Source organism: Borostomias antarcticus, assembly GCF_949987555.1.
Source record: "Borostomias antarcticus genome assembly, chromosome: 6".
Taxonomy (NCBI): domain Eukaryota; kingdom Metazoa; phylum Chordata; class Actinopteri; order Stomiiformes; family Stomiidae; genus Borostomias; species Borostomias antarcticus.
This window is the reverse complement of record NC_140239.1, coordinates 23,239,457-23,350,420: the sequence shown is the minus strand read 5'-3', so window position 1 is coordinate 23,350,420 and position 110,964 is coordinate 23,239,457. Positions and strand designations below refer to the sequence as shown.

General features: G+C 44.8%; 9 protein-coding genes across 16 annotated transcripts; 4 read left to right on the top strand and 5 right to left on the bottom strand.

The window, feature by feature from the left end:
* Positions 1-29,669: 29,669 nt before the first annotated feature.
* On the top strand, positions 29,670-31,543 carry LOC311310789 (actin, alpha skeletal muscle; the record flags this gene model as incomplete). Of its 2 annotated transcripts, none has more annotated exons than XM_084440351.1 (6): positions 29,670-29,798; positions 30,039-30,234; positions 30,382-30,543; positions 30,661-30,852; positions 31,045-31,226; positions 31,400-31,543. In XM_084440351.1, 6 exons carry the CDS (start codon positions 29,670-29,672, stop codon positions 31,541-31,543), a joined length of 1,005 nt encoding a protein of 334 aa, XP_084296477.1. The 2 variants fall into 2 exon arrangements, with proteins under 2 accessions (XP_084296477.1, XP_084296476.1); XM_084440350.1 differs by having other exon boundaries at positions 29,910-30,234.
* A 1,312-nt stretch (positions 31,544-32,855) lies between these two features.
* gjd2b (gap junction protein delta 2b) lies at positions 32,856-34,200 on the top strand (the record flags this gene model as incomplete). The annotated part of the gene is made up of 2 exons (XM_084439573.1): positions 32,856-32,926; positions 33,357-34,200. 2 exons carry the CDS (start codon positions 32,856-32,858, stop codon positions 34,198-34,200), a joined length of 915 nt encoding a protein of 304 aa, XP_084295699.1.
* A 24,164-nt stretch (positions 34,201-58,364) lies between these two features.
* On the bottom strand, positions 58,365-63,213 carry stxbp6l (syntaxin binding protein 6 (amisyn), like). The gene is made up of 7 exons (XM_084439310.1): positions 63,076-63,213; positions 62,550-62,720; positions 61,788-61,918; positions 61,271-61,589; positions 61,074-61,172; positions 60,327-60,493; positions 58,365-60,165 (listed from the first exon to the last, which is right to left on the bottom strand). Exons 2-7 carry the CDS (start codon positions 62,701-62,703, stop codon positions 60,142-60,144), a joined length of 894 nt encoding a protein of 297 aa, XP_084295436.1. The 5' UTR covers positions 62,704-62,720; positions 63,076-63,213; the 3' UTR covers positions 58,365-60,141.
* A 1,539-nt stretch (positions 63,214-64,752) lies between these two features.
* On the bottom strand, positions 64,753-71,401 carry ddhd1b (DDHD domain containing 1b). The gene is made up of 13 exons (XM_084439719.1): positions 70,427-71,401; positions 70,035-70,232; positions 69,499-69,627; positions 68,160-68,307; positions 67,934-68,043; positions 67,721-67,827; positions 67,308-67,564; positions 67,159-67,234; positions 66,899-67,048; positions 66,743-66,807; positions 66,458-66,636; positions 65,656-65,895; positions 64,753-65,551 (listed from the first exon to the last, which is right to left on the bottom strand). The coding sequence occupies exons 1-13, from the start codon at positions 71,211-71,213 to the stop codon at positions 65,367-65,369; spliced, it is 2,631 nt and encodes an 876-aa protein (XP_084295845.1). The 5' UTR covers positions 71,214-71,401; the 3' UTR covers positions 64,753-65,366.
* A 228-nt stretch (positions 71,402-71,629) lies between these two features.
* On the top strand, positions 71,630-74,243 carry cgrrf1 (cell growth regulator with ring finger domain 1). Its single transcript, XM_084440397.1, has 6 exons — positions 71,630-71,807; positions 72,344-72,483; positions 72,559-72,736; positions 72,931-73,078; positions 73,199-73,306; positions 73,400-74,243. The coding sequence occupies exons 1-6, from the start codon at positions 71,704-71,706 to the stop codon at positions 73,781-73,783; spliced, it is 1,062 nt and encodes a 353-aa protein (XP_084296523.1). The 5' UTR covers positions 71,630-71,703; the 3' UTR covers positions 73,784-74,243.
* A 195-nt stretch (positions 74,244-74,438) lies between these two features.
* Positions 74,439-78,624, bottom strand: LOC311310460 (26S proteasome regulatory subunit 10B-like). The gene is made up of 14 exons (XM_084439970.1): positions 78,522-78,624; positions 77,953-78,032; positions 77,827-77,866; positions 77,678-77,730; positions 77,482-77,549; positions 77,229-77,343; positions 77,038-77,125; positions 76,882-76,943; positions 76,650-76,773; positions 76,460-76,521; positions 76,077-76,197; positions 75,238-75,318; positions 75,024-75,095; positions 74,439-74,909 (listed from the first exon to the last, which is right to left on the bottom strand). Exons 1-14 carry the CDS (start codon positions 78,604-78,606, stop codon positions 74,791-74,793), a joined length of 1,170 nt encoding a protein of 389 aa, XP_084296096.1. The 5' UTR covers positions 78,607-78,624; the 3' UTR covers positions 74,439-74,790.
* A 4,473-nt stretch (positions 78,625-83,097) lies between these two features.
* saysd1 (SAYSVFN motif domain containing 1) lies at positions 83,098-84,664 on the bottom strand. The gene is made up of 2 exons (XM_084439985.1): positions 84,244-84,664; positions 83,098-84,111 (listed from the first exon to the last, which is right to left on the bottom strand). Exons 1-2 carry the CDS (start codon positions 84,451-84,453, stop codon positions 83,785-83,787), a joined length of 537 nt encoding a protein of 178 aa, XP_084296111.1. The 5' UTR covers positions 84,454-84,664; the 3' UTR covers positions 83,098-83,784.
* Positions 84,665-85,122: 458 nt separating this feature from the next.
* On the top strand, positions 85,123-86,190 carry grcc10 (gene rich cluster, C10 gene). Its single transcript, XM_084439866.1, has 3 exons — positions 85,123-85,240; positions 85,341-85,517; positions 85,627-86,190. The coding sequence occupies exons 1-3, from the start codon at positions 85,156-85,158 to the stop codon at positions 85,764-85,766; spliced, it is 402 nt and encodes a 133-aa protein (XP_084295992.1). The 5' UTR covers positions 85,123-85,155; the 3' UTR covers positions 85,767-86,190.
* Positions 86,191-86,398: 208 nt separating this feature from the next.
* LOC311310365 (cytospin-A) lies at positions 86,399-94,553 on the bottom strand. 7 transcript variants are annotated; one of them, XM_084439835.1, is made up of 14 exons: positions 94,417-94,507; positions 94,115-94,215; positions 93,415-93,552; positions 91,397-91,843; positions 91,005-91,078; positions 89,221-89,843; positions 89,037-89,130; positions 88,868-88,943; positions 88,713-88,749; positions 88,433-88,529; positions 88,215-88,331; positions 88,061-88,120; positions 87,895-87,958; positions 86,399-87,798 (listed from the first exon to the last, which is right to left on the bottom strand). In XM_084439835.1, the coding sequence occupies exons 3-14, from the start codon at positions 93,452-93,454 to the stop codon at positions 87,791-87,793; spliced, it is 1,737 nt and encodes a 578-aa protein (XP_084295961.1). In that variant the 5' UTR covers positions 93,455-93,552; positions 94,115-94,215; positions 94,417-94,507; the 3' UTR covers positions 86,399-87,790. The 7 variants fall into 7 exon arrangements, with proteins under 7 accessions (XP_084295961.1, XP_084295960.1, XP_084295957.1 ...); XM_084439834.1 differs by having other exon boundaries at positions 86,399-87,958; positions 94,115-94,156; positions 94,417-94,517; XM_084439831.1 differs by having other exon boundaries at positions 86,399-87,958.
* Between the last annotated feature and the right edge of the window lie 16,411 nt (positions 94,554-110,964).

Here is a 110,964-nt window from a genome sequence, read left to right as displayed (position 1 = left end):
ATAGGAGACGCATTTGCCTCACTTTTCGCCGGGGCCAATTCCGCCAACACAGCCCCTTTCCCTGAGATAATTCCCCCGGTTTTGCTAATGAAGTCCAAAGAGCGGACAGCGACGGCCCCTGTTAGAAGCCGCTAGAGAAAAGAAGGTGTTAGAGACATCACGCTCTCAACCTGAATAAACGCTGGCTATAGGATTTTTTAGACTATTTAATCCAATTACTTCTCATTGAGTGATCATTGACCAGTTACTGTAATAGCTCAATAGAGAGGCATGTTCCCCTCCCCTAATTTGATATGGAGTGAGACCATCTGCTGATTATGGCAGTAAATTTACCCAAGGCAGCACATATGGTTGTTTGCAGTAATATTGGGGTATCCTATGCGTGACGAAAGCCAGAGCCAGAGGAACCATAACATTTAGCTATCATGGAATACATGACTGAACCCATATTGTCCAGCCTTTGTGGAGGCTGTATATCTGACACCGCCATGTGTGTTAATGCTATCAATCCTGATTTGCCATCCAGTAGGTTTATGAGTACATGTGTATGTTTGTATACGAGCATGACCCAGTTTTTGTGTGTGTGTGTTCCAGGTCTCCATGGTTTGCTCAGGGATAGTTTAATCCGGCCGAGTGGTCCAATGAGAGCGTGTCACAGTCCAGTCTCACCTTTCCTTACCTGACTACGCCCCACCTCACCGCCCCACTGGAGCATAGAGGACCACACCCACCCTGGGAACGCCCACATCTGCACAGACTCTGCCTACACTAACCTCCCTCGAACCCCATGCCTGGATGATGATCGGGACCCAGTAACACGCTGAACAAGTCATCAACATTGAGAGAAAATACCTATATCCCAACACAATGAAGGACTTCTAAGTGAACAACGGAAGACGATGTGACCTCAACTACAGTTTAACATGTCTTTGTTTTCTTTTTTAAATTATTTATTTATTTTTCTACAATGGTGGACCATGGGAACAAGAACTTTTTAGTCTTTGCCCAAGATTGAATGACACAAAATTGTACATGCGTACACACATAAACACACACACACACACACGCACACCCACACAGACACACACACACACATTCATACACTACACACAATCTTTTATAAACCATTTTGAAACAACCACTGTGGAATATCTGGAAAAAAAGAGATGATGAGACTCTAAGAGTTTTAACTGTTGTGGTGTATATAATTGTGCTCTTCATTTGACTGTGTATATGTTTGCTCTTGTGATCACTAGTTTTTTAGAGTGAGAGTTTCACTGACACTCTGGAGGAGAAAATGTCTCTGAGCTGCAATAGCAGCTTAAAGTCACCTCCCAACAAAGACCAAGCTCTCTTTTATTTGTATTCCGAATGTTGCCCAGTTGTTTTTGTTGATGATGCACTACATCAAATATGTTTTACTTTGTTATCATCTTTCTCTGTGTTCTCCTGAAATCTGACAAAAAACTGAAATAGGTTATGGTGAGATGATCCTGCACCGATTACCATTTAGATATTCTCAAATTGTTTTATAGCACAGAGAAAGGAATGGTTTCTGCACTAAAAACCAAAAATAAAAGCTAATTTTAAAACATGATCCATGATTACTTTGGATTGCGCAACTCTCTTTTATGTTGGATTTTAAGAGACAAATTATGTTATTTTGAATGCTTTACAGCTAGCCCACTGACGTTGTAAATTCAAACCTTTTCGCAATAACAAAAAACAATTCGTTTTAATACATCGGGTCAACCGTATTTTTGGTCGATATAGGACAAAATTGCAGTCGCCTCCGTTTATTCGATTACACTGACAGGAATGATGGATGACAATTCAAAATTCCGGGAAACAAGACACAGCAACTCCCGGACAATGTGTTCTCTTAAAAAGAAAATAGGCCACGGAAAAATATGTAGGCTATGAGAACTTGAGTTGCTCTGGGTCTAGTGCATCACACACGAATAAAAGGGGGAATCGTCTTTAAAGTGGTTTTCATATTAGGCTATGATTTGAAATGTGGGCTATTCGTTCATACATAGGCCTACCTAACGGCACTTGTTGATTTTCATTGTTTTCGAGGATTTTTGCTGCATTTTCCTCGCTATAGCCTATTGCTGGGAGGACCCACTGAAAAATGCTTTGGGCGACTTTGGAGATCATTTATCAATGTCAGCCATAACGATCGTGTGTGTGCTGCTGTATTGATGAGGAGAATCACATTAGCGTGAGAGGAAAGACTCGTGGGCAACGGTAAATGTGCAATTAAGATATGCATTTTTATTCAGAAAACCAAAGAGGTCATTATAATTAATCATTGACCTATCAAAACATATTTGGTCAAACTACGTATTATTATTATTATTATTATTAGTAGTAGTAGTAGTAGTAGTAGTAGTAGTAGTAGTAGTAGTAGTAGTAGTAGTAGTATTATACGGCTATTATCATCATGTCCATTGTTATTGTTATTCTTATTATTAGGCTACTTTCGCAGATTTCTTCTTTTTTTATTGTTGGCAATTATGCCTATATTGAAGTAAATAACTGACAATATAAAATAAAATAAAATTGTTTTGCCATAATCAACATTAAATAAATTGTAAAAGAAAATATATTCGTTAGTGTAACATGCAGCCTAGAGTAGCCTATAGCCTACCGTTGGCCGGTTGAATGTCACTTTTTCTCTCATCATCACAGACAGTTTTACCTATAGGCTATAGACATTAATGGATAATGTCTCTTGTTTTTAATTAATATGTCAATTAGCATGTTAAATTGACGTGTACAAATGTCAACCATTCAGAGCTAGCCTCCGGCTAGCCGTTTAAAACATGATAGCAACTGAATTGTCTTTATTCTTGACTTAATAGCTGATATAAATTCATAGAAAATACCAAGAAAATCTCAAGTGAATATAGATGAGCATATAAATGTAGGCCTACACACTGGACATTTTATTATCATGCCGTAGTGTGATAAAGTCTTTTCAGATATAAATGCAAAACATTTTACTATTAGGCGTATTGAAAGGGTTTATAAAAATTGTGGAAATAAAATACCCCATATAAACAAAGAGTGGGTAATGCAGGCAGCCATCCCCACTGTAGTTAAGATAAATACGTTTTGAAGGCTGCCGGAAACAAGCGCCTATCCAAATGAAATATGGGTCATCCCTCCCGCAGAAAGCAACATCACGTGCTGTGGTTAAGAATTCTTATTTTCAGGCCTCTTCCACTCACCAGCGCGAGAAGTATACTGCAATCTTCTTTACTTTTCTGTCTAATTGAAAACCTGCATCCCTACTGCAAAAGTAGCCTAATTATAGGGATTGGAATATTATTCCAATAGAATTATTCCAGTAGAATTATTATCCACAATCCACTTGACTGTAGATGAAAGCACATTTCAGAAACAGTCATAGGCTACTTTTGCTCCTGAGAATAGAGTCCTCAGAATAGAGTCCTCAGAATAGAGTAAGCGACTTCAGTGCAAATACCACAGGCTATACTTCACAAACCGTTCTGAGCCCTCAAAAATATTCCAGTTCTACAGTAGAACTTTTATTTCATAATATCACATTTCAGCTTGAATCATGTGATCTCTTGCTCCCTCTCTCTGTGATACCCCCCCCCCTCCTTAATTAAGGAATCTAGAGATTGGTGGAGGGTGATGCAATTGTTTTTATTTTATTTTTTTCAGCCTCTGGTAACAAAATCATACTCTCATCTTCTCAATCATGTCTTCCCCCTGTCAAGCTGGCTCCCATGTCCCAGATATTTAAAACTGACGTCATCTAGAACAGTATGTGGATGCTGCTCATTGCCTAAAACGTGCTGGATGAGGATGGATTTAGTCACTTTTCTATCCAGAGGTGGTCCACCGTTTTACCAGTATGGAATGCACAGCAGTTAGAATGTAGCCTACATTTCCTGAAGAAAATGTAATGTGAACTGTCCCAGTCTGTCTCATAGCCTCAGCCTCCCTCCCCCAACACCAGTCCTATAGCCTCTCTCCCCCAGCCCAGCCTCTCTCTCCAGCCCCAGCCTCTCTCTCCAGCCCAGCCTCTCTCTCCAGCCCCAGCCTCTCTCTCCAGCCCAGCCTCTCTCCCCAGCCCCAGCCTCTCTCTCCAGCCACAGCCTCTCTCCCCCAGCCCAGCCTCTCTCCCCCAGCCTAGCCTCTCTCTCCAGCCCAGCCTCTCTCTCCAGCCACAGCCTCTCTCTCCAGCCCAGCCTCTCTCCCCCAGCCCAGCCTCTCTCTCCAGCCCCAGCCTCTCTCTCCAGCCCCAGCCTCTCTCCCCCAGCCCAGCCTCTCTCTCCAGCCCCAGCCTATCTACCCAGCCCAGCCTCTCTCCCCTGATTAAGTCACAGGCAAAGTTTATGGTATCTGTTATAATACTGCAATATTAGGATGCGGTTTGTGTCTTAAATTTGTTTGTCTCCTTGTGTAGGGGCTTAGACATCAATAGGTCGTTTACACATGTAGTTGTAAGCGAGTGAATGAATTGTGAGTCCTTGTAAACCCTTGTGGAGTGAGGTAGTCTTCTGAGGTCATGGTAGTAAGTAGCTGGTGAAACTCACTCCCCTAGTATAAAGGATGTGCTAACGACCCTGTCGATAAGAACGTCACAGGTTTGCGTCCGGCTCTGGACAACCCCTTAACATGGGTCAAACGAATGAAACCCAACGCAAAGCGGAAGGAAGTCCATCACATAGGCTATTAATTCTCACGAATACTCATTAAAACCATCCACTTGAAGAGGAAGATTGTAAGAATCCAACAAAAACCCTGCTTTCCACATTGCAACTCTCAATGTCAGTGAAGTCAGCTGTTTGGCAGTCGTTCAGCTGGCGTTTATGGAAAGCACTGATGCAGTTGTCCTACAGTAGTGATGTTGGGACAGGCTGATTTGTTATGATTTTTTAAGGTTTTAAACATAAGAAGGTCGCTGTATCGCCACCATCAGGACTATTGGCCCACAATGCCAGTTGAGGACTTTTGCCATAGGATGGATCTATGTGCAAAGTTTGGTAAATGGTAAATGGACAGCACTTATATAGCGCTTTTCAGCCTTAGCGGCACTCAAAGCGCTTTACAATGGCCTCTCATTCTCATTCACACACCAATGGCGGTAGCTGCCATGCAAGGCGCCAACCTGCTCATTGGGAGCAATTTGGGGTTAGGTGTCTTGCTCAAGGACACTTCGACATGTGGACAGTCGGAGCCAGGATTCGAACCACTGACCCTTCGATCATTGAACGACCCGCTCTACCAACTGAGCTACAGCCGCCCCAATTGGTGATCCAATTAAACTAAGATAGCCAAATACTGAATTTTTTTTTAAAATAAATTCAGACTTCCAAGGAAAAAGTCAGAGGTCAAAGGAAAAGTCAAAGGAAAAAGTCAGACTTCTTAGGAAGAAGAAGAAGAAGAAGAAGAAGAAGAAGAAGAAGAAGAAGAAGAAGAAGAAGAAGAATATCGGGGAGGCTGACCGGCCCCTAACAATCTGCGATAATAATCATGCTAGCAAGTTGAAAACTTTTTTCAAAATGTCCAAATTAACTTTGGGATCTTGTTGTTCGGTGGTGGGAGTATTATTTACATATCTCGACTGTTTTTGGGAGGCTCGGGAAATAGGCTAGCTGCTCATCTATGCTAGCATTAGCTAGCTAATGATGCGTTCAAGTGCACCTCGGAAACTCGTACTTACCAGTTGTGAAGTCATACACATTCAAGTTCTCTTGGTCGGAAAGAGCAACAAAACATCAACAAACATGGACACCAGAACGAAGGCTGTTTTTGTGGCTGATGTATAATCACCGAAAGCAAGTAGCACAGAGCTCCTGGTTCTATTTTTGTCCCAGTATGGACTCATCTACGAACATTAGGAGATTTAGACTCCTACATCAATGTTGTAACATTAGTAGCCTATCACACACACCTGGCATGCTTCAATAGTAAAAGGTTTGCGTGAAAGTGATAGCTATATGAACAGAATAACGAAATATATTATTTTATGCCGTCAATAAGCTGACATAGCCATGACATAGCCTACTTTACGTCATTTTTGCTGTCCAAAACGACACTAGACGTCACAACTCGGAAACTGTCATTATTTCCCAATTTCCCACTCGTAATTACGATTTTGGGGGGCCGTACATGTGCTTGTAACTCGTAAATACGTTAAATAGGCTGCGATATTTTCGAGGTGCACTTGAACGTAGCATACTTGACAGTGATATTTCGCGACAAACTGAATGTTGAGTGGTGTTATTGTTTTGAATGTGAATGTTCCATGGAACGGACAATAGGCTATAGAGAATTTTCTGAAATGCATATTATAAAGATCCAATCAAACTAAGATAGCCTATATACTGAAAAATATTTTTTTAAATCATGGAGATATTATCAGACATTTTCCACTCATTTTGTGGCGAAGTGCACTATGCTCGCTTGTCCTTAATTGGCTCTTCTGCATTCACTGCTGATGGAGGCTGGAACAGCACTTATGTGGATATGGTGTCCGGCAAGTGTTGCAACTCATCATGCATTTCAATGGGACTAAACAAATCAGTAATACATTTTTTTATGCTAAAACCTTTGTGCGATTCCTAAACTTCCTGAAAATGAAGGTTCTAGCACAAAGAATGACAAACTACATAATCAGCAAAGTTCCAAGGACAGAAATAAATAAATAAATGGTAACAATTTTCAGAGAAATAGCATCGATTTTAGGACGTGGCCACATAAAAACTAGCCTTTAAATACAATGGTGACGATTTTTTAATCCTTATTGCTGACATTGTTAGCTGTCAACACGGCAGGTCCATTCCAAATGCAAGAGAGTAGCTAAGGATTTTCCTGATGGTTTTAATGATATCACCTAAATTCCAGAACTCCAAAGTAAGTCCCTTCATGCACTAATACTGGTAATGCTCATGTTTCAAGCATAGAGTTACTGGGTGCACCTTGATCATTTCACCCATCAATGGATCTCAGGTAAGACAAACTGAGTAATGTCTTCAGACATGCCATGACAAAACCTCAGAATCAGGGTTGTCAAACACAATTTGACATGTGTAGGTCTCCTCTCTCTGAATCCCAAAATGGCCTCTCAGAGACTCCCAGCAACATGGATGGATGTTTATTCTGATGTTGGACTCCTCATGCTGGGAGCGATTGGTGTTTAAATTTGGGATAAGGAATATCATGTGGAGTGGGTCAACAAGAGGCCTCTCGTCAGTTTTATTTACAGCAATCCATGCAAGAGGTCAAGGGTCAAAGTTGAAAGCCGGGCATACAGGCTGGCATTTTGGATTCTTAGGAGGCAGACTGTGATGTTTGATGTGTCAGGTCATCTAAACGCTCGCTCTGCTATCAGCCTTGAAATGTCTCTTGGCATTAAGCTGGGGTATAGTATTACATCGTTCTGTATGTGAAATAGTGACTTCATGTCTCAACGGAGACCCTTCTCATTTGGGGAAAAGGCACTTATTTTCACATGTTCAAATATAGTCAGATAACTTTTTATTTTTGTTAAGGTACAAAGCGAAAACAAACTCACCTCTGTTGACATGTAGACCTATTGCATTATATTACATTACATTACATTCATTTAGCAGACCCTTTTCAAAGCAACTTACAGCAATTGCCTTTAACATAGTCAGTGTACTACTACTCACCAGAACTCACAAGTGCATATCCTTTCTAAACAAGTGACTAAGAGCATAATCTAGTGCTAAAGCTTAAGTGCAAGAGTAGCAAAGTATACATATGTATTTAGGTGCTTGCCTAGTATCATTGAGCCAAGTGATATCACTGAGCATTCCTCTCAGATTTGAGACAATATTGCAATTCTCTCCGTTGTCTCTCCCTCAAGACCTGTACGTCTTGTGTGGATACATGCTTTCACTCAGATTAGCCTGAGAGAGAGGACAGTTCGGACAGGCACACTGGACAGTGAACTTGCAGCACTGGCCGTTGCTTTGGAATCAATGTGACACATGTCGTACTAGGTTTTTCACCTGACTTTATTTGTATTGTTGTCCAGTCTACGTGACAGCCTCTCACACTATAGTTATCACCTCATGCTGATCTGAGTCCTGTTATGTTTGGACATGTTTACCATCAGTTTTAATGTCTGTAGCAGCTTATGACTGGCTGTAAAGCATCATATATTCTTAGAGATTGTATTTTAACTAAATACTCTGTCCTTGGGTGTAATTAAATCACAAACATATGACATCAGTGAAACCTTTCAACTTTGGGAAAAGGTAGCAGGAGTAATTTTAGTTTGAGTATACTTACAGGTATATCTTATCTGAAAATCTAACATGTAACCTAATTAGTGACACATGTGGAGAGGTTTGAATAGGGCAAGCGTTGACAAATTAGATATTGTATGTCAGCACAAATTAATGAGAAATTAAAGGTCAAAGGTCAAAAGAAAAGATCAGAATGCACACATGACTTTGATTAGCGGGCTGTACTGTTTGGCTACAACTGTCACAAACGGTCAAGCCATCAGGCAATCATTTAGAGCGGAGAGCCATAAAAGTGAGATTTGTTTAGGCACACTGTCTAAGGCATGATGATGGAAAGACCAACGAATATTACAGGGAAAGACTGTTGACCAAAAAAAATATTTCACCTCACAGTTCACTGACTAGTTCAAGTGCACTGAAAATGATTTATGTCATAAGGTACGTCTATACATTTCTCATAATAGTATCCATTCATGAAAAAAAAGAATTGGAGATCCAATTGCACGTTTGCCTGTGCTATAAAACATCCCAAATTCTAACATTGGCAACACAAGTATCAGAAGCTAAACCAACAAAGATTTTGCACTCCCTGAAATACAACAACACAACAAGATTCAAGATTCCTTTATTTGTCACATGTAATGTATGGTGTACCGTCACAGTGAAATGTTGCTGCCGGCTCTAACCACAACTCCTACACTCAAACTGAGCCCAGCACTCTACCGTAGGTCAAATGCCTATGAGACCCGGCTGAGCTCATCTGGCTCTCCATTACGCCAGCCCAGTCTGGGGCAGACCTGACGGATGTCGGGGGCAGGCAGAGGTAAAGTGGGGCCTCTTCAGGGAAGGAGCAGAGTTGAGACAGGGGACACGACTCCAGAGGAAGACTGAGTCAGGCTGTGTTTATAAACAGGAACTTATCCCTCTGAACCCCTAGATTAGACTAGTGTTCGGACCACTGGAATTAGACAACAGCTCACTTTTATAGAGGTATGGAATCAAAACAATTTGCTGAATTGTGCAAGTTTTGGAGGGGTGTGTGAGAACTGAGTAATTTGATCTTTTATTTCCAGTGCATTCCCAGAAGAGAGAGTTGCTCTTCTCCAAGTGTCTTCTTCAAGAGGGGTCAGGGGTGACGGCATGCTAGAAAACATTAGGCCCTTGATGATTCCTCTTTTGGATAGAATAAAATCTTAGTAGTGAGAATCACTCACGGGTGACAAATGCCTCTGTCCTCTGCCTGCGATGAGATCTGACAGGGTCATCACAGAGAGAGGAAACACGCCCAGACCACTTATATCACATAAATCTCACCAGAGGACCACAGAAATGCAGAAAGTCAGCTCACAAAGCCCCTATAAAAAAATTAAAAAAAATTCAAAAGGTGTGTTTTGTTTTTTTACTTTGGGTCGTTTCATTATGATTTTTCAATGTTTTTTCCATTTTCCATTTTGACCGTGGACTGAAGCATTTTTGGACTTGGTTGGGAGCACTGTGCACTGTATTTCTGTATTTTATACAACCCTTTTTTTTTTTTTTATAACAAAGAGTCTTTTAGAATTCTCACACAGGTGGCTAAAGTGGCTACTTCTCTCAGATGAAATTCTAGCCGAGGACCAGTGTGAGCGTCCTCAGCTGCTGAGTGAGAAAAGAAAATAAACCATGGGAGTTAATGGGTGTGCTCCAGAGTGCAGGAGCTGTATATTTGGCCCTGTCAGGCGATGCCGTTTGATTCTGATGACATCTATCACTGTGAGCCGGTGCAATTACTCTCCAAAATAAACATGCCCGCAGGTCCACTCGCCCTTACTGCTGGTCAGAACATTTGATCCCAGCTATTGATAACACATCACGCCAATATCCAGTTATTTGTAGATTTGATATTACCTCACTGTACTGTGCGTGCAAGGTTAGGAGTGAAGACACACATACACACACATACTGTATATACACACAAATACTGTATACACTTACACACATGGCCATATTCATTGTAAGATCCCACAGGGCATCCAGTACATTTGATACGGGGAGGACACGTCTTAATTAAAACTAATCTAAAAATCACAGAAAGCTGAAATTATAGAAACGACACACAAACAGCAGTCAGTGGGTGATGAATGAGAGCGCTCTGGCCAGGGTCATCCATCACCCTGGCCGGTCCGCCTGGCAGCACCAACGTGACAGGAACGGTCAAATAACGTTTAGCACACGGGACCCTGTGTTTGGGGGGGGAGATTATTACTGTCAGAGCTGTAATGGATTAGCTTGGACCAGCACAGGTTCAGCCAATGGGGTGAGGGGGCTGTATATTAGCATAGCTATCAGAGGTCCAGCCAGGCAGCAGCAGGTTGGTGATTGACAGATGGAGGTGGCTGCCCGGCAGACATCTCGCCAGACTAAGGCCAAACAGCGAGGAGCCAATTATGTGGGGAGAAACAGGGACATTCATCATTCAGTTAGACACCTGTCCAGCCCCACAAAGGAGAAGGGAGCCTCAGCCTGCATCCCGAGACAGAGATGATGCTCATTAGATTGGACTGGGAGAAATAAAGGAGGCACAGGGTTCACATTCAGAGCACCACTGTGAGACAACATAGAGATGGAAACCTGAAGACCGTGCGGTCCAATAATCGAAAGACTTGGCGGAGCAAAAAATCTTTACTTCAGGCTCTACTCTCACCCACGCCATGACCAAGAAGAGCTACAGCTTTGGCTGTATGGAATTGGGAGGGACCTAGGACTAAACACATCGTCGCTATAATCACAGTACTCATATATCGCTACCTTTTCCTCAATTGACGACCAAAGGGTTTCCTTGTCTAAGAGGCAGGGTGTGTTGGCCAGATCCTCCACACCACGCTGTTGGGTCATGCCTCATCAGCCCTGCTCCCTCCACTGATCACAGCCCATAAACCCCTGCACGACGGCGAAATTAACAAACGCTTGACATTTGCTCCACGTCCAATTACTCAATATCCAAGGCTGAGCACATGTTTAATCAACATTCATACCCCCCAGGGAGACAGGAGAGGAGGCGGTGCTATGCATCGCCACCCCAGCCACATTAGGCTCGTTCCCCAGGGCCGCCGTCGCAGGCTCCACTGTTTACCCTCTTCCAAACACACTGGAGACAGTGTCATCTCACTAGGCAGGGGCCAAATCAAGCGCATGGGATTTCCTGTCTGAGAGTAGAGCTGGGCTATCGATCTACCTACCACACTGGGGTCAAAAATCAGAACACTGCCCCCCCCACTCCTCCTCCAAAGACCCTGTCCTGTGGGTCTCACCTGTCTCTGTCACGCCCCAGCAGGCCTGGCCTTCCCAGACCCACCGGGGCCTCTGGGTGAGGTTCAAGAACAGGCTGGACATGGCCAGGGCGCAGGCTGCTCCATGGAGGAGGGCAGGGGAGTGACAGCAGTGTGGAGACTGACTCCCCCCTCTCCACAGGGGGGAACAGCAGGGGAGGCATGGAGGACAGATGACTCCACAGCATCTGGGATGTGCTGGCGCAATGCATGAGAGACTTAGAAATATGCATAGATGGTAATGAGCTATTTATTCATACAGAACCAGTCAGTTGTTGTTGTCATTGTTGCAACTCAGTATAATGAGGATGATATTGGTTTTGTTTTTATTTCAGCAGATGTACCGTGAAAGTAGTCAGCATTATTTCTTTGAGACACAAAAGTGTCTTTTTGAATTTCTGTTTAAGCTTGAATTGTGATTACACTGAACACACTGAACATATATAAGCACACACAAAGGACACAAACAACCCCTCAGCCCCCCCCCCCCCCCCCTCACCACCACACACACACACACACACAGTACACAAGACACAAACACACACAAACGCACACACACACGCACGCGCACACACACACACACACACACACACACACACACACACACACACACACATCTACAGCCAGGAGAACGTGCATTGTGTAGCAATAGGCCGATCCATGATCAAACAGAGGATTACATCTGTATGTATGTGCAGTGCAGATATAAGTGGATGTGTCACCAGATGATGGATGACCAGGGGAATGCGCTGGATCCCAGAAGTCTGATACAAGCAGCCCGATCCCCCATCCATCTGAGCCGGCCCCAGCCACCTCATCTGTCAGGGAAAAACCATTTTCTGTGCAGCAGTGCATTGAGCTTAAGGTTATTTCATTTCTTCATTACAAAACTGGGATACTTGGTTCACCCAAAACCTACTATACTGCACACCACTCTGGATACCCACAGTACAGATCACACTTTTTGTAGCTGTGTCATGTGACCAAGTCTTGCTGTAATAAAGAAGGTTGTGTAGAAAACATTGTAATGTTATGGTGTGGATGGGGATATGGAATATAAACCCTATGGAATTATTTGGGGTTTTTATTTTTCTGATGCCGCCATTTCCATTGTCCATTACAGTTCGAATATACAGTAGCCTAATCATCTACATTTTCCATTCATTTGTCACCACTAAATCGAGAGGATATAATGTATTAGTGACCAATATTTACATGTCACAGCATGTGCATTAGTGACCAATATTTACATGTCACGGCGCGTGTTGGGAGCAGGTCTGTGGGGGTTCATGTGAAACGGGTCATGTTTGGGGACAGTGTTTCACACAGGGCAGCCACACGGAGAGACAAAGACAGGGCCACCGTCGTCATTAATCTTAGTCAGAGGGCAAGGCTGGCCCAATCTGCATGACCGGGGCAGTGACAAATGCCACTATTGGACTGGGGCGTCGCATCTCCCCGGCTTCATCTCCCGTTAATGTCACATCCATCATGGCCAACCCTGGCCTGCCATGTCGGGAGAGATGAGACCGGTCGTGGGTAAGAATTAATTGTAAGGACAAGAGCAAGTTGATACACGCAGCGCCCAGGCAGAACAAGTGCCCCAGCTTCCATTGGGCGGGTTCCCAACCCTTTTATGTTTGTTTGTTTTCTGTTCAGAAGTTAAGGATCTATAAACATTCTAATGTCTCAGCTGAATTGTATTCATACGTAATTTTGAATTCAAACCTTTGTTAATGTATTTTCAACAACATAATGGTTCCTGAAAAGGTTATTAAATATAACACAATTGTAAAACAATACAATTCTCTAAGATTCTCATTTATGGACAAAGCTGCATTGTGCAGTGAAATGTGAATGATGAAGTACCTTTGTTATTAATATGTGCAGCAATGACGTTGCTGTGTGACCTACTACTGCCATCTAGTGATTAGAATCCTCACTTCTCTATGGTAAACTCTCACTACTGTACTTAAATACCATATTCAAACAAACAAAAGAGGCCTCTCTACACTGGATTGCCATATAGGCAAGTCTATGGAAAATAAAGTGCACAGTCCCTGCCATGGCTCTGTCTGTCATTGACTGTCATGGGCGACAATAGAGTGTGAATGGAATCCTCTGATTCTGTGACAATTGAGAATGTGTGTTGTCCTTACACACTGTAAGCAGAGTGAGAGTGGTGTTTTGAGTAAGTCAATAGAGCCCTGCTCAAGGACATTGTTCAGCTCCCTGACGGCAGCATGATACGGCCACGTCTGGGGGAGCCACTTCTGAGTGATTCAATCAGGCAGCTTGCCCCTCAGCTAAGTGCCAAGATCTGCCCATCGCTGTGTGTGTTATGCCGATTAGCTGCATATGCATGATGAGGGATGAAGGAATTTGTCATCATTTGCATCATTCCACAGAGACGCAGGCTGAGCTAGAGATGGGGCAGGCCTTGTCATATCCCACGGGCAGGTTTCAGAGGGAGTTTAGTACAAAAGGTTGTTTTTCTCTCTGGTCGTAAACAAAAATCTCTCTTTGAATTTGTCAAACATTAGATGTAAGGGAGTGAGACACTTTGCTATGTGCACCGTATTTACACCATTGTTTGTGGTGCCCATATCAAACGTAGGCATCTTGTTGGTTTATTTGTGGAGACCATTGGAAATATTCTGCCATTTGTAAACAAATAATAGGCTACATGGCACTTAATTTAAATGGTAAGCATAGGGGTTTCCAAACAGTATCAATTTATGATCAACAGAACATCAAAATACTAGTTTGGGAAACCATATTAATTCAGAAAACAAAACTATGAAAATTCCCAACATGTGGATTCTGCCCCTTTGAAGTGGGAACACCGGGGGGGCACTCTTTAGGATTGATCATAGCTACACAAGTCCCTCAAAAGGAAAAATCTCCGGGCTGTATTTTAAGAATTAGGTTACCGCTGCAGTTTAACACAAAATCCGAATTAGGTGACTAGAGAGATATCTCATCATTTTATAGCTCATGAAAATGTGAAAAATGAGCGCCTAGGAACCAAAAAGACTAGAACGTTTCCGACCGTGCTGAATTGCCGACGGAATGCATTACTGTATGGAAAATGTATCGTTAGCTAGCTAGCTATGTTTTTGATGAAAAATAATTACAATGTTGATCATGTTTCGTGGGTGATATAAGTTTAAAGATTGCGATGAGGTGAGTAGCAGTTAATTACCGTTTTATGAGCTAAACAGTTTTTTCAAACGCATAGTAATTTTATTCTGACGTTATTCTATTGAAGCTAGATACAGGAGCTAATGTTAGCCATACAAAATGCCCACAACACCTTATCATTGCAAGCTAGTAGCTGCAATATGATTCGTTAGCTACAGATTAGCTAAATGCTTTAAGCAATACGTTATTGTGTTATTTATAGACACCACCAGACCTGTCTCTCGTGGGAGATAACCATAACAAGCTGTTGTTTCCTGGCAGGGGTCTTCAACCCAATATGGAGGTGGAAATGTCAGTGGACACAATAGCCAGACAGGAGGTCTTTGGAAATATGGAGAAGACGCTGCCAAGGAAAACTCATCAGTGTGTCACATGTTCCAAAAGCTTTTCTGCCCCATCCAAGCTGCGGAGACACATTCTCTCTCACACAGGACAGAAACCCTTTGGTTGTCACTTCTGTGAAAAGGCGTATCGTCAATTAGCGCACTTGAAACTCCATATCAAAACACACTTTTCTCAGAGGCATATTCCGCTGAAGAAAATCAATGCAAGTTCTGACTCTATTGAAATCAGGGCCGAAAAGGCCTTTCCCAAACCAGCAGAGACAGGCTTGCAGAGAAACTCAAACTCATCAGATGGACTCGATGCAGAGGGGACATCTGCAACAAACAGGATCAGTCCAACTGCTTACTATGACAGAGTCCCGGAAAGTTCCCTCTGCTCCTCCTATATCTGTCAACCCAATCCATCTATAGGTCCATCTCTTCACCCTGAGATGGAGAGCTATGGGACACAGCCCTTACAAGAGGAGCAAATTAGTGGTCAGAACTCGAGTGAATCCTGTAAAGAGGTTGTGGATGAGGATAAATCTGTTACTGATGCAACAGTGGGCAAACAGAAAGATGTCATTGGGAAATCAAAATCTATCAGGACAGTCCATCAGTGTCCAGAGTGTTTCAAGTGCTTCAGTGCGCCGTCTAAATTAAAAAGGCACTGCCTCATTCATACTGGCCAGAGACCATTTCAGTGCTCTGTATGCTGCAGTGCTTTCAGACAGCTCTCGCACCTGAAGGCCCACTCCAGTATCCACTCAGTGTTTGCAAAAGGGAGTGACACCTCACAGCCCAAACTCAAATCACTCTCCCAACACCAAAGGTCTCAAACGTGGCCAAGGAACTATGTATGCAATACGTGTGGGAGGAAATACAGGCAGATCAGACATCTGATCGTCCACCAGCTAACTCATAAAGCTCCAGAGATATCTGTGCCGCTTGGTAAGTTAAATGATACATGTATGGCTTACAATACACCTCAAATATACTGTGCCCCTCAAATCTCCCTTGACTTGCTGAACTCGGACAACTCTGTAACACTCAATGTGGCACTGAATGAGAACAGACAAGTAAGTGATCCAGCACCAGAGAGAGACCCCCCAGGGAGCAGCACATCACAGAAACAGCAAAACACAACGAAAAAGGCATCTAGTGAGCTTGGTGACAACACCCGTTCCTCAGACCTGAATGTGTCCGACAAGAGAAAAAAGTCATGTTTGTCAAAAAAGGTAAAGGGAAATCAATGCATGGTGTGTCAGAAGAAGTTTGAATATCCATCCAAACTGTCAAGACATCTATTGGTCCACATGGGCATCAAGCCCTTCAAATGCCAAGTCTGTAGTAAGTCATTCAGACAGCTCTGCCATCTACAGACCCACCAACAGATTCACAAATTAAAAAGTTGTCTTAGTGTTCCAAAACAGGTAAAAAATAGAGGAAAGGGAAAGAATAATCAACAACCAGACCTAGTCTCGGATGCTCTGAAAACCAACACAGATTTGAAAGGAGTTGGTAGCCTCCAAAGCCAGTATGGTTCTCTCATCAAACATGACTTAGGTCTGTGCTCAAGCGAAAGTTTCTACGCTGTTGCTCAACCCCCTGCATGGGACAACTGTGGGAACGTGCTGCCAGGATTGGACTGTGGTGCTGTGGACAGACATGTTTCTGGGGAACTAGTTCCTCTCAGGCAAAGCCAAAGTTCAGACTTTGGAAATGCGAGCCAGGTGCTCACCGCCACACCTGCGAACCAACCGCCTAAACCAAGGAAATTCACCTTACAAAACAAACCCCCAGTTTGTCGTCGGGGTCACGGTTATTCTTGCCCTGTATGTTCAAAGCACTTTAGTGCCCCGTCCAAACTTCGGCGACATTCCCTGACTCATGTTGGGCAGAGGTCCTACCAGTGTCCTGTTTGTTCCAAAACATTCAGGCAAAATGCTCATTTGAAGACACACATGGCTTTTCATGAACAAGGGAATGAGTCTGAACTCTCTGTCGGTCTAAGTGAGGACAGAAAGACTGAACCATCATCAAGACTGGAAGAGTATCGGTGTCCTATAGACGCTAATCCTGTCACTAGTCACACTGAGGATAAACAGATGGAGCCTGTATCACAACCTAAGCTCTCCCGCTGTTCAAATGAAGGTGATAGTTTATATAATCAGAGTGAAGTAATGTCTTCAAATGGGGATAACCTCCCTTCTACAGTCCCTGCAACTTCAACAGGTTATGCCACAACAATCAGTTCAGACAGCCAGTCAGTGAAGCCCTCCACACAGAAGAAATCAGGGGGTTACCAGTGTGCACTGTGTCTGAAGATGTTTGACTTTCCCTCGAAACTGTCCAGACATCTGCTGGTCCACATGGGTATCAAGCCATTCAAATGCCAAGTCTGTAGTAAGTCCTTCAGACAGCTCTGTCATCTGCAGAACCACAAGAAGATTCACAATAGAGCCTCTTGGCATGAGGATCAACCAAGGGAGGCCAGCTCAGCGTTAACCCAACAGGACCATAGTCCCTCCAGTGGCAACTCTGCTCCAGACAGACGTCTTGATTTGACCACAGCTCCTCATCAAGAAGAAACTGTCGTAGCAGGTCAAATGTATGGAGATCAACAGAGCAATGTTCAACATTATGAACAAAATGCTGATGAGTCCTACTCCCGGTTTTGTTCAACGGGTCGCTCCAACTTGGAGAATCTGAATCTGTCATTTGACTATGAACCAACTCTCACTCCCAAGCTTGAGGATGTGAGTCACATCAAATCAGAGAGCAACTGCGCATTGAATCAAACATGCGTCTCTCCTTCTAAACTGGAGAAGAGCACTTGGGATATGATAGAGGAGAAACATGTGGCAATATCTCCAGATGAATATCATGAACAGGAAAACCATACCCAGTTTCAAAACCCTTATTTTCATCAACAAGAAATGGCAGATAGTGAACAGATGCATCAAGCTCCTCATGTGGATGAACATAGCCAAAGTGCATCTCAGGAAACAGAAAATGACCCCGATCATAAGTTGTATCTGTATCATTCCACCATGACACCCCCTTACTGTCATTCAGAGTATGGGGTTAAAGAGGAGAGGATGGAGGTCAGACTGAGGTCAGAGGTGAATCTTGCCTACACGTCAGAACCACCTAAAGACCTCCACATCTGCCCAGGCTGTAGTCAGTGTTTCACCACCATAAGGAAACTCTCTCTCCATAAGTGTGCCCAGAAACAGTCGCTGAAAGAAAGACGTTCAAGCGCCTATCAGTGTGCCATCTGCTATAAAAGCTTTGAGGCTCCCTCTAAATTGAAAAGACACTATCTGATCCACACTGGCCAGAGGCCATTCCAGTGTACTGTGTGTGAGAAGGCTTTCACCCAGTCAGGCCATCTGAAGACGCACCTGCAGACCCACAGGTAGAGCAGCTCCGGACTTCTACCCTGGATGAATATACCACTAAGAATATTATACTCTGTCTGTTTGCCTTTTAGACATATTTCTAATTATGTCTGGAGCAGATGGAGACTTTAATGTGAATCACACAGTGCTCTATGTGTATTAATCAACAGACGCGTCATGCTCATTCAAGCTGTGGGGGGCATGTGCCCCACCAGATTTTTTATGTATGGATTTTAAAAATATTTTTATCGTATTTTTATTACTATTATTTTTTGTAATATGTAGTTATGCTCATTTAGGAGTCATATGAAATGATTTGTATTATTCTCATTATGTCATAGATCATACCTTAAAATGTCACACACACCCTTTTCCTATATTAGTTTCAAAAGTTGCAGGATGAAATCAGTTAGCAACAGCAGGTACACACCCACACATAACTCTGTTGTGCATCAGTAGTGGAGATGCAGGCCACAGCTTAAAACTGTGTCTGATGTGGCTAGTAGAGCATCAATCCCTTTTTAAATGTGTGAAAATGAAATGCAACATTTGAGAATTATAGGCATATTGTAGTTTGCTTTGCCAGAAAGGTTAGTAGCCATCCCTCAATCCAGTTGTTTAGCCTCTGGCTGGCTAGTTAGTCATGACTTGTGATCGCATAGCATCCGATTTAATATTGGTGAAGGAGAGCTGTGTGAATCTTATGGCAGTGAGCTGATAGTTACCACCACTATCACAGGTTATAGTTTGCAAAACACTGAATTCCATTTGATATCTCCAGGTGAAGATACAGACCAAAATCTCAAAATTAAAAAAAAAAACGTCAGAATGCCCCAGCCCTGTCCTCAGTAAGGAGGTTGACAGCGCAAGAGGTAGTTTACCTGAGGTGAGATTTATAGTGATAGGCTATTTTCTGGAAATGTCTGCAGATTTACCTCATTGAAAGGATTTGTTCCCTCTTACATATGACCATTTCAGACTAATCAATGGGTGATGATGATGATGATCAGGCAGTTAAAGTTGCTGATCTGTGTGAATCAGGTAAAGATGAGTAAACAGCCTAATGATGATTCTCACAACAACAACAACAACAACATGATGACTGATAAATAACACTACTGCTAATAATTGAATATACAGCATATGTCAAATTGAAGACAATTGCATCTTTATTATTATTATTATTATTATTTATTTATTTTTCTGGGGAAGGGCTCCCATGCTAATTGTGCCTCAACCCCGCCCCTCCCCCCACCTCACAGAATTTCGGCTTGCATGATGCACCTGTTAGTCAGTGCTTATAATTCACTAATTTAGAGTAGATCTGTTGTTTGTATATTTGTATATACAGTAATTAATATGTAATGATTTACTATCTCTAACTGTAAACCATGTTGACAGACACGTTCTCATGTTGGATTGTATAAAGGAGTAGTAAAGGGAAAAATCATGTTTAGCCCTGTTTTAAGGTTACCTATGATCATATACAATGGTTCAGATCAAAAGTTGACAAAACTAGCACTTTTGAGAAAGTTGATAATTGCTCTACCACCGTTTAGGTCATACAATGGATGTGGGTGGGCACCTTGAAAAATCATTCAAAAAGATGTTAAACTCTCGATTTCAAAGACAAGAAGCTCACAGAGGGTGTAATTGGTGTCCGTTGGTGTTCTGACATCAAATTCGCCGCAAAGTATGAATCCTGTAGGGTTTTATTGATAATTTTATGAAATCCATTGACTTGTATTGACGCGACCGTTGTAGATGTGTAGATCAATCCGCAGAGGGGATTCAGGAAGCAGAACTACTTACGGTAGCTATTGTTATTGTTTATGTTGCTAGGCTACCTAGTTTGCGGAAGTTTACACACATATGTGCTGCGACTAAATAGTTCTATGCTAAATATTTTAAAAAAGCCTTTCCAGATGAACTAGAATCTTACTTTATGGCGAATTATATGTCAGAACACCAACAAACACCTCGGTGAGTTTCTGTCTTTGAAATTGAGAGTTTAACATATTTTTTTAATGATTTTTCACGGTGCCCACCCACATCCATTGTATGACCAAAACGGTGGTAGAGCAATTATCCGACTTGCTACTATGCTAGTTTGATCTGAACCATGATGAGTAACTTTAAAACAGGGCTCAACATGATTTTTCCCTTTACTACTCCTTTAAGAATAGGAATATTACTTATACAGAGGAATATTACTTATATATGAATTGTTTATTTCCAGGTAGTTATTCAGTACAATTGTAGTTGTAGGGTGCTGTTACTTGGCAAGGCATTGTCTGTTCAGTGTGCAGTACCACCTCTCTGCACAAGATGGCATCATGTCTCTATTTTGTTTTAAAATGCACATAACAAGAGAACAAAGCATCTGTTTGATGTTTGGTGATTGTTGGGGATGCTTTTGTGTGAAATAAAAATATATATAGTCATAGCTTTTTGTTCAAGTCTGTGCTGCGGTTCATTTGGATATATGGGTTAATCATGTTTTGCATTTTTATTATATCCATCCCTATTCACTAATGCCATTGAGATCCCCATGGAGATTGAGAGCAGGATTAATTTGTGTCTATATGGGAATCTAAATTAATCTCTGTAATTAGATATTTTGATCTTAACTTGGGCACTCTCCAATTATAGTAATAGATCATTCCAGATGCAGTCTTTGTGTTGCCATTATGCTCTGTCCAGTTGCTGTAGTATTTCCTTGTGTTGAAAGAACCACAGCATTACATATACCATACATTTATATATAACAAGTCCATAGTTAGTACATAGCTTATGAATAAGTAAATAACTAAGTGGTGTGATTTAATAAACTATGCAGTAATTCATGTTTTATACATGGACTCTAAAGTCCTGTTTGGGAAATACTTAACTCACAGTGTTGCCTGTTCCCTTGTGTAAATGATGCATACTTACTCGGTGTCAATCTCTTGGATGGCTTCCTGAGATAGAATTATTACAAATAATTACAAACTGCACCATTTTGGGGGTATACTGTCTATCCAAATAAATGGATGGGTGTATATGCACATTCTATACTGTAGCTACAGTATAAATAATCCCGTGGGGGGGGGGGGTACTGTCATCTGTCATATGCATTATACATACTGTTAATGGTGACATTATACACTATATATACTGACACTATGTACACTAAATGTAGTGACACTGTATACACTAGTTAGTGTCATTGAGGAGCCGGGTGGCCTGGGGAGAGAAACTCTCTGTGCCCGCCATGTGGGTGCAGTACCTTTTCCCTGACCGTAGCAGAGAGATCAGTCCGTTGCCTGGGTGTCTGGGGTCCGTCAGGATTCTGTTGGCCTTGGTGTTGCATTTCTTGCTGTAGATGTCATTGAGGTGAGGGAGACGGTCAGCTGACCGTACCACTCTCTGTAGGGCCTAGTTAAGCACGGTGGCCAATGCCGACTCTGAATGGACAGGGGCAGTGTAGGACGTTAGAAGCTACAGCAGGGGTAGGATATCTACATACTGACCAAACAACTCACCGAAAGCATCACGCTGCATCATAAACATGAGCTCTATACTGTCTTACATATTCTTAAAGAGATTTGTAGCCTGTAGCATGTATTCCTATTCCTGTATTCATATAACCCTGTCATTTTGTGGACTAATACTGATTTGAGACAATGGTTAGCAGCCTACTGTATTGATTATAGGTCCATTCTCATGTGTTTCTCTATTTCACATGAGCCTCAGGGAATGGCTGTGCCAGTATCCAGAAAGGCTTTGCTGTTTACACCGTTGTCCAGCGCCCTTATCCGCCTTAGTGGCGTCGGTCTGCAAGACGGTTCTGAAATAACATTAGACGATTAAGAAAGGTGGGGGTTAAGTAAGGGGTAGATAACCCTACTTATCATGAGCCCAGAAAAATGGCATCATCAGGAGTCTGTGTGGGTTCAAATGAAGTTCAGTTGTCAGCAGGTCTCTGTCATGTCCATGTTCAGTTAAACTGTATTGATGATGTGAAAACTGGGGGTGGTTGACTCTTAAAGGTTTATATGCAACATGCCAAGCAGCGCTGCTCAGTCATCACAAGTTCTATAATCTCACATTAAATATGTAGCCAGCCTTTGGAGAATTATGGTTGCGTGACAATTTTTGTGGTGCTTTAACAGTGTGTGGGTGGTAGAAGGAGATAATTTTTGGGGATTTAGAGTGGTACCGTCAAGAATTAGAGTGTGAAACAGTCATTTAAACAGGGACTTTAGTTGCGGTAAGTGTATACTGTAGCTAAGCTACTGTACATGATGTTGATGATCATGTTGATGTTATGGCAAAAAAATCGCCACAAAGTAGGCTATACTTCCGATCGGGTTTTATTGATCATATTATATCCATTGATTTGTATTGACAACAAAGCCAGACATGTTTAAATTCATCCACGTCCCATATTTGTTTTGATCAACAAACACTTCTGCCTAACACTATCAATGAAATGTCAGCTGCATAGCAATCCTAGGCTTCTAGACTTGTTGTTGTTGTTGTTGTATAGACCTGTGACCCGGAAGCGTCTCTTCTTCTTCTTCTTCTATTGTAACCTCCAAACTCAGTCAAGACCTCCCAAGTTCAAGCGGAAGTTTACAAACGTATGTACTGCAAGTGAAAATAGGTCTATGCTAAATGATAAATAAAACCCGATTGGAAGCATACTTTGTGGCATTTTTTTGGTCAGAACATCAAAGGACACCAGTGACCACTCAGTGAGTTTCCTGTCTTTGAAAACTTGGGCTATATCTTGAGAGTGCACCGTTTGACAAAACTTTGATATCGGCCGTTGTACTGTATATGATCGGAAATAACCTTATAACATGGCTTATAATGCTAAAAATGCTAAATGACGAACATGTCCTTTAAGAGACTCAAAACCAGTCATGCCTGGTTGTGAGGTGGGGAATATGACTGACTTCCAGTACTATTCCTTTTAAATCACCTCTATCTATGGATGACTTAGAAGCATGTCTGTCCCTCTACTCCGGTATCAGACATTGTCCTCAAGCCCAGCCCCAGGGATGAGGTTTCACACCCAGACGTTCCTGACAATCAGGGCCAGCGGGGGTCCCTCCCAGCTGAGCCCCCCCCCCCCCCCCCCCCCCACACACACACACACACCTCCCCGGGGCCAGGTGGCAGACCTCCAGTGTGGGCTCAGTGTTTGTGTATTTCTCTATAGGGGTATTAATAGAGGGTTAAGTGTGTGCTGATGAGGGAGATGTGATCCCTGGGACCTGAGGGAGAATGGGTGGCATTTCAGGCAGGGAAGGAGTCGGCCAAGGCTTTCGACTCGCTTAAGAAGGGGTCTTTGGTTTCAAGGCCTCCGCTTCTAGAAATGATAGACTGCAGGAATTGTATCAGTGTGAGTGATGGGCTTTGGCTAGTTCATGACTAGTCCTAGCAGCATCACCAAAGTGGGTTATGTCTTGCGGGCTGCTTGCTAGACATGTTGGTCATTACCTTGCATGGCTAGAGGAGGGCATCCAATGTGAGGTCAATTAATCATCTCTGAGCATGCAGTATGACATAAATTAAGGTCACATAGATGACTTCAAAACAAATCATGCAACAATGATTATGTATCCTTGGATACCCATCTATGGTAATGCTCTTCATGTTTTCAATCAGTTTTGGCCCAGAAATAACTAAAGCCCTAGTTTGAAACAAACAACTACAGTAAGATTCTGGACAAATAAATGCTGACTCGTCTTCAATAATCAATAGGGGATCAAATATCTCTTTCCCTATATTAATGCCCTAAAATTGAGAGGGTACATCACAGTACATACATCTCAACATAGAGTGTATTAAAGAGGCCTTCAGTATCCTGCGCAAAATGCTTTGCATTGTGTGAGAGGGAAAGAACTCTCCCTCTCACTGTCACTATGGCTGTCCTACAACCTTGCCTCCCCTCGACCCCACATCCCTCTCTCTCGCACGTCTCTCTATTTGGGAATTGCCGTCCACTTTGCAGCCATTGGCGGATTACTTACCTAACAAGGCCTGCCTGGTCTCAGGACCCTTCCAATTCTTCCACTCCCTGTCTGGTCCGGTCTGCGCCAGGGGGCAGCGGGCAGCAGCCTGCCAAGTATCCATACAGCCCCCTGGTCCCCCTGTCCCTGTCACTCTTCCCGACAGGACCCTCCAGTAGCAGCTGCCCCAGAGGAGCGCCCCCCCTCCCCGCCCCCGACCAGCTGATCCTCCACACAGGCACCGCGGGGAGCGGCAGGACCCCCTGAGCAGGACTGAGGGAAGCAAACAAGAGGAGGGACAGGTGACCTAGCACCTACAGTAACAACAGAGCCCCCCACATTCGACGGGACACACACAAGTTTGAAGAGCCATATGGAAAGGCATACACACCACGAAAATAGTAAACTCCGGAACACACAGTTGTTTGAGTGAGGGGGGGGGGGGGTGTGACTGAGAGAGAGAGGGGGGGGGGGGGGGTCTGGGGGCGGGGGTGTAAAAGAGAAATGACATGTGATGACATGATATCCCCTGTATGCCTCTGGCATGACCCCCTGTGCCCTCCAGACCCCGATATAAGATTATAGATCTGGCACTGGTTCCACATTCCACACCCCTCACTACACGCCGGGCAAAGGTCCAGACAGGACTTAATAAACAGCCCACATAAGAATAATCCGGTATTTATAGACGGAAGCAGAACACCCCATGTCAACAAGCAGCCACCAAGCATTTCTGAACTGGCAGCAAATGGCAACAAAAAGACTTTTACACTGCAACACACCTCAAAAGTTAAACATATAGCCATTTTAATAACCTGTGTTCACTTTCATCGTGAACAGTAACTGCTGGCTAAAATGGTCCATCAATATTGTATTTGGATGCAGGCTAAAATAGAACATCCAATATTCATTTTGTATCTGTGTCTGTTGCCTTTGGCTGTTGACGGACCTCCTGAACTCACAAATCACGTAATACCGGTCGTAGCACTCAGATTAAATGCTGAAACTAACTACAGTATGTGGGTTTAGAGTACTGCTTAAAGACAGTATTTTTCAAAGGTTTGTCTGAAGGAAATGGTTTAATCAAACTATACCGTATCTAATTTAGGAAGCATGTAAGGAAATCTGCTGGGAAGTGCACTCTGAGCCCGTATCGACTGTAAAACAATATTCTCAATGGCAGACAGGTCACAAATAGAGACATAATTGGGCAACTTTGCTGCAACCAGTGAAATACAATATCAGACTCATCTCAGCTCAAGACCGCAGTGCTGCAAAACCAATCGAACCAAAGAGATTATTCTTAAAGGGAAGATATGGTCTGTATTGTGAATGCTTCAAATAAGGGGTATAATGATACATACTGTACATGTAATCAAAATAGCAGCTGTAGAGTGCCTGAAGTGTCCTCAGTGCCAGCTCAGTTTACAGAACACAGGCGTTGTGTGAAATTATATTGACACTGATGGAATCCTTAATGATGGTGGCAAATCAATCCAGGCTGTTTGATATGCAGAGAGACACGGGCCGAGGGATGAGATCAATGACTCCTCCCTGAGGATCCCCCCCCACCCCCCCATGTACTGGAACTATGGTGCATTGACAGAACAACACATGCTCTGATTGTAGTAACACTATCTGTGGTTCTTCATAGCAGCTACAAAGTGCCGGTTGTAAATGTTGGATTGAGAGTCCATCTAGAACTGTGGAGCACAATACAGTGAAAGAACAGAGGTGGGGAGGTCCAAAGTAAAGAGAGGGGGGAAGACGAACGGTTTGTGTTGGCCAATTAAGGCAGACATCATGAAAGAGGATTCAGCATAATATTAAGGTTTGCTGAGTCACTACACTGGTGTGAAGACTACTGTATGTCTTAAGAGTCTAAGAGTGAATTCCTCACTCCACCAGCCAAACATGTTTTAACTGCAACATAACATAACATGACATAACATAACATAACATAACATAACATAACATAACATAACATAACATAACATAACATAACATAACATAACATAACATAACATAACATAACATAACATAACATAACATAACATAACATAGACAGATGGGGAGATGTAGGAGGAGGGGAACAGCTGAGAACAAACAGGTAGACTTAGAAAATAAATGCGTTATCTAAGCAGTAAACACGCACGTACACACTCACTAATGTACACAGGTCAATCTAATATATTCCCCCTCGATCGGCTGGGGAACAATAAACACCTACACTGGTGCATATCTAATGCTTTCATAAATATGCATTATGTTGAAACCAATGGCTACTTAAGTCATTTATGCAGATCCCTGCAGAGCAATGGATTTGAGGTGTTTCCTTGAAACTGTGTTAGTAAATGTGTGAGAATATATACACATCATTTGCATTACTTACTTATTATTAGTCCTTCTGGATTTAAGAGGCAACAGTAGAAAATGATGAACATGGTAATAATGATGCACAGAGGAATATCAACATACAGTAGTTATACCGTAGTCATAGGCTATAGTGGCCTGTACCCAAAGATTGAAGAAGCAAGCACACAGTGCGAGAGATTTTTAGCTTAAACAGAGAGGATTACATCTCACAACACAGCACATTATAATATTTTGGTCAAGTACATTCTTCAAGGTCCTTGACCAAAATGTAGTAGCCTAATAAATGATGTTTAGCAAGTGAAGACGGAGTGCGGGTGTCCCTGATATCTGATTCCTGAAGAATGTCTACTCCACCTCTAAAATCTGAGTCAGGTGATCAAGAGACTTTTGATGATCAATTCAATTAAATAAAAGCGCCGTGCTTAAGATATCACAAACAATTTCAACTTGTTATGCACTGTCTAAATGTTTTGACACATTGACTTTGAAGTTGTTTCATGAGTTTCAGCGCAACCAAAATACTGCGACACCCCACCCAAAACCACGACCATATGTGCCAGGAGACCCAGGCCAGTCAGTTGACAGATGCTCACACAGGTGGGATTATAAAGCACTATTGTCTGTTACATCACCCAAACCTGCTGTCAACTTCCCCATGGGGAGGATGTCAAGCTTGCTACGATCACCACAGTAATGGAAAAACCATTTACACCTACAGTATATCGTGAAAAAATGGTGACCTGGGACTCAAAAAACAAAAGCACACTTCACTTCACAAAATATGATGGCCTGGTGGTGAAGTATGCGGAGTGTGTACTGTACATGCCCCTGAGGATAAGTCAGAGAGGTGCTAGAGAAGGGAGGAAGGATCTACCAGGCCATAATCCCCACTGACCACCTCTCTCTGCTAACAGATTCTACTGAGCAGCTGCTTTCACCACAGGAGTCCACAGCACTGGTCACTTTAATGGTAATAGCCTCCCAGCGTCATTTGCAAGTTGCAACTCTTCTTTGTTGGTATGTGGGTTTCTCAGTGGGTTGGAACTGGGTTTACTAGAGGTACAGTGGCCTATAAGACTCACAAACCAATCACATTGGGAGGGCTCGGGCTCTGATGCCCTCTGGATAACCCCTGGCAAGTTCAGATAAATCTCTAATTTTCTCATGTATGGTCGTTCACATTTTCATAAGTGAATGCATGCATTGTGCCAAGCTAGCTAACATAAAGGATGATTCATGATGAACCAGCTAGTCAAAGGGGAGGACAGTGGGGACGATTTATCATGTAGCTATTCATCACTCCTTATTCCTATTTCACATCATAAAAGCATTATCTTTCTCTTTTCAAAATACCAAGAAACATATGTTAAACTCATGAACTCACTATGAAAACATTAAATTAGATATCATACATTTTGGTGTAAAACTAGTTAATTTGACCAGTTAATGTATTGAAGCCTACAGTAGTCCTACTGTAGCCTACAGATAAATAAATAAACCAGAAGCAGTTATCAACCTGGCAGACCTGGTTAAATATTATTTGAGGTATTTCAATTACTTTCAAATACATATTTGAAAAAGTATTTGGAACAATGTTTGAAATTACTGTATTATATTCCAATAGCCCAATAGCCTGTCAACAACAGACACAGTTTCATACACCACCCTACGTCAATTCCAAAAGCGTAGAGATGATCTACCGCTGCTGAAACCTAAGCCATCAAATAACATTTGTCTTTATGTCGTTCCGTTGACGTGTTGTAAATAGTGGAATACCTCTACACAGTGTCAACCTAGCCGCTGTGTCTGCGCGGGTCTCCCCTCCATACATGGGCCTCTTGGTTCATGAGTCACCGTTTGGGCCTCTCCCCTTCTCTTCGCGCCCTTCCATTCATGGCCACTCCATTCTCTGTGGCGCCGGGGCCACCAAAAAAGGGAAAGAAAGGGTGGTCGCTTGGAGTAGAGGCTCTTGTAGAGTATAAATTGTCGTCGTGCCCTCAGCACTCTACCACTTCTTCTGAAGAACAGCTTCTTGGTGCTAATCGGGTGAGTAGCCTGCCCATGCACAATGGTTATGCAGACAGCGCGACAGCTTTCAGAACACCGCAGGAATTTAGTTGCGCATCTACGTCAAGAAGTAAGCTAAACTTGGGATAGTCGGAAAGATGATGAATGGACCAGTCCGCACAACAATCGAATGAAGAGGAATTACGTTCGACGTGCTCTTTTCACTAAATTCACAATGGATATTGAAGAGAGAGCAATATTATGTTATCAGTCTATAGGCCTATTTTGGAAGTGGCTTTGAACTTTTTTCGCCTTGAATTAGGCTAAACCAGGATGTAAAATGAATGATTAAAATAGTGTTCTTTGCTGGTATGTGGGTTTAACAGTGGGCTGGAATTGGGTTTACTTTAGGTACAGTGGCCTATAGACTCACAAACCAGTCACATTGGGAGGGGTCAGGCTCTGATGCCCTATGAATAACCTTTGGCAAAGATTAGGCTAAACCGGGATGTAAATTGAATGGAATGAAATGAATGAATGAATGAATGAATGAATGAATGAATGAATGAATGAATGAATGAATGAATAGTGTTTGCATGCTGTTTTAATTTATTTTGGTTGAAGCTTAAAAGTGTCCAAGACCTCATCAGTGTAGGCCTGAATGCAAATTTAAAGCAACATGATGTAGCCTAGCCTAAATACAGGCCGTGATAACAGAGAGTGTTATAAGCATCCCTTCTACCGCTGACTTGTGACTGTTTGTGTCTACAGACGCCCAGCTGACACCATGTGTGACGAGGACGAGACTACCGCTCTTGTGTGCGACAACGGTTCGGGGCTGGTGAAGGCCGGCTTCGCTGGAGATGACGCCCCTCGAGCTGTCTTCCCCTCCATCGTCGGTCGTCCCCGTCACCAGGTAGGCAGGCCAGGAGGTCCTATGATCGCCTGATGATAAGTGAAAGATATGTTTCAACTGGTGGGCCTAAACTCTGTCTTCACAACGCATGTTTCACCTCTTCCAACGTAGGGTGTGATGGTGGGTATGGGTCAGAAAGACTCCTACGTGGGAGATGAGGCTCAAAGCAAGAGGGGCATCCTGACCCTCAAGTACCCCATCGAGCACGGCATCATCACCAACTGGGACGACATGGAGAAGATCTGGCACCACACCTTCTACAATGAGCTGCGCGTCGCCCCCGAGGAGCACCCCACGCTGCTCACCGAGGCCCCCCTCAACCCCAAGGCCAACAGGGAGAAGATGACCCAGATCATGTTCGAGACCTTCAACGTCCCCGCCATGTACGTGGCCATCCAGGCTGTGCTGTCCCTCTACGCCTCCGGTCGTACCACAGGTAAGCAGAGGGGATGAAACGATACAGACCTACACTAATACACTGTGCTCTTAAAACCGCATAGTCCACACAGTGCACTTTAAAACTGGTATGGTTGTTGTCAGTGGAACCTGTTCATCAGTGGCCTCCGTTCCATTCATCCTATAGGCATTGTGCTGGACTCTGGTGATGGTGTGACCCACAACGTGCCCATCTATGAGGGCTACGCTCTGCCCCACGCCATCATGCGTCTGGACCTGGCAGGTCGCGACCTCACCGACTACCTGATGAAGATCCTGACCGAGCGTGGCTACTCTTTTGTGACCACCGGTGAGTTCATACTTACTGGCCATACTCCTGTTTCAGTATCAATTGAACTTCTTCAACCCTTTGTGGTGCCGTTCATCTGAAATCGAACCTCCCTCTGCATCCTTTGCGACCTCACAGCCGAGCGTGAGATCGTGCGCGACATCAAGGAGAAGCTGTGCTACGTGGCTCTGGACTTCGAGAACGAGATGGCCACCGCCGCCTCCTCCTCCTCCCTGGAGAAGAGCTACGAGCTGCCCGACGGCCAGGTCATCACCATTGGCAACGAGCGTTTCCGCTGCCCCGAGACCATGTTCCAGCCCTCCTTCATCGGTAGGCAGCTCACAGATGTCTTCACTGACCAGTATCTTGCACAGATAGACAATGCACGCCAGTTATGCCAAGCGTAATGTTCCGTGTAGTTGTGAGGGAGTCATCCGTTCCTCCACCACTTTTGAGCCTACATGAGTGGCTCATCCTTCAGTACTTTCCCTTACAACATGTTCCGCTCTATGATGACTACAGGTATGGAGTCTGCCGGTATCCATGAAACCACCTACAACAGCATCATGAAGTGTGACATTGACATCCGTAAGGACCTGTATGCCAACAACGTCCTGTCCGGCGGTACCACCATGTACCCCGGTATTGCTGACCGCATGCAGAAGGAGATCACTGCCCTGGCCCCCAGTACCATGAAGATCAAGGTATGTATTACGGGGCCGTTTCCACTTATACGACTAAATATCACAGGTATATTCAATGTAAAACTAGCCCCCAATATATTGAAGCCTCATAGTATTGAGCTTTGCCAATTACATGGGCACTTTGAGATGGATTTCGCTGTTTGCCAATCTGTAATTCTCTTTCTCCTCCACAGATCATTGCGCCCCCCGAGCGTAAGTACTCCGTCTGGATCGGCGGCTCCATCCTGGCCTCCCTGTCCACCTTCCAGCAGATGTGGATCAGCAAACAGGAGTACGATGAGGCAGGCCCCTCCATCGTCCACAGGAAGTGCTTCTAAGCTCCCCGGGCATTCCCCCTTGCTACAGTTACAGATGGACGCATAGACTCATTACATTACCTCCGCCTATGGATGGGCATACTGGAGAGATTAATCCAGATAGCCTTACATTATGCTCCATTGATGTACAGTTTGTTTACACACAAGTGCAATTTATATGTGGTTATTTGCTAGATCATGAATGAATGTGTATGATGTATGATGTATGCTGTATGATGATTGGTTTATAAATAAACAAGACCTGGTACTTGTACACTGTACTTTCATCTTTTTATGGCACATGAATATGTTGTCATAGTTCAATAAGATAACATTGCCCAATGTTTATTGATTCGTTCACACCATGGTCAATGTGAGGCTATATATACAGGGTAGAGTAGCCTAAAACAAGTAGCAGTGCCTCTCTCTCTCTCTCACACACACACACACACACAGATTAATTTGGACGACAGTGATAAAGAAAAACATATAGGGTAACAGGCCAACCCTCTATGTCGCCTCTATCTTTAGGCGCGTGATTACTCACGTCCAAGTTTATTCAATGAATCATTGTAGTGTGCGTATAAACAAATGCTTTAGACGCGGGACAGTTGATGCGTTAATTGGCAGACTAAAACATCTGTCTTTAGCCATTTGCCATCGGATGCAAGCCTTTTATTAGTGTAGTAAAAATAACGCAAGAAACCTTCGCAGTAAATAACGCAGTAAATCTCTCTCTCCCTCTCTCTCTCTCTCTCTTTCTCTCTCTGTCTCTCTCTATATATTTTTATCTCCCTATCTCGCCAAGCACAACCTATAATCTGATCTCTGACTATTCATTCTGTCATCGGGTTGTGTGCGACAGACTCCATGCAGAATCCAAATGATTTGATCTTATCACACTGATGTTAGGCTTCCAGTAGACTCCCTACACAAATGCATGCTTGATATGGAACTAAATAAACTGTTTGTCTGTACCTACCAACCTGTCTGCGCGTGACGCAAGGAGAGTCTACATAAAGCAGGATTAGCGCTCGCTCAACATTACAATCCCTGGCCTCCATTCAGCACCGCGCGACCTGCAGTCCGGCGCGCCCGATCGAAAATAGGAGGGTGTTCCAATCAGCACCTCAGACTCGCGCAAGCAAAAGTGCTTGGGTTGTCGAGTGAGCAGAAGCGCAGAAGGCAGGGGGAAAGCGCGCAGCAGGAGGAGCGCGTTATCAATGCATTCGCCACACAACATCGGAGCCTTCGGAGAGAAAGACGGGAAACAATAGATTCCATAGGAATTTTGCACGGTGCACAGAGTGCCATCATCTCCGAATGAGCAACCATGGGCGAGTGGACAATATTAGAGCGTCTCTTGGAGGCGGCTGTCCAGCAGCACTCTACTATGATCGGAAGGTAAGAAGAAAAGTGTGCAGACTCTGGTAAAAGTAGCTTTCCAAGAGGTTAAGGGTTTAGCCTGTGATCAGGTGTGAAAAGCAAAGAAAATAACGCGAAGTGGCCAGTTGTATACAAATGCTTCACATAGCTATTATGGTCTACAAAAATAAATCATGATATTAATTTGTGATTAATTGTTGACAACAGCTAATATTCGCACATTTTCATATTTGAGCAGATTATGTCACGTCAGGTGACGGGCGGGGTAGCGCCCTTCAGCACTGTGGGTTTCAGCACTGGACAGCTCCCAGGCACTCGCTCACTAGTAAAGAGACAGTTTCAATTTCCAATCCCGAATTGAGTATATGTTTGTTTAAAAGTAAAGCATACCGACTCTGCAAAGCGAAACAAACCCCTACATTTGCTTTATTTGCTTGTTTGTTTTTAGGATCCTGCTCACTGTGGTGGTGATCTTTCGGATTCTGATCGTGGCGATAGTTGGAGAGACAGTCTATGACGACGAGCAGTCCATGTTCGTGTGTAACACCTTGCAGCCTGGATGTAACCAGGCGTGTTACGACAAGGCGTTCCCCATCTCCCACATCAGATATTGGGTCTTTCAGATAATCATGGTATGCTGCCCCAGCCTCTGCTTCATCACCTACTCTGTGCACCAGTCTGCCAAGCAGAAGGAGCGCAGGTACTCTACCGTGTACCTCTCCCTGGACAAGGACCAGGATTCCATGAAAAGAGACGACAGCAAAAAGATCAAAAACACTATTGTTAACGGAGTACTTCAGAATACGGAAAACTCCACCAAAGAACCGGAGCCGGACTCATTGGAGGTGAAGGACATTCCGAATTCGGCAATGAGAACTACTAAGTCAAAAATGAGGAGGCAAGAGGGCATCTCAAGATTTTACATCATACAAGTGGTTTTTAGAAACGCGCTAGAGATAGGCTTTCTGGTGGGTCAGTATTTCCTGTACGGATTCAACGTCCCTGCAGTCTATGAGTGTGATAAATATCCCTGCATCAAAGATGTCGAATGCTATGTTTCAAGACCAACCGAGAAGACCGTGTTTCTAGTCTTCATGTTTGCGGTCAGTGGCATCTGTGTGCTTCTAAACTTGGCTGAACTCAATCACCTTGGGTGGAGGAAGATTAAAACAGCCGTCAGAGGTGTGCAGGCGAGGAGGAAGTCGATTTATGAGATCCGCAACAAAGATTTGCCAAGGATGAGCATGCCCAATTTCGGTCGCACTCAGTCGAGTGACTCTGCCTACGTGTAATGCCTGCGTGGCTGCAAACCGAGGACAGACACGGAACATTTGTACAAATAATTCAGCATCTATTTATTAAGAATGTGGTGGACTGTATATCACACCGGCCTCACTTATGAAGTGGGTGGGGTATCGATTTTATGTCTTTAAAGGACAACTAAAACAAACGGACCAAACGTTTGTTTGTCGTATTTATGAGAAGGCACTGATGCAACTTTTAATATTGTTTATATTTTGTAAAGTGCTTCTTAAAAGCATATGCTATTTATGTTTTCACATTTACTCCGTCATCCACTTAAGCTGGTGGACATGGATTAAATTACTTGCACTAAATATGAATACTAGGCTATGTGAGCCAAAATAATAGGCCTATCCGATTTGTGCTGTGATGGTGTTTTTACATTCCACTGGTTTTTAAACACCATATAGGCCTGCCTACTTGTATAGCAACGAAGATCACTTGTTCGCTTCATCAGATTTACTTGTATGCACTGTCCTTACAGTAGCCTAGGCCTATATTTCTGACATCAGTTATCTTAATTACTTGACGTCGTTGTATTGGTTGCCTGTGCTCGCACCAATGACCTTAACCTAAATGATCACCGCATCTTTGCTTACTTAGCAGCAGAGAAGCACATGGGAGAACGTGCTGCAAAAGTCTGTGACTTTTCTCTTTTTTTACACCCAAGCGCCCGTTTTTTTGCTTTCATTTGTGAAATGTTTTTTCTTGATTTTGTGTCATCAAGTGCCATACATGTACATAAATATAAACATGATATATCTATAGAGTATTATAACCTTCATCCTGAAAGCTGAATTCCGCAAAGTCCTTTTTGGGATTATGTTGTATCCTCTTTCATCTGGACAGCTATAATTTATATGGAAATGGTATGCTACAATATTGTCATTTCTGGTTTTATTTTGCAATGCAAGCAGTCAAAAAATCAAACAGCCATTGCATATTCAAGAGGTGTTTTGATCTTTAAAATATAGCACAAATTTGAAAATAGGCAATAAATGATTGCCTCTGGTGCTACCATTTCCCAAAGGAATGATTTGAACTTCATTATTATCAAACCTACCTGAATGGTGATATCAAAAATAAAAATGGGATTCATGTACATGAGATGTGTGTGATGTGTCATTTCAATGGTGATGGCATTATTGTATTGTGCCCATTGGGAACTAAACAGTTTGATGACATGAAGGCAAGTTAGGCCTTAGGTCTTTACACACTGCAACAAAGGCATGAAATCATTGAAATAATTGAAAAATCATTTGAATAGACAATCCTGCAGGAATGTTACAGAATGTGACATAGGTAAATTATATTCAAACTTTAAATTGACACATCCAGGAACATATTGTACCTGGCCCTTAACGCACATACTGTAGATTGCACACTCAGTCCTCTGGTCACCACTTTAGACAGCTCCCTCTGCAGCGAAGGCAGTAGGATCCACATTAGCATTCATTGCGTTCCTCCCCCAGATCCTCCATGTCTGGGGCTGGAGAGCGAGTGCAGGTTCACTCCTACCGGAAGCCCGGGTCGTCTGCACCTCTTCAAGGTCACAGAGAAAATGCTGAACACGGCACCCCTGCCCCGCAGAGTGCTTCCCAGCTGACCAGTCAGGATGCAAGTGTGTGTTTGTGTGTGTGTGTGTGTGTGTGTGCTGGGGCATGGGGGGGGGGGTGTAAGTGGGAATATGGACAGGTACTGTTGCCAAGATGACTCTGCAGCTCCATGGAGAAAAATCGAAGAGCGAAGGCTCTGACAGATCAATCTCAAATTCAGCAGGGACTTCAGATTCTCCTCTCCAACATGAAACAAGCTCCACTCGGCCGGCTGTTAGCTCCCCCCTCCTCCCGCCTCTCCCTCTCTCGCTCCTATTACTGTACTTCTGTCTCCCTTCACCAGTGTAGTGTTACCTGCCTATTTTAGCACTGAACCTCGAATTAAAATCGAGTAGTTCCAGAACTTGAATACTAATTCAAAGGTCGAGGCACAGGTGTCTCTCATCTCATGCAGTCCATACTTAAATGGATATTTATCTCATCAGAGCTTGAGAGACACAGCTTAGATCTCCTGGATTGGATAAGAGGTTTCTAATATTTCATTTTGTTACCTTTATGAGAGGCTATGTGATACAGTAGCACAGGACAGGGTGAGACTGGTGACAGTACAGTACTTACAGCTAAAAATAGCCACAGTCAACTGCAGCCTGATCAAACATGCACACATATGCATATACACACACACACACACACACACACACACACACACACACACGCACACACACACACACACACACACACACACACACACAGAGGCTGTTTCCTGATTTCCTTACATCTCTGAACAAGGCAAATCCTTCCATGTATTCAAGGCTGTATTGTGTTCTGGCTATTCATTTTAGGTCATTTTTAGTATTCATGCTAGCTCCTTAAAATGTGAGCTGTTTATCTCGAACTCACACTATACGACGTGTACACATATCCACATTAATGTCAATGAACCACATCCATAATTCATAGCCCTCTGGCTGCTTTTCAATAGAACAACACATTGGCTGAAACGAGCAAGGCCACTTTTGGCACCGGTGCTATAAAAATGAAACATTTAAGGCTCCCGTGATTGGAGGAAGGGAGTGTTTGTTTCCATTATGGCTCAGCCTGTGTGAGTTCCCCCAGGAGAATACACAAGCTGCAGCAGGAACCACTGGAACCACTCAGAGCATGGCCTCCCAACATAAATATTCATATGGAACTCGCTTATAGCAGACGCTTGTGATCAATGGTCTGTCTCTCAAAGTAGCCTTGACGGAAAACCTAGATTCCCACTGAAAGAAACTGTTGACCACGGCTAATCTTCACTATACCGCCTTTTGTGCTTCTTCTCTCAAATTTCTTTCTACACACCATGTGTCATATTTTGGGGGTATTATATCGTACAATACCATAAAACATTGGGATGAACATTCAGGACGCAATCGTTTTAGCTAGAACCTCTTCTCAGACACACAATAGATCATCACATAATTCCCTATGACAGATGCATGAACGCACATCAAAGGGAACATGGAGCCTCATCTTTCCACAGCGTTCGGTGTCTCCCCTACCCCCCCAACCTTCCAACCCCCGTCTCTCTCTTCATCCTGGAGGATGAAGAGAGCTCTTCCTCTCTTGTTTGGGCCAGATTAAGGCTTCAAAGCAGCCGGGCGGCCATGGGAAACAGACACAGTGGGAAGCCGTCTGATGTGCTGTGCCTGAGGCCTGCTCACCTCCAGATAGACTCACGCTTCGCTTGTAATAGCTGTACCAAAGCAAACATACACCCACGGTCCACTGTTATGAGATACTTTCATTTGACTGACTGTGTAACAATATTTACATCAAAAAGATTTTCTACAGAGTCGGGGCCTAGCAGGAGTATGTCTCACCAGAGGATTCTATTCAAGGTGTGCGGTCAGATTGTCGTTCCGCACTGATTCACATGCTCGCGTGAAAGTGAGCAGGCCGATCTTAATGCATCAGCATCAGCATCCCCTCTGGAAGCAGCAATGGGTGTTGATGTCCAGGGAAGGAGGGTGGTACGAGGGGGGAGGGAGGGAGAGAGAGAGAGAGAGAGAGAGAGAGGTGGTGCTGGATCCGCCGGGGCCTTTCTCGCCTTAAGCGTGGCATGATGCCCGTCTGAGTCATCACCAGGGGCCTGGGCACCCTGCCCATGGCATTAAGGCTTCATAAGGTCGCAATGGTTGGCAGAGCTGCAGCCCACCAGGTGGAGCGGAGACAATAACAAGTCACGCAATCTCAGGGAAATCAAACCCCGTCCCCTCAGTCCACCCGCGGTGTCAGCTTTGGCCGCCTGCGGCATGCACCACCGCACCTCAAATACAGCTTCCTGTCTAACCCGGGAATGTGTAGCCTACTGTACACTTTTAGCAGTGCCTGCCGGCTTGTTGGAATAAGCAGCAAGGTCATCGGAATCCGACTTAAACATCCTGTAGATCCGGATGGGAAGTGCTGTCAAAGCAGAGAGTGTTTTTGGCGCGGTCAACACTTTCGTTTCAGACACACTTTTGAATCCCGTGTTGAGGAATTACTGTCGCTCAAATGCAGGCATCACTTAAGGACATGATAGCCTGCTCAGTGCTTTTCAAACAGTGAGAAGAGATTGCAATGACTGGAATGCTGTGTGTGCGATAAAGTCATTTAGGACTTAACCAAACTCCAACTGACAAGCCATTTAAAACACACTCTTGTAATTGTAAATCTAGTCAGATGGAAATAATAGAAACAGATTTGTTTGTCTGTCTGTCTGTCTGTCTGTCTGTCTGTCTGTCTGTCTGTCTGTCTGTCTGTCTGTCTGTCTGCCTGTCTAGTTGTCTGTCTGTCTGTCTGTCTGTCTGTCTGTCTGTCTGTCTGTTTATGGGAAATCTGAGGAATTTTTTCTAACGTAAGCATTACCTATTCCCTTTATTGTTCAGTAAGGGTGATCTATTTCTCTCTCTCTCTCTCTCTCTCTCTCTCTCTCCCTCTCTCTCTCTCTTTCTCCCTCTCTCTCTCTCTCTCTCTATCTCTCTCTCTCTGCCTCTTACTCCATCTTCCAGCATACCATGGAAGGAGGTGCTGATGTGTGGAGTGCTGTACATTTTAGCAGCAGAAGTAAAGTGTTGTTTGTTTGGAGGGGTTTTGAGGTCATCCAGAGAGGAGCTGGGGCTGGGGACCGTTCTCTAAGGGACACAGGAGCAGGTGATGAGGATGAAAACCTCACCTGAAAGCTGGATCTACTGACCTGATCAGGCTGAGGCATCTAATGTAGCTCACACCTCCAACCCACCTGGCCAAGCAAAACCCTGTGTGACTTATAGATCGGCCCCATGGCTTAAGAAGGGAGAGAGAGAGCTGGAATGTGGGGGAGGGGATAGAGAGGTGGGATGAGAGGGGGATGAGAGAGTGCAAAGAGACCAGCCCGAGGATCCCTCCTTGAGTATCGACACAGTGCTCTGTGAGATCGTTAGGTCCAGCTAATTAGTCGAAAACAACCTAATTAGTTAAAAACGACTAAGCAAAACAAACAGATGAAGAGGGGGAAGTCATTTCACAAAAGACCTGAAGTCAAAAGCCACTTTACCTATTATAGGACAGCAATATTAGAACTTTTTTCTTATGATAACCAGGGTGTGAATTCACTTGCTGGGAGTAACTAGGCAATTGCATCATTTCCAAGCTGTGTTGCCAGGCGTTGGGGAGGTCTGAAAGTTGCCACCGCAGGTGAGAAAAGAACAGGTGTTATCGTAGCAGGCGCAGAGTTGCTAAGGAACAAAGGAAACTCTACTGTATCTGTCAGACAGAATGTTTTACAGAGCAGAGAACAGCACTGCTGCTCTCATATTCAGCCAGTCCGCTCAGCCTCACACGGTCTGGGCGGCCAGCGGTCTCTCCCATCCTCCTCCCTCCTTCCTAACACACCCTCCCTTCATATCATCTGTCCACGGCTGTCCGTGAACATTCATCCTTAATCCCCTTACCGCCCGCTAGCGTAATGCACCGCATCACATGACCACCCCCACCCCGTCACACACACACCCACATATACGCACACACACACATATATACGCACTTATACACAGTTACACATATACGTGCGCGCACACACACACACACACACAGACACACACACACCCACATATATGCACACACACACATATATATATGAACACACACACATACACACAGGCACGCGCGCAGACACACACGCGCACACACACACACACACACACACACACACACACACACACACACGCCTCTCTCAGACTAAGACATTAATCTTGTCTACACTGCACACCACCTCCTCTGTGGACTTTTCCTCACATGATTTTCCTTTAAATGTAAAATCCCTTCCATCTGTTTTACTGTATCTACACCCCCAATCCATTTTGCTGTGTCTAGTCCAATCCCCTGGATTGGGATTTTAAATCTACTGAGTGTTGAGGCGATGAAGTCATATGCTGAAATCTCTTGCTATACAGAGGGTGTGTCTCTGGCCCTCTGCGATGCCCTCTGCTATGTTACAGGGCAGAGGGGTCCAGTTTCCACCGTGTGACTGGGAACACACTGAGGTGTCCGGTTACTGATTGGTTCTGACCTCGGAGCCACTGTCTGGAGGGGCTCTGTGACCTCTGCTGCATCCTGCTAGAACCGCGGGGCAGAGAGAGTGGAAGGTAATAGCTTGTTTTCCAGTCAAAGGCTATTTAGAGATATGCTCACTAGATACACAACCTGCTATTGTGAATAACACGCATGCATGCATGCGCCCATGCTATTGTGAATAACACGCATGCATGCATGCATGCGCCCACGGATGCACACATCATACAGCACAACAGACCTAGCATTTGAGAGAGAGAGAGAGAGAGGTAGTTACCCGAAACCAAGGAGGGGGACTCAGGTGGCTTTAATCCCTATCTGCCTGTCCTCTCTAAATGGATTAGCGACCATTTCATCACTTTATATAGGAGCTGTTCACTTAGTTACTAAGTGCATGCTAACGTGTACGTACTGCTCACACCATACACATCCAAATGCAACGGCGAAAACACGACAAGGCACTGTATGCGCTGTGGTGTAGTCACAGAAAACGCGTGGTCCAAAAAAGTGTCGTTGGCAATGTGTAAACTTGCACAGTGCTGAGTGTGAAGTCTGGGCTGGCTGCTGTGAAGATGGAGAGTGACGGTGATAGATTGTGACAGGGTGGGGAGTAGGGACATCGTCTTCTGTGTGCTCTGGAGTACGTGCCGTCCATTCTGTCACTCTGCTGTCAGCTGGCACGTGGCTCATCTGATTGTCCTAAGCCTATTGTGCAAGCAAGTCTGTGTGTGTGCGTGCGTGTGCGTGTGCGTGTGTGTGTGTGTATGCATGCATGTGTGTGTGTGTGTGTGTGTGTATGCATGTGTGTGTGTGTGTGTGTGCGGGTGTGTGTGTGCGGGTGTATGTGTGTGTGTGTGTGTGTGTGTGTGCGTGTGTCTGTGTATGGAAGGTGGCGCGAGAGAGGGGAAGAGAGAGCCCTGGAGAATCTTAACTCCTGATTTATAACCCTGATCATATCACACAAAGTTTGCTGAAGTATGTGTGTGTGAATGTGTGCGTGATATGTGTGTGTGTGTGTGCTACATGTATGTACTGTATGTGTGTGTGTGTGTGTGTGTGTGTGTGTGTGTGTGTGTGTGTGTGTGTGTGTGTGCTACATGTATGCGTGTTTGTGTGTGTATGCGTGTGTGTGTGTGTGTGTGTGTGTGTGTGTGTGGACCTAATGCTGAACACTTATGCCCACCTTTCCCTTCTTTCCTGTAAAGCCTGACAGCTCTAACACCCAGGAACAGGATGAGGGTGCAGTTAGCACCATTAGTTCCACTGGTAGTCCTTTGTCATTCCCGTGATTGGTGCGTTTCTGTAAGCAGCCAGAGGGGGATGTTCTCTGCCAGAGGGAGGTTTGTGTTCCCCCCTGCCTTCTCCCAGATCCCGGCCAAGGCCCTGGTCTGGGAGCTGGCTGGAGGTGGCCGAGGACCAGACGTTGACTTATCACCCAAGGGCCACTCGCACTCGAGATTTATGGATCGAATTCCAGGCCCCCCCCCCTCACTGTTAGAGCCTAATGAGAATGTGCAATCAATAAGATAATAGCGACCGACACAGCGAGCGGGGTTGAATTTATTGACGCATTGTAACCCATCAAGTGGGGTGTGTGTGTGTGTGGGAGGGGGGGGGGGGCGGGGGGAGGGGGGGGATGACATCAGACAGACACTTCCGGCCTCTCACTCTTTCTTTAAGCGCTGGACTCCAGTAGTGGTCACCGCTGGCAAACCCCACAAAGCCGAAATATACTGTATCAGGAAATGAGGGTCAACGTACTGTATCATATCCCAAAATTGATATCCTGTTTGATCATCCAAGCCCTGAGCAATAAACAGTGCCTTGACATATGTGCACAGAAGGATAATAAGATCAGACAAATAAACCTGTTTCCGTTTCCATCCATTAAAGATGAAAACGAATAGATACAGTGTTGTACGATGCACAGACGTGCTTTACGCAGTGAGGAGCCACCGGTAAAAGTTGTATGTGAACCGCGTTGTGGCTCCTGGAAAGAACACATTCCCGCAACACGAAACGGATCCCCTCAGGTCTCTGGCCCTTCAGCTTCCCAGCAAAGCACCGCCACCCATGACAATCAGGCCCGGCCTCGCAGCAGCTCATCCAACCGCCATATATAACCCTGTTGATGATGCTGCTGCTGCGAGACCCCGTCCCTCCCTCTGCGGAGGCCAGGGGGGGGTGGGGCTGGAGCGGGGGGGGGGGTCGGGTGGACCGGGCTGATGAAATCGTTCCAGTCTGCCGCTGGCCGGGGCGTGGAGGAGCGCTGTGGATTCGGCCGGGGCATTAATCTTCCCCCCCGCCGGCCGAATCCACAGCGGGATGGCTCTCGGTAGAGGCAGGGGCGCGGTCGTCCGGTGACCCCCCTCCTCGTCACCCTCGCCCAGCCCCAACCCCCCCCCCCCCCCCCGGCCCCGCTCTGACAGATGGCTGCTGGGACGCCAGAGTCCTCCCTGCCTGATGAGCCCCGTCGGAGGGCTTGGAAGAAGCCCTGGCCGCCGCTTGAGGCCTGGAGGTGTTGTTGGATGCCTCCTTTCTCTCCCTGTGGCCTCCTAGGACTTCCAAGTCTTCACCCTCATAAGTGGTTTGATGTGACGTGAGTTACAGCTCTAATTCGGTGTGATAAGATCCAGTGTGATAAGCTCAGACTTGGGCTACCTGTTTGTTTTTTCTCACACCGATGGATAACACGCCCATACAGAGGGGTGTCAAGGTAGCGCTGTGGAAAACCATGACACGTTTACAATCATGTAAATTTCCCGCCTTGTCATCTGCCATGGTTCTGTATTACTTTGATGAGATTTCTCACAATTTCCAATGAAGTTGGACACAAAACAAAGCCAAAAAGCAAACGCTCCAAACAAACAAACAAACAAAACCCACAAGAGACCATTGTTTGTATCTGTGCTTTTGGCCCAGGAAAACTTTGTCGGACCAGCGATGTCCTTGTCCCCGCACCGTAACATGCGCTGAGTCATCCTGCTGACACAGGATTTTAGAGGTCACTCCTTGACGAGACGAGCCGTCACACTGTGAAAGATCCACTGTGACATCCTAAACAGCGTTCTGCTGACACCAAGAAGTGCACCCCGCCATTACCCAGGGTGCACCGGGGTGAGGAGCAGGACCGTCATGCAGGAGTCAGCCAGTGGACAGCCAGGATTATGCTGGGTAAGAGTAGCCTCATTTCTAAGGCCAGAGGCAGAGTGCATTAGGGTGCTTTCACTCACCTGGTGTTCCACCTTTATAGAGCGTCACAGGATTTCCTGTTCTCTGCTTAATTTCTCAAGGCTTGGGTGCATTTGCTGGATTTATCAGGGTGGTCTGAAGTACCAGAGAATGAAGAGCATTTGCTATTCCATGGAATAACTCCTCCATGTGTGGCCGAAACATGTTGGCATGTTTTCAATTGTTCAATGATGAACTAGCCTATTCATCTGGCCTATTAATCTACTAGCTTTTTAGCGAATGAAGAGTGCCTTGAATTTGCTGCTTTTGTGGATTCTTACATTTCCCTGTTGACCAAAGAGTAACTTCTCACAGCTTGGTTTCACCTGCTATGTGTATCATTTTTCTCTCTCTCTCTCTCTCTCTCTCTCTCTCTCTCTCTCTCTCCATTTCCTTTCATGTTCTTTTCCTATAAACACACCCTGGCATCCATGGGCGGTTATAGGTTGGAAGAAGCCGTGGTGGATGGCACCAGCTGCCATGGCAGCACAACAGAGGTGGAAGCCTGAGCCGGGTGCACGCCTGTAGGCCAGACCGAGGCTCTCGCTGCACAAGAACACACTTTCACACTCAGCTGCTCTGCGACGATCGGTCAATAGGTTTCCAATGGCCAACCCGAATGGTTCACTTAGCAATGATGTCAAGCGGAGTGTCTATGGAGTGTCTCACATACGTTAGTTAGAAAATAATGAAGTCTACCAAAGTAGACTGTACAGGATGGATGATGAAAGTGTCGAATGAATGTGAGTGATGTCAGTTGTATTCAGACAGTAGACTGTGTGTGGCAAGTGTGTCCTTAAGGTTCTCTGCCGGTAACCTCGAGAGACCATCCTGATATACAGTAGCAAGCTCACATTGCAGATTGAGCAAGTGAGCTTGCGAGATCAGGATGGTCTCATGGAGCTACTCTGCCAGAGCATTCCAGACCACATCCGGGCAGAGAGGAGATGGGGAGGGGTAGGGATGTAAAAGCAGAGCAGAGCACACAAGTACAGTAGTATCAGGTGTGCATTTATACTGTCACATGTTAGTGAGAGGAGAACAGTGGTGGTGTGGTACTCCTTCTCCCCAACCTCAATTATATTTAACTTCAAACAGACAACATGCAGTACACACAGAACCTTCCTAGTCTTCACTACTATAGAACACACAGAACCTCTCTGGTCTTCATCACTATAGTACACACAGAACCTCTCTAGTCTTCACTACTATAGAACACACAGAACCTCTCTAGTCTTCACTACTATAGAACACACAGAACCTCTCTAGTCTTCACTACTATAGAACACACAGAACCTCTCTAGTCTTCACTACTATAGAACACACAGAACCTCCCTAGTCTTCACTACTATAGAACACACAGAACCTCCCTAGTCTTCACTACTATAGAACACACAGAACCTCCCTAGTCTTCACTACTATAGAACACACAGAACCTCCCTAGTCTTCACTACTATAGAACACACAGAACCTCTCTAGTCTTCCCTACTATAGAACACACAGAACCTCCCTAGTCTTCACTACTATAGAACACACAGAACCTCCCTAGTCTTCACTACTATAGAACACACAGAACCTCCCTAGTCTTCACTACTATAGAACACACAGAACCTCTCTAGTCTTCACTACTATAGAACACACAGAACCTCTCTAGTCTTCACTACTATAGAACACACAGAACCTCTCTGGTCTTCATTACTATAGTACACACAGAACCTCTCTAGTCTTCACTACTATAGAACACACAGAACCTCTCTAGTCTTCACTACTATAGAACACACAGAACCTCTCTAGTCTTCACTACTATAGAACACACAGAACCTTCCTAGTCTTCACTACTATAGAACACACAGAACCTCCCTAGTCTTCACTACTATAGAACACACAGAACCTCCCTAGTCTTCACTACTATAGAACACACAGAACCTCTCTAGTCTTCACTACTATAGAACACACAGAACCTCTCTAGTCTTCACTACTATAGAACACACAGAACCTCTCTAGTCTTCACTACTATAGAACACACAGAACCTTCCTAGTCTTCACTACTATAGAACACACAGAACCTCCCTAGTCTTCACTACTATAGAACACACAGAACCTCTCTAGTCTTCACTACTATAGAACACACAGAACCTCCCTAGTCTTCACTACTATAGAACACACAGAACCTCTCTAGTCTTCACTACTATAGAACACACAGAACCTCTCTAGTCTTCACTACTATAGAACACACAGAACCTCTCTGGTCTTCACTACTATAGAACACACAGAACCTCTCTAGTCTTCACTACTATAGAACACACAGAACCTCTCTAGTCTTCCCTACTATAGAACACACAGAACCTCCCTAGTCTTCACTACTATAGAACACACAGAACCTCTCTAGTCTTCACTACTATAGAACACACAGAACCTCTCTAGTCTTCACTACTATAGAACACACAGAACATATCTAGTCTTCACTACTATAGAACACACAGAACCTCTCTAGTCTTCACTACTATAGAACACACAGAACCTCCCTAGTCTTCACTACTATAGAACACACAGAACCTCCCTAGTCTTCACTACTATAGAACACACAGAACCTCTCTAGTCTTCACTACTATAGTACACACAGAACCTCTCTAGTCTTCACTACTATAGAACACACAGAACCTCTCTAGTCTTCACTACTATAGTACACACAGAACCTCCCTAGTCTTCACTACTATAGAACACACAGAACCTCCCTAGTCTTCACTACTATAGAACACACAGAACCTCCCTAGTCTTCACTACTATAGAACACACAGAACCTCCCTAGTCTTCACTACTATAGAACACACAGAACCTCCCTAGTCTTCACTACTATAGAACACACAGAACCTCCCTAGTCTTCACTACTATAGAACACACAGAACCTCCCTAGTCTTCACTACTATAGAACACACAGAACCTCCCTAGTCTTCACTACTATAGAACACACAGAACATATCTAGTCTTCACTACTATAGAACACACAGAACCTCCCTAGTCTTCACTACTATAGAACACACAGAACATATCTAGTCTTCACTACTATAGAACACACAGAACCTCTCTAGTCTTCACTACTATAGAACACACAGAACCTCCCTAGTCTTCACTACTATAGAACACACAGAACCTCTCTAGTCTTCACTACTATAGTACACACAGAACCTCCCTAGTCTTCACTACTATAGAACACACAGAACCTCCCTAGTCTTCACTACTATAGAACACACAGAACCTCTCTAGTCTTCACTACTATAGAACACACAGAACCTCTCTAGTCTTCACTACTATAGAACACACAGAACCTCCCTAGTCTTCACTACTATAGAACACACAGAACCTCCCTAGTCTTTACTACTATAGAACACACAGAACCTCCCTAGTCTTCACTACTATAGAACACACAGAACCTCCCTAGTCCTCACTACTATAGAACACACAGAACCTCTCTAGTCTTCACTACTATAGAACACACAGAACCTCTCTAGTCTTCACTACTATAGAACACACAGAACCTTCCTAGTCTTCACTACTATAGAACACACAGAACCTCTCTAGTCTTCACTACTATAGAACACACAGAACCTCCCTAGTCTTCACTAATATAGAACACACAGAACCTCCCTAGTCTTCACTACTATAGAACACACAGAACCTCTCTAGTCTTCACTACTATAGAACACACAGAACCTCCCTAGTCTTCACTACTATAGAACACACAGAACCTCCCTAGTCTTCACTACTATAGAACACACAGAACCTCCCTAGTCTTCACTACTATAGAACACACAGAACCTCTCTAGTCTTCACTACTATAGAACACACAGATCCTCTCTAGTCTTCACTACTATAGTACACACAGAACATATCTAGTCTTCACTACTATAGAACACACAGAATCTCCCTAGTCTTCACTACTATAGAACACACAGAACCTCTCTAGTCTTCACTACTATAGAACACACAGAACCTCCCTAGTCTTCACTACTATAGAACACACAGAACCTCTCTAGTCTTCACTACTATAGTACACACAGAACCTCTCTAGTCTTCACTACTATAGTACACACAGAACATATCTAGTCTTCACTACTATAGAACACACAGAACCTCTCTAGTCTTCACTACTATAGAACACACAGAACATATCTAGTCTTCACTACTATAGAACACACAGAACCTCTCTAGTCTTCACTACTATAGTACACACAGAACCTCTCTAGTCTTCACTACTATAGTACACACAGAACCTCCCTAGTCTTCACTACTATAGAACACACAGAACCTCTCTAGTCTTCACTACTATAGTACACACAGAACATATCTAGTCTTCACTACTATAGAACACACAGAACCTCCCTAGTCTTCACTACTATAGAACACACAGAACCTCTCTAGTCTTCACTACTATAGAACACACAGAACCTCCCTAGTCTTCACTACTATAGAACACACAGAACCTCTCTAGTCTTCACTACTATAGAACACACAGAACCTCTCTAGTCTTCACTACTATAGAACACACAGAACCTCCCTAGTCTTCACTACTATAGAACACACAGAACCTCTCTAGTCTTCACTACTATAGAACACACAGAACCTCCCTAGTCTTCACTACTATAGAACACACAGAACCTTCCTAGTCTTCACTACTATAGAACACACAGAACCTCCCTAGTCTTCACTACTATAGTACACACAGAACATATCTAGTCTTCACTACTATAGAACACACAGAACCTCCCTAGTCTTCACTACTATAGAACACACAGAACCTCTCTAGTCTTCACTACTATAGAACACACAGAACCTCTCTAGTCTTCACTACTATAGAACGCACAGAACCTCTCTAGTCTTCACTACTATAGAACAGGATCAGGGGGGTGAGCAGGGCGAACCAGGGGCCCGGGCAGGGGCGAGGGTCTGGACCAGGAGCGAGCAGAGTGGACCAGGGGTCCGGGGCGAACCAGGGGTCCGGGGCGAATCGGGGGTCCAGGGCAGGAACGCGGGTCCAGACTGGGAGCAGGGGGTGAGCCGGGGCGGACCCGGCCCAAATCATAACAGAGAGGCCATTGTAAAGCGCTTTGAGTGCCGCTAAGGTGGAAAAGCGCTATATAAGTACAGTCCATTTACCATTTACCATTTACTACTATAGTACACACAGAACATATCTAGTCTTCACTACTATAGAACACACAGAACCTCTCTAGTCTTCACTACTATAGTACACACAGAACCTCCCTAGTCTTCACTACTATAGAACACACAGAACCTCTCTAGTCTTCACTACTATAGAACACACAGAACCTCTCTAGTCTTCACTACTGACTCTCCTGGTTCCCGGTGTGACTCAACGTGGAGAGCATTCTTGTGACCGGGCTCTTTAATCATCCCAGGGCAGAGGCAGCATGTGTGGATTATGGGATTTGCAGCTGCTTCCTCCTCCCATTGTTTTGCAGGTGAAGTAGGCCAGCGGTTTGGGATGCCATGACTGAACCCGTAGCACCGTATAAACCCCCCGCCTGGGCCCAGGTTACAACCCAGAGAGCCCTGCAGCCAGCACAGGTCTACCTGAGAGAGAGAAAGAGCTGTCTGTCTCGTTAGACTCGCTGTTCTTGTCTTTCTTTCTCTCTCTCTCTCTTTCTTTTTTTTTTCTTTCTCTCTCCTGCCGCTTCCCTTTCTCCTCTCCAGTCCTTTTAAGTTGTGATGAATGTGTGATGCCAGGGAGAGGCTGGTGGTCTGGCTGCAGGGCCATCGCTCCTCTCTCTGGAGGGGGTCCGGTTTGTCCTTTTACCCTGAACAGCTGGATGGAACCCTGGATGGCCCACAGCTGGCCCGAAACCTCACAGCAAAGCGCTCCTCCCAATTGTCCTACGGTCGGGAAGAGTAGTGCGTGTGTGCGTGTGTGTGTGCGTGTGTGTGTGTGTGTGTGTGTGTGTGTGTGTGTGTGTGTGCGGCTCCCAGCATCGCCGCCGCATGTGGCAGTTCTATTTCAGGTGGCTACTGCAGCTCAGCCAAATCAGTGCTGTGAAGGCAGAGACAGGACCGCATTATACCGCCCCTGGGGCGGAGCCAAAAGGCGCGCTTAATGTGAACCACAGCACGGCCCGCGGGGGGAGGGCCATCTTTACCTCTCAAAACTCCTCTCTAGAACTGAGGCGGAGCAGGGTCAGCAGAGAGGCCTTCATCCCCCCCCCCACACACACACACACACACACATTCTCCTCATCCCTCCCTCCACTCATCATCCCATCCCTCGGAATCAATACTCCACTTACAACACAACATCCGCACACGACGGCGGCGGGGGGGGAAAAGATGCACATCCCCGTGTGTATCGTCTTACCGGCCGGGGTGCCGTATTGCGCGGACAACGGAACTGCGTGCCATTCACCAGGAAAAGAGCCGGGGCAGGGAAATGTAAGCCGCGCTGACGGTTGCGGCGCGGTGGCTCGTCCTCACCCGTCCGCTGGATGTCTGACAGGCCGGCGTGGACGTAAGCAGGTAGGCAATGTCGCCGACACCCGATCTCCTCCCCTTCTCTCACTAACACAGCGCAATGATGTTGGACATGGACCAGCATAGTCAAAGACCCTCTGGGGGTATATATACGGTTTTGCATACATATATTTTATGCTATGGCACTACAGGTAAGACACGCACTGATACTGGACAGCTATAGGGGCCTAGGCCTACATCCCCACTGTCTGAAGCCATTTCATTGTCAAGGTAGTGAGATAGTGAGATGAATCAGGTGTCCGGACGAGACTATGGATAAAGCCTGCTGCATAAACCACTAAGATTAGCGTTACACCTTGTTACACGCTCTACGTGGATGACAACTTCCTGTTTTATAAGAGTCTTGCTACATTGGCCTATTCTTTGTGAAGCTACAACTATACTATAATGGTCCCAATTGGTTCGAACAAACAGAGAGATGACTGTGTGTGTGTGTGTGTGTGTGTGTGTGTGTGTGTGTGTGTGTGTGTGTGTGTGTGTGTGTGTGTGTGTGTGTGTGTGTATGTGTGTGTGTGTGAGTCTATGAAAATCACACATCTGGTGCTCCTACCTTGACTTCATCAATGTCACCAGGACAGGAAGAGAGGGGGGGAGCGGTGGGGGGGGGGGGTCCGCTGACCAGAGGAATGGATGAGCTGCTGACCAGAGGAATGGATGAGCTGCTGCCAGCAAACCAGAATCCCCCAGAGAGCAGCAGAGCTGACCACAGGCCTGCAGTGGGATAAAAGAAGATACTCCCCCTACACACACACACACACACACACACACACAGAAACACATTCACTCACTCATACACACACACACACACACACACACAAACACACAGAAACACACTCACTCACACACACACACACACACACACACACACACACACACACACAGAAACACACTCACTCACACACGCACCAGTCACTAAGCCCCACAGATGTGCCAGTGCGAATCCTCCATGCAGCGGCTCGGCCGGCGGCGTTGCATAACCGGGATCGCCGTTTAGAGTGGCCTCTCATCAGGGGCATTACTCTACTCTACTCTACTCTACTCTACTCTGCTCCACTTTACTCTGCCTATTCTCGTTAGTGGATGCATTCAATACCACATGGATGGTCTTTCCAAACAGATGCAGCGGGAGCTCAGGCTCTAATCTGGGTTCACAGACACCAGTGAACAGGATGCTGCTGCTGCCGTGGTTCCCCCCTTACCGACCAGATTACATGACATTTAAAGTGATGACTAGCGGATTATACCCAGGATATAAATAGACTGCAAGCAGGCACAATACAGTGTGTGACATCTGATGGTGTGCAAGACTGAAGGAGGGAGAGTTCCGGTGTGTGTGTGTGTGTGTGTGTGTGTGTGTGTGTGTGTGTGTGTGTGTGTGTGTGTGTGTGTGTGTGTGTGTGTGTGTTAGAGAGAGAAAGGGAGCGATTATGTCCATGAGTATGAATGTGTGTGACTGTGATGTTTTCCAGAAGCATAGAAAGGCTGAAAGTGAAGCTTCATTCTGATTGATACTGGCATATTAAAGGGCACATTCTACTTTGGAATACAGACAAATATAGAAATTAGATACACACTCATATTCTAATAGACAGCATCAGACAAATGTCAATTGTGATGTACTGACTGCAGTAGTTAAATAGTTATTTTTTCCACATAGAATTAGAAAAAACTGCAGATCAAATGTATTGTCAACCTAACAGTACAGTATAAGTACATAGGAGTGCATTTCCCAACCCCTGGACTAGTCATTAATAAACCACATTGTCTTTGGGGCGGGACGGAGGTCTGACAGTGGTATTCATCTCCCAGCACCTCTGTCGCCAAGATTTATCTGCTGTAATCAGACCTCCACTCTGACCTCCACAGCCATCCAATCACCATAGCCCACAGACGGGGAATGACTAACAAACACACATAACATTGACCAATGGGAGACACAGATGGACCTAAGTCTGGTGGAATTCGGGGCGAGCGAAATTCTGCACTGCGTCATTCCCTATGAACCCGCAGACATTCACAGTATGTCTTTTAGATTGAGATACAGCAAGTACCCTCTGTACCACACACACACACACACACACACACAGGTGAGGACCCCGGGACAGACCGCTGAAACAAAGCAGAGCCCAAGAGACCCTTTCTGGACTACCCCGGGGCCCATATGGATCCACAGCCAGCTTCACAGCTCTGCATTGCAACTAAAACTAATGAATGTCTGTAAGCATCTGGCTTTTATATCTGAATTAAAGAGTGAGGGTCTGTAGTTTCAGGGAGTGAAATGTAAAGTACATCAGTAGCAGAGTGGCAAGCCTTGATGCTGGCACACACACACACTTCTCATTCTGCAGCCATCACCACATCCTTATTTTTCATCATCACCCCCACCATCCATCTATCTACACCTCCTCCCTTCCTCCCCTTGTATCTCTCTTTCACTGTCCCTCCCTTTTGTTGAATCTAAAATAAAGTGCTCCTCCGAGCCAATGGTGAGGCTCTGGACTTTTGCAGCAAACAGGGAAGTCAAGCGACTCAGCTGAATTCTGTGACGTTAGCGTCTGCATAGAGGAGCACAGATCCAGAGAGGGAGAGATGGAGAGCCAGGCTGTTATTGTCTCCCATGCACCTGTCCGCCCATCTCCTTATTGACCGGGGTGAGAGGGAGGTCACGTCCGACTTCTTACATCTGAGTCTTCCCATGTTCAATCTCAAGGCTTTGGACAAGCTTTTAATTATGAGCATTATATATCTATGTTTACACAAAAACAACCCTATGTGTCCAGTCATCATATTTCTCACTACGGCTAATCTAGATCTAAGATGGAAGGCATTGGGGTGAGAGAGAGGTGGAGAGTCCCTTGGAAAACACAGAGTCTGGCCAAATGCATTGGACTTCACAGACACAAACACTACCATCAATCAGCTAGCTGCTGGGATAGTGTGTTGAGCAATTCAGGCGCCACCCACTTCACTTTAATCAATGGGGTGTGAGCCGAGGTGTACAGTAACCCCCTCCATAAAACTATACAGCCTGAGGTCACAGCCACACAGTGCTGCAACATGGCCTTGTCTGAGCTGTCAGTTCTTCAATACCCACACTGTGTACTGTTCATGAACCCTGACCCTCCACCCCAACACAATTTCACACTGTGTACTATTTTTCAGATTCAGATTTTATTCATCAGATGTATATAGATATAGTACAGTGTACAATGAAATCACACACAACTAGAAATGATGGTCAGAGCACAGATCTCCGCCCCTGAATTGATTTTGTGGCGTCTGTGTGTGCCAAAATTGAATGGGTTCTAAATTGGCTCATGCTACACCCCTCCATCGAGTTTCATGAATCTTCTTACCAAGATATTGCACAGCTACAGCGCTCTACAGCAAAATTCATCATGCTAAAATCCAAAACATTATCTGCTGCATGGTCCAAGCTACTAGAAAAAATCAATATGCTATCATAAATATCTGGCACTAACTACTTTCCATAACTTTGTACTCATGTAGTCCACTCTTGCTTGTTTGTACATTATTTAGAATATTATGTTTGTTTATGATTTTACATTTAGACATACTGGTTAATAAGGATCATGGATTACTGGAGTAGCAGGGGGGTGGTGTGAGGAGTAATAGATGGGGCACTGATGGTGATTAGATAGATAGATAGATAGATAGATAGATAGATAGATAGATAGATAGATAGATAGATAGATAGATAGATAGATAGATAGACAGACAGACAGACAGACAGACAGACAGACAGACAGACAGACAGAGACAGACAGACAGACAGACAGACAGACAGACAGACAGACAGACAGACAGACAGACAGACAGACAGATAGATAGATAGATAGATAGATAGATAGATAGATAGATAGATAGATAGATAGATAGATAGATAGATCTATCGCTGTCGCTGGGCAGAGGTAATTAAATAAAGGCATGGATGAATTATGTACATGCTATGAATACAAATAACTCTGGCGGGTTGAGGATATACTGCCATCTGTCATATGCATTATACATATATGGTGACATTGTATACACTAGGTATACTGACACTATGTACACTAGATGTAGTATACACTAGTTAGTGTCATTGTGGAGCCGGATGGCCTGGGGGGAGAAACTCTCTGTGTTCGCCATGTGGGTGCAGTACCTTTTCCTTGACGGAAGCAGAGAGAACAGTCCGCTGCCTGGGTCCTTCAGGATTCTGTTGGCCTTGGTCTTGCATCTCTTGTTGTAGATCTCATCGAGGTAAGAGAGTGGCCCCACAAGGTACGTTCAGCTGGGGGGCGCTATAGCAACTGACCGAAATTGCTAACTTTGAACAGGGATATCTCATGCCCCATTTGACATTGAATCATGAAACTTTGCCCATATACGAGGTGCGACCGAAAAGTCCCCGGATTGTGTCAGCCACGCTCATGGCTCTATTTGAATTGAAAAAAACAATGATATTCCTTTGTTGCCCTATATCTTACGACTATTCTGGTATAATATTGTTCACCTCACTCAATCGGTGCTTCTGTGACAGGCTGTTTTGTAGAGTGTCGCAGGGGTAGCTTTTCACAGCTGTGGCACTTTTCTCTACCAACTCCCAAAACTCAACAATTTTATTACAATAAAGAAAGTACACTCTCAAAACATTTTTATTACAGAATCTGCAGAGAAATGACACATTGTCCCCCTCAAAGTAGTCCCCCCCAGAGTTCATGCACTTCTGCATTCGCTTTTGCCACCCATGGAAGCACTTAGCAAAGTCCTCCTCTTTGAGCCCCCTTAGTTCCCCACTCACGGTGGCTTTGATCTCTTCCACGGAAGTGTGGCAAAAGCAAATGCATTAACTCTGATTGGCCACAGGGTGGCGCTATAAAAAGCCAAAATGCTAGTGGCTAAAACGCAATAAATTGCTGTGGCGCCCCCCTTGGCCAAATGGGTTTCATATTGCTTGTATGGGTAGGTCATCACATGCTCTACAACTTACTAATTGGACTCGAAATCACCAGATTAAATTTTTATGTCGATGTAAGCATCTTTGTGAAAAGCCAGCCATCATGCTTTCATAGGCATATCACAGGCATATCTCATGTCCCGTTTGACCAAGAGTCATGAAACTTTGCAGAAATCTGCCTGTGAGCAGAGTTACCCAGACACAGTCAACTCACAAGTCCGTCTCTAAACGTTGCGTGGAGAGGCGGAGATCGCAAAAGTCTGGCACCGCGAGACTACCTAGACAGTGACCTCTCTGGGGAGGCAGGCTGCCAGGGCTTGGGGAGTGGGGGGGAGTGGGGGGGGGGGTGAAGGTGACCAGAGGTGTGGCTGGGAGGGAAATGGAGAGGACCATATGGTCCGACTGCGAGAGGTGTATCATGTTAGCTTAGTGTACTCTGAAAGATACCCTGGTTGTCCTCTGGCACAGACAGTAAGATGTCACGTGTACAGTAGATACAGTAGATCTCTCTCCTCATAGTGTGATCAGCTCGATTGTTCCCTGGCTTCACAGAGAATGCTTTTCAAATAAAAAATTGAATACTCCCACACACACACTTTTCTCTGCTTTTTATTATGTCAACGTTTCAGCATAAACCTTCATCAGGACAGTCAGCTGCTGCTGGCTGTCCCAAAGACTCGGCTGAAGACCAGAGGTGACCGAGCCTTTGGGGCGGCGGCCCCTAGGCACTGGAACATTCTGCCCTGGCACATTAGGTCTGCCCAGACCATAGAGATTTTTTAAGTCTTCTTTAAAGACTCACCTGTTCTCCCACGCCTTCAACTCAGGTTGAGCTGGACACCCGATGGTCCCTGTATTGTACTGTATTTTATATTGCTTACTGTGTATTGTGTATGATGTATCGTAGTGTTCTGTTCCTGTGTGTTTTGTTGCTCTGGAGCTGTACAGCACTTTGGTCAACATCGGTTGTTTTAAATGTGCTTTATAAATAAAATTTGAGTTGAGAAGGTTTATGCTGAAACATTGACAGAATAAAAAGCAGAGTAAAGTGTGTGCAGGAGTATGCCATGTTTTAATTTGAGAAGCATACGGGGATCTACCCCCAGATCAACAAACTCCCAATTTTGAGTGTGCTTGTTGATCTCCTCACTTTCACAAATAATGCTTGCAGCTTATTACTGCATTGAAGCCTTGGTGTACAGTATCTCCAAGCTGGCTTATTATAGTGAGTGCTTGTGAGCATACAGTAGGAGCCGAGAGGACTCTATCCCATTAATATCAAATATGGGCCCAGCCTTTTGGGCTTTCAAAAAAGTCAGGTCACATGCAGCTCCTGCACATGCACCTCCACATCGACCTACCACTGCACATGGACACTTACTCTGTGTCATGAGACATCTGTGTGACATCATAACACCTCATCAGTGTGATGGAAGGTAGGAGTAGATAAGCACAGTATGCCCCCTTGTTGAAGCTTGCCCTAGATACACTGCTATAGACAAGCAGGGGGGGTAGAGGGCTTGATTCTGCTGCACGCACGCACACACACACTCTCCATTTTCTTGTGCACCTTGTGGGTGTGTCCCTGCATCTGCCCTTAATCCCGTAATCGACAGTGGGCCAATAAATCTTCCATGTTTGCCGTTCCCAAGAAATGGTATTTTCTCTCTGCCTGTATCCACACAATGTTTGTCTGGAGGGTGGAGGGCAGACCTGGGACGACTGGAAGGCTGTCCTCTGTCCCACTCTGCTTGGATGTAGTGGACATCATCCAACCAGTCGAGTCCTGCACCTGTCCACAGAGGAGGAAGTGGACCTGGGGGGTTAAGGATTGCATGTGATTTTCAGCATCTTTGTATAGCTGTAAAGACCTGTAAAAGTGACAGCCATTAATAGGACTACATTGTGACAAAGATAGATTGAGAGCAATGGTGCAGGAGGGAGAAAGGGGGAGATCAGGGGTACATCTTCAACCCTGGTGTCGATGTTAACAGACCATAGAGTGTGTGAGCTTCATGAGCTGCTGTGTGCAGCCAGATGGCCTTCTGGTTGACAACCTTGGCTTGGCAGGCAGATCAGAAGGGGTCCACTTCCTCCTCTGTGGACAGGTGCAGGACTCGACTTCCCCGGGCAACATCAAACCTCGCCACTGCTCAGCAGTGCCACACTGTGGTGGACTGTAAACCCACAGTAAACAATGCACAAGATCATGATGGGAGTCAAATGATAATGATACTGTATCCTCCATGTTCCATTTCAAGCTAGACTGCTTAACCATGTGACCCAGCCATGACGAGTGATGTCAGAGGTCTGATTTAAAGCCATGTGTGGGTCAGATTTGGGGTCAGTGTCATGCTACATCCCCAGAGAGAGGAATAGACAAGTGGGATCAATGCGGGATTGATGCAAAGTCATTGCAGCCCCATGGCCACAATGTCACGACCGGACGTTTCTTGCTGACACATCTACTTCAACTATCAAGAAATTATCTCCTTAGTCGATAAATGACTGACACATAGTGTGTGACTGTGAATGTTAAACATATTGATCGGTCACACCATGATGCTGACGAGTATATCATACTAGACATTAATGCACGCCACCCCCAGGAATGAAGTGAGCCGCAATCATATTCATATATAAAAATGCTATAAACACAGAATAATAGCATGCCCTTTATCTGGGGCATGTGAGCATCACTGGGTTGCCAAGTTGGTTTTAATCAAGTCAAATGCTGCCTCTGCATCTGTACTGCAGGTGCACTCGGGGAGTCAAGGAGGCAGGTCCTCATGCATTATAGATTTGCAACATTATGTATTCTCCATAAGGTCCACAGGTTCCATAGCCTCTAAAAATTGAGTGCTGTTCATACTCATCAAGCTGCCCAGGTACACCTAAAGATAAAATACTGTACACACCCAAGCATCATTTTCAGATGAATAGTTATGTTGGTAGGCTGTGGTTTGACAGATATTTAATGTTGAGCAAGAAGTATAAAAGTGAGGGAGACCATTGAACAAATCTTCACCTTAATCATTGATAAGCTATTTATGATTCTATAATTAACTGTAGATAATGAAATTCCTTGTTGGAAGAGGCACCATGTTTGCCGTTTAGCGCCATCTCTTGTCAGAATATCATAACACCATATCTACCCACTCTATAAATAAAAAACACAACATAGTATAGGTCCCATTTAATTTATTGGGTCAAAGCGAGGAGTGTTAACATTATTGATCCTTGTTAAATTCTGTACAGCATACATTTACAATTTGCAAACAGAGCATCCAACACAGTAGCCTACTCATAAGACAATGTTAATGGTGGGGATTTGGGGGGCATAAAGTACGTAGAAGCGGGTCTATATGGAGCAAGACTCACCCAGTATAACTCGACCAGAGAAACCATGATCAGGGAAAGCGCCGTCATTGGTTACCACAACCTCTATTCCACCAGAGCTGCATGCAGCTCTGCATCCCAATGTCCCAATATAGAATACATCATTGCATTCTATAAAAGCCTTGTATCCTCTTCAAGCATCAACAGCAGTGTTACTAGTTAAATTAATCCATTACAAAGACAAATTCCACATCATAAGAGTTCAGTCACACCTGAAATAAAGTAAGGCTCACCCTTCAGTTACCATATTGGCTCTCATGGGTTAAGCATTAAGAGAGGCAAACTGCCCCATTGATAAAGCAGATCAGTCATACATGGATTGTGATCATTAAGATTAGTAATCAAAAGACCAGTTCAATGACTGCTAGTAACACAGGCCTATTAGCAAACACTAACTACAGCAACACACCATCCTGGCCCTCAGCACTCACCCCCTCAACAGGCTCCGTTTTCCTACTCTCCTTCTATAATCATAACCAGTCAAACTCCCCTGTCCTCTGCCCTGTCTACTTGCCTGAACCCACTATTCCACCTGCACTCAACTCGCTTTGACATGGAACCACCTTCTAAAGATAAAATACGATGAAAATACTAAAACAATAACTCATTAGACAAGAGACTAAATAAATGTCAGACAGATACAAGAGACAGACAGATACAAGCGACAGATACAAGAGACAATAACAGCTACAGCACTGGGGATTAGTACATATTAGGCCTATGTAAAGTATAAAAATCTTAGACAAAAGACAAGACAGGATAAAATATCAACATTATCGTCATGTTGATTTAAATTATTTATCAGAGGTTTTGATACAAACAGGGAAAGGGCTCTGGAGGTAGTTAATGATAGATAAAAAAAAAAAATAGTGCAAAATAATTAACATTTTAAGGTGTTCCATGCAATGTAAACTAGTTGAAAGTGCAAAGAAACCAACACAATTCACATAGTGCATATTCAGTCATGCAAAACCACATTTTAACACTACTAGCTACCAACCAGGCCTGTTTTCCTCTCCTGCTGCTTCAATACATTATAACCCCCACTGCAACATTCAAACCATTCAATTAAAAGGTAGTTATTTCAAAAATGTAAAAGTTAATTATTGAATTAACAATAAAACAATAATTATTGTTAATAATTAACAATAAAAACAGTAAAATTACATTAATAATGCATTAGAACTTTTCTAATGATAAAAGAGAACAATGCGCTGCAGCTGGTTGTGAATTCTAGCCAACGTTCACAAAGCAACACGAAAGGCCTTCCCTTAGAATTTGACCCAAGCCTTCCACCAAACCAGAGGCCATCATGGAAGCGTATTGTATCGGTATGAGCATACACTGGAAGTATTGTGACACATCAATGCCATCTAGTGCATCAATGATATCTAGCCACCCCATGGTTGAACAGTGTCAGGTGATCTTCAAGCTTAGACGTGAAAGGTCAGTAAATATATCACACTGGGGTCCAGGGCAGAGTCGTTCTCTCCACTGCCCGTTTGAAAATCCTTAATTTCCCCTCTGACCTGTGAGTTTTGGTTTCTCAGAAGAATTCTTCATTGAGGAGTTCTAGCACATCCGCTGGTTTCAGGCTGGGGCTTAGTCAATGTTAGTGAAGAAGTTTAGATAAGATATGCGGTGGCCTCGGATTCCACAGGAAGATGCTTCTACTTTGAATACTTCAGAGCCACCTAAAGGGAGAAAAAAAAATGCAATCAACCGCCTAAAAAAACAGTACACTCAAAAAGTATCAGACCCTAGTCACGAGAAGATCAAAATCAGAACAATCATGTTTGAATGCCAGCAAAACCAGATTGATTGGAAAAATAATATACAGTGAAGTATAGCTCACCTTGTGGGCAGTGTCTGCAAACTTCTGGGCTTTATTCATCAGGTCCACAGTCGTATACTCGGCTCTGCTCAGTCTCCTTCCACGCTCACTCAGAGCCAGGCTGGCCCTCTCAACTACGTTACCCACGCTGCCCCCTGGCAGCTGTGAGTCACCTGGGCGCTGGGAACCTGCACAACAGTAAGTGATAAGACATGTCAGTACACTGAGGTTGGGGTGGGAAAATAAATAAATAAAAGAAGTTGTCATAAGTTAAAAAAACAAACAACCTACTGTATATCAAAGTTGAAAATGTCAAGTTGAAAATGTCAAGTTAGCGCCCACAAACTATTCTCGTTCTGATATCCAAACACAAAATGTCAGTTCAGGCTGGCTGAGTTTGGGTTGTTTATGGCATTGTCTTACTCCTCCCAGCGCCCGCCTGGCCCTGGCACCTCCCCCACCCATCACCACCCTCCCGTCTGTGGCTTCACTGGCCAGCCAGGCGCCTCAAGGCAGGGCTTTGTATCGGCCCGCCTGCTAAAAACAAAGTCCCCTCTCATCTGTCCGCCAAAAGCCATAGAGGAGCCATTCTCCACAGCGGCAGAGAGGTGTAGCTGAACACAATACACAAAACCCCGAGCGCCTGAGAGAGAGGGGAACCCATGAGAACACAACTGACCGCCCGGTCATGCCACTGAGGTTGTGGGAGTAAAAAGGTAAGGTCAACGCAGAATGAGACAGGTTAGGCGGGCGTTCAGATTGGCTCACCTCCACTCTGAGGGCGGACTGGTTTGGGTACCATTGCGCTCTTCATGCGGTTAAGGAAGGCTTTGCAGCGGTAGATGACCAGATTCATGGTACAGGCATCTGGCAAAATAACAACATGGGAGTTTATGATGCTAGTTAGTGTGATCTAGTACCCATTAACAAACAAACAAACAAAATGATCAATGTAATTCCATTACCTCCCGTTAGTTTGGACTGACAGTTGACAAACTCTGTTTTTCTAGGCCCCGCATTGCTCTTCTGTTGGCCCTGGCTCTTTTGACTTTTTGGGCCACGCTGGTCCTGTGGGCTGCCTTGGCCCTCCGCAACCTCCTTGGCCATGCCCCCCTTGCCCTGTCTCGTTCCCTGGCCCTCCGCGGCTATACTGCCTTCCTTGCCCTCCCAGTAGGTCTGACAGGCGTGGTACATAATCTGGACAAAGATGCACTTCTCTGCCGCCGAGCTGGCGATCCACTGATCAAAGGCGTTATCGAACACCAGGTCGAACTCTGGGCAGTCCTGAAAGAGATGCACAGTGGAAACTCCTCAAACTAGGACAGGAGAGAGCAACAAGGGTGGCATGACTGCGGTCCCAGACAGCAATCCGATCAGGGCCATATACAGGCCAGATCTGGCACAGTTCCGGCCCATATATGGCCCAGATCCGCTTGCCATCTGGGGTGCGAGGGGTAGGCGCCAGACAGAGTCAGAGCAGACCTTGTTAGGGTTGATGCCGTTGACCTGGCGGAGCTGCTCCACTGTCCACTGAGAGCGCCTGGTGAAGGAGGAGGAGCCGCCAAAATGTTTGACTTTGGTGAAAAGGAGCTGAGCTGGCCTCTTATTGGTCACTGGGGCGAGAGGGAGGGGTCAGAAGAGAGTGATGTGTCAACGCTTACCAATGATACAGGAAACACTGCAACTAGATTGACTTTTGGCATGATTCTACAACAAAGTGTATTTTTATTGTAAACAGAAGTACTGAGTGGGGGAAAAAACATCAAAGAACAACCACCATGAAAGAACAACAATTGCCAGCCAGCCAATGATGATTCATTTTCTCCAGCTCAAGAGATGGGAGGGTTGAGTGATGAGCAGTGGTGGGGGGGGGGGCTGGCAGTGCCAGCTGGGGGTGCGTAATTGGGAGGGGGAGGTTAGTTTCCAGACAGACACTGGAGCAGGGGGCCATGAACGACCAGGAACCTGGGTGACTTCACCACAGACAATGGTTACTATGGACAGTGGCGCTACACACAGCTCACCATCTCCAGCATAAAGCTGATCAATCAGCCATAAGGATCGGTGAGCTCTGACGGTGTCAGAATCACTGATCTCCTACGTGCTTAATCAACACAGCGCGCCCCCGGCCAAGACAAGGGGCTCATTGATACTGCAAAACAATGCTTCTGTTAGATTCAGAACCAGAAAGAAGTTCGTAACAGCAAAGCAACAGGACAGTAAATGGAAGCTGTGTAAGGATACCTGAAAGGCAGATGTATGTAGTATAGTCCCCCTTGCCTCCGGTGGGTAGAAAGGGAATCCGTTTTCTCTTCCTCCTCTTCACCTCCACAGCTACCAGCATCCTCTCATCACGAGGGACAAACACCTGTTTGTTGATGGTAGATTGGATACTCATAGTCGATCTTTTGGGACCTGGAGAGGTGACGGAAGAAGAGAACAGAGACTGTCGTGGGAAGGAGTTTATGAAAACATGAGTTTGTCATGACATATAGTAGAATACTGTTGCAACATAGCATTATAGTCTGTAAATTAGACTTTGGTCTCAGTGGGCTTTCCTGGATAAAGGTGAAAACACATAGCATCACACGTTAGATATGAATAAAATCTAAACAGATGGAGATAAAATAATTCAGGGTTAAATATGTGTTTTTTCATTTACTTGTTTCAACAAAATCAGTTGTTTCACCAAAATCACTAGTGTTGCAAAGTATGATCGGTGCATTCCATATTTAGAAGAGAGAAAAAAGAACACCTTGATTAGACTTACCTGATGTATTCAGGCGACACAGCAAGTTGCAAGAGTTTGTCAAACAATCCAACTGCCAGAATTCGACGTATCTCACTTCAACGACCACAAACCCCGATCGATTTCTTAACTGTGTGGGTCGACAGACAGCAGCCTACACAACGGCGTTCCTTGCGGAGACAGCGATTCAATGGTGGGGCAACATCCCATTTGAACGAGTTAGGGATCACGTGGTAGGAAAGGGGCAGGAGAATGGCATGTGCATTGTAATTGATAACCAGGTTTGTGCATATATCAACGGACTAATGAGACAGGTCTTTCTGTTGCTGCCATTTAAGACTTTATCTTAAACATCTGTTCACGTTCTCTAATACAGTAGGCCTACATAACTTCTGCAAGCAACTGATTTTTGGGAGATAAATGAATAGGAACCATACAGGAAGGTGAAGAGATCTATTTTAATGAAAAACAAAAGGTTTACAGAGGTAAAGCACCACATCATTCGTTTTAAGAGGAAACAGAACACTAAAGTTAGAAATGGTGAGCATGACAGAAAAATACAGTGTCCTCTTGTGCAAGACAATGGGGAATACAGCTGAAGGGTTAACTACCCACACCACAGTTCATTTTGCTTAGGGCACAGTACTTTCAGTTTGCCTCGCATGGGGTCTCTATGTAAACTTATAGGAATACATCTATGTCACTTACAAGATATGGCACATGAATGGGTAGGCCTGTAGTATCCTAAGAAATAAGTTATCATCGTTCTATGTTTCAAAGTGATATGTAAACACGAATAGGCAGAACTAAGAAGACTAATATTGGTACTTTAGGTTTGTCTCTATAAGACTAAAGGCAACATAAGGATGATATGCTACTGAGGTGAAAAAGTAAAGAGGGATGCACACGGACACATTGCATGAAATGAATTGATAGCAAATCTGTAAAAGAAGGTAAAGTTATATTCTAACACAAACTTTTGTAAAAACCTGATGTTTACATAAATCATGGCAAGTTTGACCCTTTCCTGACTAGTGACCACTATTAAATCATGTCACTCAATTCACTGGGTTGAAAGCTCATATAATATCTGGAAAAGAAACCTTTAAATGGCTTTAAATTAGTCTCTGCATGCTGCTGCCCCTCATCAAAATCATAGCAAGACAATCTTTAAAAAAGCCCAAATCTATGGCCTGTACATACTGCATATCATGCTTCAATTCCTGAAGATATCCTGGTCATTTTCAGAACATTAAAACTGAAATTTGAAAAATAGTATCGTTTTTTTCTCCAAATCCCTGTATAACTCAGATTAATCTTAATGGTTGAAAATTAGACATTCTGCATGAATTCTTTCTTCATGCATGAATGATATGCATGATGACTTGTTTGTTGCCTGACTAGATAGTGCAGTTGAATATAAAGTTAAGTGTCAGCTGAATGACTTTAATGTTAATGTCAGTGTTGGTTCAATGACAGTGCTTTGCGTTGGATCAAGACCAACCACAGTTGGAAACTGGTTATTTCTCATTTTTGAGTCAAGAGAGTGACCCTGTCACTAGGCATCATGATCATGATGATAAACAAATATTTGGCCACTAGTTTAAGTTGAGTACCGCCCCCCCCCCCCCCCAAAAAAAAAAAAAAAAAAAAAACATTTTTCCCACGATTCATTGTAGTTTTGTAGTTGGTGTAAACATGACATGTCAAAATGACATTAGCAATGTTATATTACATACAATGTTATATTCCATCAAAAGTATCTCCCCACATCCAGTTTTATGGTAAACCCCTCATTCCAAGTGGGCCAATGTGACAGGTCAAGTCTTGTATGTTGTTCTCTAAAGGGTTAAGACCATGTAACTCTCAACAGGACAGACATTGAATGAGTGTTGAAGCTTCGTGCTGAGAGAGGTTAGGCTTCAGCTATGGCTACGGTTGCAGGAGCTCTAGTCACAGTCACTGCTAGGTCCTGACTGATGGACATATGTATGGTCACAGAAACTCTCACAGGGATGGAGGAACAGTCATCGTTGTAACTGGTGGATGGAGAGGCTGAGTGAGTGAATGAGTGAGTGGTCAACAAAGAGGTTAGAAGGAGGAACAGTCATTTTCAGGGTCTAGGGGATAAAAGGAATGGTCTTTGATGAAATGACCACTGCACGTCCATGGAGTGACCTCCAAAGCACAGTAAAGCCTGCTGGGTCTGGGTACTAGTGTCAACTCAAGGTGAGCTCGTGTGTAAACTGGGGGCCATTGAAATGTGTGAAAAGTAAATGCGGGGGAAATTGTACTGTGTGTGTGTGTGTGTGTTATGATAACTCTGTGTTATCCTCACTGAACTCTGCTAGATCTTTCTGTCTATACATGAAGGTCAGGAGAAAGAGAGCCACGTCATGAGAGCACCAATAAGCCGTGTGGGAGGTTACGGCCGACCAATAGCGGCTCTCCACAAGGCCTTCTCGCAGCTCGAAGTCAATGCGCCTCTCCAGCTCCACTGCAACATAAAAGATAAAAGAAATACAACGACGCTTGTTCATGAGCAGATAAGAAACAAGGTGACTGAATTATACTGGGAGCTTTGGTTTTGAAGGTACTCACACGATGTGTCCAGGATAGCCGAGGTGGACTGGGATATCGCAAGCTCCGCCTCCCTCCTCTCCTCCACCTTCTCCTCTCCCTCTGTGTCTGGGCCCTCCTCCCCCGACATGGAGTTCTCCACCTCAGACGCCCCGCCCTCACAATCAGAGGGCTCCTCCTCCACTCCGCCCACCTGACCACTGGACCGCGAGAAGCGGGAGAAGAACATTCCTCCAATGCCCTTCCCGAGACTGGCCGCACCTACGGAGGTCAAACACACAGGAGGCGAATATACCTGTATGCCCACTCAAATACGACACAACTACATACAGAATATAGAAATTACACAGGGCATTCATAGGCTTCCACGCTAGCCTACGTCATTGGCACTGACAGAGTGCACTTTACTCACAATGTGGAATATCTAATGCACACAGAAAACGGGAAGACCATGCGCCACCATGCTGTCAGTCCAGGAGACGGCACCTAATTGCTTGGTATTGATCTGTTGAGGCTGGGTTTAACGTGCAGTGCTGGCCTTGCTACAATATCAGCTATGCAAGCGGCTTCGGTTTCAGAGAGCTCAGACCCAGTATTCCTACAAGGCAAACCGCAACTCACACACTGGCGTCACAAAAGTCGAGACCATGAGGAAGGCTAATGCGTAAAACACAACTTGCTTGTTAGGCCAAACAGAGGATGACCAAAGAGCAAAGATCAAACGGCCAAGAACTTCTCTCTCTCTCTCTATCCCTCCCTCCACCAACCCAAACAACGACACACACGGCCGTGTCCCCCCTCCGTCACTCTCACTGTCACCCACCCATGATGCTGGCCTTGCCCAGGTTGGTGATGGACTCTCCGTAGTGCCGGCGGGCCTGAGGGGGGGAGGTACAGGGGCTGGGGAGGCTCTCTGTGTCCGAAACGGGGGCGCTCTCCTTCAGGAGGTTGAGCAGCCTGGGACGGATCTGGTCGTAGCGGGTGGGGCTGGTGGTGTTGTACCTGCGGTAAACAGCCATGTTAGATGACAAGGTTTTAACGCGCACTGTAGGTAAACGGGCTTTCCGGTATTTTCGGGCCCGAGGCGCCGTCACGACTCACCACTCACCAGTGTATTTGGACGGGTGAAATGTTGCTGTAGTGTTTTAAAATGAGGGGCTCCAATCGGTATGCCTGCAAATACAGCCGTGTACGTTAGGAAGGGAAATGACACCGAAGCAGTCTGAAGCTTAACGGCTGGTTTGGAATGTCTAGATCAGCTCACCACAGGGTCCGTGGGATGAAAGATGTTGAAAAGACGTTGGCAGATGGATTTGGGTATGATTTGATCTTGGGTTCTGTTGTTCCCCGGTCGGATCCCTCGCAACGCCAAGAACACAGCGAGGGGAGAACCCATGCAGAAGAAGTTCTCCACCTAGAAGTGACAGAGAGAAGGTCAAAGCAAAAGCCAAGCTTGAATTGACACACTATGTATGTCAGTTTTGACAATTGGATGAAATAGATATCACAATTTGTGAATGTCACCTTGAATTTCAAGGCTGGAGCAGCAGCAGATGAAGAGGTTCGCAAACCCTGAAACTGGTCCTCCAAATCCCTCAACCTGCAGGGAAAACAAAGACTCATAACACAGGGATATTGCACAGACTTGAAGTTTGCTATTGAGAGCTAACTACCTAAGCCTTGTGAGCCTCAGCTGCTCCTGTAGCTGGCGCTCCTCGTAGCTTGACCAGTGAGCTTCGGCCTCTTCTGGGTCCGACGCCTCCTGATGATGGAAGCGCACTGGGTCCCAGCCCGTCATGATGTCGAAGGTGATGACGCAGCCCAGGGAGTGCGAGACGATGGACACCTTCCCGTTCTCCTCAAACTCAGGGTTCCGTGAGCAGAACAGCGAGTAGAGACGGTTCAGCTCCAGAGACAAACCCCGGGTGATCTGCAGGCATGCATAAACAGGCCGGCAGAACGTATATCATTATTTATTTACTTGTCTGTGTGGACGTCTCTCTGGTAAAGAAATTGAATATGAATATACCATATGTGAAAGAGAAAGAGTCAGAGAGAGATAATAAAATGTAATTTAAAGTCTAACCTCATCTCTGTAGAGAGGGCTGGTGTAATACATGATGTCCATGGCACTACTGTTCAGCATGTCTCGAAGCCCTCGGACTTTGTCTGGAGTAATGGAGTCCACCGTGTCTATATCAATAACACACACACACATATACATACAAAAACAGCAGATATGACACATATTTACTTCACAGGGGTACAGTCACCTAGGGGACACAGATTGTAGTCCTACCTCCATCCAGAGCCAGTTTAGATCTCCACTCCACAGGAAGGAACTCCACATGCTCTGTAGTACGATCAGAAAAGTGTTTCTCCTCCATCTTCCTGGCAGCGTCTCTCATCCTACAAAACCAACATGGTTCTGTTACAGCTGCTGGCTTACTTAAACCTCCATGCCATTTTTGGTATCCGCTCTGTCCATTAAGACGGCAGTTCCTGTGTTCTACTGGATGACTCACATGCTAGTGTTCCGGATGATGCGGCCCTGGTCCATCTTCTGGCCAATCCCGTGCACCACAAAGACGATGTGCGTTGTTTCAGGAGGCGTGTCCTCAGGAGCCGCCTCCTCCACATAGCCTCGATGGAGACGGGTTCCACTGCTGGAAGCTGAGGCGATAGCATGCAGTATTACAATATTATTGTTGAGAAACACAAAGGGTCTTAGTTCAAAACTCTGTGAGCCTTATTTAAAGGAAAATGCTCGTTTTTGACAACCTGGACCTTATTTACGACATATTATAAGAAGTTTGACTCACCCAGATCACTTTTGTGTTGTTCGGAGGCCTGTAGAAGAAATTTAAAATCCAGCGCGAGCCAGTATATCCATGTAATGGCGGCGCACGGGGCATAGGGAATGCAGTTTCTCAAAATCCATTTTCGGCCGCTAAACGGTTGTTTTCATCAATCACATTGCATGAATCGACAGTTGATATTCCTCTACGCGAGCCATTCTTTCGGTTTTCAAATACGTGGTCTGTAGCCTCTGTAATATGATCTTTACAAGCCTCTCCCCCACTTGCTCCAGCACGCATGCGCACAGGCCAGCGCGCAGCCTGCTATTCTCCGGCTCACATTCTCTGCGCTACGATCGTAGTTGGTGCCGAGAATATTGTCGTCGTCATTCGTCAGCAACAATCCGATCGTAGCGCAGAGAATGTGAGGGAGCATAGCCAGTGTAAAGATCATACAGAGGCTACAGACCACGTATTTGAAAACCGAAAGAATGGCTCGCGTAGAGGAATATCAACTGTCGATTCATGCAATCTGATTGATGAAAACAACCGTTTAGCGGCCGAAAATGGATTTTGAGAAATTGCATTCCCTTTGCCCCGTGCGCCGCCATTACATGGATATACTGGCTCGCGCTGGATTTTAAATTTCTTCTACAGGCCTCCGAACAACACAAAAGTGATCTGGGTGAGTCAAACTTCTTATAATATGTCGTAAATAAGGTCCAGGTTGTCAAAAACGAGCATTTTCCTTTAACGAGGCAGTATGTATTCTCTTTTGCAGCTTCAGGGTGAGGGGCACACATACATAAGGGGGAGAGTTGCAGGGGTAGATGGATACACACACATGCGCGCACACACACAGCTGGGCATAGCACACTACCTCAGTACCAATCAGCTGGAGCAGTGTAGGGGTTAAGTGCCTTGCTCAAGGGCACAACGGTGGCAATTTTTCCCGGACGGACCTGGAATTCGAACCAGCGACCTTTCGGTTGCCGGCCCTCTTCTTTGACCGCTGGGCTACCACCGCCCGCATGAGGCTTCTGTGATTATCAGTGGAGATACAAACCCTTGGAAAACCCCAGTTTCTGAGTGACGGTGCGTGCTATCTTAGAGGTGGTGGCATCACTGTAGAGATAAACCTCGTCCACACTGTGCCAATCCACATGGCTCCGGTTCAGCTTGAAACTGTGGACAGCTGAGAGAGTCAGAGAGCATTAATTAACTCAAACCTACTTTCTTCGGTTAATATGAAATCTCTCTGGTGATTGCGAGAGGTCCCATGTGGAAATTCATCTTTATTTTTTCAGTAGTATTTTTTTGAGTGAGTGAGTGTGTGTCTGTGCATTGAGCGTATTGTGGTCCTTCCTTGTATGAAAGACATGTGATATGTGTGTGTGAGTGTGTGCGTGTCTATAGACTACAGTATGAGCATGTTTGTGGCCTACACTCACACAGGTAAGCTTCTGAATGTCCCACTGGTTCAGCTGAAGTCAGCTAAAATAAGGTCACCTGACCGGCTTTGTGGCGCTGTCCTGAATAGCAGTGATCCCAATACTACTGTATGTTTTGAAACGGTCACATCCCGCACACACACAAATTTACCCAGGAGTCCATCGACTTTACCATCCTTGCTGTCCAAGGTGGTAGTCACCACTTCTGTCTCATAGGTATCCCTCATCTGGTGTCCCCGGAAACAGGCTAAATGCTCCAGTTCAATAAGGTCACTCTCGTCCTCCTCCAGGGGAAGCCATGTGCCATCAATGAACCACTGTCCCCTCATCACTGGGATACGGTCTTGCTCTGTGGACAGAGTGGTGATACTGTGGTCATGCTTGTTTAACACATTCAGGAACATGTCCACATGGCCAAACATCTGTTATTTGTAATAAGGTTGTCTCTAGGACTTAAAATTAAGTATATAGAAGAAAAACTGGGTGGACAAAACCCTATATTGAAATTAAAAACCTACATAGATTAGATGAATGAATACTCACGGTTCCAATATACAGGATAACATTCTTTTTCTTTGACATCCACTTCATAAAGACCGCCTCTGACACACACTGCCTCAACGTTGATGCTTATGGAATCCAGGTCCCTCTCATCTGTCACAGATCCCCTGTCCCCAACAATCTTCTCCTCGGCTGTCACTGGCTCTGCTTGAATAGCTCCCACCACTGCGACGTCCTCCGCTTGCACCTCGGACCCAGTAGCCACCCAGCATGTGTCCTCTGCTTCGTTGAAATCCCGGCGTTTGACCATGCCAGGATTTAATTCACATAATCTGCGATAAATTACTTCGATTTTCAAAGAATCGTGGCCAACAAATGGCTTCCATGTTCGCTTGTCCTCTTTGTAAAACCACCGTACTTCCTCGGGTCCGAGCTCTGTAACGACCTCACCGCGGTGCCTGGAACTATTGGAGCGGTTCCGTTTCTTTGTGGTGAGATTCCCATCACTTTCGGTGTAGTTCGGGTCGCTCGTGATGTCCAGATAGGTTGTTCTTGAATCAGTGTGAGAATGATAGCCCGAATAGGTATCATCCACTAGGCCCAATAGCACCCCGTCCTGAGATAACCGGTGCTCACCTCGCAGCAGCGGCAAGTGTCTGTCCAAGCCGGTCTGGACAGCGTCCATCTGCCCGTGAATATTCTCGCAGATCGGGTCCTCGTAACAGGACACAAACACATCATTTGCCATATCCCAGTCATTACTGCTGACAGAGTTATTCTCGGAGCTCTGTTGGCGGACGGGCGACTTGTCCTTATTCAGATTGCTCATGACTTGACAAAAAACTATATTGCCAAAACAGAAAAGGGACCTGATACGTTCTCAATCATACAGTCTTCTAGTGACTCTTGTTTACCTTATCTGATGGCTATCATGGATCCAGACATAACGGTTTCAAAACCTCCCCCCTGTTCACCGCAATTGACATCATCTATGGACCGATACTGTCCTCTTCCTCCCGGCAAACTAAGCAGGAGACCTCTAGATAATTATCAATACATTTTTCAACAATCCATGCTGCTTTTGCTTGTATATATACCTGTTCACCTTTTCTATTCGCATACCAATCTGCGGAGTGCTTACTACAGAATTACAATGGCACGAGCTCCTCCCAAATGCGTGGAAAAAATGCGCAAGGGGTAGGTGGTACCCAGGCCACCGTAGTTGACAAGCGGAAATGCCTGTCGTTGTAGGTTTGAATGTTGCTGATCTTCGGATTTCTGTCATGAATTGGCTTATTTAGATACAGATACACTACGAAATGGCCGCCGTGTTTTTAGTTATGTTGTATGAGTACTCTCCTCTGTTTTACATAAGTGTCATAACCTTATGTTTCGTTGTTACAGCGGCCATGGTCCTCGGATGGTAGGTTTCAGAGCTCATTACATTAGCTAGCTAACAGCTGCTATTCAACTTCTTTAATGATTAGATTTGTACCGAACAATCATATTTTTGTTGATTGTTAAAGTGTTAAATGCCCGTTTTATTTGCCGTCATATTTAAAGAAATACCCAACAATGCTTCTGTCATGTTTATTATTATTATTATTAGAAGAGAAGACTACAGCCATCGTGCACGCGCAGTCGCTGCCTTGGCGACACTGCACGTGATTCACTTTGCAAGCTCGATGTGTAACTTAAAAAATGGTCCCAGATTAATTTCAGGATGCTGCAAATTATACGCAATGATTTACCTGCTAGGCCATTTGGTTGTGAAATGAACATGAAAAACGAATCTTTACAGAGGTGCGCATGTGTGTTTGTATGTGTGGGAGTGGGGCTGGGCCCCAGTAATCCAGTTAATTCAGTCCCAGTTAGTTCTAACTTCACACCACATAAGGGCTATGTGACTGTATGACAATGTGTACAAATGTACAATGTTTCCCTTTTCGTTCTCTGCAGGTTTGGTATTGATGTCCCGGTGATTCTGCGCAGTTCAGATGAGACCGAATCTGTCCTCCCCGTTCCAGAGAAGAGGATGGTGCAGGTGACCAATCCTTTCGCCCTGGAAATGGGTTCCTCCGTGGTTGCCTCTGTAACAGGTGAGATGCACACTCCTTTATTTCTAGCAGCGTTTCATAGCACTTGTAGTACCTTACGGTGTTATTTTCCTCCAGAGGGTGTGTGTCTACGCCCCTGCTGCCTGGAGCCCTGCGTCCTCAGCTGTTTCTGGGGCTGTGGGGTTCAGGTCCTGCAGGGGGCGCTCCAGACCCACCAACACGGCCCTCGGCTCAGCACACCCAGGCAGTTCCAGGAGGCTCTGCATTTCCAGTACCACCATTGCCAGAGCTTCCAGTATCCTTCTCACAAAATCAGGCCACCCACTCTGCTGTTGTAGATACAATAAAAAGCAGAGATTTCTTTGTATTCTACAGTACATATGCACACTAACCCAACACTCTGTTGATCATTTCACTTTAAGCAGTACAGATGCTTGCCTCTCAGAGCAGTTACATTTCATTGCTTTCATCCCTTAGCCAGAACCTCAGCATTGGCAGCGATGACAGGGAGGAGAAACACACAGAGATGCCAGCTGATCTGGGGATCTCAGATTTTGGGCTGTTGCCAAGGGAACGCTACCCCCTAGTGGCGCTCCTCACTTTGGCAGAGGCTGAAGCCAGGGACGTGTACAACATAGTGAGTCCCTCAGTTACTAATAGTGGAGTTTCAGAACTCTTCACGCTCCAGCGGAGTAGTAAACCATACCTTAACCAAAGCGTGTCCTCATTATACATATTATCTTTCATTGTTTTTCAGGTGGCCAGTGTCACAGTAGTTCATGTTCCTGACCACAATTATAGCCTGTCTGCACGGATCCTGTTTCAATACCTCCTCACAGCACAAGGGAACGTGTATGAATTGAAGGTACGATGGCTGGTTTTCAAGTAGTTCATCTCACATTCCAGTAAGACAAGAATGTTATACATCATAAACATTGGTATTTCATGTTTCCTGCAGCCGCTCTTCATGTCAGCAGAGAGTGCCGGGTCATCTGGGGTCAATGACACCTCCCCCTTCATGGAGGCTTCAGAGGCACAGCCCAAAGAACCCAAGAAGCAGAAAGCGGAGGGGCCAGGATTGGAGGAAGAACAAGAAGACGAGGAGGAGGAGTGGTCAGAGGGGAAGGGAAAAGACTGCGTGGTGTGTCAGAATGCGCCTGTGAACCGCGTCCTGCTGCCCTGCAGACACGCGTGTGTGTGTGACGGTTGCATCTCACGGTTTCAACACTGCCCCATATGTAGAGCTTTCGTGTTGGAATCCTTCGCTCTGTCCCAGAGGCCACCCATGGATGAAGACGAGGAGGAAGAGTTGGAGGAGGATGGGATTGAAAATGAAGAATGACCTCAAATGCGTACTGTCAATTTTATTAGTATTTATGGACCTTGGATGGTTACTCATTGGAGTCTAATATTATTTCATAGGAATCATTGCTTATCATATGGGCAGGATATATTTCTAGGATTTTACTTTTCTGTGTTCGCGTTTACCAAATGCTGTTTTATCATGTTGAGTGCATATGGATATAGAAACAATTCCTTGAGTTGTCTGTAAACTATGTAGATATTTATATGTATATACGTAATACCATAGAGTAAATGTATTTGTTTCAGGAGAAATGTAAGTTTGGCCCTTTGTTCTTCAAATCAGCAAGAGCAGTCTTTTGACTCTGTTTTTAGAGAAAGGTATCTTTCAAGTGTACAACATGCATATTCACATCTTGAAATATAAACATTTTCTCCCACAGGGCTGAGGGAAGGGTCCTTGTAAATGTGCTATGTACTAATGTATTGATTGCAGTATACTGAGCCAATTTTACTTTGGTGTCCAGTTCTTTTCATCCTACATCTACAGTACAGGGAACTATTGCACCTCCAAGTGGCTGAAAGATCAAACCATTAGAGTATTACAACAGTACAGTTTTGGTCTCACAGAATGTACTGCACACAGGAACACAATAGCCACTGGTGGTGTATATCAAATATTTTAATGTGGCCAATTACATGCTTAACATATACAGGTGTTCATTGGCAAGAGTATTTACTGTTGATGATTTAACATCCTACATATTTGCCAAAGGGGCAGACATGTCAGAATGTATTCCCATGTTTTTAAATTGTCTGAGGTCACTTATTTCACTTATACATCATATAAACAGTACTATAAAATAACAGATGCAAGATCTGTTTCTGCCAAAATGTTTTCCGTGTCATAAAAAAGCAAACTTTTTTTCTTTTTTTTTTACTGTTGATGGTCTCTTTACAGAATTATAGAATACAACACAGCAACAGAAATACAACAGCAAATCTCCCCTTAACCAGCATTAACACGAATGGCACAGATTATAAGCATTATAGAGGCTTATAGTCCAGCTTGGACTCCAATTTCTTTGAATCTGCCACCTTGCGCACTGCTTTCATAAAGTCCTCTTGAGTTACATATTCATGATCAGCACGGATGGCAAACATGCCTGGTAAGCAAAAAGACAAGTATCAGGCAATGTGAACCACTGATGGTTGTGTTCATGTGTTTTGTCAACAAAACAACAATGATTAGGCGTATACTGTGCAAGTCGGTCAGTTACCTGCTTCAGTACACACGTTCCTCAAATCGGCTCCATTGAAGCCATCAGAGAGCTTTACGATTGCTTCATAATCTGAAATGTAAGCGCAAATAACAGCCGTTGCAAGGAGAACCAGCAAGTGATGTCTGCTGCTAAACTATGTGACTCAGATTTGTCCCTTAAACAAGGTATGTGTTCCGTTTTCCTTTCCAGTATATTGGTGTTGAGCTCTCACCCATCTCTCCATGCTTGGTGATAGGACCAGCGTGGATCTTCAGGATGTCCAGACGAGCCTGTTCATTGGGCAGCTCAATGTCTGTCAGAATAGAGGGAAACACTCAGGTTCCTCTCATGACACAAACAGCTGAAAGGACTCATAGGGTCTGTCCCAATTCAAGGGTTGCATCCTACCTAGGTTGGATTTGAAGGCTGCTACGTCACAGCGGGGCGACAAGTGCTGTCCCAATTCATTCAGCCTACGAAGAGTCCTCCGAATGCAGCCCACAAATGCGGCCTACTTTTGACAAATTTGAAGGATACAACTGATGGATTCTTCGCGGCCTCCCTCCCAGAATGCGTTTCGGTCCAGATGAAATCCTGTACTAGCCGCCATTGCTCGGATTTTAAAACGTTTTTAAACCGCTTTGATGTTAATATTATTACATTTTAATACAATTTCATGCCTGATAGTACCACCATAGAATCCCAATATGTGGAAACTTTATCCAAATTACGCCTGTATCTACGAGTTTAGATAGACGATTTAGATAGGCATTTGCTGTGGTGTTTCCATAACAACCTGCCGTCAGCATTAGGACAGGTCGCCCTACCGGCGCGCTTGGGGCTGCCTAGGCAACAAAATGACGAGTTGGGAATCCTCCGTAGGCTAGACCGTCTCATTTCACAAAACGTTTACATCTGGCCTACCTGGCCTGAAGGACGCGACCTACGTAGACCACATAGGCTGCGACCTAGGTAGGATGCAACCCTTGAATTGGGACAGACCCATACTTACTATAAGTAATTAATATTGATGACTGATGATGAGCAAGGAGCACAAGAGGAAGAGCTTACGGATTTTGCGGTCCAGTCTCCCAGGACGCAGCAGGGCAGGGTCCAGTGTGTCAGGTCGGTTGGTGGCCATGATCATCTTAACTCTGTGCAGGGTGTCAAAGCCATCCATTTGGTTCAGCAGCTAAGTGCACAGGGACGGATAAGCCAGTAAGTAACTCAGCAAGGTATTAACCGTAACAGATCCTAATAACTAAAACGCCTTCTAGTAAGCCCCTGGTTAAATTGCCAATTTAGCTATTAAAGGACATAAAAAATGCTTGATACAAGATGTCAGAGTTTCATTCAGCGGTTCTGACATACCTTACTAATAAATGTATTTTACAAAAGCAAGTCCTTTTCGATTCGATCACGATCAGACGGGTATTTTTGAGATAAGTCAGTACCTCCATCAGAGTTCTCTGGATTTCCCTGTCAGCCGACGTTCCTTCAGAGAAGCGACGGCCGCCTGGTAGCAACAGACACGCACACGTACGATGCTTTCAAACATACAGTATCACAGCATCGCACAGAGAGGTGGTTCCCCTGGCCTAAGGAAATTGATAGCATCAATCAGCAGGGATAAACTTAGCTCACCAATGGCGTCAATCTCGTCCATGAAGATGATGCAGGGCTGATGGTCCCTGGCATAGTTAAACATCTCTCTGATCAGCCTGGCGCTCTCACCAATGTACTTATCCACTATGGAGCTGGACACCACCTGGAGAGAGCGCACAGCAAACACCAGCAGAGGAGTTAATAGTCAGAGCAAACATCCGTGTTGGTCACAGATGCAGACTAGTGGAAATGGAGGGGAGACACTGCTTGCCTTGAGGAAATTGCAGTCCAACTGACTGGCCACAGCTCTGGCAAGAAGGGTCTTCCCAGTGCCTATTGAACGATTGAAGAAAAATTACAGGGAGAAGTTATTTGATTGCTCCACGCCTGACTCCATCTACAGTGAATCTGACTGTTGCCCACTTACCTGGAGGTCCGTAGAGCAGGCAGCCCTTTGGAGGGATGATTCCCACCCTCTGGAATAGCTCTGGATTGGTCAAGGGCAGCTCAATCACCTGTCAGAAAGGAAGTGGGAGTGTCATGTCAACAGTCTCTCTATTGCGACTGAATAACACAATAATAGCTTACTCAGACCCTAACAATGGCTGTCAAATGTACCTCTCTCAGCTCACGAATCTGCTCAGCCAAGCCCCCGATCTCAGAGTATGAGACACTGCCAGGGTCTTCATGGGACATGTTGTATACTAGAGGGTCCACCTCTCTGGGTAGATACCTGGTTACAAGGACATAAAGCAAAACACTAGTAAATCCCACTGATAGTTGTTTACGTTGACCACCTCTGGAAAAATCCTACAGTATGACTGATGTCTACAGTATAGTGTGTTCCATGTAGTAGATGCCTTCCACCTACCTCATAATAGTGAGGGTTGTCATGTCCAATGCCACTCTGGTGCCAGGTTTTAGCTGTGATTTATCCAACTGTGTGAAAACAAATTATATAAAATGAGCTACATTTCAACCATGGTAGGGGGGGGGGGGGTGACAATGATTGACAAATAACGTCTGGTCAGATTCAGAGGGATATTATGGCTGACAGACAGACTTACTTGTCTTCGGCAGCCAACAACATAGCGAGGGCCATTTGTTGCCTTGACAATGACTGTAATGAGAGTATGAAATTAGCAATATGAACAGCAACTGCTGGTTCAAGGTGTATTGTTATGGGACAAGGACACATGCACCACGAAGAACTCACATTTCTCCTCCGTCAGCTGTTTGAGTACCTCACCAACAATCTACATAGAAGAAGGGTACAATATGACTGTCCCGAAATACGCACCCACAGTATTTTACTTTTAGCTCAATACTCATACAGTCTTACCTGACCAACACTTTGCAGGGCCTTCAGGTCATTTTCTGATTTTTCATACTGCTTTGTCTGTTCCTTGAGTTGCTCCCTCACTAGACGTCATATGAAGCTAAAGTGAGTTTAGACTGACAAATGCAACATGTGACAGCTAGACTAGCTATCGTTACATCGTTTCATAACGTTAATTACGTTGCAAAAATTGCACTGGCTAATGGAGAACTCCCGTCATCCCTGTTATTGTAATACTTGTTATGCTTACCTAGCTAGCTAACGTTACTGATAACACTTACTCGCTGAATTAGCTACAGATCCAATTACTACTGGTATTAAGGCCTGGGATACGTTTGCGCGTCTCCAGCCACAGACAATTTCCCTTTGTCAGTTAGCAAGTTATGATATCGTTAGTAAGCTAGTAAGCTAACGTAGCTAATGTTTGTCCATTCATTTCATGCTGCATGACAAAGCGACTTACTGTAGCTAGCCAACTACAGCTCACTGTTGTGTAGCTAATTTCACAAAAAAGTAACCATTATAGACCCACTTTTCTTTCACTAACATTGTTAACATTTAATGTATCTTACGCTCTTTTAAACGCCCGTCAATCTCTTTGTGTTCAAGTAATTTTTTCCGATAATCCTGCAGTCCCTTCTCTCTCGTGTCGGCCATGATGCTCTATGAATTGTGGGAACTTGGAAATCGTGGCTATTGGCTACGTGAAGACAAAAAAACAAAAAGTGACTGCCCCTTTCGTGGAGTTTAAAAAATCGTCACAATTTATGTTATATTGTAAAAAAAAAAAAAGAAGAAAAAAAAAAAGTATTATTCTTCCAATGTGTGACCTTTGCTACATCAAGCAGACTCACTTAGATAAGTGTCATGCTGGCAGGAGTTTGCCTAGATCATTTTCTGTGCCACCTACGAACGCTTGGGCGGCCTACGCGACACGTCAGGCAACACCTTTATGACGTAATTCAATTATCTCTGGAAACCGGAACGTTATGGTCAGTTAGGCTTGGTCAGTTAGGCTAGCCCAGAACCATGAAGAAGCATAGCACTCTCACTCCGCAGAGAGGTTTACAGCTCAATGCTTCCCCTGAGACATCTCAGCCCACTGGTAGCAGCAGCAACACTTCTCAAACCATCCCCAATTGGGAGATGTATGAAGAAAGTAGTGTGGAGACACTGGATCTTCCTCCTCCGGAGAAAAAGTCAAAAACAGCCCTGCTTACCACTGCAATGGTTACTGCTGATGTTATGGAGTCTCTCCCCAGGACACAAAATCCCAAGTCAAGTTTTGACAGCAGCAATGGTAAGATCTCTCTCACAGCTTAAAGGACAATGCTCGTTTTTGACAACCTGGACCTTATTTACGACATATTATAAGACGTTTGACTCACGAGATCACTTTGGTGTAGTTCGGAGGCATGTAGAAGACATTTAAAATCCAGCGCGAGCCAGTATATCCATGTAATGGCGGTGGTCGGGGCACTTAGAATGCAGTTTCTAAAAATCTATTTTCTGCCGCGAAACGGTTGTTTTCATCAATCTGTCTTGATGAATCGCTAGTTGTGCTTACATAGAGCATAGGCCTGTTTGGTTTTTCAAACGTCTTATAATATGTCGTAAATAAGGTCCAGGTTGTCAAAAACGAGCATTGTCCTTTAAAATTGTATGGGGTAGTACACTCAAAATGCATACCAATAGCCTAACACTTACATGTGAAATAATGTTGATATGTCTTTTGTATGAAACATTTGGTGTGTTGATGCATAATGTTGTGGCAGTTTAATTTTAAAGTTATGATGCTGGCCAGTTAACATGATTTTTTCCACTTTTGAAAAGGCCTGTCAAGCAATACTTTGCGTGGGGATTTAGTAAAGTGTGAGGAGTCAGATGCAGAATGTCACACCATGCAAGAGGAGCAAAAGGTTGTGCCACCCCCCATTAGTGAGACTGATGGGGTTGGAAAGAAGACCAAGACCACCTGGTTTGAGAGATTTTCTTCCTTCACCTGGGGTTCCTTAAAGAAGCTCAAAACAGCTAAAAACAAGAGGTCCTCTGTTGTGGATATTATCCAATAAACAGAAAAATTCTCAATTGCACAAAATTGTGTTTATTCTTACCACTGCAGAGGAGGAGAGGTTTCCAAGTATGACAACAAAGTTGTCAAAGATTTACCAAAAAAGTACAGTTACAGAATCTCATGTTTTCATACAGTAACTCAGACACCCCTAAACATTCATTGCACTGTGCCACTGAGAATTATAACAGTATGAAAATGGTACAAATTATACTAGTGAAATTCTCATAAATTCTACCACACCTCCAAGAGATTATACTGTTATACTATCTATCTATCTATCTCTCTCTCTCTCTCTCTCTCTCTCTATCTATATATCTTTGTGAATTGTTTGCACTTAAAGAAGCTCAAAAGACCTACAGGCAAAAGGTCCTCCAAGAGTGTTGCTGCCCAGACAGGTCCTCAGACTAGTATGTCAGTGTCCTCTGGCTCTGTGCACCGCCTGATAAGTGCACTTCTCTTAAAGATCCAAATGAAATCCTTTGGATCCACGCTACAGTCTAGGTCAGGCTCTACATTTCACCAGCTTTGTACCCTTTTATCAAAGGAAATTGGCATACCTGTCAAAGAGAAAGCAGACTCTGGTGTTGAGCCTTCGAATGTGGTAGAGGCCGGGGCCCTTTAGAAGATAAGGATTCAACAATGGAGCTGCAGTAGAGGAGTGCAGAGAGGAAGTTCCAGGAGCCACAGCCATGTCAGTGAGCACAGAGACCGGTGGGACCTCCTCTGAGGAATGGAAAGCCTCCCCATCTTATTTTCTCTCCTGTCCTTCACCCGGGCCATCAGAAAAGGAGGATAGCCTCTGGCAAGACCAAACCAAGGCTGTGTTCTGAATCGCATACTTCTACTTCTTACTACCAGTACCTACTACAGCTGCCCTTAGAAAGTATGTACTTTGCAAGCAGTAGGCATCCAAGTGGGACATACTACCTTGTCATAATATTGCGGCTTGAAATTTGACCACATCCGTCGCTGTCCATAACGCGACATTCGTCTACAGCTGTCACGACTCGCACATTTGACGCACATTTCCGCTGCGCACAGGATTGTGGATCAGAATAGCCAGAAAAGCCTACTGGTTTGCATACTGCAAAATACGACCGGATGTAGTAGGACATCCTGATATTTTTGGCATACTGCATGTGGCATACTATGTATTGGGACATACTACATCCTGTTTTGGCATACTATATAGTAGGGTAGTATGCGATTCGGAACGCAGCCCAGGTGTCTCCAACCTAAAGGAGGTTTCAGTTTAAATTCAAGAGAAGGATGTCGACCAAGCCACTCTTGTAGTGGAAAAGTAAAAAGCCTTTATTGAATGGCTAATGCATAGCAAAGATTAAAATGCTCCTACAGCAGCAGCAGCGACACACGCCTTCATCAGGGTGACTAACCAGTCAAGGACAACAGACATCACACACATAGAAAATTCCAGGAAATTGCATCATACTCATTACTGTGATACAGCAGGTGACTACAAATAATGTACACTATGAGAAACACATGTAAAAACCATACCACATGAAAAATAAAAAATGTTGAACACAGAAGCTTATGTCGCTGCCCCCACCACCCACCCAAAAGAACAAGCATGAATTTGCAATGGCTGTGACCACATACGAGCTATAGGCTACAAGCATTTTCAATCTGGCTGAACCTTCTCCTCTTTTGTCTTAGTAAAAGCTGTGGTGCCACAATGCTTTTGTGGACAACAGCAGCATTGTTGCCGTGTGAGACCATCCTCATTTCGCGAGCTCATATTCTGTTTCTCTCACGAATCAGTCTGGATACTCTCCATAGAGATCAGTTTGTGCCAGATCAGAAAATGATCTTGCCAATCAGTGTTGGTTCTGAGGAATTTGAAATAAAAACAGCTACACTGGGCGGATTTAGTTGTGATGACAGCCAGGAGAGGTTGAAGTTAGCATATGATAGACTGTGATAGATGGTTCATCCAATCACCTGCCAAGTATGTTTGGAAGCCCTTTTCCAAACAGTTTCTAATGGAGAGTTCCCAGATGCTTATGTGAAGCAAGCCATCTGGCGCATCACGTTAGCAGTATTGCACTTTTTTGTGGACTGACCAACCAACAGAGCGACATATAGAGCTGCTGGTCGTAGCTAAAAACAATACATATCTAACTGTAAGCACTAATGAGACCAGGTCCTACAAACATGCCCAAGCCGGGTAAATAGCAGGCGAAGGACAAAAGAGTCCAAGTGACATAGATGTCCGGATATAGGTGATACAGGTGACCATGCAGCCCAAGGTCCTAAACTGTCTTGACATGGGACCAGTCACCTGATACTGGACAAGTTGGACTCCTGATGAAGTAGCCTAGGGCCATGGGTTGACTAGTTATGTGCTTACACTACTTGTGTAAGCACATAACTAGTCAACCCATGGCCCTAGGCTACTTCATCAGGAGTCCAACTTGTCCAGTATCAGGTGACTGGTCCCATGTCAAGACAGTTTAGGACCTTGGGCTGCATGGCCACCTGTATCACCTATATTGTAACTTATAGGTGTTCTAACTAGTCAGAACATTATAACTAGTTATAATGTTCTGACTAGTTATAATTAATGTGTTGTTTTTATATACTAATTTGTATTGATTTTATTACTAATCCTTACAACATTCACTTAATTATGTATTATCCTAGTTCCGTGTCTCTAAGCAGAGTAATGGCTATATTTTACCGATTTAGAGCACTGAGCCAAGTAAAAAAAATAAAATAAAATAAAGTCTGATGGGCTGTGTTGACAGAGCTAACGAGCACAAGAGTGAAAGGAGGAGGCTGGACAGAATGTTGGTTGAAGCACTTCTGATGCAGTTTTGGTCATGTTGAGATGTGAGATTACATGTGACATTATGGTATTTATCTTACCACCCACCACTGGGCCTCATAAGTACAAGATGGGGATCCTAACTATGATGAAGCAGACAGCGGCAGAGGTGAGCAAGAAGCTGCATGTGGCTACAGAGACAAAAGTCATTTTGTTTATTTATCACAGTAACCATGTACACACCGTGTACAATTAAAACATGCATGTCAGACTATGGAATCAGACGTGTTTACCAAATTCAGCTAATTTTCATTTGCTTACCCTGACCTGGAAGTGTACCACCATAAAACAATTTAATATGTTTACACTTAACTAATTTCTTCCTGTTCATATATTATCATCTCTCATCCTCTGCTTCTCAGGAGGGGCGGTCTCATTGAAGCCACCCCCAAGGTGTTTTTTACACCCCTGCCTGTGATCCACGTTTGCCATCAACTCCACTGCCCCGAAGGACCCCAAGCTCTACATCTGTCCTATCTACAGAAACCCTGGTGTACAGATCTAACCTACATCACAGGGGTGGTGATGCGGACTGTCCAGTCACCAGACCACTGGATCCTATGTGGCCTTGCCCTGCTCTGTGACATCAAGTGATGCAGAACTGCACTGTCTTACCTTACCTCTTAGTACAGTTAATCCATTAGCCTACTTTTCAGTAAGTAAGAGAAATAGTGACTTGAGTCACAGTGTACATGTTTTCCCCAAATTAACCAGCACATGACAGTGTCATGTCGATGCAGGCCACAACTTGGATTTTAGTTGGGGATTTCAGTTAGTTTTAATTTAGCAAATTACAACTGTGTCAGTATGCATTTCAGACAGAACTATATGTGAGCCTAATTGATTCCTGAGTAGTGCAGAGCAGCTCATAATCCAGTCAGCGTGTGAGGAGAATCTTCCCAGGTTTCATCTGTTAGCCGTGAACTGTTAGCTGATGGTAGCCCATCTCTCCTTCAAGCTGCTCCACTGTGATTGCACCAAGGAGAGGCTGACAGTCAGGGTTGAAGACTGAGTAGGCGCTCAGCTCTCCAGGCTGTCTCACAGCTGGGCTTCGAAGCCCTTCATAGAGCCAGTAGAAGAGCGATATGAGGAAGAAGGGTAAGCCGAATTCGAGCTCGGAGAACAGCCCGAGCAGAACCAGCCAAAGCAACACTTTCAACAAAGTCAGATTTGTGAAGGCCAGGTGCCTCGACCCAAGCCAGCGACCAAGGGGACTGTCTAGCAGCCAGCCAGAACCATCCTAAAACAAAGGAAAATGGAACAGAAGAAGAAAGGTGAACATGGGCAAGGCTCAGACATCAGAATTCGGAATGATCTTGTAGAATATATTTATTTTAGCTTAATGATAGTTCATCACACGAGTGCAACATACCGCCATATAGGACTTCTGTGTAACCGGTGGTGGACTTGAATCTCTTGACAGATACTGGACGTCGTCTTTTTTGTCAGTTGTTGAGTCACATCTGGTCACCTGGCAGGTGTTGTCTGGTTGTGGAATAGATTGCCTTTCGGTACATTCGCTTTTCTTGGCTGCCATATCGGCCTTCCTTCTGGCTCTGAAATCTGCAAGTTTCTTCTCCATATGAACGAATGTTAGCTAGCTATTCAGAAGCCATATGTGCGTGATGGTGTAGCCTGCATACATCAAAGGACTTGTTAGATTTCTGAGGGATCCATCTACCACCTGACAGTAAATGAGATCGCGTGAAATTCGCCGATATCAAAACATTCAGTAGTTTTGTGAATGACACTATACAAAGTTTCAACCATAAATTCCCACCTTCCTTGTTTGTTTACCCTTACCGTCTAGTCGAGCTGGCAGTGACGTGGGTATCTGAAATCAGAAGTTGATGTCGTAAAATCATATGTGCCGTAATTAACGAGATCTTAAAGCTATATGGATTGATCTAAACTCAACAGTTCCGTCAACCATTTTATTGTAACTTTGCAAAATATTTACGTTCACAATAGTACTACCCTTGTCTCTGCTCTAACCATCACAGACTAATCGTTCATTGGTGAGTATAACTTCACGTTTGTAAATCAAGGTTTTAACCCAGTAAGCTAGCCAACATGAGCTGATTCAGTAACGTGCATTTGCTATGGGGCTACTGCAGATGGAAACTCAATATATTATTATTAGCAGCAGCTATGTAGCTTATTTGCTATCTTAGCTAACGTTAGTCTAGCAAGTTGTCTGGCCAGCTAACGTTAGCTAGTTAGCATGCTAGTGTGTCACTCTCACGTCTTACTTACCTAGATCTCTTGCCTCCAGCTATTAGACATGGTATTACCCCTCTTTCCTTTCAGATACAGAATGGCCTCAGCCCCAACACAACAGCCCACCCTCACAGTTGAGCAGGCCAGAGGTAAGACTGCTGCCATCAGTGATTAGTCTGATCAATCTGCCCCACCCTGTGGTGGCTTGGCAGGACATTTACCATGTTCCCCTCTATTCGTTTGTTGCAGTGGTGCTGAGTGAGGTGATCCAGGCCTTCTCTGTGCCAGAGAATGCAGCTCGTATGGAGGAGGCACGGGAGAGTGCCTCCAATGACATGGGTAAGATGCTGCAGCTGGTGCTCCCTGTCTCCACTCAGATCCAACAGGAGGTCATCAAAGCCTATGGCTTCAACAATGAGGGAGAAGGTGAAAACAGCACTCAGAGAAATTTTCACTTCCGAACAGGGTTACCAATACCCCTTTAGACATTAATAGATGTAAACCATGTTTTATTGTACCTACATCTCCATTTCAGGTGTCCTTAAATTTGCCAGACTGGTGAAGATGTATGAAACCCAAGATCCTGAGATTGCAGCCATGTCAGCCAAATTAAAGTCTCTCCTCTTGCCACCCCTGTCAACTCCACCTATAGGTGGGGGCATACCGGCCTCCTAGGACACGTTCACACTCATTGTTTTTTTCAGGAGTTGACTTCAGAAAGTGCTGTGTGTATATTGTTAATGTCATCCATTGCTTGTCATCTCGCCACTCACCTCATCACATTTCCGTTCAGTCATAGGAAATAAGACTCGGTTACTTAGTTTAAACTCCCAACGATGATGAAAACACTAAATACAGAACTTCAAGCTCCAGGATAGATTTGTGTTTTACTGAACTGACTGCAATCCCGGATTAATATTAAATTTATTTTTGTGTGCATTTTTGTATTTAACTGTAAATTATTGCTCATGAATTTGTTTTTTTACATTATGGAAATGTTTCATGTACGTACATACAGTAGTAATTTAATGTTGAAGAGCAGACTGACTGACAGGTCTTTCTTTCATGTTCATTATCTTTTACACCACTTTTGTATAATGCCAATGTCTCATCTGTCACTGTTTAATGAAATGTACTAGTATTAAAAGAATTGCTACTTTGACACTCTCACACATTTTCTTCAAGCTCAATGTACCTATTTTACATATGCAGTATAAAAGAAGGTATACAATAAGGTATAAAATAGAAACAGCAAGCAACCCACCAAACACATTGACACAAACTTTATTATTGCAATAAGGCTTTGGCAACTGTCTTAAATTAGTCATTAATTTTACTCACATAGGTGTGTATATATAGACCACATCACAGTACAACTTCAGGAAGGGCCCTGTATCTCACACATTGTAGCAGAAATGGAGATAGATCCAGCCTCTCAAGGGACCAGGCTGTGAAAAACCCAGACCAGTTTGAGCAGAGCAAAACCCAGACCAGTTTGAGCAGAGCAAAACAAATCAGACAAGATCAAACTGATAATATTGATTCCCAAACAGCAGGACATTATTCAAAGGAAATAGAATGCTATGAAATAAGCTTTGCATGTATGGTATTATTGCCTCAGACAGGAAAATACACCTGGAAAATATTTAAATCAATTTCATTATCAGAAAATAGCCCATATTTGTGGTCTAGAAATTGCAAGATCAAGACTCCATCTCTGCATTGCAGGGTCCATATGGCCCCATACTGTACAGTAGGTGCTACTCAGAATGACACTACCTTCCTTTCTGTACCTCATGGCTACTTCAAGGTTAATCCAACTCACTAATCCATGGCACTTTTATTTGCATACAATTAAAGCATCAGTTCAGTATATAAAATATTTTCAATTGTGTGGATTAAAAATATAACATCTTGCAGTATACACATTTCTTTAAAGGCAGTCTTTTTTGGGGGGTGGGGGGGGGGTCTGATTCTAACATTCTGTCTCAGTTCCACTGAATGAACTATGGGTACATTCACAATAGACACACACGGCTCATTCAAGATGAGCCCCTCTCTGTTGTGCTCAGATTTTGGGTGGATACAGACATGATACCACTTACTGTACACTATAGCTACAGGTGTATCACAGCAGGAGATGTTCAATGACAGCCAATAGGAGACAGGTTACGGTACATGGGGGAGAAAGTTTATCACTGCTGTATATCAGAATTGTCCATTTAAAAGAATTGTATTATTATATTATTAATAATATTTTTTCCACATTGTTGATAAAGTGCTGATATAGAAGGCAACAAAACAAGTGCAAAACATAGTGAACAGCACCCCATAGTGAACAGCACCCCATAGTGACAAACATTTTTTGAGTTAACCATGTGCATGTCTCTAGTCCTCTTCCACATTCATGATTTGATCAATATATGGCATCAATTGTGATCCAATTGTCCAATTCCTTTTCATGTTCAGTAAAAACAGTGCATTGAACTCCAAACCAGCTTCCAGCAGCAGCACCCTCTCAGAACAGGTGAGTTAATTTATCTCTAAATGAATGGACCCATCATGGTACAGTGTTGATGTGCTGCATTTACACACCAATGTCAGCAGGGGTCTTTTGTAGTAGAAGAAGTGAACCTGAGGTGAAGGAGAGTTCCTTTTGAACCACAGTTAAAGCACTCCCTCTTGTGGTGCTTTTTCAGTCACTTACCTGTAACAAAAAGCAGAAGCGGACTGATGGCAGACCGTTTGGGGGGCGGTGAATCCGGAGCAAAAACCTCTCACATCTCGAAGTGGCGATACATACTCTCAACATAGCCCAGCACCCTCTGCCAGTCTGGTCCACCAGCTCTCAACATTTCCTCCTCTGTCTGACAGACAAAGACACACAAGCACGCACAATGTTATTAAACACGTAAAGTACACAGGGTTCTGTTTTTAGAGTGTAGTTTTATATGGCCATCTGAACTGACCAGAGTTGCTGTAATTCCTACACTCTCCCCGGTCTGGAAGGCTAGGCCCAAGTTTTCCTTCTGTGCAAAGATAAAACCAAAAAATCATTAAACAAAGGGACATTTATATGTGTGTGTACCACAGCGTCTGTGGTGGTGTTTGCATGTCTCTTACCTTGTCTACTGGGGTGAGACTGTTGTATGGTACGTGTGTGGGCAGGTAGGTGTGATAAACAGCACAGAAGGCTAGGCCATCCTCCCAGCTGCTGCTGAAGTTGGTGATCTCAATATTCTGTCAAACAACACAATGTGGTTGTGGGGGGGGGGAAGGATCAAACGTGCACTACAGGGTCAAGGACGTTATCGATTGTGGTTCAAATGCACTTCTCTCACCTTGTAACCCTGGGTGCGGCTCTGACACCAACGCAAGAGGGAGTTCCTCCGGGACCCTCCATGACGCCGGAGCAACAAACTGAAGCCATCCTGAGGTCTGGGAAACACAGAGTTAGGGTTAGGGGGAAAGCATGTGCGAAGGAAAGTGTGTTTATCTGTCCTTATTGAAGTAATGAGAGAGAGAGAGAGACAGAGAGAGCGAGAGAGAGAGCAGCATTTAATAGGGATTTTGAAGTGATATTGCTGGGAGTTGCTGGAAAGAGAGAACCTGTCAACTCACCTGAAGGAATCTGAGTTTTGATCCTCCTCTTGTTTTTCTGACACAGGAGACGGGGCACAAAGCAGTCAAAAACACACATGTTGGCACACGATCAATGTGCAATATCAAAAACATAGCAATACATACAAGATAACCGCACACTTCAAAAAACACACTTGTATTGAAGCTGGACCAGCTGTCCTGTCTTAGCAGAATGCGATCCGTCCTCCTCTCCTTGGCTGGCTCCTCCTTCTGCCGAGAGACATGAGGGAGGAGACTGAGACCAGACAGACGTACCACTGCACAGTCCTGCTACAATAATCAAGTGAGCCCCATCCGTTTTACCTTGCAGAGAGGTAATGTTGTATTGCTAGGGTTCTGGGAGGTACCATTCTGTGTGGAGGAGGGGTCGGTTGGAAGAGGAATACGAGAAAGACTCCTGTCAAAAGATGGAATTGTTGAAATATGCAGGTTAGCTTGCTGAGTCATCATGGCCTGCACATATTTTAGTAGAGCATGAGGATCTCACCTGGAGCGCTCTGACAACATCACGATCCTCCGCGGATCTTTCAGACAACACCCCTGTTCTCTCCTCTTCTCCACAGCTGCCAGGCTTCGTAGGTAGGCCTCGGCCACCCCCTTCCCCGTCAGCTGACTCTCGCCTGTGTTAAGGGACTCCACAGGAACTGGCCCTTCAGCTCTGATGTCCGCGCAACCATTAGCCGTTTTCTCTCCAGTTTGTTTATCCGTATCTTCTCTTTCCTTCATAGCCGGTGTCTCCTCTTCTCGCGAGTCTTTCTCAGTCTCCCTCTGCTCCGCGTCACTTCTTTCCGCCCCCCTGTCCGCGTCTTCCGTCTCCTTGTCCGTCTCCAGCGTGTCGCTCAGCCGGTCCAGCTCAGCCCGGTTGTGCTGACGGTCCCGGGTCAGGGCAGACAGTTGGAGACGGGCGTCTCGGTGTTCGGCCCTCAGCGTCTCCAGCTCCCCGTCTCTCTCCTGCTCCCTGCGCAGAGCCTGGCCCAGTTGGCCCTCCAGATCCCAGTAGCGCTCGCGGAGCTTGCCCAGTGCCTCCTCCGCCTCCACGCGCAGCCGGTCAGCCACGGACACCGCCACCTGCAGGTCGCTCTGGAACTGGTGCCACTCCAGCCTCTCAGCCTGCAACACGGGGAAGAAGCTGCTAAAATGTCCCGGGAATCTCCCAACAGCTGATCCTCATCTTCAGCACTTTGAGATTGTCTAACAATGTAAAGTGCGTTATGAATAAAACAATATTTATTTATTTTTTATGTGTAAAATATGAGAAAATGAAACATCTAGCTGTACATTTCTATTCTGTACTGTTCAGAGGATAAGATGTACTGATATTGGTCAAATAAATACTGTGGCCTTTGAAGGAAGCCTGATCTCACAAGTTCATATTCTGTAGAGGGGAACGAAATGGGAGCTCAGTGGTCAGTTCTGTTTTTTTTTTTTTTACAGACTCAAATGACAGGGATATGTCTGACATGAAAGGCTACAGAAAACTGGTGTAAAATCCAGACCCTGCTGCTGTAAGCTGATTTGGAGGTCAGAAGCAAAGATCCAGCAGACATGTACTGTTACACTATCTCAGAAAATCCATATTGCTGTTGATACAGTCTATAGCAAACATGTCCAATAAACAGGGACTTTGTGTTGGCCAAATGTTAATCAAACCTGGACCTTGGCTAGAGTTCACAGCCTGTACCAGCTAACCCATGAAGACATCAACTAGGTATGTGAGGAATTCCTGTAATGTGACCGGCGCACCGTTTCCAACAATAATCCATAGGGCCAACCTGCGGACTTTTCGCTAACTCGTTTAATTGTTATGCCATGTTTGCAGATGGTGGGAGTTAGACAGAGTCTCAAACAGGCCACACCTCACCACTGTTAGACCTTGTCATGTCTTAATCCACACAAACACGCATAGACAAGCGCAAATATTGAGAAATCATTCTTACGGTTCCCCTGAATATCGAACTCGCTGCTTGAAACGACATTTTGCCAAGAAACGACACACATTGCTTTAAAGATAAGTGTGTGTTCAATTTCGGGTATTTAAGGATCCCCTCAGTGTGGTCTCTGCAGTGATTTAGAGAGCGAGAGAGGCGAGGAGAAAGGAGGAGAGGAGGGAGGAGAGGCGAGGAGAAAGGAGGAGAGGAGGGAGGAGAGGAGAAAGGATGAGAGGAGGGAGGAGAGGAGAGGAGAAGGGAGGAGAGGAGGGAGGAGAAGAGAAGGGAGGAGAGGAGAAAGGAGGAGAGGAGAGGAGAAGGGAGGGGTCTGGCTCTGACTCACCCTCAGTGTGTCCTTTAGGCTGCGCACCTCTTCCACCAGATCTTCTCTCTCTACCAGCAAGTGCCTCAGCAGCTCTGCACACACACACACACATACACACACACAACACACACACACAACACACACACACACACACACAACACACACACACGCACACGCACACACACACACGCACACACACACACACACACACACACACACACACACAACACACGCACACACACACACGCACACACACACATACACACACACATACACACACACATACACACACACAAAGAGATATCAGAGAAGAAGAAGAAGGCAGACGCCTGGACAGGGCTAAATCAAACATAAGGCAGTCATCAATCCACTGGCGTGCTGCGGCCGTATGGCGGGACGACGGCTCTTACGGACGGCCCCGGCGGCGGTGTCCTGGCCAGGGTTGAGGCCCAGCGAGGCGCTGTGGTGTTCCAGCAGGCCGAGTAGCGCCAGGGGCGTCTCTGTCCCCGCCTGGGTCTCCAGCCCGCTGTCCCGCTCCTGCCAGCTGTGCTCCGAGGGGCAACCCCGCGATGGCGGCCTCTCGCCCGGGCACGCTGGTGGGCTGCTGGTGCTCCCCTCGCTGCCCGTCCCCTCCGGAGAACCGCTGCTCTCCAGGCCAACCAGGGCCCACTCCGGCGGAACTGACAGCGTGTGGCTCCAATTGGCGATGGCGGCGGCGATGGCGGGTGCGTCGCCCGCGGCCCCGGGCGATGGAGTCTGCCGCTTGCCCTGGGCAGAGACCGGAGCGGAGGCCATGGTGGCCAGCTCAGAGTCGGAGGGTGAGGTGGGAGGAGTGTGGAATAGATCTAAATGAGAACCTGGGTCGAGAGAGAATGAGAGAGCGCGAGAGGAGAAACGTGAGATTCGAAACAGGAGAGAGGAAGAGAAAAAAAAGGGGAGGGGAGAGAGAAATGCTGTCCTAAGCCTATTCTGTGCATTTCGCTCTGTCCTCAAAATACATTCCAACGGGAGAAGAAAGGAGCAGACTTGGGAGTGGCCGTGAGGGCGCTGCCATTATCTGCAGAAGATGGATGCAATGAAGTCCCTTCGTTGTCACTGGCTGATCAATGCTGCAGGGTCTCTCCTGCCAATGTCTTTGGCTGGCACACATGCACGCATCCACACACTCCCTCACTGAATGTAGATACAGTACAACATCTCACGGTGCTGCGCATGGCCTGCCAGGCAGTTCATTAACATGCGTTAACCTGTCTTTGGCTAGGCTTCTCATTACCCCTCCCCATCCTTCTGCAGGATTCTGCAGAGTCATAAGTCAGGTAGCAGGTTTAATGTGCTGCACATGCTGCACATCTAAAAGCTGGATGTGTGTGTGTGTGTGTGTGTGTGTGTGTGTGTGTGTGTGTGTGTGTGTGTGTGTGTGTGTGTGTGTGTGTGTGTGCGCGTGCGCATAGAATCAGGGGAGCCATTCTCATCCCTTCCCTAGGCTTCCAGCATACAGAAGACAGAGGGTTGCTAGGGGCATATGTGTGTGTGTGTGTGTGTGTGTGTGTGAGTGTGTGTGTGTGTGCGCGCATGCGTGCGCATAGAATCAAGGGAGCCATTCTCATCCCTTCCCTAGGCTTCCAGACAGAGGGTTGCTAGGGGCATGTGTATGTGTGCGTGTGTGTGTACTTGTACAGTATGTGCCCAGGCGTGTGTGTGTGTGCAGTTGTGTTACGAAGGTCTACATCAAAACTTGACAGAGCTGTCACTGAAAACACAGTCAGACAAGAGTTAATGGGGGAGTAGGTAGCGAGTTGTTGGTTAAACTCTCTCCCCCAGTATAAATACCGTGCAACCGCACTGATGAAAAGCTAATTGGCGTAGTTGGTTAAAGCTGTGCTTGTCATGGGGGAGACCCAGGTTCGAATCCCACCCCAGGGCAAGCAGAAATAGTTAAAGTCCCAATGATTGTCACACACCTGAGTGTGTGAAATTTGTTCTCCGCATTTGACCCATCCCCTGGGGGAGCGGTGAGCAGCAGCGGTGCCGCGCTCGGGAATCATTTGCTGATGTAGCCCCCCAATTCCAACCCTTGATACTGAGCTAACCACAAGTCCACTGAGCTGCTGTATGGGCATACTAAAAGTTTAGAGTGAATATTGTACACTCATGTTCTTTCAGTCATTTGCAAACAGAGACACAAGCACACTGTGGAACATTTCAGAATGCAGTAAAGTGGAGGTCGAATTAGGAACACAAAGTTCAGTATAGCAGGAGGAGAGTCCTACAAAGGGTTCATAGCTGTGTGTGTGTGTGTGTGTGTGTGTGTGTGTGTGTGTGTGTGTGTGTGTGTGTGTGTGTGTGCGTGTGCATGTATGCGGGAGATAGATACAGTTTCATATATTGTGTCTGTTATATATTGTGTCTGCACATTCAGATGGGGAACCTGTGGGGCCTTGGCCATTCTTGCGAGCGATGTTACCCATGATGCAGCAGGTGTAGGGGAACAAGTTTGGCTCTGTATCCCAGCGTCCTTCACTCTCCCCCTCTGTTCAGCTGCAGTGGTGATGGGGATGGAAAGCACCTAGTAGGGCAGAGAAAGTTCAACTCATAAATCTTTCAACACAATATGACCCACACTGCCAAACATCTCTTCACTAAAGTATCTTATCCTCTAGACGCATATTATATAGCATCCTGTAGAAATGTACTACGCTACATTTTGCCATGAGATTGTGAGTGACTGAATAAAATAGAATATTTGTCAAGCCTACTGGGTTTGTCAATACCACAGTATTCTCAATGGGCAGAGAAATGTCAACAATGAAATCATTTTGACAGTCAACACTAGACAGTTCATGTCAGTGTACTGTAAAGGCTACCTGTCCACTGGAAACTCTATCAGTCCTATACAGAGTATACCCGAGCAGGATGCTATCTGTGTGGGATATCCTGACATGAGTGACTGATAAGAAGTCCAGGATCTCCTGATTACAGACTGACTGAAGGCCACATACCAGGGAGAAGGGCGTGTGAAACACTATTATATGGGTTAAATGCTGTATGAGTAAACCTTGTAATAGGATTGGCTCATAAATAGATTACTTGTATAGGGTAAGTAAAGTTATAAAACAAACAATGCTCACAGCCACGATCATCAACCCGGGGACATTAACGGTCTGAAATGGCTGTTAAATTGAATAGAAAGCAATGTCAGCTGACAGGTTCCTCCACTGAGGTCCAGTGCCTAAAATGAAAACACGTGTCTGTTGTCAGGCAAAACCCCCAAACATTAAACCTGAGAAAACCCTAATAAACGGATTCACATCATTAGGACTACATATGAACAGAATGTAGCCTAATGTATAAGCTGTTCAGTCGCCGAGCATAAGAAACCTCCCTGGATATAGGCTTTCTGACACCAAAAGCAGCTAGTCATATCACTCACCTTATAAATCCGACGTCACTATAAGGTTTGGTTACCGCTATCCCACCGCATTCCTATTTCTCGGTCTCAATCTTTACATCCAGAATTTGGCAGCTACTAGGTTTGCTTGAGCCGTGTGTGAACTGCAGGCTATAGGCTACTGGAATCGAGGAAGCGGAGAAGCGATTGACCGAACTCAGTTCACTTCTGCGCGGCACTCACCTCAATGCGGCAAACAGGGAGCTGGTTTGATTTGCCCGGAGGAAAAAAAAAAACAACAACTTCCACAGCGAGGTCTACTTCCTAATTTGAGAAAGGTAGTCAGGTTTTGTAGTTTAATTTTTTTTTCATGAAGCTCTGGTGAATTCGGCTATTCAGGGACAGGTGTCAGAGCAGGTGAACACAATAATATTTTACGTCTTTAAAGTGGATGCGGGCATAATATTTGTTTTTGGAAGAGCCTAGTGAATTGAGAGATTGGAGATAAGCATATTAATAGGCTACATTATCGAATACATTTCAGGCTAACACAACAACAGTGTAGTGTGTTAGCCCAATTGCGCCAACAGTTCAGTCTGAGCAGTTGATTAAAACATGTAGGCCTATAGGTTAGTGATAGGGGGACCTCTAGTGTTTATGCACTAACATCTCATTTTGTCATATCAGATATGACTGACAAACACATGGAATTAAAAAATGTCAAACTGTCAGAATCAGATTTATTTCAGCCAGGTTTTGTGTTGTTCTTGTTCTTGGCTGTAGGTGCATACAATAAATAGACAACAATGTGCAGGAACAAGACTGTGCAGGTAGTGCAAATGACATATAGTAGGCCAATGAAGACCTGACCTTATCACAACACATTGTTGAAAGCTGTTGTATACCTGAAGGCATATGCGCATGACTGTCTTTATATGACCTGCCTGATAGGGTAGGATAGATTAAGGCTGATGTGATGCACCACTTGAATGGCAATTGGCAATTGTGATCTGCCCAAGGCAATCACATAACAGGTCAATCTGGTCTCTTTTGGAAGACTTTGGTACAGCTCTTTTGTATCAGAGCAACCTGAGCCAACAACACTATCAACACTACAAGTGCTATAAGGTTTTGATTGTGTTGGTTTGACTATTTTCCTCTGAGATAAAATCAGATCAGAATCTTGAGCAAAGACAAGTGAGGGTAATGTTTATTAAATCCTATGAGTCTACTAAGGTTCCACCCAATAATTAAGATTATTAATGACATGAAAATATTCCAAAAAGTATTCAGTAGTCTACACAGAAAACTCATCTTTCATATACAGTAAAGTATCATGTCACAAAGTTCTATGACAACATGCACAACAATACATTCAGTTAATATGATATAAAAACATTCTCTAATCTTGAGGTTCACTGATATCCATTGGCCACATGAAACTGGTCGATGCTTGGTCAACTCCATTTTAGATCATCATTCAAATAGCACTCCACTCTACCTGGGAACCAGACGGTTCTCACATACTGTACCTGCGATGCCTGGAGTGTGTTCCCCTGAGTTCTGCTAGTATCTGTCTGTCAGTCTGGCGTACTGGCAAGCTCTGAGCCTGTATAGCCACATGACACAGACATGCAAGTCAACAGTCTCACAAACAAATGCACATACTGCATACAGATGTATCACGTTATCGGCAAAGGGTTGAGTTACAGTAACCTACATTTTCTCCATAACTTTCAAGACAAAAATAACATGGTGCTAAACCTTATCTATTGTTGTATGTGTGTACAGTAACTCTAACCATAGTTTGTGTTTGAGCATATACACAAATACAGTATGTTTCTCTCAAACTTGCTTCTGAGAATGTGAGGGCCATGATCATTTTAGCTCCAGCAGTAGTACCGGGTTCATGTGTGCTCACCGGTGTCCACAGAGAGGATGCCTAGTTAACATTGGGCAAAGACATTACTTTCAACCCTTCAAAGCTTGGGTATTCTTTAATGAGTGTGTGTACAGCTGCTACAAGAAACCAGATGATCTTACCCACAAATTGAACAGCAACCACTGACCAAATAATTGTCCCATCACAAGTTACCCCATGAATTCGGTGGTGAAAGAGGACAAACGACGGGCTACTTTTCCTTGTTTTCCTCTTATACAGTGTGTGTGTGGCAGCTGTGTGTGTGTATGTGTGTGTGTGTGTGTGCGTGCGTGTGTGTTGGTGTGTGCGAGCGCGCATGCATGCATGTGTGACGGTGAATTTGTCCATATCCCACTGAGATGGATGGACGTCTTTTTCAAACTGAGGATTAACAGTGACATCACAGCTCCTCTAGCGCAGAATTTCCCATCAATGTGTCTGGGTGGAATCAAAGAGAACAGGCCTCCCACTGGCACACTGAGCGCGCTCCAGGCCGAGCCAGCGGATAACCCCTGCTGGGTCCATGGAACCCCGCAGCCAGCAGCCTCCTGGCACACCGGCTGATGGAGTCAGCCGCTGCATAACAGGTCACCATATGGGCTGTTGAGACAGCTTAACTCCTGCACTTAGTGAAACAGGTGGATCGGTATTCGGACTGATTTGGACTGGTGTTTAATAACCACCACTACCAGGTCAATCTCATAGCTCATAGTTCAGTTTGTATTCCTGAAATAGACAAGTTTGATGTGTCAGCTAATTTCGGTCTAACTGTATTTCAGTCCAACTGTAAGATTTGCTGCCTGTGCTGCTGAGATCATGATCATGCATTGTTTGGGTTTGCTTATTACCTCCGCCCCAACGACAGCGCAGCACGAGAGGTAATGTTTTTGGTGATGTGGGTTTGTTACAGTACCTCCACCCCAGTGACAGCGCAGGGCGAGAGGTAATGTTTTCAGTGGCGTTTGTTTGTTAGCAGGATTACGCAAAAACTACCAAACCGATTTTCACGAAACTCTGTGGAAGTTTGTACTGTCGCATGAGCCAAGTTAGAACCCATTACATTTTGGAGCGGATCCGAATCACAGGGTGGGTCCACAAGCTGCCCAAAGACGGCCAGCCATTCACTGCCATTCATTTTTTGGACCAGGATTACGCAAAAACTACCAGACCAATTTTCATGAAACTCGGTGAAGGGGTGTAACCTGGGCCAACTTAGAACCATTAAATTGTGGAGTGGATCCGAATCACAGGGTGGGTACACAAGCCGTTTCTTGGTTTGTTTGTTTGTTAGCAGGATTACAAAAAAAATACCAATCCGATTTTCATGAAACTCAATGGAAGGGTGTAGCATGAGCCAACGTAGAACGCATTAAAATTTGGAGCAGATCCGACTCAGTGGGCAGGTCTGCAAGCCGCCCAAACACGGCTGGCCATTCACCTCCATTGATTTTTTGGACTTGGGGAGCAAAGAATTCCACCTATTGATTGTCAATAGGGGGAATTGAATCGGCCATATCTCGGCATGGGAAGGTCACAGAAACACTGGGTTTGGCCTGACATAAAGCTCTCAACCCATGGGGGTTGTTTTGTGCCACTTATTCTCTAACTGAGCAGACATTTGTGACTAACGTCACTAGCTTCCACGTGAACTAAGCACCGTGACCAATGACGTTACGAATGTCGTCGCCGCTAGTCATCGTTTGCAGAGCATGATGCACAGACTTTAGCACTGCTACGTGACTATAAGCGACTCAGAGGTACATGACTATCAGCGACTCTGACCTCCTTCTGCTTTGGGTCGTTTAAGATCACTGATATATAGCCGATATTGATATTGCTTGTTGATATAACTGATATTGCTTGTTGTTCTCTAGCTAAGTGCTGTGATAGTAATGTTAGCATACTTCAATTTTTTTGTCACAATATCAATGGACACCAGTGACCACTCGGTGAGTTTCTTTGAAAACAAGAGTTTATGGTGTTTTTGAGGGATTTTGTCTATGTACCTATGGATCCAATGAGTATGTTAGCAGTGACAGGCTATATCTCAAGAGTGCACTGTTTGACAAAACTTTGATATCGGCCATTGTATATGATTATAAATAACCTTTTAACATGGCTTATAATGCTAAATTCCGAGCCTGTCCTTTAATGGGCGGAGGTCTGTGCTCTCCAAGCACCATTTGTGTTTGTTTATGGGGCGAATGACTTGAAATGATTACCTCACAGATGTTCCATTCAAATACATGGTTCAAGTATTATCAAATATAACCTATCTACTAACCTTTACATAATGAGTTGTTACTTCTTAACTTTTATTAATTTGTGTTAAGATGGATCCCCTGATGGAAGTCCAGATGTGGCCAACTGTAGGTGGATCAACTACTAACAAATACTTAACAAGTCATTAGTAAGTGGTTTAGACCTATATGCCCACCCTCCCATTGCTCTCTGTAAAGCGCATTGTTTTGCCTCTGTGTATGAAATGCGCTATACAAATAAAGTTTGATTTGATTTGCATGATCTATTAACTATAGTGTGTAGTTTTAAATCATTAACCAACTATTAACAAACATTTAACACATCATTAATAACTCATTAATTAACCATTTGTGAATGATCTATTAACTATGTATACAGTAAGGGATAGTTGTAAATCATTTAACACATCATTAAATCACATCATTAACTCAATAATTTGCCGTTTCTGAATTATCTATTTACAATTTTTAAGGGATAGTTATTCTAAAGTGTTACCAATACATCCATGTTGAACTGTGTTGTGCTCAGTCTCAATGTGTGTTGTGGACACAACGAACCTGACCTTGAGGGTACTGGATGAGGAGCTGTGTGGGTTGGCCTGGTTCTCTCTTCCTCTCTCTCGGATGCTGTTTGGACGTGTCATGGGAAATAACCAACTCATTAATGAGCCAGAGTGCAGCACCTGCTTTTCAGAGGGGTCTCATCAAGGTGGGCGGTAGCCGGCAGTGGCAGATGCTCTCCAGCATCCATCTGTTCAGTTTGAACATCTAACCCTTGTTTTTACCACTGACCACCTGAACACTTCTGTACAATCATCGCTTCAACAAGCATCCCTCCACTCACTCACTCACACTCACTCACTCACTCACTCACTCACTCACTCACTCACTCACTCACTCACTCACTCACTCACTCACTCAATCACTCACTCACTCACTCACTCACTCACTCACTCACTCACTCACTCACTCACTCACTCACACGTGGAGACGCTATTACCCTTGCTAAGATCAGTGCTTTGTCTAAGTCTGTGGGACTGAATAATCAGCAAGTCAAAATAATTCCTATTACACTGAGTACAGTATCTCTTCACTACACTCTCCACAGCCACTGTACTTATCTGTGCATTAGTTTGAACACCTTTCTCTCTCTCTAATTTAGCTTCATTTATACAGCCAGTTCCACAGTAGTCTACTCCCCTGGTAGCTGGCTGGTGGTTAATATATAGTCTAGTGTTGAGTGCTACAACACTGCTCTAGGGGACAGATTATTCCATGGGAGAATGCACACATCAAGATGATATCATATACACAGCAAGTACAGTAGCCTACAGTTAGGTAATTTGCAAGGACATTAAAACCTATCAGGAAAAGTAGAGTCTGCACACCAGAAATATGCTCCCAGGATTTATTATTGACACCGAGGTGACGTTTTGGCTACAAGCCCTTCTTCAGACTAAAAAACATGCCATTCCAACAATCCAAAGACAATGATGCTGGGCTGCAATACCTAATGCTGCGGTCATATCCCCTCTTGTGGATTAGCTTAATGTTTGCTAGATGTAGGCCTACTGTAACATCAACCTTTTATTCATTAGGTTATATTCGTATTTGAAAAGCACCAAACATGCTAGGCTAGGCTATATCAAGGTCACGTATTATAGCCAAATATGAATTAATACAGTGCAATAGCCTATGATTGATTCAGAATATTTCTTTTCAAGACTGTCGAGGTCAGGCATTTATTTTTTTGTTTGAAAGTTGAAAATGACTGACCTTATGAAAATGGCGTCTATCTGTGTTTATATTTCACACTGACTTGCGCAAAGTAGGACCGGAGAGAGGCCGTTCAGGAGACGCTGCTGAGGATGTGCAGATACCTGTATGTCAGAGATCGGAGCCTCTGGCGGGAACATGAGGTCTGTCAGAGATGATCGAGTAGCCTACCCGAGAAAACAGCGCTCTGTAGCACAGCCTTTACTGAACAGTAGGCTAGGCTAGCCTGTTCAGTCTTCACATATGTGACTGAATGCTACGCAGCATAATTAGCAGCCTATCTTCCTTCAATTTGTGTGACACGGCGGCGACATAATTTTACTTCAAGGGTGACCTTCTCAGTTACGACTATGAAGAGCGGGTAAAATGTCAGCGCTGAAAAAGGTAAGACTAATTGGCAATTACCTTGTGTGTGTTCACATGTTTGACTGTCCCTAACTTAGTTCATGCTGACTGACGTGCCATGTCATCAGTTATAACGTTCTCCAATAGCCTAGTTCAGGTGCACTCGGGATTCTATAGAAGAATCCTGACTATGAAGTCGGTCTATAATTGGGTTAGCCTACATCACTATCACCAACAGAAGGTTAGCCCAAACTAGTGGTGACTTGAAAGGCTGTAGCCTAAATGTAGAAGGACGGGTTGACAACGCGCACCATCATTTTGGTTTGCGCATCACTGCTCATTGTAGACCTGACGCCATTAAACTGAAGTTCACCTGCAGGTTAATGGAGGATGATGCTGGTGTTAGGCAGAGGTTTCATTGTTTTCAGAGAGATCAATACACGATTTTGTTCTCTGATTTGTACGCTCTTGAAAACAAAAGTAATTTAACTGCTTTCACTGATTGCATAAGGTAGGTTATCTATTTAAAAAGTGTCCAAACCGTATCCATCCATTGACTACCTTAAATGCTTATCTGATATGACTAAAATAAAAACAACAAATTATTTGGTATCTGAATGACTAGGCTACACTATCACAGGCAGCACACAGTGGGCTTAGAATACCTTGCTGTTCTGTAGTTCAGTCTATAGTACCTGCCTGAGTTCTTCTCAAATGACTCAACTTCCTTGTACTATTTCAGTCCTCCATTCCTTTATCTGCCACAGGTGTTACCATGGCTACTACGGACACACTGCTGTCTTTTCCTTGACAAGGACTCAGGTAAGAGGCGGCTCAATCAACAGAAACCAAGAATGTCACGTTTAAATAGCGGCATAGACTATGTACCTCCTGCACAGTCAGTGCAGGCGCTGCATGTTATTAGTAGAATACTTACTGTGTGTGGGGGCTGCAGCCACCAGGGGCCCCCCTGAGCTTCCCCCACCAACAAATTTAATGTTAACCAATACCCACCCAATTGAATAATATCTGAATCATGTGAAATTGTAATTTTGCAATACATTAGCTAAAAGCCTTACAATTCCTCTTCCACTTCCCCACAACCCTCACCAATCTAGGTTAGAGCCCCACATTGCTTACAGACGGCCCTGTGTAGAGAACGTATGCTGTGATGGACTATGCAGGTCCTATCGTGAACATCAAAGTTCTGAATTTATAGATAATGTGATATGTCCTAGTATCTGCTTTGGTGTGCTTCTGGAGGATTATACATTATGTTTTCTCAGCGATTAATCATGCATGTTTGATTCTGTATTGATCATACAATATCATGTCCAGTGGCCATGCAACCCACAGTGTTATTGTATTTACTGTGAATGAACTGACATTACAGTTTTACACCATCTGTGCATGCTCAAGATGAACCGATAATAACGTTAATTGTACTAGCTGGGAGTGAACATTTAGTTGCTTCATCAGCAGTACTGTCCTTCTGTCAAAGCGGAGGTGGATCAGAGAGCCACCATGATGGTTCGATGTTCATAACCAAAGACAGAGAGAGGATTGTTCTGAACGTTCCTCCTTATCACGACTCCTCAGACCTTGTGCTTAGATGGAGTCTGACTCATCAGTTTCTTATAGGTAGTGGTAGAGGCTGCGCATGTTAATTGGTTACACCTAAAACTACATGCCCTTCCTGATAGTGATGAGACAGAACAAGAGATGATATAAAGAAGGTGTAAACATGACATTAAGTGAAGCAGTAGGTTATACAGTGCACTATTAAGAACCGTGAAGACAGTATAGCCGTCAGCAAATCTGAAATCAGAATCTAAGTTGATTACTTCATCTCAAATACAATAATTTGTGGCTCAGTTCTCATTTCTGCAGTATTACTATTACTACTTATTACAACTGTATAATAATACTATTATAATACTGTATAATACTATCCTCATGTAATTCAGCCCAGTCCCATGTACTGGGCCAGCCAACCTCTGATTTGTACCACAAGGTGGGGCTGTCAGCTTTGAGAAGGGCCTCATTCACTCGGCATAAATATCTTCTACTAAATATAGGAGCCGCTATATTTGTGTCTTGTTCGCGGTGCGTTGGAAACATTAGGTCTGAAATAAGCACATCTGTGTGATGATGGTTTTGGGCTACGGTCCCTGTGACTATGCATGGTTCTCAGGAGGGACCTATCTAACCAGTCCCAATCCGTGGCTTTAGAGAACCGGTGCCCTCCAGAGCTTCCTGGTATCTCCTTCCCACCTCATCTGCATTTGAACCTGCTCTCTCCCCTGTGTGTCCCTGTGCTGCTCTAATTACCCAATACAGCACAGACACACTTTTAATTATGTCAATTTTCACTTGTATTACTGTGTTTATTGCTTGGAGCGTTGAGTGTGTGGGGGCTCGGGGGCGTGGGGGGCTGCTCTGTGGAGGGAAGCCATTCGTCAAGCCAGGCCCTGTCCTTGAGCGAGCAGCGAACGGTTTACCCGACCAGATTCTCCACACAGCACAAGCGTAATTAATGTTCACCTTATTCAAATGAGGGGACGGAAGAAAATAAAGCCTTAGGAAAATACACCTTAGGAATGAATGTGGAGAATTCTCTACTTCATGTCTTCATGAGGGCTGTTTATCATATAGGCCTGTGGAGTTGATCGCTTAACTTCTGTCCAGAGCAGCAATACTACTATAAGAGAAACTATAAGAGACTACTATAAGAGAAACTGTTAATGGATTATCTGTCCTTCTCTGCAGGGGAGGGGGGGGGTCTTTAAGCCTATTGAACCTTGTTGAGAAGAGGAAGATACATATATTATGTGTGTGAGATATTCTATAAGACGGGAGCTCACTTTTCATAAGTTTATCAAGCCAGATGGATGAAGTGAGATAACTGGTTGTGATTATTGAATCAGGATGGGTTGGAACTTTGCTACAGTTACAGTACGTCTATCAGGAACTTAAACGCCTGCTGTCAGCGCACAAACTCTGCTATCCTCTAATCACTCTCATCCCTCTCCTGCATTTCAGCCTAACTCTACACTCCTCTCTTCACCCCTCCTCTCCTCCCTGGCATCTCTCTATCCAGCGGTAGAGCCCTTCTCCATCCTTCATAAATATCAACTGGTCCATCAGAATACCAATGAGCCTTGCAAATCAATAACATCCAAATCTGTGTAAATGTCTCTTGTGATGTCCTCTTCAAAGGGCTTTGAGGGAAGAGAGCAGTGATAGAAGCAGGACGTGGGGTGAATGTGAGAGGGGAGGTCTGAGGCCTGTACAGTAGCTAGTCTCATTATTACTGATGAATCATGCTGGAGAGATGGAGTTGAGGTGTTAAAATCCATCAAACACCAGCCACATACTCAGTTTTTCCTAGGAACGCTGTGTTGGGTTTTTCGACACTCACTATTTTAGTTCTACAGAGAAAATGTTGCTGTCAATCACGTCAATATTCGCCTTATTCACTTCAGCTGCCATATTGGTCAGTCTGACGTAATTGGCGGTGCGGCTGCGGAAGTGCCCGTTGACTTCAATTTTAAAAGTTCACTGTGAAAACACCACTTCAAGAACCAAAATAGTCAAAATAACAGGCTGAATACACTATCAGATCCTTGCCACCACACCAAACATTTGATACAAAAAACAATAATACAAATTAGGCTATATATAAATAAAACTTGCTAAATATTTCTGCCTAAATGCGCTTTCAAAACTACTGTCGCGCCCACATTAGGACTATTTCTTTTCAATAAAGAGCCTATAGGCCGCGCGCTCTGTGCCGCTCCATGCTGCTCCTTGCTGAGGTGATCGGAAGACTCGTGTGAAGGGATTTTTTCTTCAGTGAGCGGCATGAGGTTACAACGAAAGATAGGTAGGCTATTGATGCTCAAATATTGCCATAGTGTTAACCAGTGTTTGAATTGGGCCAAACACTGGTGCTGGCACCTAGGCCTACTCCTCAAAATGCCTAGCCTACTGTCTAAAATACATTTATGTTAGTAATCTAAGTAGGGATGGGACCGATCCGATCCAATATCGGTATCGGGTGCCGATACTCATGTAATTCATGGATCGGAAATTTCCGATCCACGTGCGGAGATTTCCGATCCGCCTGCTGTGTGCGCGCTTTCACGTTGTCTGCTGGAATGATTCCACATGTGATTCCTGCCGGCTTAATTTTGCTGCTACACGAGGTGGAAGCTCTGTCGCAACGTACAATACTACTAATCTAATCAAACATTTGAAAAAGCACCACCCAAAAGAGCACAGCGAATATTTAGCCAGGGGGCAGAAAGATGAAACGAAACGTCAAGAATCACTCCTGGAGTCATTCCAAAAGCAGGCTAAACTTCCAGCAGACAACGTAAAAGCCAAAATGATTACAGAGAAGTTGCTCAACTTTATCATAGTCGACGACCAACCATTAAGTGTGGTGGAAAACGAGGGGTTTCGCAGCCTGATGGAGCACTTGCAGCCAAGGTATAGTCTACCATCCAGAAAATATATATCAGAGACTGCGCTACCCAAACTATACAACCGAGTGTCGTCCAAGTTAGCTGACAAGTTAAAAGGAGTTCCAGCCCTGAGCTTTACCACAGATATTTGGACCTCGGATGTGTGCCCAATGTCACTAATCAGCCTCACAGTGCACTGGGTTGACTCTGGCGCACACAGCCTACAGAGTGCGGTGCTTCAGGTAAAAAAGTGCAGGGGTTCACACAACAGAGCTACAATCGCAGCCTCCATTACAGAGATGTTAAATCACTGGGAGATCCCACTGGATAAAGTGCATGTCATACTACGGGACAATGCAAGTAACATGAAGGCAGCGATGGAAGACATGGCAGTCCCTAGCCTATGCTGTTTTGCTCATTCTCTGCAGCTCGTCGTGCACGAGGGGCTAATATCACAACGCAGCGTTAGCGATGCATTAGCAAATGGCAGGAAGATCGTGGCACATTTCAAGCACTCCCAACTCGCACAGTCTCGCTTGGAAGACCTACAGCGTGAAATGCAAGGGACAACGACTACCCCAAATCGTCTTGTTCAAGACGTCCAAACAAGATGGAACAGCTCCTTTTATATGATCAAGAGCCTTCTTCAAGAGAAGCGACCCCTCTGTGCATATGCTGCTGACCACAACCTGCCTGCAACACTGTCGGCCAACGAGTGGGCTTTACTAGACAAAACAGTGACGGTGCTGGAACCCTTCGAGGAGTTGACCAGGAAAATCAGTTCAGCGACCTCCTCTGCAGCCGACGTAATCCCAGCCGTCACCGTTTTAAAATGCCTGCTCGCCGAGGAGAACAGTACTGACAGCGGCATCAAAACAATGAAAAGCACGCTTCTCCAAGCGGTCAACAGACGATTCAGCAGCATGGAAGGTGAACCCCTCTACGCTGTTGCCACTTTAGTGGACGCTCGATACAAGGACAGGTGAGACACATTTTTAATAATGCCCTATTTATTTATGATGGCTAAGTTTTAAACTGAAAAAGTTAAATCCTGCCAAACAAAAACTACATGTTGATTAAGTCCTAGCTTTAAAGGGTGTGTGTGTGTGTGTGTGCGTGCTTTGAGTTGTACTCAACCTATTTCATTTTTGTGTTAGATTCTTTACAGGTGGAGACACTGCCAGGAGTGCCAAGGCTCTCCTGACACAAGAGCTTCAGAAGATGGAGGAAGCACTGCACAGGCCATCAGCTGATGAATCAGAGGCAACCGAGGCAGAGCCAGCACAAAAGGTCGCTCGCATGGAAGCTGGTCCAAGCACTGGTTCTCCTCCAAGCACAAGTAAGAGCAGCTTCAGCAGCCTGTACGACAGAATTCTGGAGGAGCATGATGAACCTGCTGCATCAGGGGGTACCCAGGCAGCGGTTATCCAAATGCAAATGTATTTGAAAGAACCAACGATTGGTGAGAAAGACAGCCCTTTCCAGTACTGGGCAAACAACCATGCTCGCTTTCCTCTCCTTGCTGCTGTTGCAGTAAAGTTCCTCAGTGCCCCTTCAACCACTGTCGAAAGTGAAAGACTGTTTAGCACAACATCCAATATTGTGGATGAAAAGAGGAATCGTCTGACAGCAGAGAGGGCCGAAATGCTCATATTCCTCAAAAATAACCTACCAATGTTTAAGTGAGATATAAAACACCAGATCACTCCCTCAGTGTTTTGGAGGGATCATTTACTTGTTTTGTTTGGAAGAACAGTTGCACAGACTGGTGTTTAGTTTAATCCAGGTCGCCTTTTACCAATGCCAAACCTCCTATACTGTACTTGATTTGTGCTGTTCAAATGCACATTGTTGTATTGATAGTGTGGATGTTTACACTGATTTTGCACTTTATTTTATTTCAAATATTTGACATTTGAAAACCTTGATTTGTTGCTGCTACTTGAGCCAGTGTACTTTGTGCTGATCAGATGAAGCTGCCCATTGTATGCATTTTCTTTTATTGGGAGGGAGAGCAGTGTAGAGATGTTTACACTTTATTTCATATTTGACACTTGAAAACCGCATTGCTGCATAGTAGTCTCTACTTGATTTGTGTTTGTGCTGTTCACATTTATATGACAGGTAGGCTATTCTTTGCTTTTTGATAGTGTATATATTTGCACTAGTAAACGCTGCCTTGTTACACATTTTATTTCAAGTCAGACAAGTAAACCCTTGTGGCTGCTGGAGAGTGTATTTGTTGCACTTTTATGGAATTTAATAAATATTGATAATCAATTTTAAGCTTTTCTGACCTGCTTTTCTGAGCTTATACTTCCCTCAAGTACATGTCATACTTGCCTGTAGAGAGGAGTTTATTACAGCCTCATAAAATAAACAATAATAATAATAATATTCAAGCAAAAAGAGCTCTGGTATCGGAATAGTATCGGTATCGGCCGATATCCAAATTCGGGTATTGGGATCGGATCGGAAGTGAAAAAATGTGGATCGGTGCATCCCTAAATCTAAGTGCCGTTATAGCTACAGTTAGTTATAATTCCCTGATGACAACTAGCGGATCCTATAACCTAATATATCAATACAATTTTCCAGATGGGCATACAACGATTTTTGAAGAGGAAGAGAGAGGAGAATGATGAGACCAGTCAGGTAGGCTAGGTTATTGCCGGCTAGCCATGATTCACACCGGGGGATTAAGGAACAAGGCAAGCTACCTGTAGTAGGCTAACAGTTTTGCCCGCTTCCTAGGGACCAGTAAACTCTGTTCGGCCAAGAGGAATGCCTCATGCAGTTGTCTGATCGGACAAGTAAAAAATGAATATGATAAATTGGCCTAGGTGAATGCATACTCAGTTTAATTGTGTTTAGAAGTTCCTGTTATACAAATTAGTTTTCATTCTCAGGCCTTCTCTCTGTACAGAGTGATTACTGTACACCAGGGATAAGCCTACTGCTGTCTGAGGCCAGATCTACCCCTCCTCTCTCTCTCTCTCCTTCTCTCTCTCTCCTTCTCTCTCTCTCTTGCTCACACACACACACACACACACACACACACACACATTCCATGACCTCACTTTAATGTTGTGACCTGTCTGGTTTAATGGGTGTATTGCTGCTTTGATTTAAATCTATCAATCAATCAATCAATCAAAGCTTTATTTATATAGCGCATTTCATACCCAGAGGCAACACAATGCGCTTTACAGAGAACAAGGGAGGTGGGCAGACATCCCACCCCTACATATTCCAGAGGGAAGCAAAAAAGGTTAGGGTGAGGGGTAGGGGGTACTGGGCCCAGGCCTAAAGCCGGAAGTGGACTGTTGTATGTCTGTGTGTACGTGTGTGTGTGTTAACTAATTTGCTACGACATCTGCAGCAGACACAGGGGTATCTATCGGACTCAGGGTGGTCTGCTGGTGACAGTGGGGCATCCACTGGACCTGGTTAGAAGATAGGAGGGAGAGAGAGAGGCACTAGGGAGAGGGGAGGCAGAACAGGGTTAGTAGCACACAGAGCCATATATAGAGCAATACATTACATCAAACTACATTTTCAGAGCAGGAAAGGATAAGAGCATCATGGGAGAGGTGTGGCAAACACTGATGTGTGTCTGTGTGTGTGTGTATGGCCTGGGCCCAGATAGAGGCAGGGGTTGGGGTAGGGTGGGGGGTAGGAAAAGGATACGGACCCGGGTTAGGGTGAGGGGGAGGGGATCTGAGCCCAGGACTGGTGTATGTCTGTATGTGTGTGAGCGTGAGTGTAGGTGTGCCTGGGTCCAGTTAGAGGCAGGGGTCGGGGGTAGGGTTGGGGGTGGGAAAAGGATACGGACCCGGGGTAGGGTGAGGGGAAGCTTTAAATATATATAAAGCTTTAAATTAATTATTCAATTATTTTGTTAATAAATATTTTGAGTTATATAGATGTTTGTATTGTTTGGCATTAGCAAATAGGCATTAAATCAAAATTAACAGTGAGTCATAAGAGTAATAGCACGTGTTATAGGGGCTATTTTGCATGGATATGAACATAGGTGTGCCTTGAGATTTTGGCTTGCCCTTTGGTGTGCCTTGGGCAGAAAAAGTTTGAGAACCACTGGGCTAGGTTATTGCCGGCTAGCCATGATTCACACCGGGGGATTAAGGAACAAGGCAAGCTACCTGTAGTAGGCTAACAGTTTTGCCCGCTTCCCGGGACCAGTAAACTCTGTTCGGCCAAGAGGAATGCCTCATGCAGTTGTCTGATCGGACAAGTAAAAAATGAATATGATAAATTGGTCTTGTGTTGCTAACGTAACGTTATCTGAAAGTACAGTTTGAGCCGAAGCGGAGCCTGCTCCATTTGAGCTACGCGCTGCTGTCTGTCTGTCTGTCAGTCAGCCCTTCAAGCGAGCGTTGTCAAGGAGACATACACCACAAGCGCGAGTAGGTTCTGCAACTTCCGTGCGAGTCAGGTACAGCGCTGCCTGATGGATTGTGCGACGGTCTTTTTGGCTGGCTGAACTAACACTAGTTGTGTTAATGTTCCTCCAGCCACCTAAAAAGTGCCCATCAAAATAACAGAAAACAGCAGCTGTTACCATTATAACAGCTGCTGTTATAATGGTTACCTACAATACATCTATTTAAAATATGTCTATAAACCATATGATTTATGAAGTGCCTGTGTGGTTACTGTTTCATCCCGTCCAGTTACATGTAATTAATTACATTTTAAGCTTTAGGACTTTACCAGCCTTACGAGACAAGTTAGGCCGTCTTTATAGGCCTACTTATAGGAAGGGGACAGGAGAGAGGAACAAGGGAGGAAGAAGGGCGGTCTCCGATCCCCTGCTTTGGTTTCGAAATCGGACTCTTTTTTTCACACACCACCACACCAAGAGATCAGTTCCACAGGAAACACTGCATTGAAGTCAACGGGCACTTCCGCATCCGCACCCCCAATTACGTCAGACTGACCTGAGGTGAATAAGGCGAAGAGAGCAATAATTCTACACGAGGCAGGCAGTGATATCAGTATACATCTCATGTTTTAACATGTTATCCATGACTATGTGAGGAATCCAAATGTACAGAATCGTAGCCTACACACTTACAAAGATAAGGTGTCGTTCTCCTCTCTGTACATGCAGTGCAGATCATTGATTGTAAAAAAGATCTCTTTCACTTGGCGTGATGTGAGCCTGTTGAAGGCCGTCGATGCTATAGAGGCACCTGTAGTCAGACGAGTGGCGGAGTCAGACAGACGTGTGTGATGTCAGTGACACGCACCCGCCTCCGAGACGAGTACAGCACTCCGCTCACTGTGGGTCAGCTGAAGAACTGGTGACATCAGAGGAGTAGGAGAAGGGTGTGTGTGTGGGTGGGGGGGGGGGGCGGCGCTTTATTAAGCTTGACATTTTATAGCCAGGAGTACCAGACATAATGACCACCAGCCAGTATGAGGAAAAGAGATGAAAAACATTGTGGTGGTGGGGGGGCAGGGGTGAAGGAAAAGGAGAGAAGTGACGAGCATGTTATAAACCTGTAGAGGTAGAGGTGAAGAGAGAGAGAGAGAGAGACGGAGAGAGAGGGGGGAGGGGGGGGATCAGCGTAGATGTGTGGACTGGAAATCCAGAGCGAGCTGCAGGATCCTGAATCCAGCAGGCTTGAGACTCCGGAGCCATGTTTTGCGAGGAGCCCGCGGAAAATGCAGCGCGCGCCTCTGTCTCTCCCCACTGCTGCAGTGGAGGAGTAAACGCAGAGCCCAGCACCGCTCCTGGTGATACACGGCACAGCGCAGCCTCTCCACACCTCTCCTCCTCTCCTCCTCCTCC

Coding starts and splice junctions, on each gene's coding strand:
- stxbp6l (XM_084439310.1), bottom strand. CDS start 62,703: ATGAGTATCCAATCTACCATCAACAAACAGGTGTTTGTCCCTCGTGAT. Junction 61,919..62,549: donor TACATACATCTGCCTTTCAG/GTATCCTTACAC, acceptor CTCTCGCCCCAG/TGACCAATAAGAGGCCAGCT. Junction 61,173..61,270: donor TCAGTCCAAACTAACGGGAG/GTAATGGAATTA, acceptor TTATTTTGCCAG/ATGCCTGTACCATGAATCTG.
- ddhd1b (XM_084439719.1), bottom strand. CDS start 71,213: ATGAGCAATCTGAATAAGGACAAGTCGCCCGTCCGCCAACAGAGCTCC. Junction 67,049..67,158: donor CTCCAGCCTTGAAATTCAAG/GTGACATTCACA, acceptor TGTCACTTCTAG/GTGGAGAACTTCTTCTGCAT. Junction 65,552..65,655: donor GGCTATCCTGGACACATCGT/GTGAGTACCTTC, acceptor TTTATGTTGCAG/TGGAGCTGGAGAGGCGCATT.
- cgrrf1 (XM_084440397.1), top strand. CDS start 71,704: ATGGCCGCCGTGTTTTTAGTTATGTTGTATGAGTACTCTCCTCTGTTT. Junction 72,484..72,558: donor CGTGGTTGCCTCTGTAACAG/GTGAGATGCACA, acceptor ATTTTCCTCCAG/AGGGTGTGTGTCTACGCCCC. Junction 73,079..73,198: donor CCAGGGACGTGTACAACATA/GTGAGTCCCTCA, acceptor ATTGTTTTTCAG/GTGGCCAGTGTCACAGTAGT.
- LOC311310460 (XM_084439970.1), bottom strand. CDS start 78,606: ATGGCCGACACGAGAGAGAAGGGACTGCAGGATTATCGGAAAAAATTA. Junction 76,944..77,037: donor CCTGCTCTACGGACCTCCAG/GTAAGTGGGCAA, acceptor ATCGTTCAATAG/GCACTGGGAAGACCCTTCTT. Junction 75,319..76,076: donor GAGACTGGACCGCAAAATCC/GTAAGCTCTTCC, acceptor CTATTCTGACAG/ACATTGAGCTGCCCAATGAA.
- saysd1 (XM_084439985.1), bottom strand. CDS start 84,453: ATGGAGAAGAAACTTGCAGATTTCAGAGCCAGAAGGAAGGCCGATATG. Junction 84,112..84,243: donor CACAGAAGTCCTATATGGCG/GTATGTTGCACT, acceptor CCTTTGTTTTAG/GATGGTTCTGGCTGGCTGCT.
- grcc10 (XM_084439866.1), top strand. CDS start 85,156: ATGGTATTACCCCTCTTTCCTTTCAGATACAGAATGGCCTCAGCCCCA. Junction 85,241..85,340: donor CACAGTTGAGCAGGCCAGAG/GTAAGACTGCTG, acceptor CGTTTGTTGCAG/TGGTGCTGAGTGAGGTGATC. Junction 85,518..85,626: donor CTTCAACAATGAGGGAGAAG/GTGAAAACAGCA, acceptor TCTCCATTTCAG/GTGTCCTTAAATTTGCCAGA.
- LOC311310365 (XM_084439833.1), bottom strand. CDS start 93,454: ATGGGTAACATCGCTCGCAAGAATGGCCAAGGCCCCACAG. Junction 91,079..91,396: donor CACCGCCGCCGGGGCCGTCC/GTAAGAGCCGTC, acceptor GTGTGTGTGCAG/AGCTGCTGAGGCACTTGCTG. Junction 89,131..89,220: donor ATGTTGTCAGAGCGCTCCAG/GTGAGATCCTCA, acceptor ATCTTTTGACAG/GAGTCTTTCTCGTATTCCTC.